Here is a 134,463-nt window from a genome sequence, read left to right as displayed (position 1 = left end):
TATGCCATAAATGTATATGAAGGGAATAACCCTCATTATGAAACACTAACTTTTTCTGCAAAGGCAAAATCTGCATTTATTTATTTTTTCAATTTTAAAGTACCTATTCTACTGTATTCAACGAGTTTAAAGTTTCAATTGCAGCTTTATTCAGATTGGTTGCGGTTTATGGAGGCTTATGACTCTTGGGTAGAACTATGAAATTTTGGTGGGGCTCTGTTTAGTATATTTCTGTCATGAAGCTCTGCACGTGTGTGTTTTTAAAGGGATTGTCCGGTCTAAGACACAAGCTCAGCAGTCATGCTATGAGACTGCAGAATCCTGACAGTGCGCAATGCACACACTGTAATAATTCCCATGTATGCCACTAGCGAGTGGACTGTAATGTACCGTATTAAGCTCAATGGCTAGCACTGTTGCTTTGCAGCGCTGGGGTCCTGGGTTCAAATCCCACCAAGGACAACATCTGCAAGGAGTTTGTATGTTCTCCCCGTGTTTTGCGTGGGTTTCCTCCGGGTTCTCCGGTTTCCTCCCAAACACCAAATCCATACTGATAGTATAATCACTGTCCCCATTGGGGCTCACAATCTAAGCTTCTTGTCTGTAAAGTGCTGTGGAATTACTGAAAAAGGGGGCCGCACGGGGGGGGGGGGGTGTCTCTGAAAAAGGGCGCTGCACAGGGGAGGGGGGGTTCTCTGAAAAAGGGGGCCGCACAGCGTGGAATCACTGTGGACGAGGGGCAGCGTGGGGTGGGATCACTGGAAGAGGGGCAGCATGGGGCGGGATCACTGTGGACGAGGGGCAGCGCGGGGCGGGATCAATATGTAGGAGTAGTGTTGGGGGTTCAGTATGGAAAATGGGCTTAGTATGGAGAAGGTTAATGTGGGGGAGATAGTTCAAAGAGGGGGCAGCATGGGGTGGGGACAGTGGAAATTGTAGTTCATAAGTGAGGAGGATGTGATGCGTAGAATTTATAAGGGGGACAAAGTAGTGGTCATAGTATAGAAAGTGGGGATAGCGTCGTGGTCATAATAGAAGGGGGGGTGGCATGGTGGTCATAGTGTGTGTATATATAAAGAGACAGCGTGGTGGTAATTGTATATAAAGAGAGACAGCATGGTGGTCATGGTATATAAAGGGGAGCGGTGTGGTGGGAATATTTTATAGGAAAGGACAGTGGAGGCAAAGTACCATTAGAGAAACTGTGGGGTTATTTTTTGTGCAGGGATCACAGCGAGGGGCAGTTATTTATTTGGGGGCACAGCGTTGGGCTTATTTAAGGCACAGCATATGGTTCTTTTTATTCAGGAGCATTATAATTACACTGTTCATTTTTAAGGGCACGGTGTCAGGATGTGCTGCAGATGACTGGAAAAGATGGCAATCTGCAGAGACGAGCTGTGAATGAGAAAAACAGTCATTGCACCAGGACCTGCAAGGTACCTAGATCTGAGTGGCTAAATATATTAGCTAAATACAGGTTTTAAATCAACGCTGATCTACTGAATCAAGTAGATTCAGTCATTTAATAGCCTGTTTAGACAGGATGTGGCCTCACTTTCATGTGCACAGAACAATCTTTATATGATCGTCCTGTGCACATAGAATAGCATTGTTCTTGGCAGCATGTGATTACAGGACAATGTGCTGCCAAGAAAGATGATATTTAAAGGGCGTCTGTCACCCCCCCCCAAATGACAATTAAACTACATAAACATTTATTTAGGGAACATGGCCCATATAAAAATCATACCAGGCATATACAATTTAACCTAATAATGAAAAATCTTCCTTTTTAATTTTTTTTATGCAAGTGAGGGTGCATTGGTGCTTATTTGGCGTGGCCTATGCCTTGGAGCACCATTACACCCTTCTATTTGCATATTAAAGACAATTCCCTGTCTTGATTGACAGCGCTCCATTGGTAAGAGGGAGCGCTGCCTAAAATCACTGCGTTCTAAGTGTCAGTGTGGCCGTGCACACAATGTGGCTGCATGTGCGTTCTTATTTCTGGTTCCTGCTTCTTTGGCCCCCGAGGAGGATGAGGGGTGTTTAAGTGAGCAGACACCATGTACACGTCACATGGTGCTGTGCTCCCGGAAGTCACTCGCTACACTTCCAGGTACGGCAACCATGGACAGGCAGAATCCACGCATCAGAGCACGTCCATAACCACATTGTGTGCACACCCGCAATGTCAGTTGGAGCACTCGCTGTTTTCAATTGACCGCTGTCAATCTCAATCAATACAACGGATTAGCTTTAATATGCAAATATGAGGGCATAACAGTGCACCAAGGCATAAACCACACCAAGGGTATACTGAAGCGCCCTCCTTTGCATGTTAAATAAAAGTGGATTTTTCAGCAAATTAAGTTAAACTGTATACACCTGTTATGATTTTTGTATGTGCTACATTCCCTATTATAAATGTTTTATGCAGTTTACCATATTTTTCGGACTACAAGACGCACTTTTTTCCTCAAATTTTGGAGGAAAATGGGGGGTGCGTCTTATAGTCCGAATGTTGCTCAAAAAAATAAAGGAAACACTTAAACAACCGAATATAACTCCAAGTAAATCAAGCTTCTGTGAAATCAAACTGTCCACTTAGGAAGCAACACTGATTGACAATCAATTTCACATGCTGTTGTGCAAATGGAATAGACAATAGATAGAAATTATTGGCAATTATGAAGACACCCTCAATAGAGGAGTGGTTCTGCAGGTGGGGACCACAGACCACATCTCAGTACCAATGCTTTCTGATTGATGTTTTGGTCACTTTTGAATGTTGGTTGTGCTTTCACACTCGTGGTAGCATGAGACGGACTCTACAACCCACAGAAGTTGCTCAGGTAGTGCAGCTCATCCAGCATGGCACATCAATGCAAGCTGTGGCAAGAAGGTTTGCTGTGTCTGTCAGCATAGTGGCCAGAGGCTGGAGGTGCTACCAGGAGACAGGCCAGTACACCAGGAGACGTGGAGGGGGTCGTAGGAGGGCAACAACCCAGCAGCACATACATGTATACATACACACATACATGTATACATACATACATGTATACATGCACACATACATACATGTATACATGCACACATACATACATGTATACATGCACACATACATACATGTATACATGCACACATACATGTATACATACACACATACATACATGTATACATACACACATACACGTATACATACATACTGTGCTGGGGGAGCGGTTGCGGCGGAGGAGCGGTGCACAGGAGGCAGCAGCCGCCTGCTGCAGCCTATACTGTACCCGTTGCTAAAGAAAATGAATATTCACTGCTCCCCACGCCCATAGGCGTGGGGAGCACTTAATATTCATGCTCCTTAATAGTCGCACACAGTGTATCAGCAGCGCGGCTCCTGCTGCTGTCGGCAATCGCGTGTGCCCGCTATTAAAGGGCATGAATATTCACCCTCTCTCCACGCCCATTATAAAACCAATGGATGAATTTAACGTCAGGTTATAAGCTTTTATTTACATAACTTGGATAAGTGACATAACTTCTGTCAGGGAGTGTAGGATAAGGATTAGGGGGCCATACATACCAGGATAGGGATGAGGGGTGCCATGCATACCAGGATTGGGGATGGGAGCCACGTATAATAGGAAGGGGGGGCATATCTACCAGGATGGGGGATATTATCAGAATTGGGGGACATTACCCCTATTCCAGTGTCAGCAGCAGACCCGCTACCCCTTAACAGTGCATCGTGACCACATTTTTTGCTTTAATTTTTTTTTTCTATTTTCTTCCTCTAAAACCTAGGTGCGTCTTATGGTCCGAAAAATACGGTAATTGGCATTTTGTGGGTGACAGTCTCCCTTTAAGTAAGCTTAAAAATTTCACCCTACGAACAAATGTTTTGCTCCTTCATCTGGTGATTGACAGCTTGTTTAGGTAGATTGATAATTGGTTGCACTTTAAAGAGTATACATTTTGAGATATTATTTTATATATTTTAGGGTCATTAATTGTGAGCAGATCTGTGGGGAACCTCATTTAGAGTCCCGCACTAATCACTCAAAAGACCTTATAAGGCTATGTGCGCACGTTCAAGATTTGAATGCAGAAAATTCCTTAAGGTTTCTGCATCTCTTGGCAGGAAAAACGTTGTAGAAAAAAACGTGCGTTTAGCCGATATTTTCATGCTTTTTTGTACAGCAATGAATGCTTTTTGGAGCTAAATAAGGATATTTGAAAAAAAAAAAAAAATATGGGACATCGCTTTAAGGCTGTGTGCCCACTATGCGTTTTTAAGCGTTTCCGCAGCGGCAATTCCGCTGCAGAAACGCTTAAAAACGCTTGGTAGAAGGTCTGCTATGTTCCCCAATGATAATCCGCATATGCTGTGCACATGCTGCAGAAATTTCCGCTGCTTATTATCACTGCGGGAAAAATCCGCAGCACTACCAATTATTTTGCGGAATCGTGGCGTTTTCGCCGCCATTAACTGCGGACTGATATTAATAGCCGGGGAAGGGGCCATAGATCCTGCCCCACCCCCCCTCTGAGGCTAATATCAGCTCTCGGTAGCCCCACAAATCGTGCATCCATAAGATGCGCCAAATCTGGCGCTTAGCCTCTGATCTTTCCACTGCCGTGGCAAGTGGAGTAATAAGGTTGGGGTTCATGTCAGCCTTGTATTGGCGGCTGACATGAAGACCAGGTGAGTAATGGGGAGGTGTCTATAAGACGCCTCAATTACTAACCCTGTAGTAAGATGTTGGACTTTTTTTTCAAATAGACACTGCCAGAATAAAGTATTTTGTTTAAATAAAACTCCACACGGTTTTAATCTTTTATTTACAAATAAAAATCACCGTATACTCCCCTACCGCCAGTCCCTGAAGCCCTAGTCTCCTGTAAAAAAAAAAAACAAAAAAAACAACCATATCCCTCATCTGTCCGCCGTCATGACGTAATCCCAGTGTCCCACGACCATCCGGGTCACTTCCACAGCTGCCGCACCAGCAATCACTGGTGTGACTGCTGTAGAAGACAGCACGGTATACACTGACAGGAGTGTAATCACTCCTGTCTGTGTACATTGCTGCGCTGCTGTGGCTGCGTTCACCTGAGTTTATCAGCTGATAAGCTCCGGTGCCCTCATTTACTGCCTCAGTGTTGCATGGGAAAATTCCCACGCAGCACCGATGCTGTAAGTGAGGTCCCGGAGCTCTTCAGCTGACTAACTCGGTCCCGGCAACACAGCGATGTACACTGCTGTGAGAGCGATCGTGCTCCCATCGGTGTGCCGCCGGGTGATCGGGTCGCCGTGGGACATCGGTAGGATGGTGGACAGGTGAGAAACAGGTGTTTCTTATTTTGATATAGATTCTTAGATTTTTTTTTGAACACCGCGCATAGGCTCCGGCTGTGGAGACTATTTCTCCCTTCAGCCGCGCCTGAGGTTGAAGGGAGGAGTAGTCTTCACCAGGTACCATTCTTTGTGTGTTTTTGATTCATTGACTTGAATTGAGTCTGTCAAATACGCAGCAAACATCAGCAAATATATTTATACCTGCGTTTTTGCTGTGGATTTGACTGACTCAATTCACGTCTATGGGTGAAAAACGCTGCAGAAATGCACAAAGAATGGACATGCTGCAGATTTAACCCCTTAAGGACCCCTTGCATTTTCATTTTTTGCTTCCCTTGTTCCCAGAGCCATAGTGTTTTTATTTTTTGGTCAATATGGTAGTGTGAGGGCTTATTTTTTGCGAGACAAGTTGTACTTTTGAACGACATTACTGGTTTTACCATATCGTGTACGGGAAAACGGGGAAAAAAATTCCAAGTTTGGTGAAATTGCAAAAAAAAGTGCAATACCACAGTTGTGTTTTTTTTTTTTTTTTTTTTTAACCATGTTAACTGAATGCTAAAACTGACCAGCCATTATTATTCTCCAGGTCATTATGAGTTCGTAGATACCAAACATGTATAGGTTCTTTTTTAGGCTGTGTGCCCACTATGCGTTTTTTTAAGCGTTTCCGCAGCGGCAATTCCGCTGCAGAAACTCTTAAAAACGCTTGGTAGAAGGCCTGCCATGTTCCCCAATGATAATCTGCATGTGCTGTGCACATGCTGCGGAAATTTTCGCTGCGGATTATCATTGCGGAAAAAAACGCAGCGCTACCAATTATTTTGCGGAAGTGCTGCGTTTTATTGGTCAACCATGACAGTACCACGAGAGAGGGGATCCGCCCACCAAGGACAGGAAACCTACAGGCTTAAAAGGGGTGGCCCTCTCTCGCCTCAGTTTTTGGTTTCCTGTCCTTGATGGAGGGAACCTATTTCAGGCTCCTGGAAAACCGGATGGCGACGGCTGTCGAGCAGCGCCCCTATCTGGTATCTGCAGCTCCTGCGTCTGCTATGTGGGTGCACCCCTGTCTGGGATTGGCACAGCATTTTTGCACCGGATAAGCAGGGGGCTGCGCCCCTATATGGGGTGGCAGCCCTTTCATCATCTGCTTCAGCCAGGTTTGCGCCCCTTTCTGTGGAGGAGTCTGCCCCTGGACTGATCCGGACTGCAGCGGACTGCGCCCCTATCTGGGGTGGCAGGACCCACCATCGTCCTGAAGACATGCGGGTTGAGTGGGATGCCGTCCCCATTGACACCCAGCGGAGGTCGGCGCGCTGGATATCTGGAACGCTGCCCCCCGATCCGGGGTAGCAGGCCCGTTGATCTTGGCAGAGCCTACCTGGAGCGGCGGCGACTGGAGCTTTCCGGCGCGAGGCTCGTGCGAGCGCACACTTCCGGCCTCCTCCTGTAAGTCGCGGCCCGATGACGTCACCGCGCCTCGGGGCGATCACGTGACCGGGACCCAGAAGTCCGGTCACAGGCACCTAATTGTAAGTGCGGTATTAACCGCGGCGAGGGGGCGCCAAGCGTCCCTGTGTATATAAAAAATAAAAAAATTTATTCGATTAAACTCAGGTGGCTGAGGGGTGGAACATGTGCTACTTAACTGGCCCAAGCACCACTGTTCAGGGCTTCCCAGCTTCGTTCTCCCCATCATAGAGTCCGATAATGAGCAGCAGCAGCAAGTTCAGCAGCCGCCATCTCCACCATCTCAGCGGCTGTTTGGGGAGCCCCAAAAAGTGCATTGCCCTCGTGTTACTGGTAATGCCCGACCCTCAGGAAAGCGAGGTTCGGCATCTAAGTCCAGTCATCACGGTTCCAGCAGGATGGACGAATCTGCAGCCTAAAGGGACGATCCCCCGGCTGAGAAGGGTCCTTCCTCCAAATCGGTACCAGCCCCTTTGAGCCACCTGGGTAAGTGATCTTCGAGAAAGTTCACTTAGTGGTGGAGTATCCCTTCTCCCCTCCTATTTTTAATAGGGGAAGAAGTGTACCTCCAAGACCAAGCATGTTCAATGTGCATTGCGTAACACCGTCCTTCCTGACTCGTATCCCAAAAAATTGTCAGTCCTGTATAAATCAGACGCTAGCAGAGGAGACCCCTAGCTTGACCTCAGGATTAAAAACCATGGTCAGGTCTGAAATTAGTAAAATCCTCTCTAAAAAGACTAAAGAAAAGGTGGATACAAACCAGAAGATTTCCCCAGCCCCTGATGACTCTCTGTCGTCGGCTTATGAGTTGGACTCTGACGACTCAGCCTTTTCATCATCCACTTCCTCAGATAGTGGTGCGGGTCAGCATTGTTTCCCACTTAATGGAGTTGATGGCTTGATTAAAGCAATTCGGTCAACCATGGGTATTACAGAGGCCAGACCAGAAAAATCAGTCCAGGATGTAATGTTTAGGGGGCTGGGACAAAGGAAAAGAAGTAGTTTTCCCTTTAATGATAAAGTTCAGGACTTGATACGTAGAGAATGGAAAAGGCCAGAAAGAAAGGGTGTTCTGCCTCCGTTCTTTAAAAGAAAATACCCCTTTGAAGACTCAGCTTCTTCTTCCTGGGAGAAAGCCCCAAAAATAGATGTGGCTATAGCTAAGGCATCTAAGCGATCCTCTCTCCCCTTTGACGATATAGGGGCTCTTAAGGACCCTTTGGATAGGAAAGCTGACACCTTTCTCAAAGGGACCTGGGAAACGTCTGCGGGGCCTTAAAGCCAGCGATTGCCGCTACTTGTACTGCCAGGTCCCTAATGATATGGTTGGACCAACTTGAATCCCATTTGAGAAATAATAGGAAGGAGATTTTATCAAATATATCACTCCTACAGGGGGTAGCAGCCTTCCTGGAAGATGCCTCGGCGGATTCAGTCAGATTGGCAGCGAGGTCAGCCGCCATGTCCAACGCAGCCCGTAGAGCCTTGTGGCTTAAATGTTGGCCAGGTGATATTCAAGCAAGAACGAGACTCTGTACTATTCCATGTGAAGGAGAGCATCTTTTTGGGCCTGTTCTGGACGAACTTTTGGATAAAGCCAGTGACAAAAAGAAAGGTTTCCCTAGCTTGTCTGTCCCCGCTTATAAACGTCCTTTCCATAGGAGAAGGTTTCTACGAAAAAGACTGCAGAAGGGTCATGAGAAGTGGGAAGACCGCAGACCGAAAGGTAGAGGGCTCCTATTTGGCTCTTCTCCTTCTAACCGGGGACCCCGGAAACCGAGTCAATGACTCGCAGCCCAGGTAGGGGGGAGGCTGTTGGGCTTATTACCTGCCTGGACAAAAATTTCTGCTAGTAACTGGATCCTTGATCTTGTAGGTTCGGATCTGAGGTTCGAGTTTCGGCAGATTCCTCGTGGGAGATTCATCTTGACCCCAAACCGTCCCTCGGTATTAGAGCAGACGGCCCTACAAATGGAAATCCTGAACTTGGTCCATAAAGAGGTCCTAGTGGAGGTCCCGACAGCAGAAAAAGGGCTAGGATTCTACTCGCCTCTTTTTTTGATTTCTAAGCCTGACTGTTCTTTTAGGTGCATTATTAACTTTAAAGCCCTTAAGTTTTTGTTAGTTCCCACCTTTAAGATGGAATCCATTAAATCTACAATAAAGTTACTTTTTTTCAGGCTGTTACATGGTAGTATTAGATCTAAAAGACGCCTATTACCATGTACCTATACATATGGATTTCCAGAAATACCTTAGGGTGGCTTTGATCATAGATGGAGAAATCAAGCACTTCCAGTTTAGGGCCTTACCGTTCGGTCTGGCCATAGCCCCCAGGGTATTTACTAAGATTATAGCGGAAGTTATGGCTCATGTTAGGGAACATAATATTTTAATTATCCCTTACCTGGATGATTTCTTGATAGTTGGAGACTCCGCCTCCCAATGTTATAATCACCTAAAATTAGTATCCTCCATCTTAGAAAGTCTAGGCTGGATCCTAAATCTAGAGAAGTCCAGGGTAGTGCCTTCAAAAATACAGCAGTTCTTGGTATTATGCTGGATTCAGACCTTCAGATATGTTTCCTCCCGGAAGCCAAAAAACAAAAGGTTAAAATCCTGGTAGAGAAGGTATTATCAAACCCAGTCATGTCCCTTAGAGCTGCGATGTCCTTGTTGGGTACCCTGTCATCTTGCCTTCCCGGGGTTCTGTGGGCACAATACCACTCCAGGGTTCTACAGTGGGACGTCCTACATAATGAAGTTTTGTTAAATGGGCACTTAGGACGACGAATGTCCTTGTCACCTCAATCACTTGAATCCTTGCGGTGATGGGTGAACGAAGCGAACCTGTCACGAGGAGTTCTCTGGGTATTTAGAGTCACTAAAATAATTACAACCGATGCAAGCTCCCGCAGGTGGGGGGCCCATCTGGGGGATATGGTTGCCCAGGGGTCCTGGTCAGACACGGAAAAGGGCCTTTCCTCCAACGCTAAAGAACTACTAGCAGTGGATAAAGCGATTAATCATTTCTTGCCTTTCCTTCATAATAAAAATGTTAAGATCCTTTCAGATAATAGGATAGCGGTAGCTTACGTGAACCATCAGGGGGGTACATGTTCTGGATCACTGATGAGAGTGACGGATGGTCTTTTTCAGATTTTGGAATGCCATCTCCTTTCCTTAAGGGCCCTCCACATCAAAGGAAAAGAAAACATAAAGGCAGACTACTTAAGCCGTTTCTCTCTGAGGCAAGGCGAATGGGAACTAAAGCAGGACATTTTTTCCCAAATAGTCCGAAAATGGGGGCTTCCGGTGGTAGATCTCTTCGCCACAAGGCTAAATCGAAAGACAGAGCTCTTTTGCTCCCTAAATCCCAGGGAAAACCCCCTGGCGGTGGATGCTCTCCAAGTGACTTGGGATTTCAGTCTGGCCTATGCCTCCCCCCCCCCCACCCCCCACTGAATCTTCTTCCCATGGTCCTAAGAAAGATCAGAGAGGACAAGGTGAGGGTCCTTCTGGTCTCCCCCTTTTGGCCCAGGAGGCCCTGGTTCTCATGCCTGAGGAACATGTCCATCTCCGATCCTTGGGTCCTGCCCGAAATACCGTATCTCCTCGGCCAGGGTCCAATAGTCCATCCTCAAGCTCCTGGCCTCCACTTGACGGTGTGGAACTTGAGAGGTCTCTGTTAGAATGCAAAGGATTCTCCATAAAAACTTGTGGCTACATTAATGCGTAGTAGAAAACCTGTCACTACCAGGATTTACGCGAGAACTTGGAAGAAATTTTTATCTTTCTCTGGTTCTACAGTTGGTGAGGGGGTGCCGATTGGAAAAATTTGAGTTTTTACAGAAAGGCCTCGAGTTGGGGTTGGCAACAAGTACCCTTAAAGTCCAAGTCTCTGCCTTAGGTGCCCTATATAACTGTGACCTGGCAGGAAATTACTGGATTTCTCGCTTTATCAAAGCTGCGTTTAGATCCAGGCCTGTTATCAAAAGCAATTTAGCACCCTGGGATCTAAATTTAGTTCTAAAAGCATTATCTGGTTCACCCTTTGAACCAATAGATTCAGCATCCCTTAAGTCCATCTCCCTTAAAACAGCGCTTCTAATAGCTCTAACATCAGCTAGAAGGATTAGTGACATCCAGGCTCTGTCTTCAGCTTCACCTTTCACTCAGATCCTGGACGATAGAATAATTCTTAAAACTGACCCAGCATATCTCCCTAAAGTAGCTTCCCGTTTCCATAGACTCCAAGAAATAATCCTACCCTCGTTCTGTCCTAATCTAAGTAACCAAAAAGAGGCAGTATTCCATACCTTAGATGTAAGAAGATGTGTGATTAAGTACCTGTCGGTCACCCAGGCTTTCAGGAAAGATAGTTCCTTGTTTATCTCCTACCAAGGGGTTAGAAAAGGGATTAAGGTTGCTAAGTCCACCATAGCTAGGTGGATCTGGGAAGCTATTACTGTAGCCTATGTCTCCAGAGGGGAGGAAGCGCCACAGGGGTTGAAGGCTCACTCTACCCGAGCAGTGGCGACCTCGTGGGCGGAGAAGACGGGTGTCTCGATGGAAGACATATGTAAGGCTGCTACCTGGTCTTCTCCATCTACCTTCTATAGGCACTATAGACTGGATTTGGGTGTTTCATCTGACCTCACATCTGGAAGAAGGGTGCTCCAGGCTGTGGTCCCTCCCTAAACTTCTTCATCTCTGCAATTCTCTCGTGGTGCTGTCATGGTCGACCGATAAAGTCATAAGTTACTTACCGGTAACGGGATTTTTCGGAGACCATGACAGCACCCTCCCTTCACTTTATGGGAGCACTCCTCATTTATTAATTATAATTTTCTCACTTAGTGGTGTTGTATAAAAATATTATTTTTATGATTGTTTACTGTGTCTACTAACCTGGTGGTCCTCTCAATGCTCTGTAATCCAAACTGAGGCGAGAGAGAGGGCCGCCCATTTTAAGCCTGTAGGTTTCCTGTCCTTGGTGGGCGGATCCCCTCTCTCGTGGTGCTGTCATGGTCTCCGAAAAATCCCGTTACCGGTAAGTAACTTATGACTTTCGCCGCCATTGACTTGCATTGGAACGCTTGGATTCCGCATCACTGCATCTGTACATGCGGAATCCAAGCGTTACAATGTGCGGATGGTACCCGGAGACTCTCCTCCGGACCCGGGTACCATAGTACCTGTAAAAAAAGAATAAAATATGATATTTACCTTCTGATGGCCCGCGGTGCGCTTGTCTTTGCTTGCCGGCAGATCGCGGTGATGCTAAAATCGCTTGGAAAGGGCTTGTCAACCCGCATGCGGAAATGCATGTGAAGAACGCTTCACATCCGCATGTCCCTGGCAGGAAAAACGCATGTACAATCCGCATGCTTTTTTTTATGCCAGGAGATGCAGAAACGCTCAGGAAAAAATGCGGAGCATTTCTGCATCGTGGGCACATAGCCTTATTTAAGTGGTGAAAAAAAATCCAAAGTTTGCTTTAAAAACAAACAAACAAAAAAACACGCCATTTTCCAAGACCCGTAGCGTCTCCATTTTTTGGGATCTGGGGCCGGTCGAGAACTTATTTTTTGCGCGCCGAGTTGACATTTTTATTGATACAATTTTGGGGTAGATCTGTTGTTTTGATCGCCCGTTATTGCACTATTGCGGTGACCAAAAAAACTTAATTCTGGCGTTCAGAATTTTTTTCTCGTTACGCCGTTTACCGATCGGATTAATTATTTTTTTTTATATTGATCAGGCAATTCTGAACGTGGCGATACCAAATATGAGTATGTGGGGTTTTTTTATATTTAATTTTTTTTTATATTTTTAAACATTTTTTTCACACTTTTTGCATGCTTCCATAGTCTCCATAGGAGACTAGAAGCAGCAGCAGTCTGATTGCCTCTGCTACCATAGAGGCGATGAGCAGATCGCCTCTGTGTAGCAGAAATGCTCAATTGCTATGAGTGCCGACCACTACGTGGCGCTCATACCAATCTTTACATGACAACCACAAAGATCTGCTGCAGACCCCGGGTTGTCATGCCCACGCATCGGTGACCCGCGATCATGTGACGGGGTCACCAATGGGTGGGGCGACTATGTTAAATGCCACAGCGTCATTTAACTGGTTAACAGCCGCTGGTGGATCGCGATTCCACCTGCGGCTGTTGCGGGCACATGTCAGCTGTAACAATCGGCTGACATGTGCCTGATTCAGTGTGGACTAAGCGCCAGAGCCCTCACTGAACCCGGGGTGATGGCCTGGGGCGTACTAATACGCCCCAGGCTTTAAAGGGGTTAAACGCAATGGCAATCCTGATAGGAAAATTCCTGATCATGTGCACAGCACTTCCGGATTGTCATTACAATAGCTAGCACACGGATTACCTAGCGTTTTTGGTGCATTTCCTTGGGGGAAAAAACGCTGTGAAAACGCATAAAAAACGCACAGTGTGCACATAGCCTAAAAGCTCTGCTCATGACACAGGAGAGCACACAGAGCAGAGCGGATGCAGTAGAAAGTCATAGTCCTGTCTCCTGAGCTGTGCACTTCTAAGAGGTCTTTTGAGCAATCGATTGGGGTATTGGCACACAATGATGCAGCAATCTGCTCTGAACTAATGAACCTAAAACATATAAGATATCTCCCAAAAGTTAGTGATGGTTCAAAGGCAAAGTAATTTTCATGGTAGCACAAGACCCATTGATTTTCCGGAAATTCTTAACAAATATAATAAAAACACGTGACACACTAAATATGTGGAATAAATAGGCCGCAATGCTTTTATTAAGTGTTACTTTAAATTAATATAAATAGATAAATACCATAAATAGTTTTAATATTATCATCCATAAATTTTAATACTATAAAATTCTCATAAAACCATATAACAACCATAAACAAAGACCAACTCCACCCAGCAAAAGCTGGGCGATTATCCACCAGCCAAGACTAAAAGACCTGGTACCCCCCCCCCAACAAAAACATCACAGACATTTCTCCATAGCATTTTGCAAACCCAAATTAAAAATATCCAGACCGATGTCTGACAAATGTACTAAATCCCTCCTGAATAAACCTGGCGCGAATACCTCGAAATCAGAATGCCTGTAAGAAAAACCTCCTTGCAAATTCGTAAATTTTTCCATTGATCTATTCAGTCTTTTCCTCATTTTCTCAAAATACTTGCTATCTAAACCTGACCAAACTAATCTTGGGACTATTTCTGAATAAATTAAACAAGCATTGGGAAACCAACATTTAATTAAAGAAACATCTCTATGCAGTAACCAAAGGAGGTGCAAAGTTTTTAGCTTGCCTATGTCGTTTCCACCTGCATGAATTATAATTAAATGTGGATTTGGCCCTAACAAAGATACTTTTTGATTTCATCAGGAACATTTTCCCACCTTAGACCTCTAACACCATACCAGAAAACATTGAAATTTTACAAGATCAAAAGATAAGTTTTTTCAGAATAAGACCTCTTGTTTGCCCTCTTCTGGACCCAATGAATATACGAATGACCCAGGATCCAGATAACCGTTGTACCTGAGAGATGAAGATTAAAGTTTAACAATTAATTCTGGTCTTACATAAATCTTGAACCAGTTAGATTCCCATCTACCTATCTTTTTAATTGTGCTTTCATTCAAACCTGAGATGATATCTTCATTTTTTCCAAACCTAGTTTCAATAAACCTTTTTAAGCATTGAATTGAAATTTCATAATCGGAATAAGATCAACTTGTATAAACAAAGAACCTTTATTAACTGGTCTAATGCGTAACCGTTTTATGAGGTTAAAAACCGGGCATAAATTAACATTATTCAAACTATGTACCCTAATCCAGCTTCTTTTCCCCCTTCTGATCTGTTTTTTTATATTTTTATATACACTAGCATCATTTTTTTTGTAAATAACCTCTTCAAACATTAAACCAGAAAATCTCTTCTCTCAAAATTAGCTCACCAGTTCTTAACGCAGCGAAAAAAGCCTATAGAAAAATTGCTCTAAATAAGCATGCTTCAAAATCATTAAAACAAACTTCAGCTAAAACTAAAGAAATCTTTTGCAGCAAAACAATAGAAATTGGTCGCCTATCATCCGACGTTGCAAACACTCTCCTAAAACCTTTTAAAGCCTGTTTTACAGGAAAAAAAAATACATATAAAAGGAAAAAGATGATTTTTTTAGAGAAAATAATTTAAAAATAATAAAACAGATTCTAGTATGATAGGTGAGTTGGGCAAGGGATCCCTTCTTGATCCACTTCAGGAAATGGTAAACAAAATGCTTCCCAGTGGTGTCGAGAAAGGGCGTTGGCTATTAATTTATTGCCATTCTCTATCAATGAGCTTTTACCTTTATGTTCTGTTTAAGACAAAAAAAAAAGCAACTAAATGTCTAATTCGTTTTGCTGAGAAAAAACATTTTGAAGTAAGAGTATTCAGTGCTAAAACACCTTGATCAGCTGAAAAAAATATAATTCTCCTATTCTGCAGCTTAGTACCCAAAATAACCAACGCCACTAAAATAGAAAAATGCTTTAATGTTACCAAGCTTTTAACCACTTTTGATTACACTAAAGTGAAAGGCCATTCAGCCGTTGATCAATTGACCATCAAAAAACACTATATAGCCATAATCAACAACAGCTTCTGAAAACAAAATTCAGCCCGTTTGAAGAAGCAAAATCAAACTGTAAACAACTACGTCCATTAAAAACTTCTAAAAATTTGTTCCAAACAGCCATATCTTCTTTTATAGCTTTTGTTGAATGAATATGACATTTTGGAGACTTAATTCCTTTCGTGGCATCATACATCCTTCTTCTAAAAACCATACCCATAGGGATGATACGAAGAGAAAAATTCAACAATCTTAATACAGACTGAAGCTCTTTAAACGTTGTTTTATCTTTTGTAATATACTTTTCAATAAGCCAAGCAATCTACTTACTTTAACTAAAGGTAATCTACATCACATTTTCAAGAAGTCAGTTGTGATACTCAAAAATTCCAAACAATTACAAGGAGAAACAGTCTTTTCTTCTGCTAAAGGTACACCAAACCACTCAGACAATTCTTTACATTTTAATAACAACTTCAAATAACTATCAGAGCCATAATTACCTATAAACAAAAAGTCATCTAAATAATGCAAAACCCCTCCCTCCTTTACCTGAAACTGCAAAGCCCAATGTAAAAAAGAACAAAAAGCTTCAAAATAAACTCCTGTCAAAATAAAAATTCCCTTTAAACTGAAAACTAAGTGAATTAAAATCTTTAATATTTACTGGTAACAATCTAAATGCAGATTTAATGTCAGTTTTTGCCATCAAAGCTCCTTTACCGAACGATTTCAACAGATCAACTTCTTGTTCAAATGATGCATATTTGACTGACGACTCTGATTTACTTATCTCGTCATTCAATGAAGCATCAACAGGAAAAGAGAGATGGTGGATCAAACTAAAAGATCCCACGTCCTTTTAAGGTACTACTCCAAGAGGAGATAACCTAAAATTTTGTAATGGAGGAAAAGAAAAAAAAAACCTAATATTCTCCCCATCTCTATTTCTTTCCTTATTTTTTCTTCAACCACATTTTCAAACATTTTTTACGGAAGACAAATTTTCCACCCAGCAGCACCCTTTACCAAAAAACTCAGGTACATAAAACCCGTTCTTGAACCCTTCAAAATACAAATCAGCTTTGTCCCGGTTTGGGAACAGCTCGAGCCATGGACACATTCTTTCCAGCATCACTGGCTTGCACTCTTTTAAAAAGTTCTTTTGATCCTGGCTGCTGCTGATTGGATTGTTCATTATTTTTGAAACATTTCAACATAGGGTGCATACCCCCCCCCCCTCCACCCCCGAAGGAGCACTCATTCCAAAATCTACAGTTGGCTTGCCATTTGTAAATGAAGCAAAAACCTCTTTTAGTCATTACAGGAACAGCTGTCCAGGAAAAACTGTTCCTCTGTAGTAACAATGTTAATCCACAGCCCTACGTCTTTTACACCCCATTTTAGTGAATTATGAACTAAAAGTTTGTCTAAACATGTCGTCATAATTGTACCAGGCCATAACGTCAAAAGTGCGGTATACCTCCAATACAATATACATACGTTGGGATAAGCCCAAACACAAATGAGAATTCTTTTTGCCTAAAAACAGAAGCGTAAATGGAAAAAACCAGAACCCAATTGTTGAAAGATTTAATAACCTCTTTTTTCTTATGATCACTTTCAGATTTTTCCATCCCTTTATCCTGCTTAGGAAAATAATCTCTTAAAGGGAGCAATGAAAAAATGTCTATGTATTTTAAATTCCAAATACACTCCTTAACTTAAATTAAACGCTAAGGCTGAGTGCCCACGTAGCGTTTTTCAAGCGTTTATGCTGCGGAATTTCAGCAGCATAAACGCTTGTGAAACGCTAGGTAATCCGCACCCCATGGTCCCCAAGGGGATTCCGTATGTTCTATGCACATGCTGCGGATTTTTCCGCAGCGTTTATGCTGCGTACAAAAATCCGCAGCATGTCATTTAATTTTGCGGAAGCGCAGCGAAACTCCCGCCATTGACTTGCATTGAGACGCATAGAAACCGCGACTGTACATTTTTACAAGCGGCTTCTATGCGTCTCTATGTGCGGATGGTACCCAGTTCTGGAGGAGAGGAGACTCTCTTCCAGACCTGGGTACCATTGTACCTGTAAAAAAAGAATAAAATAACAAAGTTTATATTCACCTGTCCGGCGGCTTCTCTCTGAATGCCGGCATCGCTTGAGGACCTGCGGTGACGTCACAGTCATGTGACCGCAGGCCCTTCACCGCTCTGTCTCGCGAGATGCCGGCATCCAGGAGCCAGACAGGAAGCAGCGCTGCAGCCACGCCGGGGCCTCGGGGGTGAGTATAGCTTTATTTGTTTTCATTTTTACGGTTCACACTGTATAAATCCATGCTGTTTGCATGGATTTATACAGTGTGACCTAGTTGTCAAGCACTTTCCAAGTGATGCTATCGCCTGGAAAGCGCTTGTCAATCTGCATGCGGAAACGCATGTGAATCCGCATGTGGATCCGCATGTATTCTGCAGGAAAAACGCATGCACAATCTGCATGCGTTTTTTTCTGCCAGGGAGATGCAGAAATGCTGCAGAAATTTTCTGTTTCATTTCTGCATCGTGGGCACATAGCCTTAAGGAGAGATTTCACAAACTAATCCTTTGAGACAAATCTCAGACACATCAGATCTTTTAGGAACTGAATTGTTAAACCTATCCAAAGAAACATCAGACCTAATATTAGATAAAAACTCAGGCTCTTTAAATATGTCAAAAAACATTTCTTTAACTGTCTCTTTAAAAAAGTCTACATTAATATTAGAAGGAGGGACAGACAATGGCACATAAAATTTCCCACCCCTCCTTTCTGCTTCACGGCATCTATCTGGTCCAGGGGTAAATGTGGTGTCTTCTTCAGCGCTCATAACCTCCTGTAATGGTGAGCACCGTTGCCGCTAATCTTCTTTAGATCTTGCTGCTGCTTCTTCCTCAGATGATATATCGCTGGCGTCGCACCAGGCACTGGACACTGAAGCACTTACTCTTCTTGCGCGTCCCCTAGTGGCCTGCACTGACAAAATAGCGCTTACCGCAACTTGCTCTGATGCGTCTGGTCTCTCAAGGATCACCGCCAGTTCAGAGACGCTCTTTGCTGAGGTAACGGACGCCGCCTTATGACGTCCGTGATCATGCGACTCGGCCTTCGAACTTACGATAGGCGGTGACTTTCTTCTGGATCCGGTCTTTTTCCTGGCGTTCGGCGGCGGTGAGTACGCATTACGGTGCCTCCGTCTCCTTTTCAAGTTTAGATAGCTCTGATGCTCGTCCTCAACCGCCGCTGCAGAATTCTCTTCAGGACTTACTACTTCCGGAAACCCACTCAGTCTTCTCTCTTCTTCAGCAATTGATTGAAGATGTTGCTCCTTAAGGCATCTCTTCAGCCAATCTTCCCCGCCGGCATTCCCCGCTCTTCCCCTCAGCAGCTGTTCAATAAGGCTCTCCATCTGTCTTCTTTCTTGATCTGACGGCGACTGGAGCTGTTATTTAAATATAAGAGCAAACTCCCGCTCTTTTTGATTCAACCAATCATAACTCTTCAAAAAGACCGTGCAGCATAACTGCCAAGAACCAGTTCAAACCTGCTCATGCCTCAGCACAGCTGACTCACATTTATATTCACCTACAAGAATAAACTGAACACAACTGTTAATATATAACCTTATAAATGAGCTATAATAAAATACTCTTTATAGGGTCTGTGCGACCATGTATCCCCCATTTTAATAGGACGGGCCCCTCATTCTTAAATCCCTATCAATTGAGTCCCATAATCTAAACTATTTTCTAATATACTTGCATTAAAAATTCTCTATTCTTCCTTAACTACACTATCTAATTGCTTTTCTATTTTTTTTTTCCCCTACTTCCTGTTATGCACATGCCCGGACTGACTGGCGTGTGCATGATTTAGTGATTCCACTGTGCCATGAACCGGAGAGTGCCTGGAGGGGCGTAACTAAGTATCCACCCGATCTGACCAAGGTCGCACGACAGCTAATGACGCCGTGCACCAGGGAGGAACCGAGCAGAGGGACCAGGTGCTACTCCAGGTCAGACCCCGGACATGGCTGTTGACCCACACCGGGGAATACAGGAACAGGCAGGTTAGGCAGGCACACAGACTGGTGGGTATAGGTAGGCACGGCTGGCGTACAGACGGGGAGGTACTGGCAAGCACGGCGGGAGTGCAGACGGGGAGGATACTGGCAAGCACGGCTGGTATGCAGACAGGATAGGGTCCAATACAGACTGAGACTCAGGAACAGAACCACAGATGCGGTGAGCAAGGCAGAGCAGAGAGGAACCGCCGGAGCGGTGAGCAAGGCAGAGCAGAGCGAAAAAGCCGGAGCGGTGAGCAAGGCAGAGCAGAGCGAAACCGTCGGAGCAGTGAGAAAGGCAGAGCAGAGGGGAACCGCCGAAGCTGTGAGCAAGGCAGAGCAGGCAGGAACCGCCGGAGCGGTGAGCAAGGCAGAGCAGGCAGGAACCGCCGGAGCGGTGAGCAAGGCAGAGCAGGCAGGAACCGCCGGAGCGGTGAGCAAGGCAGAGCAGGCAGGAACCGCCGGAGCGGTGAGCAAGACAGAGCAGAGGGGACAGGGCTCTGTTCACACGGAACAGACTGGAAGGGAAAGGCAGAACCAGATACACACAAGATACTTGCAATGAAGTAGCGAGTGGACTCTAAACTCACAAACGGAAGTACAGCGACAACAAGTAGGAGTTAGGTGCAGGTTCAGACTCTGCAGAAAAAGGGAAGGTACGGACATAGAGAAAAACAGGTAACAGGCTAGAAGAGTGTTCAGACAGGAACTGACACTGCAGCGAGATACAGGAGCGAGTCTGGGTATGCGGCCCCCAGAAGGCGGGACGAACAGGCTAGGAGCGTGTTCAGACAGGCCTGGGAATACAGCCTCCAAGAAGGCGGACAGGCAGGAAAAACAGAACGGGACCTGGCACATCAGAGGCTAGGAGCTCTCTGAGGGTAAGAGTTGCTCAGGCACCAGCTTCAAGGTGGAGTTGGTTTAAATATCCAGTGACAGACAGCAATAGGCTGAGGACGCATCAGGGGTGTGCCCACAGCAGCTACAAAAAAACAGGAAGTAACCGGGCTGCCGCCCTGAGCAGTCAGGACAGGGACAAGCAGACAGCATGAACAGAAGCCAGGTTGGCAGACTGGACTGAAGATTAAGTTTGCGATCTTGCATAGTGGGAGATGGTGCACTATGCAAGGCCGCCACCAGGTATGTTACACTTCCTTCTTGATGACTCTTCATTTTAGAGTCACTGGGATACTCAACTGAAGCAGAGGCTGCGTTCACCGTTTAGATTATGGCGCTAAATATATAAGGATTTTGAATGAAAATGACTCTGCCTTCGGACCACCCCTTTTAAGTTGTTAAGGACATACTGGGAGTTGCAGTTTCATGCGATACAAGTGTATAACTGGGGGCTAACCTGACATTGCAAGTGATCGCTGTACTAATCTTTGTGATGTATTTTTCTACTGACATTGGTTCTGGTGCTGTATTTCTGTACTGATGATTGTTCTGGTGATGTCATGTACTGACGGTGGTTCTGGTGATGTATTTATGTGCTGATAATGGTTCTGGTAATGTAGTTGGGTACTGATGGTGGTTCTGGTGAATTATCAATGTAGGTCTTTAATCCTTAATTTATTAGACATGATACTTGATTATTATAGGTTGTGTGCTGGACTGATAATACAGCCATCTTAATTAGACCGTATTTGTCAGCTGAACAAGTGTTTAACCCCTTTACCCCCCAGGGTGATTTGCACGTTAATGACCAGGCCAATTTTTACAATTCTGACCACTGTCACTTTATGAGGTAATTACTCTGAAACACTTCAATGGATCCCACTGATTTCACAATTTTCAAAATTTGAATTTTCATTCCCTTAAATCAGAGAGATATGTTACACAAAATAGTTAATAAATAACATTTCCCACATGTCTACTTTACATCAGCACAATTTTGGAACCAACATTTTTTTTTATTATGGAGCTATAAGGGTTAAAAGTTGATCAGAGATTTCTTATTTTTCCAACAAAATTTACAAACCATTTTTTTAGGGACCGCATCACATTTGAAGTGACTTTGAGGGGCCTTCATGACAGAAAATACCCAAAAGTAACACCATTCTAAAAACTGCACCCCTCAAGGTGCTCAAAACCACGTTCAAGAACTTTATTAACCCTTCACGTGCTTAACAGGAATTTTTGGAACGGGGAAGAAAAAAAGAACATTTAACTTTTTTCACAAAAATGTTACTTTAGACCCCAATTTTTTTAATTTTGCAGGGGTAAAAGGAAAAAATGGACCCCAAAATTTGTTGTGCAATTTCCCCTGAGCATGCAGATAACCCATACGTGGGGGAGAAACACTGTTTGGGCACACGGCAGGGCTCAGAAGGGAAGGAGCGCCATTTGACTTTTTGAATGTAAAATTTGCTTGAATAATTAGTGGACGCCATGTTGCGTTTAGAGAACCCCTGATGTGCCTAAACAGTGGAAACCCCCCCCATAAGTGATACCATTTTGGAAACTAGACCCCTCAGGGAACTTATCTAGATGTATGGTGAGCACCTTGAACCCCCAGGAGCTTCACAGAACACAGAAGTTTATAACATGGAGCCGTGAAAATAAAATTTTTCACATTTTTCCCACAAAAATGTTTTTCAGCCCCCAGTTTTGCATTTTTATAAGGGTAACAGGAGAAATTGCACCATGCAACTTGTTGTGCAATCTCTCCTGAGTAAGCCGATACCCCATATGTGGGGGAAAACCACTGCTTGGGCATACGGCAGGTTTCGGAAGGGAAGGAGCGCTATTTGACTTTTTGAATGTAAAATTTGCTTGAATAATTAGCGGATGTGCCCCTGATGCGCCTAAACAGTGGAAACCCCCCACAATTGACTCCATTTTGGAAACTAGACCCCTCAAGGATTTTATCAAAGGGTATAGTGTACATTTTGAATCCAGAGGTACGACAGAATTTGATAACATTAGGTCATCATATTGAATAAGTTGTCATTAGTCTTGAGCGCAAGTTCTCGCTACTTGAGTTTGCATCAGGTACTCGGGTATGCACCATGTATCACGAGTGCTCGAGTGACATGCTCAACTCCCTGCCCCGCAAGTCTCACGGTTGTTAGACACCCAAAAAAAACCATGCGGGGATCACTCGTGCATGGCCGGCGATCCCAGCAACGTTTTTTTTTGGCGGCGAAGCATATGGGGCAGAGACTTGAGCATGTCACTCGAACACCCACGATACTCAGTGCATACACGAGCACCCGATGCAAACTCAAGTAGCGAGCACTTGCGCTCAACACTGGTCGCCATATCGTCATCATTTTTTTTTTCTTTACTTTTGAAAAAATCCTAGCCCAAACCTAACCCTAACCCTAGCACAATCCTAACCCTAGAGTTTATTTTTTTTACACCGTTCCTCATGTGGTATAAGTGATTAGACGACTTTATTCTTCAGGTCGGTGCGATTACAGCGATACCAGATTCATATCGGGTTTTTATGATTGACAGCTGTCACACACTAAAAGACGCTTTTTTTTTGCAAAGACTAGTTTTTGCATCGCCATATTTTGAGAGCTATAATGTGAGGGCTTGTTTTTTGCGAGACAAGTTGACGTTTTTATTGGTACCATTTTCGGGCATGTGACATTTTTTGATTGCTTTCTATTCCGATTTTTGGGAGGCAGAATAAACAAAAACCAACAATTCAGGAATTGTTTTTTTTTTTTTTATGCTGTTCCGCATGTGGTAAAATTGATAAGGCAGCTTTATTCTTCGGGTCAGTATGTTTATAGCGGTACCGCATTTATATAGTTTTTTTTATGTTTTGGCGCTTTTACACAATAAAAACTATTTTCTAGAAAAAAAATTTTTGTATCGCTTTATTCTGAGAGCTATAACTTTTTGATTTTTCGGACAATGGAGCTGTGTGGCGGCTTGTTTCTTGCGGGACAAGATGACGTTTTCAGCGGTACCATTTTTATTTATATTCGTCTTTTTGATTGCGTGTTATTCCATTTTTTGTTTAGCGGTATGATGATAAAGCATTGTTTTTTGCTTCGTTTTTTATTTACTACTTTTCCCGTGTTCACTAAAGGGGTTAACTAGTGGGACAGTTTTATAGGTCAGGTAGTTCCGGACGCGGCGATACTAAATATGTGTACTTTTATTGGTTTATTTATTTTTTTCAGAATAAATATTATGGGTTCAATATATTTTTATTTTTTGGGGATTCTTTTTTTCATTTTGTTTTTTTTTATATTTTTACAATTTTTTTTTTCACTTTTCTACTTGTTTTTTTTACTCTTACACATTGTCTCACTAATGGACTTTCACTTTTTGCAGCCTGATCAGCTGCATGGCATAGAGAGCAGCAGCTCCCTATGCCATGCAGCCTGTCAGCGCTGCACACAGGGGAGACATTACTTTGGTCATGCACTGCGCATGACCAAAGTAACGTCCTGCCTCCTTGTGACCCGGATGTTGTCATGACGACATCAGGTCGTCATGACAACATCCGGAAGCAGCCTCAGACACCGCGGGACGCCGGCAGGAGAGGTGAGTATAGCGATCACCTCCCCCCTTGCCACCGCAATGCTGCGATCGACTTCGATCGCAGCATTGCGGGGGTTAATGTGCCGGGAGCAGTGTGGGACCGCTCCTGGCACATAGCACCGGGTGTCAGCTGTGACAATCAGCTGACACCCGGCGGTGATCGCCCCGCACCGCTTGTCGATGTCGATCGAGTCGTTGCCAGACATCTTTAGAGGCTTATCATTTTAGAGAACTTGTGGGCCGTATAAAAGTGTGTGATGTGTGTGCCTTGTACATGTGTGTATGTTTTATAGATTGTATTTTATTATTGTAACTTGTATATATGTTAATAGTATATGTAGATGGTCGGGTGCAGACAGTGCATGCGTGGTCCACATTTATAAATCCCGGCACTGTGCCCATCATTCTTCCTCAGCCGGTGTAAAGAGGCCGGGAAACAAGCGTTGAACGACTTCAATATTGTCGATCACGCTCATTAAACGGCCTGAACTCTGTGCATGTAAATACAACCGAAATGTTTGTGTGATGGTGCAGAATGTCAGCATTTAGGGCCAGACATTAAACTTTTGCCTAAAACCGGCCCTGCTATTATCTAAAGGGTATGGGGGCACAATGTCTTTTAGACTTCTGGGAGTTTAATGAGTTTTTCAGGCAGACATGCCGGCGTCTTTTGTGCTAAAGCTTTTTTTTTTGCTTCTTTTCAGTCATCTTTTCCGACATCTTTTGGGGACCGTTTTTTAATTTAATTGTATTACATACACTTGGAAGCTGCTCACTAGTTTAAGCCGCCCAAGGAATGGCCGGGTTACTTTGCTCAACTTTACTTTGCATCTTTGGAAACCTGAAGCTGTTAAAAGAAGCTCAAAAGACTGAACAATATGATCAGAAAGTCATTTTTACACTGCAGCACATATATTCAGGCTTTTTAGAGTTTATTTAGCGCTTTTTCAGGTGGGTAACGGAGCGGATCTGCCTGAAAAAGACGTCATGTGCACATACCCTTAGTCTGATTTACCAGTAGGGGGCGTAAAACTGTAAAGTGCCTAGGGCAGCATGAACATCAAATACGGCCCTGCCTATCCTAAAAAGTTGTTCTGTGTTATTTTTGTTTTGTCTTTTTTTGGTGGGGGGGGTGTAACTTGCTGTCCATTGTTAGTAAAATGTAATCTTTCTGGTAGAAGAGATGAGATACGCTACATGAAGTGCAGATGCTCTCCAGTCTATCAAACTGCATACATAACAGATGGGTGGGCATTTTCATTACAGGACAGGTAAGCTATTGTACAATGGTAAGAGCAATGCATACTAGGAAGTAAAGTAAGGAAGTTCCAGCACTTATAGTGCAGGTTTAAAGGGAATCTGTCAGCAATTTTTTTTCTATCTAATCGCAAAGCAGGCTGATGTAGGCAAAGTATCCCTGAATCCAATGACGTATCGTTTCGTTTACTGGGTGCAGCAGTTGTGACAGAGTTTTTAGATGCAGCATGAAGCAGTGCTGAGAAAGCTAACCCTACCCACACCAGGCTCTGTGTACATAGTCTATAGACAGTGAGCTGCTTATCACAAAAGGTGGTGGAGTCAGACTAGTGCCTGCACCAGCTAGTCACAGCAGTGATCATGTCCTGGTGATAAAACCTGAGAGCATGTTCTAAGAGTCTTCTGTCATGTAACACTGACTGGTATAAATCATTGCAAATGCATTATACCAGCGATCAGAGTGATAAAAGTTAAAGTCCCTAGCGGGACAAAGTTAAGATTTTTTCTTTTTTTAAATGACAAAATTAAAAAAATTTGAAAAAATTATACACATAAATACATTTTTTTTTTAATGTAAAAATAAACAAAAGTACATACTTGGTATCGTCGCATCTGGAACAAACTGATTTATAAAACTGTCTTGCTAGTTAACACCTACAGTGACCACCATAAAAAAAGGTAAAAAAACAATGCATTTTCATCATACCGCCGAACAAAAATTGGAATAAAACGTGATCAAAAAGAATGTAGATAAAAATGGTTTCTTTCAAAATGCCATCTTGGGCTGCCAAAAACAAGTTGCCACACAGCTCCATCAGTGGAAAAATAAAAAAACTATAGCTCTCGAAATACAGCGATGCAAAAACAATTTATTTTCTATAAAATAGTTTGTGTAAAAGCTGCAAAACATTAAAAAAAATATATAAATGTGGTATCACCGTAATCGTACTGACCCAAAGAATAAAGCTGCCTTATCAATTTTATCACATGCAGAATGGCATAAAAAAAAAACACCAAAAAACAAACAAATCCTGAATTGTTGTTTTTTTTTTTTCTGCCTCCCAAAAATCGGAATAGAAACTGATCAAAAGATGTCACGTGCCTGAAAATTGTACCAATAAAAACATCAACTCGTCCCGCAAAAAACAAGCCGTCACATGACTGTCAGCGGAAATATGGAAAAAATCGAACTAAAAATATGGCTATGCAAAAAAATAGTTTTTGTTAAAAAAAAAAAAAAAAAAAAGTCGTTTAGTGTGTGATTAGTAGCGAAATGTAAAAAAAAACAAAAAAACACTATATAAATCTGTACTTGCCCTTCCTGGGTCTACCGCTGTCTTTGCGTTTCCGATAATTAACAAATCAACAGGAAATACCAGATGATTGTTGTTTTTATTACGTCAAGCATTTTTTTTTCCATTTTAAAGTTAGAAAGGAATTCTCCTTTTCTTTTCTTTCTTTTTTTAAATGCACATTTGGCCCTGCATATTACACGGTCACATGCACATGTATCTTTTAAAATCCAACAACAAAATAATTATTTGTTAAATGTGCAGCAAAGATACGGGAGGAAGCCTCAACATATTTAAGAAATCTACAGTATCCCCTCAAGTCTAGGCAGAGTTTTTACACCATGAGAGCTTCTTCATTTAAAGGGAACCTGTCCCAAATGGTGAGCAGCATGTATCAGCCACTGGCTGTGTGATCACAGCCATATATGTTTGTCTCTAAAACGTTTTGGCATTTCAGAGAAAAACACGTTTTTAATAGCTGTCGGAGACCAAGCTGCGCTATTGACTAGTCGTACAGGTGGGCCCCTGACATCTTCTCCCCGCCCGCTGACACTGACAGACAAGCCTCTGCCTGCCTGCGTATATAGGCAGAGGCTTGCCAGTCACTGTCAGCGGGTGGGGAGAAGCCGCCGGGCACCCGCCTGTATGACTAGTCACATGCTGCCCAAGCCAAGCGGCGCTATTATCAGCTGACAGGTTCCCTTTAAAGCAGAGCCATGTGAATGAAGCATATACAAGGCCTATGGCGTGCCTCTCGAGCTATGGAGTCCAGTCATATTGTGCTTCCATACACCATCTTCAATTGTGGCAATGCTTCTAGTGGAAAATACCTCGATAATACTGAATCTGATGCAACAGGCCATGATAATGGAGGCATATGAAGGTACAGTAGGATCCCAAAACCCTTACAGCAGCAGTAATAAGGACCACTATCAGTGCATTCCAGCGTGATAACGTCTACATGTGGAAGTGAGCAGGGCCACTGATGTCACGTCTACTGAGATTTGCTGGGTTGCTTGCCCAAGCAGAAGGTGACATGCAGCTGTCCTAATAAATAAGACAGGTACAAAATGCCTGACGCTTGCACAATCAACCCTGCAAGAATCAGTAGACATAACCTGAACAGCTCCACTTGCCCCCCAATGCTGAAGTGTACGGAATCGGAATACCACCTTAAATGTAATCCAACTCTTGCTACGCCCAGAAAATAAATAAAATGTCACTTGCAAAATTCTATAGTTTATTGGCAGTAAAGAAAAAATTTAGAGCATGTTTATAAGAAAAAAAAATATCACAATTGTATTGTAAATAATGTTGCAAATGTCATAATTCATCCTTCTTACAAGAAAACAAATACATTCAGGATCCTCTGCCAGTGGTAGAACACAAGAATAATACATAGCATACTACGCTGAAAGTAGATTCAGGCAGATCAGCCCCTTTATATTAAACACAGAATTTTTGGAATGATTTTTTCTTATTCTGTTTAAATCAGTTGCATCAATCATGTTCCAAAAGCTGAATTAGGTTCTGGTCACATTACTTTAATGTCCTCTGGCCATAAACCACTGACAAAGTCGTATAGGCATACAGTGAGATACATCGCCCATAGCGCCCATAATTTAAAAAATTATATACTATACACACACTTTTAGATTATTTTCTGAATACCTTCTTATGGGATAGCGAAATACACTGTGTTACTCTCTACATTATATACTGGCTGGGCATAAGCAAAGGGACTCTCTTTTGACCTCTAATTTTTTGTGCACATGCTTAAAGGAAATCTGTCAGCAGGTTTTTGTTATGTAATCTGAGAACAGCATGCGATAGGTGCTGAGACACTGATTTCAGCAATATCTCACTTATTAGGCTGTATGCTGTTGATTACTTACAGTGAATGTTTTATCACCAGGAGACTATCATTGCCCTGACTAGGTGCCTCTTGCCAAGTGCTCAGACCATGCCCCCTCCTCTGATAAGCAGCTCACTGTCAATAGACAATGTACACAAAAAGCTGTAGTGTGGGTGGTGGCAGCTTTCTGAGCTCTGCTACATATTATTTATTTATTTTACTCACTTATATAGCGCCATTAATTCTACAGCGCTTTACAGACATTATGGGCACTGTCCCCATCGGGGCTCACAATCTACATTCCCTATCAGTATGTCTTTGGAGTGTGGGAGGAAACCGGAGAACCCGGAGGAAACCCACGCAAACACGGGGAGAACATACAAACTCCTTGCAGATGTTGTCCTTGGTGGGATACATCTAAAAACTCTGATTGTGTCACATCTGATTCACCCAGTAAACTAAGTGATACATCGCTGGAATCAGGGTCTTCTTCTCTACATTATGCTGTTCTCAGACAAGGTAGCAAAAACCTGGTGACAGATTCCCTTTAAAACGGACCTGTACTGTCAACAAACTTTGCATAAACCAGGTGATTATAACAAACTTTGTAATGTAATTTAAATCAGCCTTCTTCCCCACTTATCAGACAATTCTTCACCGCCTCCTGAACGCCCCATCCACTGAAAAATCAGCTCAAGTCCATTTTGCTCAGAGAAGACAGACTGCGGGTTGTTATGTGACCCAGCCCATTATCCTCTAAGGAGAGTGAGTGAGAAACAGGGAAGTCAACAGACAGAGGCAGACAGAAAAATATAATGCAGAGCTCTGAAACAAGTGTTTTACATCACATCAGAGGTTAATTCAGATGAACACAGCTCAGCTCTGCTGTATGATGTCCTCCATGTTACTGCAGCTTGTCTCTGTGAGCTAAAAAGTGAATTAAGAGCGGGTACTCCCCTCTCTGTGCTGTGCTATCTATGGGAGAATCACTTCAGCTCTTCTCCTCCCCCAGTAAACAGTGAATTGCGAGTCACAGATCGAGCATGGAGAGAGGAAAACTGGTGGGAATGCATGATAGAAGTCACATAATGGCCAGAAATAGTGTTAATCCTCATATACACGCACAAGACACACCTTATTCTAAAAAGTTGCTTGAAAGTACAGTTACCTTTTAAGAGGCTTGTCAGAGGAGTTGTTCTGCAGTACCTGGGAGCGCCAACTACATATTGAATTAGTTATGTGCAGTACAGCTCTATTCCATGTGCATGTATCTAGAAGCCACCAAACCTTGTAAAAGCTGATTGGTTGGGATGATAGATGTATCCCATGGATATGTCATCAATATATTAAATCGGAAAACCCCTTTAAATGTACACCACAAATTTGATATGAACATAGTCTTAACCACATATAGTAACAATAGCAAGTAGTAGACTTATCTGGAAATAGACAAATGCCCGGTTTAACACTCAACCTGTATGTTCCAATTCCTGGTCCCGTTCACTGAGAAATAAAGTAATTTTTCTTCTAATTTCATCTTCTCTCTTCTTAATTATATTTTTGAATATATAAATTTTATAAAATAAGGCCCTTTTTGGTGAAAAGTTCAGTTTTGGGAAACTTACCATCTACAACAAACACATTATACAAATGATCTTTTAAAAATACTCCAGGTAAAAAATACAGAAAATAGCATTATTGTTGTTCTTGCTTGTCTTGTTTGAATGGAGAAAACCTGCACAAAAAAAAGATAGAATTACTATTCTTCTCATACTGTTCAGATGTGTTTTATAGGTCTGGCCACATGCTGGGGTGCAGTGGGCTTCCTGAATTTGCTTTAAGAGTCTGTGAAAAACAACCACGTAATTAGGCTAGGGCTACATAGCGGCTTGTCACAAGGCTGAAATTGCAGTGACACAATGCAATATTGGATGTAATAATATATATATATATATATATATATATATATAAAAATAGTGTCGAGTTGTGACCTGCGACATAGTTGTAAACATTTGCGATTGTGTCGCACTATGTTGGATTTTTTGTCGCTGGTTGCAAGTGACACAGTGGCCAAGGACTTTAATGCAAGCCGCATACTACATTTCACTTGTGTGCGACTTGTCTACAACCTGCCTGTTTTATTTTATAGTCAAATCACAAATCTAAAATAGTCACGAGATGTTTTTATTTTTTTAACGAATTTTCTGAGAAGTACTGTTGCGAAACAAATATCACCGTGTAGCCCTTGTCTTAACCCCTTAACCACTTCGCACCAGAGCCTGTTTTTGCCTTCGTGACCGGGCCAATTTTTTCAATTCTGACCACTGTCACTTTATGAAGTAATTACTCTGGAACGCTTCAACGGATCCCCCTGATTCTGAGACTGTTTTTTCGTGACATATTGTACTTCATGATAGTGGTAAAATTTCTTCGATATAACTTGCGTTTATTTGTGAAGAAATCGGAAATTTGGCGAAAATTTTGAAAATTTTGCAATTTTCTAACTTTGAATTTTCATGCCCTTAAATCAGAGAGATATGTCACAAAAAATAGTTAATAAATAACATTTCCCACATGTCTACTTTATATCAGCACAATTTTGGAACCAAAATTTTTTTTTGTTAGGGAGCTATAAGGGTTAAAAGTTGACCAGCGATTTCTAATTTTTCCAAAAAAAAAATTACCAAAAATATTGTTTTAGGGACCACATCATATTTGAAGTCACTTTGAGGGGTCTTTATGACAGAAAATACCCAAAAGTGACACCATTCTAAAAACTGCACCCCTCAAGGTGCTCAAAACCACATTCAAGAACTTTATTAACCCTTCAGGTACTTCACAGGAATTTTTGGAATGTGGAAGAAAAAAATTAACATTTAACTTTTTTCACAAAAATGTTACTTTAGACTCAATTTTTTCTATTTTCACAGGGGTAACAGGAAAAAATGGACCCCAAATTTTTTTGTGCAATTTCTCTTGAGCGCGCTGATACCCCATATGTGAGGGAAAACCACTGTTTTGGCGCACTGCAGGGTTCGGAAGGGAAGGAGCGCCATTAGACTTTTTGAATATAAAATTTGTCTGAATAATTAGAGGACGCCATGTTGCGTTTGGAGAGCTTCTGAAGTGTCTAAACAGTGGAAACCCCCCACAAGTGACACCATTTTGGAAACTAGACCACTTAGGCAACTTATCTAGATGTGCGGTGAGCACCTTGAACCCCAAGGTGCTTCACAGAAGTTTATAATATTGAGCTGTAAAAATAAAATTTTCACATTTTTCCCACAAAAACGTTTTTCATCCCTTAATTTTGCATTATCATAAGGGTAATAGGAAAAATTGCACCATGAAATTTGTTGTGCAATTTCTCCTGAACACGTTGATACCCCATATGTGGAGGCAAACCACTGTTTGGGCGCACGGCAGGGTTTGAAAGGGAAGGAGCGCCATTTGACTTTTTGAATGTAAAATTTGTTTGAATAATTAGCGGACGCCATGTTGCATTTGGGGAGCCCCTGGTGTGCCTAAACAGTGGAAACCCCCCACAAGTGACAACATTTTGGAAACTAGACCCCTTAGGGAACTTATTTAGATGTGTGGTGAGCACCTTGAACCCCAAGGTGCTTCACAGAAGATTATAATATTGAGCTGTAAAAATAAAATTTTCACATTTTTCCCACAAAACCGTTTTTCATCCCTTAATTTTGCATTATCATAAGGGTAATAGGATAAATTGCACCATGAAATTTGTTGTGCAATTTCTCCTGAGTACGCCGATACCCCATATGTGGGGGAAAACCACTGCTTTGGTGTACGGCAGGGTTCGGAAGAGAAAGGAGCGCTATGTTGGCTGGGATAGGTGGCAGACACCATGTCACATTTGAAGAGTCGCTGACATGCCGAAACAGCAGAAACCCCCACAAGTGACCCCATTTTGTAAACTACACCTCTCAAGGAATTCATCTAGGGAAGTAGTGAGTATTTTTTAATTTTTAAATTTATACCATTGGACAGTGAAAAAAGCATAATTATATTTTTACCACAAAAAAATGTTTTACCCTCAGATTTTACATTTTCACACAGGGCAATGGGTAAAAATGGTGCCGAAATGTGTCACACAATTTCTTCTAAAAGTGGCAATACCCCATATGTGGCTGTATCGTACCGCTCAGCCATACGGCGAGATCTGGGGGGGACGGAGTGCTATTTGACAATTGGAGAACAAATTATTGTAGAATAGGCATTTGGATTTGGGAGCACAACATTTTCAGAATTTCTTTTGGGGGGCAAGGGCCATTTCGCTTTTCCAGAGCCTTTCTGCTACCAGTAACTTGGAAGTCCCTTATATTTTTAACAGATGACGGACCTGAGTGGGGACTAGCTTTTTTTGAGGACTGAGTTGAAGCTTTTATTGGGAACATTTTACGTAACATTTATCCGGCGCTCTAGGTTGAGCACTTACATCGGGGTTTCCATCTAAATTTCCAAGTGATGTAATTCAGATGAAACCCCTGCGGGATCCATTTACTGTAATGAGGCAGCAGAGTTACTCTGGACTCCGTCTGGCCTCTGTTTAGCGGTGTCGATTTTTTTCAGAAGTGCACAAAACTGTGACCAACCACACTTTTATGCACGCCTAAAACAAATGACACCGTGGGATCCCAGGCTAGATGGCGTCCACAGTGGCCTATATCTGCCTCATTACAGGGAATCTTCCATCATGGGTTCTGGCTGAATCACGTATTTCAGAGATTTACACGGAAACTCTGGTGTAAGTGCTCAGCGCTGAGCGCAGGATAAATGTGAGCAGAGCCTTACTGCGATCTTTCGGAGACATAATAAACAAATCAGTAGCAGGTGAAGAATTGGTTTTATTTTTTACGCCGCTCCTCGTGTGGTATAAGTGATGAGATTACTTTATTCTTCGGGTCGGTGTGATTACAGAGATACCAGATTTATATCGGGTTTTTATGACTGACAGCTGTCACACACTAAAAGACGCTTTTTTTTTCAAAATCTAGTTTTTGCATCACCATATTTTGAGAGCTATAATTTTTCCATATTTCGGCCGACAGTCATGTGATGGCTTGTTTTTTGCGGGACGAGTTGACATTTTTATTGGTACCATTTTTGGGTACGTGACATTTTTTGATCACTTTCTATTCTGTTTTTTGGGAGGTAAAATTAACAAAATCCAACAATTCAGGAATTGTTCTTTGAGGTTTTTTTTTATGCCGTTCTGCGAGTGGTAAAAGTGATCAGGCAGCATTATTCTTCAGGTCAGTACGTTTACAGCGATACTACACTTACTGTATTTTTTGTTATGTTTTGGCGCTTTTACACAATAAAACAAATTTATAGAAAAAAATATTTTTTTTGCATTGCTTTATTCTGAGCACTATAACTTTTTTATTTTTCGGCTGATGGAGCTGTATGGCGGCTTGTTTTTTGCGGAACAAGATGACGTTTTCAGAGGTACCATTTTTATTTCTATTTTGCTTTTTGATCGCATTTTTTTCCACTTTTTGTTTGGCAATATGATGAAAAAGCATATTTTTTTGCTCCTTTTTTTATTTATTTTTATTACGGTGTGCACAGAAGGAGTTAATTAGTGTGACAGTTTTATAGCTCGGGTTGTTTTGGACGCGGCGATACCAAATATGTGTTCTTTTTTTGGTTGTGTAAAAATATACGGATTTATTGGTTTAATATTTTATTTATTTATTTTTATTTATTTTGTGATTTTTTTTTACCAGTTTAAAAACTTTTTTTTTTACTTTTTTTTACATTTTTACTTAGTCCCTGTATGGGACATTAATTTTTATTTTTCTGATCACTGATCTCATGTAATGTAATAGACATATATTACATTACATTACATGAGATCTTCCCTGACTGTTTCAGTCAGAGTCTCCTGTCTGGCTCAGCTGCAGGCTGAGCCAGACAGGACACCATATATGGCAGAGCTGGAGGCGGTCATGTGACCTCCAGCTGCCATAGCAACCCCAGGTCCTGGAAGGAATCGGAGGTCTTCGGAGAGGTAAGTAAGACGACCCCCTCTCCTCCTGCTGTCTCCTATATGCCGCGATCACTATAGATCGCAGCATATAGAAGACAGCAAAGGGTTAACATCACTGGGACCTGATCCAATCAGGTCCCGATGATGTTCCCTGTCAGAGCTAACGCTCTGCACCGGAATCGCAGCGCTAGCAGGACCCTGGGGGTCCTGAGCGTTGCGAGACCACCCACCGTTTTTAAACGTCCGCGCTGCACAGAGCCCAGGCAGCGCGGATGTTTATCTACAGTGGGCGGTCGGGAACCGGTTAAATTATACTTTATAATAATGGTAAATTTAGGTTGACATCTTTTGCATTTATTAATAAAAATATCAGAAATCTGACAAAAATGTAAAAAAAAATAACATTTCCATCACGTCTGCCTTATATCAGCACCATTTGTAAAGTGTTGATTTATATTGTTATCATTTTAGAAGGTTTAAAAATGTAGCAGTAATTTTTTTTCAAGGAAATTTACAAAACAAATTTTTTTAATTACCTGTTCAGTTTTTAAGTGATTTTGGGGGTCCTTATATATTGGAAACCACCCAAAAGTGATACCATTTGAAAAACCGCACCCCTCAACATATTCAAAACTGTTTTCAGGTAGTTCATTAACCCTTTAGGTGCTCTTCAGGAATTAATGCAAAGTGGTATGACAGGAATGAAAAAGTATTTTTACCACCTAAATTTTGATAACTTCTGAACAGGCCGCTATAGCCAGAAGACTCTAAGGCCGTTATTTGGTCATGAACTGCCATGGCACAATACCACACAATCAAAATCTCAGGATGCCAATTGGGTTAAAGACCTCACAGTCTGTTAACTATTTCGATTCTGAAGTCAATATTGACAGCAGCATCTAAGGGGTTAAACGGCCATGGTCTGTGCCAACACTGATCATGGCTTATGCAGCAAGTTGTCAGCTATAGTGTACAGATGACATCTACAGGATTGTCACCCGTCAGAGGATGCTAGTGTCTTTTGTCATAGGTCAGTAAAAAGACGTTTTGGTGGTCACTAAGGGGTTAACCTTACATACTTCCCTTTTTGTTGTATCCAATCTGTGATATAAAACCTGAGAAAAAGAGTGACAAATGCATTGATAAGACCTGGGCCTTATATATTGGGAGGGAAGTTGCCTACTGTATACACCTTGAATAAAAGTTTGTTTCAGTTTACTCTCCCAATCCCCAGCCAAACATTTAAAGGGACTCTGTCAGCATAGAATGACTCTTCAAAGTACAGGTGATAATGGCATGGTAAAACAATTAAGTACAACCTATCACCTGCTTGTTTTCCATCTATCTCTCCCTTTTCTGGCTCTATGAAGCCAGAGCTGTCAATCAAATAAGAGGAGGGTGGAGATAGAGGGAAAACAAGCAGGTGGGAAGGTGCACTTGTTTGCCCATGCCATGATTGTCTGTACTCTGTTTGAACAGTCATTCTGTGCTGACAGAGTCCCTTAAAAAAAGAATAATAAACTGAGTGCAAAAGGATAATTCTAGTCTTTCATGGAAATCCCAACCACAATGTACAGAGAAGAGTATCACTTACAGGCGTCTTATCGTTGACTTATCTTTGCTGCTGTCATTTGGTCTTGGTGAACTGGTGATTATGGATTCATCTTCCAATGTCACGATGTGGTCTTCAGTTGGAGGAATGACACCACTGTAGAGAGGATTGGAGAACGTTATTCCTTAACTCTGAGTACAGTTTTAATATTAAAAATAATTGTAATTAGTTTGAAATTTTTCGGAGGCCTCAAAGCTCAAAATGACCTTTTATAGCACTGCAATTCATCTTGTGCAACCAAGAGCTGAACCTTCAGCTTATTCCGCTCCTGCAGCACCGCCCTCAGCTCTTGTAATGTAAATCGTGGCCGGTTTGGGTCTGTGAGATCTATAATCATTTTGTCAGGTCCAAGGTCAGTCTACAAAACAAAACAAATAAATCCGTTCATGCATCTTAATAAATGAGAGATATTCAAACTCTTCCTTTAAACCTGTGTTAGAACTTAATTAACTCAATTGATGATCACTATGTATCTGCCATTTAACATCTGTACTTATGGAAGGTTTTTACAAATGCAGAAATAAATTACTATTAGATGGTTGCAATATTTTTGATAAAACAACATCAGTAGACTCAAAACTTGAGCTAAATAACTCAATAATCCCCTGTATCTTATAATGATCTAACCTTTTCCCTCTCCCACACATCGCCGCTGGGTAAGCATGGTTTCCTGTAAGAATATACAGTACAGAAGGATAAATAACATTCTGTGTGTGAATAAGGCCCGATTCAGATAGCTGTATTAAAAATGTGGACATAATTGGGTGCTGCCTCCCATCACATGAACAATAAATGCACCAGAATAGTGCATGCCATGTTTATCATTGTGTGGAAATCCAAATCACAAATCAATGTTCACATCTTCCTACATACTATAAAAGACTCATAAGGTTGTGTACATTGATGTAATTTAGACCCATGTAATGTTCCCATCATAATCCGAAACCATCAGAACAAACCAGTAAGACAAGGGAGCATATAAGCTGCCAGCTCATAAAGGTGTTATCCAGGCTTAGGCCATGGCCCCACTATCAGTATTTGGTCAGTATTCGGTCAGTATTTTTTCTCAGGAGTGGGAGCCAAAACCTGTAGTGGGTAATAAATGCAGAATTCGAATACTGATAGTGAGGCCGTGGCCCTAGGATGAAAGTTTGCAGTCACATGTGACTGCACACGTCTGTATACTGACAGTGTGTGGTGCGTACACTGTTAGGATTCGTCCTCTTTCAGTGCACTTCTATTGAGAGAGGACGAGCATGTCTAGTCGGCATGTGACAATTATGCAAATTGCATAAACGTTTGCACTGGCAACACTAGAGAATCCTGACAGTGTGTGTATTGCATTATGTCAGGATTCAGAAGTCTGCAGACTTTCATCCTTAGCCTGGACAGCCCCTATAAGTCAAACGCTTTGATCTCAAGTATTTTTTTTCATCACTAATTTTGTGGGTTAGAAACAAGAAAATCTTGAAAGAGGAATGATCAGTCTACACATAAAACTCAACTAAAGAATCCTCAGATACCTGATCAGTCTGCAGACCTTCTCTCATCAGTCGTTCCACCTCTCCCTTTAGGTTGTCCCTTTCCATCTTCAGTTCCTCAGTAGCAAGACTTGACTGGTTCACCAGTGTTTCCAGGACCTCCAGAACACGTACAATTTTAAACTGAAGATCAGCTACCAGGTCTGTTACACCTCGGGCTTCTTTGCCGATCTTCATAAGATCTTGTCCAATTACGTGTGAAATATCGTACACGTCTTCTACTGTCATTTGAAAGGGGTCCTTTTCAAACGCTGTTTCAGGGGACACGTCCTCTTGTTCAATTTCCATCTTTTCTATAACCCACTTACTTCCTGCCAAAGAAATAAACCAAAATGTTGTATGACAACTGAGCAGATATCAAAGGGAATCAAGAAAACTTTGATGACTTATATGTTATAGATCACTAGGAGGAGAGGTGCAATTACGTGGCCAATGGGCACACATCCTCGGCCACCTTGGTCACTAATGCTGCGATGTAAAAGTATGCTTCGCCTGTTTATTGCTGCGTAGAAAAATTTTGCAGTATGTGGACGAGATTTGTTAAAATTGAATCCACGTGCCTACTGTATTCTTCTGCAGATTTTCCACAGGGAAATTTGCCTAGAAAATCCCTAACATCTTCATCCCACGTGGATGTATTCTAATTTTTGCGAACTTTCCCACCCAACCGTATGACCACATTCAGGCGAATGGAACTAAATTTTAAATTCAGAAATGTCTGCAACAAATCAGATGCATGTGAATTCAACCTAATGCTTCCCATCTTTTTTGGATGAGAGCACGGAGCACTAGCGTGAATAAAGCCTAATCTATGAGATTACAAATGCAAATCAAACACTTTTCATTTACTGAATGCATTGTGCCCAGGACTTTTACTGTGGGTAGGCTGTGTGTCCACTATGCATTTTTTAAGCAATTCCACTGCAGAAACGCTTAAAAAACGCTTGGTAGAAGGTCTGCCATGTTCCCCAATGATAATCCACATGTGCTGTGCACATGCTGTGGAAATTTCCGCTGCGGATTATCATTGTGGAAAAATCCACAGCACTACCAATTATTTTGCGGAAGCGTGGCGTTTTCGCCGCCACTGACTTGCACTGAAACGCATTGTAGATGCGGATAACGTGCGTTTCAATGTGCGAATGGAGAAGAGGAGACTCTCCTCTGGACCCAGGTACCATAGTAACTGTAAAAAAAAGAATAAAATAAATATTATACTTACCTTCTGATGGCCCTCGGTGTCCTTGTCTCGGCTTGCCGGCAGCTCGTGGTAGACTAAAGGACCTGCGGTGACGTCATTTAGTCATGTGACGGGTCATGCAACCGCTGACGTCGGCAGGTCCTTTAGTCTACCGCGAGCTGCTGGCAAGCCGAGACAAGGACACCGGGGGCCATCAGAAGGTTAAGTATAATATTTATTTTTTACCATTCTTTACGGTCACACTATATAAATCCATGCCGGTTGCATGGACTTATATAGTGTGACCAAGTGGTCAAGCACTTTCCAAGCGATGCTAAAATCGCAGGGAAAGCGCTTGACAACCCGCATGCGGAAATGCAAGTGAAGAACGCTTCGCATCCGCATGTCCCTGGCAGGAAAAACGCATGTACAATCCGCATGCGTTTTTTCTGCCAGGGAGATGCAGAAACGCTCAGGAAAAATCCGGAGCATTTCTGCATCGTGGGCACATAGCCGTAATCTATGTAAACAAGTCTGTCCAGAGATCTGGTCACACAATCTTGAGTCATACACTTGATAAAGGATTTTATCTATTGTAAGGCAGCACTAGTCATCATAATGGGGGATACTCGCTGCACCGGGTCAATTAATGCACACCAGCAATGTCTTTCCGGTATTTCACAATGCTGCAGTTTATTGCACTTCATAAACCACAGTTCACACATATAATGTCCACGAGCCCAAGTGGCAGACAGGCCCACTTGGCCCAGGTTACAGCCTTCAGCAAGGTAATACTTTAGCAGTGTCCATATAACAAAGTGTATTACCTTTGCCGGGTTTAGTTGCTGCAGTCCATTTGAATTGCCACCACTGTGGCTTTGCGGCTTCCCAGGTGGGGGTCTCTAGCCGTCGTCCCGTCTAAGGCTACTGGAATGTTTCACTCACACACATCCAGTCTGCGCCTTTCCGGACTCTTCACCAAGCCGCTGCCTTCCAAGACCACTGGCATCTACACAAGATCCAGCCTCAACCTTTCAGGCTGCCAGGCTTCACTGTATCACGGTGTCCCACACACACGGGGAACAGGCCTCACGCCCAACACACCGAACACACCTGTCTCCCATCAAGCAGGGTTTATATATCCATCCCGTGCACACACACACAGACAGGACCTTGCTGATGTCACAGTCATGTGATCAGACAGACATTCTGTGCACGCAGGACCTGTGCTATGTCACAGTCATGTGACCAGTCACCTGAGGGGGAAGGTACATGGTCAGGTAGAACACATGCTGGACCATTACCGTAATACCAGCAAGTCGCTGCATTACATATCCCCCCCCTCTGTTCAAACTTGTGGGGTTGAACACATAATATACACAATCACTATAACCCCCAGCTCTGTTCAAACTTGTGGGGTTGAACACATAATATACACAATGACATTATAACCACCAGTTCACATAGAGACCATGTACTTTACAATTGTGATACTCAGCCCCTGGAACATTAGTCAACGACATTAGCCCATTCCTTAGGGACCTACCATTTGTCACTGTCACTGACTTCGTCAGGTCACCTTTCCGGGTCGTAACCTTGTCAGAGCTCCCCCGCTCCCAGCGGTCAGTTGTAACCTTGTCAGGTCTCCCCCGCTCCCAGCAGTCAGTCGTAACCTTATCAGGTCTCCCCCGCTCCCAGCGGTCAGTCATAATCTTGTCAGACCTCCCCCGCTCCCAGCGGTCAGTCGTAACCTTGTCAGGTCTCCCCCGCTCCCAGCGGTCAGTCATACAGCGGTGTGACTCACATGCCCTGGTATCTAAGGTCCGATTCGACTCCGTACAGTCCCGTCCTCTATTGGGTCGTTTGTATGGGCTGCTCAAACCTGAGTTACTGGAGGTCTCACTACCTCTAAACCCACGCCCACTACTCTCAGGACATCTTGAAAGGTCCCTAACTCCAGCTATAGCTGTTCTGTTATTTAGGGGGCCCTTTCTCTGTCTGGTCTCATAATTTCTAGACGGCTTTCTAGACGGCTTCTGCTACTCAGATGATGCTGTCTATCCACTCGCAGTCTAGCGAGATTCAACTGTTCTACCTCTCGCAGGTAGGTCACTCGGTACTCCAACAGCATGCGCATATATCCCAGGCTTTCTTCTGTTCCTACAGCGGAGAATGATACCATGCCGTTTTCGTCTGGTATCCAGTCCTGACGATCACGTGGACTGTTTACTTTCACCACACCAGACTTCTTGACCATCTTCTGCATGGCTCGACCATTTCTCCAACGAGCTACCTCACCAGAACATGAGGCACCCGGATGACCTCTTCACGCATACTGTGAGCTTTCCTCATCAACTCCAGTTGTCTAACGGCTTGTTCCATCTTCAACCGGAGAAACTGCTTCGTGCGAATACATCGCCAGTGCATGTCACTTAGGATAGCCACCCTCTTCACTGTGACTTCAGTCGTGGACAGGACCACCAGCTGTTTAGCTTCACCTTACACCTTACAGGCTCCCACGGCCTTCTTAAACCCCTCATGCACGGACTCACTGGTGCATTCTTCCCTCAAATCCTCGGGTACATCTACGAGGCACTTGTACCGAGACGTTTCGGTCTCACCAGTGGTTTCCAGACGATCAACCAGCTCAGGTTTCAGGGACAACTGACCTCCAGCTTCTTCACCCTGTATGCTTTCCCTGAGCTGACTCACAGCTACAACTTCACGAATTTCCGTCTTGACCACTTCCATCTCATATTTATCTGTGGTTAACACTCTCTTAGCTCTCCTCAGGTCCGCCCTCTCTTGGTATAAGGGAGTGAGTGCAACGTGTTCGCCCTTTTCCTTCTCCAAGAAGGCCTCGTTCACTGAGTGATACTTTGTCAGGCGACTTTTGAGCCCGGAAACTTCTTCCTCTAGCTCCGCCACTCGCCTCTCAGCGGCCCGTCTCTGAAGCTCTTCTTGCTTCCAATGGGTTTGTAGCGACTCCTTGATCTCGGCTCCTATATCCACCGAATCATCCGAGCCCACATCACTCGAGGAGGTATCTGCTTCATACCTCCCATCACCAGCGACCAACTCCTGGCCCTGGTCTGTGGCTTCTCCAATGGACTCCTCCATCTTTTTCCGCTCAGCTTCCATCATGCTGAGCCTTTCCTTAAGGCACGTCTCTGCCCTCTGGAGATTATCACAGAACGTCTGCAGCTCCTTCACCTGAGCTTCCAGACCTAAGGTCCTTCTGCGGAGATCACCATTTTCATTACGGGTGTCCTGCAGAGTGGTCTCAACCACTTGGCGCATGTGCTCTGCATCCACTTTATCATCCTCTAGTTTTCCTTTAACCCTGAGGAGATCCTCATAGTCTTTCTTAATTTGTTGCAGTTCCCTCATGAGTTCACCATATTCCTTCTTGGAGTCACACAGCTCCCGGTTGAACTGTTCGTGCAGTTGCTTTAGGTTTTGGTCACGTCCGGAAACTTCAACCTGCAGCGCCTCTTTTAAAGCAGACAGCTCTCTATCCCTCTGGTGTAGTCCCTCATCCAGCTTTTGCTTCACTTGTATCAGCTCTACGTGTACCAGGGAGAACCTATCTTTCAACTCGCACAGCTCATCTTCAAACTCCGCTTTGTCAAGCTCCAACTGAAAAACCTCTTCTTTATTTCTCTGGAACATTTCCTTCCAATTGTTGACTTCCTTGCTGTTTTCCTCCAGTTCTCGCTGCAAGTTCCTCACAACCTGGTTTATTTTCTGCCGTTCAGACTCCAGGCTCAGCTGGTCTGAGGACACGTTCTCCATGTTTTTCCTTAGTTGCTGTACATCACTCTGATACTGCTGCCTGACAGGCTCCAGCTCTTGGTCTTGACTGGCCACCTCCTCTTTCAGGGCTGTCGGTTCCTGATCCTTTTGTCCCAGTAGATCATCCTGCTTGTAACGAATCTGCATAACTGTCTCCAACTCTTCATAGTTGTCTGATACTTTACTGGAGGTTGCTACTGGCAACGTCACCTCCTCTTCTGCCTCTAAAGGAGGATCCACCCTTGAAACAAAGGCACACAGTACTACATTTTCTTTATTTTCACTTTCAGCAAGGACTACAGGAGCAACCTTTTAGTGGCCCTTGCGCCGTCGACGAGATGGGGACTTTCTCACCTCGTCTAGCCCCTCCTGACTGACCTCTCCTTCTACTTTCGTAGTGTCACCGTCAGCTACAGGGTCTGTGTCACTCCCCATGGTGTTGTGGACTAACAGGTCACCTCCCACTTTGACGTCACCCCCTTCTACTGGAGCTACCCCGTTATTAACGGTCACATTGTCATTTTTAGGAAGTACCAACCCACCACCAGTAAATTTGTTTGATTTTCTACACTCTATGCTGTTTTGAAAATCCGCCCCTTTTTTGACTACGCCCCCTTTTAAACAACCCCACCGGCAGGGGAATTTTTAGAAGAAAAATCAACAATAGTCTTAGGACTCAGTTCACAACAGCTCTTACCACCTCCCCGGGCACTTTGGGACAACAAGGGCGCCCCCGGAGAGTTCAAGGAATGGTCCGCTGCCGCCTCTCTGTAACGGGCCAACAGCTCCTGCCCTTCCTGCACCACGACCTCTTGTCGTTTCTCCCATACCTGCTGTTGTTTCTCAAATGCCTGCTGCGAGTCCTGTTGTTGTTTCTCCCATACCTGCTGTTGTTTCTCAAATGCCTGCTGCGAGTCCTGTTGTTGTTTCTCCAATGCCTGCTGCTGCGACTCCAACAGGCATTTCAATCGCTCAACAGCTTCAGACTCATCTGCTGCTCCCTTCACAGCCATCATTATCTGCTCCTGCATTTCTTCAGGAAACTCCATTATGCCGAAGAGCGATTGCACACGGTCATCTAACTCCTTCTCCATTCCGTCTGGAGATACTGCACCATTCATGGCCATCACGGTACACACTAGACACTTTACACCGCTCTCCCCGAAAATTTTCGTGGCCCCGCCGAGCCACAGCAAAACCGGATTTGAGTGCGACGGCAACCTTCGCAACCTCGCCGAGTTGCAGCCAGATGCTTTAAACTTGGTGAGCCCCGCCGAGCCACAGCAAACCAGGTTTGAGTGTGACGATAATCTTCGCAAACCCCACCGAGTTGCAGCCAGATGCTTTAATCCACACTCGTCCTGTGCCGTTGCCCCTAGCAACCGGGCTGCAGTTGCCTCAAGCAACCAGACTGCAGTTGCCCCTAGCAACCGGACTGCAGTTGCCCGCATTCTCGAACCATATGTAAGGCAGCACTAGTCATCATAATGGGGGATATTCGCTGCACCGGGTCAATTAATGCACACCAGCAATGTCTTTCCGGTATTTCACAATGCTGCAGTTTATTGCACTTCATAAACCACATTTCACACATATAATGTCCACGAGCCCAAGTGGCAGACAGGCCCACTTGGCCCAGGTTACAGCCTTCAGCAAGGTAATACTTTAGCAATGTCCATACAAGTGTCCATATAACAAAGTGTATTACCTTTGCCGGGTTTAGTTGCTGCAGTCCATTTGAATTGCCACCACTGTGGCTTTGCGGCCTCCCAGGTGGGGGTCTCTAGCCGTCGTCCCGTCTAAGGCTACTGGAATGTTTCACTCACACACATCCAGTCTGCGCCTTTCCGGACTCTTCACCAAGCCGCTGCCTTCCAAGGCCACTGGCATCTACACAAGATCCAGCCTCGACCTTTCAGGCTGCCAGGCTTCACTGTATCACGGTGTCCCACACACACGGGGAACAGGCCTCACGCCCAACACACCGAACACACCTGTCTCCTATCAAGCAGGGTTTATATATCCATCCCGTGCGCACACACACACACACACACACACACACACACACACACACACACACACACACACACACGACCTTGCTGATGTCACAGTCATGTGATCAGACAGACATTCTGTGCGCGCAGGACCTGTGCTATGTCACAGTCATGTGACCAGTCACCTGAGGGGGAAGGTACATGGTCAGGTAAAACACATCCTGGACCATTACCGTAATGCCAGCTGCATTACACTATTTAAATGTGTACAGCAAAATATAACAACTGGTAAAACTATTTTGTGTATATACTAGTGTGCTAACTTCTGCTATTGATCAGCAAGTGTATTGGGTTGTATCATCACCGGTACCACTCACAACCCACGTTAAAGGGACTGTCAGCATAGAATGAATGTTCAAAGCACAGGCGCTCGGTGCATCACGGCGGGGTCAACCATTTATATACACGTTCCCACCCGCTTGTTTTCCATCTGTCTCTGCCATTCCCTGGGTCTATGAAGCCAGAGCTGTCAATCAAAGAAGAGGTGAGGGGAAGACAGACGGACAACAAGCAGTTGGGCAGGTGAATGTAAATTATTGGCACCGTCATGAAACACGGAGCACCTGTACTTGGTTTGAACAGCTATTCTGTGCCGACAGCGTCCCTTTAAATATTTATTTAGATGGGCTGAAAAGCAATGAACAACTGTTGGCAAGAATGCTCTTCCTGACTACAAGCTTCTTGCTTGTTAGATGATCAGAATGGTTGTCGGCAGAAAAATTATTATTGTCCGCAGCCCATCACCCATGTACTGTAAATGGATGTTCTGCTGACAACAAGATATTGTATGGGGACAGAACAATTACTTTAATTGCTGTTCTTTCCCATACATTTTTTGTCGGCGTGTTTGAATGGACCAGTAAACGAGACCTGAATGACTTTTACGGGCCAAAATCAGTTCATCAGGTTAATAGACCTGGCATAAGATACGTTCGGCATATGATAATGTCCATTTAGCAGATCAGTTTGTTTCTCTTTGGGATAATGACAGTGACTTCCAAGAAATGAACAATTTATCCATTAAAGTTATTGGAGAACAGCTGTTATTCCATCACGTCTTCTCATCTCTTAATAATATTCATATGATCCAAGTAAATAGAAATTGTCCGGACACAGAGTTCAGCTACTCCTCATAGAGACCTCCACACCTTTGCAGCTCCATGCTTTTATAGTCTTTATAAGGTATATTACCAGTGATCTATATTATACTGCAGTTGCCTGGCGTGCTAATAAGGAACGAACACATCATGAAAGCCGCAGCGGATTAACAGAATATATTAGAAATTAAGTGGAAACTGATTGCTTATTGTTAAATGCTGCACAAAAAGGGCAAGAATTTACAAGATCAACTTTGCGTTAATTAATCTGCTTATATATATTATACACACAAACATATAATATGCGTATATATCTGCATAACGCATTATGTATACATTTATATAATATACACACACAAGTGTACACACACGTATAATACGCACACTATGTGTGTGTATATATATATATATATATATCCACATACTATTACATACAGATATATATATATATATACAGTACAGACCAAAAGTTTGGACACACCTTCTCATTTAAAGATTTTTCTGTATTTTCATGACTATGAAAATTGTACATTCACACTGAAGGCATCAAAACTATGAATTAACACATGTGGAATTATATACTTAACAAAAAAGTGTGAAACAACTGAAAATATGTCTTATATTCTAGGTTCTTCAAAGTAGCCACCTTTTGCTTTGATGACTGCTTTGCACACTCTTGGCATTCTCTTGATGAGCTTCAAGAGGTAGTCACAGGAAATGGTTTTCACTTCACAGGTGTGCCCTGTCAGGTTTAATAAGTGGGATTTCTTGCCTTATAAATGGGGTTGGGACCATCAGTTGTGTTGTGCAGAAGTCTGGTGGATACACAGCTGATAGTCCTACTGAATAGACTGTTAGAATTTGTATTATGGCAAGAAAAAAGCAGGTAAGTAAAGAAAAACGAGTGGCCATCATTACTTTAAGAAATGAAGGTCAGTCAGTCTGAAAAATTGGGAAAACTTTGAAAGTGGCCCCAAGTGCAATTGCAAAAACCATCAAGCGCTACAAAGAAACTGGCTCACATGAGGAAAGGAAGACCAAGAGTCGCCTCTGCTTCTGAGGATAAGTTTATCCGAATCACCAGCCTCAGAAATCGCAGGTTAACAGCAGCTCAGATTAGAGACCAGGTCAATGCCACACAGAGTTCTAGCAGCAGACACATCTCTTCAACAACTGTTAAGAGGAGACTTTGTGCAGCAGGCCTTCATGGTAAAATAGCTGCTAGGAAACCACTGCTAAGGACAGGCAACAAGCAGAAGAGACTTGTTTGGGCCAAAGAACACAAGGAATGGACATTAGACCAGTGTAAATCTGTGCTTTGGTCTGATGAGTCCAAATTTGAGATTTTTGGTTCCAACCACCGTGTCTTTGTGCGACGCAGAAAAGGTGAACGGATGGACTCTACATGCCTGGTTCCCACCGTGAAGCATGGAGGAGGAGGTGTGATGGTGTGGGGGTGCTTTGCTGGTGACACTGTTGGGGATTTATTTGAAATTGAAGGCATACTGAACCAGCATGGCTACCACAGCATCTTGCAGCGGCATGCTATTCCATCCGGTTTGCATTTTGCTGGATCATCATTTATTTTTCAACAGGACAATGACCCCAAACACACCTCCAGGCTGTGTAAGGGCTATTTGACCAAGAAGGAGAGTGATGGGGTGCTACGCCAGATGACCTGGCCTCCACAGTCACCAGACCTGAACCCAATCGAGATGGTTTGGGGTGAGCTGGACCCCAGAGTGAAGGCAAAAGGGCCAACAAGTGCTAAGCATCTCTGGGAACTCCTTCAAGATTGTTGGAAGACAATTTCCGGTGACTACCTCTTGAAGCTCATTAAGAGAATGCCAAGAGTGTGCAAGCAGTCAAAGCAAAAGGTGGCTACTTTGAAGAACCTAGAATATAAGACATATTTTCAGTTGTTTCACACTTTTTTCTTAAGTATATAATTCCACATGTGTTAATTCATAGTTTTGATGCCTTCAGTGTGAATGTACAATTTTCATAGTCATGAAAATACAGAAAAATCTTTAAATGAGGTGTGTCCAAACTTTTGGTCTGTACTGTATATATATATATATATATATATATATATATATATATATATATATATATATATATATATAATATCCAAAAACGCAGAGCTCCCTAATAAGTGAAGAAATGAAGGTGCCTTTGTTCGTGGATATCCAATAGGAGGGTTTCAGTTCCTCCTGGAAACTGTCTCAAGTGCAAAACAACCTTATGTTTGTCCACTTATTGGAGAAGTGCCGCCGTTTTTGGATATTATCTATAATAGACCCTGTTGAGGTGAGATTTGGATCTGCACCCTTAGACTGTGTTGTGCTTCACATATCCTATACATATATGGAAGATAGATATATACACACACATGATATATTTATATGCACGCTGTTTCACTTTGATGGATATGATACACATTATATACACGCACACGCACACGCACACGCACACGCACACGCACACACACACACACACACACACACAGTCCCATTGCAATGATGCAGATGACTTCATGCACACCTGATACTGACATATACACAGACACTATACTTCCATTGATAAGAGGGAAGGCAGCAGTTATATTTTCCATTCCCGCGGGTTTAATACGCAATAGTCGCATACTTGGACAAGTCCCTCACCACAAATGTCGCAGCAGAGGCCTCCGTTTTGTCCCCAGTTTGGTCACTTCCTCAAGTCACTTTCTAGGCTCAGCATGTGACTCTACTGGCGGTTGTCATGGAGACGGCATTCTTTAATCCACGCCCTATAACCGGGTCAGCCGTGCGTTCCAAGCCTCGGTGTAGGCCATCCAATAGTTGTACTCGTTGGGGTAAAGTAAGGCTCTGATTGGTTTACAGTAACAGCGTGAGCTATTCGTTGTGAACATTGTTAACACTTGGTTTCCTGGCGTTTGGACGACTGTTACCTGCTCGCTGGGCGCACGGTAGAGGTACGAAAGCTAGTGTATGAATGATTGCAGCAGCGCTGCGTACGATCGTGGTGAGCGCGCTCCGGCACCGCCTGCAGTGCTATCCCAGCTCATCTGCTGCTGCCCTGGGCTCAGGCTGTGTGGTAACATGCCACTCTTAGCTCAACATTGGCATTCTATAGGTTTATCATCACTTTCATCTTTATAAAGGGGGTTGTCCACCTTTCAGGACAACTTGTTTTCTTAGGCCACGGCCCCGGCCCCACTATCAGTATGTGATCAGTATTTGGTCAGTATTTTTTCTCAGGAGTGGGTGATAAATGCAGAATTGGTGACTTGTTTCTATTATACCTTTTCTCTGATTGTTCCTCACCTGGTTTTGGCTCCCACTCCTGAGAGAAAATACTGACCGAATACTGATAGTGGGGCCGTGGCTTTAGGTTATGTGCACACGATCAGTATTTGCTTGAAGAAATTTGTGCGGAGTTTCTGCACCTCTTGGCAGCAGAAATCTTGTGTGTTTTTGTTGCTTTTTTTTTTTTTTGCATTCTCATGCATTTTTTGTGTGCTTTTTTTGCCATGCAGATTTGCTATGCGTTTTTTCCAATGTATTGTATAGGACACGCTGCTATTTATTTAAACGCACATGAATTCCTGTCAGGAAGATTCCTAAACATGTGTACAGATCTTCCAAATTCTCATAGGAAATGCTGGGATAAGGATTACAATGCGTTTTTGGCTCATAACGCACCGTGTGCTCATAGCCTTACAGAGAATCTGTCAGTAGGATCAGCCCTCCTCAGCTGTCTATATGGACATGTAGGTCATAGGAAGATGAATAAAACGATACCTTTAAAGGGGTTGTGCTACTAACAAAAATAGTTTTATTCACAGATCAATTGAATGTGTTAGAGAAAAATGTTCCTATGCTGAGATAATCTATAACTGTGACCCTGCTGTGTACTGTGTACCTGTGATCTGATGTCTTATTCTAGAGAAATCCACATTTTTCTTACATGTAAATGAGCTGTTAAGATCTATGGGCGGACACTGATATGCATGAGAATCTGTCTCCAGGGATTATTTTATATGAATAGAGTAACTTGGATGACTTTTCACAAATCTGTATAAGATCTTTAAGGCGTTGTCCCGGTTGAAATTAAAAGTTTGCAGTCACTCTTTCTGACAATGTGCATACTGTCACAGTTCCCCTTGCGGGCTGTCCTGTGACCTCACGTATGCGATTTCCATATTTACGGTCAAGTGCCGACTAGACTTGCCTGGCGTGTCTCAGCATTGAGAGTAGCGGGACGAGACTAATCAGCACATGATTGCAGCTATGCAAATAGTATACAGTACAGACCAAAAGGTTGGACACACCTTCTCATTTAAAGATTTTTCTGTATTTTCATGACTATGAAAATTGTACATTCACACTGAAGGCATCAAAACTATGAATTAACACATGTGGAATTATATACTTAACAAAAAAGTGTTAAACAACTAAAATATGTCTGAAATTCTAGGTTCTTCAAAGTAGCCACCTTTTGCTTTGATGACGGCTTTGCACACTCTTGGCATTCTCTTGATGAGCTTCAAGAGGTAGTCACCGGAAATGGTCTTCCAACAATCTTGAAGGAGTTCCCAGAGATGCTTAGCACTTGTTGGCCCTTTTGCCTTCACTCTGCGGTCTAGCTCACCCCAAACCATCTCGATTGGGTTCAGGTCTGGTGACTGTGGAGGCCAGGTCATCTGGCGTAGCACCCCATCACTCTCCTTCTTGGTCAAATAGCCCTTACACAGCCTGGAGGTCCTATTGAAAAATAAATGATGGTCCAACTAAACGCAAACCGGATGGAATAGCATGCCGCTGCAAGATGCTGTGGTAGCCATGCTGGTTCAGTATGCCTTCAATTTTGAATAAATCCCCAACAGTGTCACCAGCAAAGCACCCCCACACCATCACACCTCCTCCTCCATGCTTCACGGTGGGAGCCAGGCATGTAGAGTCCATCCGTTCACCTTTTCTGCATTTCACAAAGACACGGTGATTGAAACCAAAGATCTCAAATTTGGACTCATCAGACCAAAGCACAGATTTCCACTGGTCTAATATCCATTCCTTGTGTTCTTTAGCCCAAACAAGTCTCGTCTGCTTGTTGCCTGTCCTTAGTGGTTTCCTCGCAGCTACTTTACCATGAAGGCCTGCTGCACAAAGTCTCCTCTTAACAGTTGTTGAAGAGATGTGTCTGCTGCTAGAACTCTGTGTGGCATTGACCTGGTCTCTAATCTCAGCTGCTGTTGACCTGCGATTTCTGAGGCTGGTGACTCGGATAAACTTATCCTCAGAAGCAGAGGTGACTCTTGGCCTTCCTTTCCTGGGGAGGTCCTCATGTGAGCCAGTTTCTTTGTAGCGCTTGATGGTTTTTACAACTGCACTTAGGGACACATTCAAAGTTTGTCCAATTTTTCGGACTGACTGACCTTCATTTCTTAAAGTAATGATGGCCACTCGTTTTTCTTTACTTAGCTGCTTTTTTCTTGCCATAATACAAATTCTAACAGTCAGTAGGACTATCAGCTGTGTATCCACCTGACTTCTGCACAACACAACTGATGGTCCCAATCCCATTTATAAGGCAAGAAATCCCACTTATTAAACCTGACAGGGCACACCTGTGAAGTGAAAACCATTTCCGGTGACTACCTCTTGAAGCTCATCAAGAGAATGCCAAGAGTGTGCAAAGCAGTCATCAAAGCAAAAGGTGGCTACTTTGAAGAACCTAGAATATAAGACATATTTTCAGTTGTTTCACACTTTTTTGTTAAGTATATAATTCCACATGTGTTAATTCATAGTTTTGATGCCTTCAGTGTGAATGTACAATTTTCATTTCATCATAGACAATCCCTTTAAGACATCATATCTGCTTTTGTTTTGGCAATAGATCCAAATAACAGCTCATTAGTAGTAGCGTTCTTTAGAAAATAATTTTCTATATCGGTAATCATGTATGGATTATTCGGTTCTCCTAATATTTACATTTCCTTCTTTTAGAACATGAATGAATGGACACCTATAGCAAAGGTTTATGATCCGCTTAAAGCTGGCAGTATTGATGGCACGGATGAAGAACCTCACGACCGCGCTGTGCTTAGGGCGATGTTGGCCCGTTATGTTCCCAATAAAGGGGTGGTTGGAGACCCCCAGTTGACTTTGTTTGTGGCCCGCTTAAGCCAACAAACAACTGAGGAAAAACTAAAAGAAGTGTTTTCTCGTTATGGAGACATCCAGAGGATCCGATTGGTCAGGGACTTCATAACTGGCTTTTCCAAGGGTTATGCATTCATTGAATATAAACAAGACCACGCCATAAAGAAAGCGTACAGAGACGCCAACAGACTGGTGATAGACCAGCGGGAAGTCTATGTGGATTTTGAACTGGAACGATCTCTGAAGGGATGGATGCCCCGCAGGTTAGGAGGAGGATTTGGTGGTAAAAAGGAGTCAGGCCAGCTGAGGTTTGGAGGCCGTGACAGACCATTTAGAAAACCAATTAATTTGCCAGTTTTTCCAAGTAATGCCCGCCTAGAAGGTTATGGAGACAACAGACAAAGGTCCCACTCCAGAGAAGGCACTTATGGCTGGAGAGAAAGGAGGGCAGAGTACACAAAAGACAGAGGAAGAGAGAGGTGGTCACAAAGATCCGACAGGGAACATACTGCAGAGAGACATGGCAAGGAGGAAAGGAGCCGAGACCGTGAGAGAGCGGACCCTGCCCGGAGAAGAAGAGAGAGCAAAAGGGAACGAAGCAGAGAGAGAGACAATAGAAAATGAAGACGTTTATATATGTAAATGTACATTACAAGCTAGAGACTTCATTTCTGTAGGAGGGTGGCCTCACACAAGGTTGGGGAGACGTATGCTGAATGCCCCAGCAGCCTTTCATGCCTCTGCACCATATTTAAGGTGGTTGAGATACTTAAAGGGGTGTTCCCACAAAGTACATTTTAATCAATAGATCTTGGAAAAAAAATAAGGGCTACAATTGGATGTGTTGAAAAAAAAAAAAAATACTGAGATAATCTTATAAATGTGCCCCTGCTGTGTACTGTGTAATGGCTGTGTCTGACCGTACAGGAACACTGTCTGATCATACCACATCTCCTGGGCAGGGGAGGAGGCAAAAGAGTATACAGACATTACAGCATGGGATCACAGCTGATTTTCTGTGGGGTAAAACATGTCCTTGCCTTATTTTTAACCATGTTTTACCTCACAGAAAGAATCAGCTGTGATCCCCTGCTGTAATATCTGTACACTCTTTTGCTTTCTCCCTGCCCAGGAGATGTGGTATGATCAGACCATGTTCCTTCAGGGTCAGACACAGCCATTACACAGTACACAGCAGGGGCACATTTATAAGATTATCTCAGCACAGGAACATTTTATTTAAACTCATCCAATTGTGGAAATTATTATTATTCCAAGATCTATTGATTAAAATGTACTTTGTAGGAAAACCCATTTATTCATGTAATCGCATATGAATGTATTAACAGCTCTGTAAAAGCAAAATACCTGGAAGTATCAAAAAGAAAGCAGCTTTATTTAACTCCTTAGTGATTGAGCTAATTTTGACCTTAATGACCAGGCCAAATTTTAGAAATCTGTCCAGTGTCACTTTATGAGGTAATTACTCTGGTATGCTTCAACGGATTCCCCTGATTCTGAGACTGTTTTTTCGTGACATATTGTACTTCACGATAGTGGTAAAATTTGTTCGATATGACGAGTTTGGAAAATATTGCAATTTTGATGAACATTTTGGAAAATAAATTGAAATTTTCAAACTTTCAATATTTATTTCCTTAAACCAGTTAGTAATGCTGTACAAAACTATTAATAAATAACATTTCCCATATGTCTACTATACATCTGCGTCATTTTATTTTGTCAGGATGTTAGAGGGGTTAAAATTTTAGGAGCAATTTCTCAACAAATTTACAAATCCTGTTTCTTTAGGGATCTATTCAGACTTAAATGGACTTTGTGGGGCCTATATATTGGAAACTCCCCAACAGTGATACCATTTTAAAAACTGCACCCCTCATATGTTTCAACACTGCTGTTGAACCCTTGAGGTGCTACACAGGAATTTATGCAATGTGAAATGAAAAAAATATACCTTTAAAATATTGCTTTAGTCCCAATTTTTTCACTTTTGCAAGTAGTAACACCAAAAAGTGGACCCCCCAGTTTGATACCCAATTTCTTACGAGCGCAGCGATACCCCACATGTAGTCAAAAAGTTCTGTTTGGTCAAACGGCAGATCTTGGAACAGAAGGAGCAATAATTGAATTTTGGAACACAAATTGTCTGAAATAGATAGTAGGACCAATGTCACATTTGCAGGGTCCCTAAGGTACCTAAACAGCAGAACCCCCCCACCACCACCAGTGACCCCATTTTGGAACCACACCCCTCAAGGATTTTGAATCCACAAGTACTACACAGAATTTGATAACATTAGGTCGTCATATTGAATATGTCATCATTTTTCACCAAAACTCCTGCGCTGCCGGCAGGCAGATCGCGGCGGGCACGCTGCGCATACGCCTGCCATTTTGCTTCAGGAGGAGGGCCGGGGGATTGCGGATCCGATACTAAGGTACCTTGGGGGGGCCTGGGAACATCCTTTCTATCTCCTCTGACATGTTTTATCACGTCAAAGGAGAGAGAAGTTATTTTTCAATCGATCACACTTTTTTACATGATTGCTGTTATTCATTGAATAACGACATTCCCTAGATCGGGACTGTAAAAACCGGCCCTAATCATGTTCTCCAGGGTCTCAGCCTGGTATCTGAAACCCCGGAAATTTTCCAACTTCGGGGGGGGAGCTCTATTACTTTATTCCCGATCGCCGAAACGGAGATGAGAGAGTGAGGCCCCTTAGCGGCAGCCGTGTATCTGAGATTAAGGGGTTAAAGGGAAAACGTCACAATTTTTATATTAAGAATTATTGATTATATAATCAATTATTTTTAATATAAAATGAAATGTCGTGACTTTATTCACTTTTTCTGCAGCTACTGGGGGCTGCCATTTTTATTTTCACGACACTCGCACACCGCAAATATGGCAGAACCGGGGTATAGGAGACTGCTGTCGGTGTCTGACCGCATCTCCTACACTGGCTGCTTCAGCTGTGAACGGCGCAAGCCCTCTCGTCTGTCAAACCCACAGCTGTAGGCGGAGCCCGTCGCCATTTTGTTGTAGTCCACATTTGTGAACTACAATTTCTCTGTCACCGCTCAGCACGAGCAGTGACCGGAGGTGCTGGGATGTGGTGAGCGGTGGTAGGCAGCCTGACATTGTACTACTGTCAGGCTACCAAGCTGTTCGCACTGCTGGAAGAAGTATCCACCGCAGGGCTGCTCTGAGCGTTGAGACCAGGACTGTGGAGAGGACTCCTTCCAGCAGTGAGAACAGCTCCGGAGCCTGGTATTAGTAGTACAATTCTAGAATGCCGACCTGCACTCAATGCTGCTGTTAGCCTGCAGTGTTCAGAGCACCGCAGTGTAATCATCACGCTGCTGTGCTCTGATCTGACGGAGCTCGACCATGTCAGTATAAGCCTCATTCAGACGTGCCTGCATCACAGATATCTGAAGGAGGTTTTATGCTAAAATAGCAGAGCCACGTATCTAATTCCCATCATGGTTGATACAGCCCGCAGAGCCTCGTATCCAATGCCCATCATGGGTGTTACAGCCCCCAGAGCTGCGTATCTAATTCCCATCATGGGTGATGCAGCTCACAGAGACGCGTATCCAAGGCCCATCATGGGTGTTACAGCCCGCAGAGCTGCGTATCTAATCCCCATCATGGTTGATACAGCCTGTAGAGCCACGTATCTAATCCCAATTATAGGTGATACACTTCACATATCTAGTCCCAGTGCGTGATACAGCGAGCAGCACCAACTAACAGAATCAGCGCTGCGAACAGTCCTTGGTGACACTATCCACATCTCCGTATTACTTTACAGTCACCAACAAACTGTGATCCTAAACTTCATCCTGCCTTATCCATATGCAAACACCCAGAAGGGGGAGGAGAGGGGTGACATCACACACGTGAGCAGATCCCGCCCACATTTACTGCAGCTGTAAAGTGAGTTAGTTCTAAACTAGGTTTTCATAGCAAATTTCAGCAGCTGCTGCCCCGAGTGTTTCAAAGTGGAAGATATTAAAACTTTTTACATTTTTAATATTTTATACCAATAGTTAATGTTTAATACTTTACAATTCAATTAATTTTTTTAATGACCCATTCTTTTTAAAAGATGACATACCAAAAAGAGACAAAAACCGTAGCTTCAAATGCATTTTTACATGCCTCGCTATTGAAAGTGCCCTAAATACATACATAAAAATCTGTAACATCAAAAACTCATAAAAATGCTCCTCATAAGAACGTATGTTTGGACAACAGAAAATAGTAAAAAAAAAAAAATATATATATATATATATATTTTGATAAATTGATGTGAGTAGAAGGCACTGCTAGACTTGTCATGGACTTTATTTGGGAACTACACATCAGAATATTTCACAAGGCATCCTAATGTGCTTGTTTATGTTGTTAATGTGCTAGTCCACCCAAATTTGGACTATAAGGCTGCGTTCCCACGATAAGCTTTTGGTGATTTTTTTTGACACTGCAGATTTTCTGCACCCTTTAAGGCAAATAGGTGACTTGCATTTTCTCGAAAATACACAGAGTAAAATACTCACTAAAAGATCATCGTGGGAACGTAGCCTAAGGATGTGTGCCCACTATGCGTTTTTTAAGCGTTTCCGAGGCAGCAATTCCGCCGCAGAAACGCTTAAAAAACGCTTGGTAGAAGGTCTGCCATGTTCCCTAATGATAATTCACATGTGCTGTGCACGTGCTGCGGAAATTTCCGCTGCGGATTATCATTGCGGAAAAATCCGCAGCACTACCAATTATTTTGCGTAAGCGCGGCATTTTTGCCGCCATTGACTTGCATTGAATCGTATAATATCCGCATGACTACATGGGCCCATGCGGATATTAAGCGATTCAATGTGCGGATGGTACCCGGGTCTGGAGAAGAGGAGACTCTACTCCAGACCCAGGTACCAAAAAAAAAAAAAAAAAAAAACATTTAAATAAAAAATATTATACTCACCTTCTGATGTCCCCCGGTCTCCTGTACGATGTGTCCTGTCTCCCCGGCAGCTCGCAATGGTCTAAAAGGGCCTTCCATGATATCATTTAGTCATGTGACGGGTCAAGGGACCGCTAACGTCGGCGGTTGCGTGACCTGCCACATGACTAAATTACATCATGGAAGGTCCTTTTAGACCACCGCAATGCACCGGACAAGGAGACTGGGGGCCATCAGAAAGTGAGTATAATGTTTATTTTTTTACCATTCTTTTACTATTAACTTGGTCTCACTATATAAATCCATGCCGGTTGCATGGATTTACAGTTATATGAAAAAGTTTGGGCACCCCTATTAATCTTGAGCTTAATGTTTTATAAAAATTGGTGTTTTTGCAACAGCTATTTCAGTTTGATATATGTAATAACTGTTGGACACAGTAATGTTTCTGCCTTGAAATGAGGTTTATTGTACTAACAGAAAATGTGCAATCTGCATTCAAACAAAGTTTGACAGGTGCATAAGTATGGGCACCGCACCAGAAAAGTGACATTAATATTTAGTAGATCCTCCTTTTGCAAAAATAACAGCCTCTAGTCGCTTCCTGTAGCTTTTAATGAGTTCCTGGATCCTGGATGAAGGTATTTTTGACCATTCCTCTTTACAAAACAATTCCAGTTCAGTTAAGTTTGATGGTCGCCGAGCATGGACAGCCCTCTTCAAATGATCCCACAGATGTTCAATGATATTCAGGTCTGGGGACTGGGATGGCCATTCCAGAACATTGTAATTGTTCCTCTGCATGAATGCCTGAGTAGATTTGGAGCGGTGTTTTGGATCATTGTCTTGCTGAAAGATCCATCCCCTACGTAACTTCAACTTTATCACTGATTCTTGAACATTATTGTCAAGACTCTGCTGATACTGAGTGGAATCCATGCGTCCCTCAACTTTAACAAGATTCCCGGTGCCGGCATTGGCCACACAGCCCCAAAGCATGATGGAACCTCCACCAAATTTTACTGTGAGTAGCAAGTGTTTTTCTTGGAATGCTGTGTTTTTTTGCCGCCATGCATAACGCCTTTTTGTATGACCAAACAACTCAATCTTGGTTTCATCAGTCCACAGGACCTTCTTCCAAAAAGAAATTGGCTTCTCCAAATGTGCTTTTGCATACCTCAGCCGACTCTGTTTGTGCCTTGCTTGCAGAAACGGCTTCTTTTGCATCACTCTCCCATACAGCTTCTCCTTGTGCAAAGTGCATTGTATAGTTGACCGATGCACAGTGACACCATCTGCAGCAAGTTGATGCTGCTGCTCTCTGGAGGTGGTCTGAGGATTGTCCTTGACTGATCTCACCATTCTTCTTCTCTGCCTTTCTGATGTTTTTCTCGGCCTGCCACTTCTGGCCTTAACAAGAACTGTCCCTGTGTTCTTCCATTTCCTTACTATGTTCCTCACAGTGGAAACTGACAGGTTAAATCTCTGAGACAGCTTTTTGTATTCTTCCCCTGAACAACTATGTTGAATAATCTTTGTTTTCAGATCATTTGACAGTTGTTTTGAGGAGCCCATGATGCCACTCTTCAGAGGAGATTCAAACAGGAGAACAACTTGCAAGTGGCCACTTTAAGTAGCTTTTCTCATGATTGCATACGCCTGGCTATGAAGTTCAAAGCTCAATGAAGTTACAAAACCAAAAAAAAGTGCTTTAGTTAGTCAGTAAAAAGTAGGTAGGAGTATTTAAAACAAGAAAATGATAAGGGTGTCCATACTTATGCACCTGTCAAATTTTGTTTGAATGCAGATTGAACATTTTCTGTTAGTACAATAAACCTCATTTCAAGGCAGAAACATTACTGTGTCCAACAGTTATTACATATATCAAACTGAAATAGCTGTTGCAAAAACACCAATTTTTATAAAACATTAAGCTTAAGATTAATAGGGGTGCCCAAACTTTTTCATATAACTGTATATAGTGTAACCAAGTTGTCAAGCACTTTCCAAGTGATGCTAAAATCGCTTGGAAAAGCGCTTGACAACCCGCATGCGAAATCGCATCTGAAAAACGCAGGACATACGCTTGTCCCTGGCAGAAAAACGCATGTAAAATCCGCATGCGTTTTTTCTACCAGGGAGATGCAGAAACGCTCAGGAAAAATTCCGGAGCATTTCTGCATCGTGGGCACATAGCCTAAGGACGCATTCAGATATCAGTTTTTCTCATGTGCGAGAAAAATGGACTGATTATTATTTTGACCGTACTTTGATCAGTGTCATCACATTTTCTTATACATGGAGAGGGGAAAAAAAAGTTTTAATTTCTGACAGTCCGTGAAAATCAGACCGCACTTAGATGGCAGCCAAGTGCAGTTCAGTCTTTTACAGACCTATAGACCTGGATTGCAGACAGGGCAGGCGTCGCCACCCAACGCACCTAGGCAAGTGCCGGGGCCCTGGACAAACGGGGGGACCCACTCGCCTTTAGGTCCTGGGCCACTCCCCTAGCAGCTGTGCAGGGCCGCCTGTTTATTCTTCGTCGCTGCTTGATGGCGATCACATTCACACGGCCGTTGCTGTTTCTGCTAGTAGTCATGGAGCCAGGTCGATACACAAGCAAAATTAAAGGAACAGTGCCGACCTGGTCGCGTCACTACTAACAGACACAGCTGCATAGTGCACTGTGGGGGCCATGTGAACGTGACGGCCATCAAGCAGCACGCGCATAGGTGGATTATAATGAGGGTAATCTGGGCTACCGCCTGGGGACCAAGGCTCCGGGGGGGGGGGGGGGGGCATGAATTGCCCACATTATAATTCACAATCCCATGCGTTAAGTCACCGCTGCGGGCCCATGGCCGCAGGCGGCTTGAATGATGCTGAGCTCGCCCTGCCGCATGACGTCAGGCAGAGCGGACCAAGCATGCACAGCGGGGCGGCCGGACGCGTCTATTTAACAGGTGCCCAGTCACGACGCAGCTGCTCCTAGCCGGCCACATGTTGTTACCATCGCACGCAGATGCTGGGCCCGCCCTGCCTCATGATGTCAGGCAGAGCGGGAACGGCCCCGGGTACCATCTGGAGCACAGCGTCGGGGTTACGGGAGCAAGGTGAGTATGTGTTGTGTTTATTTTTTTTAATTAGATATATCCAGCTATGGGGGCTCATACTGAATATAACCAGCTATGGGGGCTCACACTGTATATAGCCAGCCATGGAGGGCTCACACTGTATGTAACCAGCTACGAGGGGCTGACACTGTATGTAACCAGCTACTGGGGGCTCACACTGTATATAACCAGCTATGGGGGGTTTATACTGTATATAGGGGGATGTCAGCATACATAATTCTGCTCTATATTAAGTCATACAATTAATGTAAACAAATAATTATAATTAATATTAATATTGAGCAGAATTAATTTCAGTCTATTGGTTTGGCCTCCACAACAGTCACGGTCTCTCATGTGGCCCCTTGGGAAAATTGATCTCCCACCCCTGCTCTATTTTGTATAACGATATGTTATGTATAGTGCTGTACACAAGGGAAAAATTTGCGCTATTTGCTTTTTATTCCATCTACAGATATGCACCAAACCACCTGTGTGTTGCTCACATGACCTATCACATGATTTATCAAAGGGGATCATGTGACATGTCACGTGACACACCAGGTACCCGGGGGGAGGGGGGCCTGCCTTCTAAACTGCCAGGGACCCTGGCTACTCTTAATCCACCCCTGAGCACGCCCTGCACAGCCACATGCCAGCGGAGATGAGGGGGAGGTGAGTGAGGCTTGTTGCCGGCTTCCCCATTTTAAAAATATTTCTAATGTGTCTGTGCATATATGATGTGTATATCTATGTTTGTCATTGTGTATGACTGTATATACACTGCTCAAAAAAATAAAGGGAACACTTAAACAACACAATGTAACTCCAAGTCAATAACACTTCTGTGAAATCCATCTGTCCAGTTATGAAGCAACACTGATTGTGAATCAATTTCTCCTGCTGTTGTGCAAATGGAACAGACAACTGGTAGAAATGATAGGCAATTAGCAAGATACCCCCTATAAAGGAGTGGTTCCTGGGGCATACATAGAAATCATGGGACCCCATAGCATAAGCTTTAATTGGGCCCCCTCCCCCACCACAAAAAATAAATATTTGTCTGTGTCACAGAAGAGCATATCTCACAATTTTCCAACCTTTACATAGTAATTGTCCTCCTGCTGAAGTCCTAGATCCCTCTTTCATTGCCCCCATAAAGTATGATGCCAATAAAAGTGCCCCCCAAACACAGTATGATACCCCCATGGTGCATTCCTCCACATTAGCCTCCACATGCACAGTATACTGACCCTACTGTGCACCACCTCAACTCCCAAGGCAAAGTATGGTGACCCCAACACAGTATGATCCCCCAATTGTGACTCCCACACAGCCCTCCATACAGCATAATGGGCTTACATACAGTATAATGGCCCGCACTAGCCCTCCAAACAGTATAATGGCCCCACATTGTCCTCCAAACAGTATGATGGAGCCCACACAAACCTTCACACCGTATAATTGCTTTTATACAGTATAATGGCCCCCACACATAGCCCTCAAAATATTATAATGGCCCCAGTCTTCCATATAGTATAATACTCCAACCATAATCCTCCATATAGTATAATGCGACCCCCATAATCCTCCATATAGTATAATGAACTTCCCATGGTCCTCCATAGAATATAATGCACTCCCCATAGTCCTCCATACAGTATATTACACACCCCATAGGGTAAAATGCAGCCCCTATATAGTATAATGCACTCCACAGTCCTGCAGTATTATGGGCACCACGTACTCACTGATTTTAAAATACCGTATATTTTAAATAAGCCGACTCGAGTATAAGCCGAGGCCCGTAATTTTACCACAAAAAACTGGGAAAACGTATTGACTCGAGTATAAGCCTAGGGTGGGAAATGCAGTAGCTACTGATAAATTTCCCCATCCTGGTACGCATTGCTCCCTCATCTCCAATCCTGGTATGTATGACATCCCTCATCCCCAAATCCTGGTACGTATGACACCCCTCATCCCCCAATCCTGGTACGTATGGCACCCCTCATCCCCCGATCCTGGTACGTATGGCGCCCTCATCCCCCAATCCTGGTATGTATGGCGTCCTCATCCCCCAATCCTGATACGTGTGGCCCCCCCTCATCCCCCAATCCTGGTATGTGTGTGGCACCCCTCACCCCCAATTCTGGTATGCATGGCACCCCTCACCCCCAATCCTGGTATGCATGGCACCCCTCATCCCCAATCCTGGTATGCATGGCACCCCTCATCCCCCAATCCTGGTATGCATGGCCTCTTCATCCCCCAATCCTGGTATGCATGGCACCCCTCATACCCCAATCCTGGTATGCATGGCACCCTTCATCCCCAAATCCTGGTTTGCGTGGCCTCATCCCCCAATCCTTGTATGCGTGGCACCCCTCATCCCTCAATCCTGGTATGCGTGGCACCCCTCATCCCCCAATCCTGGTATGCGTGGCACTCCTCATCCCCCAATCCTGGTATGCGTGGCACCCCTCATCCCCCAATCCTGGTATACGTGCACCCCTCATTCCCCAATCCTGGTATACGTGCACCCCTCATTCCCCAATCCTGGTATGTGTGGGCCCCTCATCCCCCAATCCTGGTATGTATGGCACCCCTCATCCCCAAATCCTGGTTTGCGTGGCCTCCTCATCCCCCAATCCTGGTATGAGTGGCACTCCTCACCCCCCAATCCTGGTATGCGTGGCCTCCTCATCCCCCAATCCTGGTATGCGTGGTACCCCTCCTCCCCCAATCCTGGTATGCGTGGCACCCCTCCTCCCCCAATCCTGGTATGCGTGGTACCCCTCCTCCCCCAATCCTGGTATGCGTGGCACCCCTCCTCCCCCAATCCTGGTATGCGTGGCACCCCTCATCCCCCAATCCTGGTATACGTGGCACCCCTCATCCCCCAATCCTGGTATACGTGGCACCCCTCATTCCCCAATACTGGTATGTGTGGGCCCCTCATCCCCCAATCCTGGTATACGTGGCACCCCTCATTCCCCAATACTGGTATGTGTGGGCCCCTCATCCCCCAATCCTGGTATGTGTGGGCCCAATCACTGCACACATAAAATAAACACTTATACTCACCTTCCTTCCTCACCTCTGCTCCAGCGCTGCGTCCTGTCTGCCAGCAGCTCACGTCAGCATCTGAGCAGCACACGCTCTCAGACGCTGATGTGAGCTGCCGGCATATTCACTCCTCTCCACACCGGGACTATGGGAATGGAGAAGAATGAATATGAATTCTCTTTAGTAGCGGGCACTGTCAGCAGGAGCCGCGGCTCAGCGCTCCTCCGTGCCCGCTGCTAATGAGAATGAATATTCATTCTTCTCCACACCCATGGGAGTGGAGAAGAGGGAATATTCGTTTTCCTGTGGTAGCGGGCACACTCCCCCTCCCCCCCGTAAATACAATACTCACCTATCCTCCTCGTTCCCCCGCTGCTTCGGGCCCCCCCAGCTCACGGGCCCCATAGCAGTGGCGTGGCCTGCCGCCATTGGTGATACGCCATGGAGTTGTTATGCAGGTTGTGACCACAGACCATTTGTCTGTTCTCATCCTTTTTGGATGCTGTTTTGGTCACTTTTGCATTTTGTCATTGTTCTCACCCCTAAAGGTACAGTAGCATCAGGCGGTGTCTACAGTACAACCCACACAAGTTGCTCAGGTAGTGCAGCTCATCCAGGATGGCACATCAATGAGAGCTGTTGCAAGAAGGGTAGCCGGGTCTGTCACCAGTGTCCAGAGCATGGAGCAGATACTATACCAGGAGACAGGCCAGTACACCAGGAGACGTGGAGGAGGCCGTAGGAGGATAACAACCCAGCATCAGGACCGCTGCATTCTCCTTTGTGCAAGGATGAACAGGAGGAGCAGTGCCACAGCCCTGCAAAATGACCTCCAGCAGGCCACTAACATCCATGTGTCTGCTCAAATTCTCAGAAACAAAATATGAGGCAGGTATGAGGGCCCGAATTCCACAAGTGGGTGTTGTGCTTACAGCCAAACACCGTGCAGGGCGATTGGCATTTGACAGAGAACACCAAGATTGGCAGATTCGACATTGACGCCCTGTGCTCTTCACGGATGAGAGCAGGTTCACACTGAGCACATGTGACAGAGTCTGGAGATGCCATGGAAAACATTCTGCTGCCAGCAACATCCTTCAGCATGACCAGTTTGACAGTGGGTCAGTAATGGTGTGGGAAGGCATTTCTTTGGAGGGCCGCCAAGCCCTCCATGTGCTAGCCAGAGGTACCCTGACTGCCATTAGGTATCGGGATAAGATGCTCAGACAAATTATAAGACCATGTGTAGGTGCAGTGGGCCCTCGGCCCCTTCTGATGCATCACCATGCTAGGCCTCATGTTGCTGAAGTGTGTCAGCAGTTCCTTTGGACTGGCCCGCCCGTTCCCCAGTCCTGAATCCAATTGAGCACATCTGGGACATTCATGTCTCGCTCCATCCACCAACACCATGTTGCATCACGGACTGTCCAGGAGTTGGCGGATGCTTTAATACAGGTCTGGCAGGAGATCCCACAGGAGACCATCCGCAACCTCATCAGGAGCATGCCCAGGCGTTGTAAGGAGGTCATACAGGCACGTGGAGGCCACACACACTAATGAACATTATTTCCTTGTCTTGCGGCATTTCCACTAAAGTTGGATCAGCCTGAAATTTGATTTCCCACTTTGAGTTTGAGTATCATTCCAAATCCAGACCTCCATGGGATATTAATTTTGATTTACATTGATCATTTTTTATGTTTTATTGTTCTCAACGCATTCCACAATGTAATGAATAAAGATTTGTAACTTGAATATTTCATTCAGTAATATCTAGGATGTGGCATTTTAGTGTTCCCTTTATTTTTTTGAGCAGTGAATTTATGTCTGTTTATATGTATTTTTGTGACTTCATTTTTTGAATATGTATAAGTACATATCTGTGTATGTGCATGTCTGCGTATGTGAAGGATGAGGAGGAAGGCTGGGTGCTGTGCTGTATACCTATATTTCTCCGCCGTATCTGTGCATCATGTATCGTGGTACGTGTTAAAGTGGGCCACTGAGACCCTTTCAGCCGGGGCCCAGAAAAACCTGGAGCCGGCCCCGATTGCACATTTTATTCCAACCCTCAGATCAAAATTGGACATGTCTCTGCGATTTTGTGCAGCGAAAAACCATGGATGCGAATGGCCTCATAACGCATACCTGTGATAGTCTATCGGTAAAAACCATGGATAGCACTCATATGCGAAAAACAAAGGTCTGAATGAGGCCTAAGGCTCAGGTATTTTTAGCAAACATACAGTAAGTCCTTTTATATTTCTCATTCAGTTTTAATTCACTTCTGGCTTAAATTTTGAAAACACATGTCCAACGCAGAACAAGAATGGAGTCTCAATTGGAGTAGGTGTTGAGTTGCACTTTATGTAAAATTTGCCAGTTCTTGTGGACTTAAAACAATAAGGTTATTATATATATGCTTGTTGGAAAGACTGGAAATTTAACTTGCTGAAGATGTGATAAAAAAAATCTGAAATTTTTCGTTATTGTCCACACTTCAGCCACTTTGCCTTAGTCCCAGCATTTTTGACTGATTCTTGCCTTCCACCTTGTTTTTCTGGTTTGAATAAGCCTTTAAAGGCCCCCACATGTAAACTACAGGCTTACCTCCTTCTCTGCATGGGTGCCAAGCCTCAATTATCACATCAACAATAGCATTTACATCTACAGGTCACTACTATGATGCAAAGTGGGGCTGCATTGTTAAACAAAGGAGGAGATAAGCCAAGCCCAATTTACCACATGTATACCAACAGGGAGAGAGTCTGAAATATCACTAAACTCCAGGCCCATCAGAAATGTTATATGACTGGACGATCACTGGAGCCATTATAGCAATAGTCAATACATACTTTAAAAAATGTAAAATAGCTTGTAAATATTGGAAAAGTCTTTAGGTTTAGAAAAATAGGAAAAAAATAACCAAACCTTAGATCTGTGGAGAAAACGCATGTCATATAGTATATAATGAAGCCCCCCCCCCCCCCCCAATTCATAAAATATCAGAACTCCATTTCAATGTTTGTTGTTAATTTCCCTTTATTTATTTTTTTCTTCCACAACAAACTTTGATGAGAATATCCAAACATAAGTAATTCTCGTGTATTCCTGGAGCAGATTACATTGCACTTCATAAGATCGCACTGTCCAGTGTCAATAAAACAGAACAACTCAAAATCCTCTACTGGTACGCAATCTATTAATACTGTAAAACCATATGGCAAATACAATTCTTTGCATACTGAATTTATTAGGCACGACGGCCTATAAATGTGATAATTGTACACAATTTACCCTTTGCAATAAATGATGTTTTATCACTACAGTATATAAAGTTATAAAAAAAAAATTATAGCAAATTGCATAAAGTACATGGTCAGGTAATTATTCCCTAACTAACCCTCTGTTTGGGAGCCAAAAGGTGAAGGCACCAACTCACACACAATGGTATCCAACATCTAGATCACTAACCTAATAAAGGAAAAGCACAGACTGAATAATATATAGTGTAGGAGCCTTTGGGTACTTCCACAGTGGCAAAATCTGGAACAAATAATGAAGAGTTCTCAAATTGCACCCTTTGTATTGCAAAAAGTAATATCTGCTGTAAATAGGAACAGCAAAAATATATATTTTTTATGGCTTTTTGTAAATATATATATTTTATATGATAAAAAAATATCTTAAAGTTAATTTATCTGTGCAACAAAACTCCTGTTTTAATTTAAAAATGCATGCCAAAAATCCTAATAATCAGAACAACTTTGGTTAACTGGAGTGATTCTATAAAGATATGCTGCAAGATTGCCAATTACTTGAATAATGGTAACTTGTATCATTGTTATTTTTTAATTTATGTTCAAGGGTCCTGATCAAATTCTGAGGATGTTGCATATAATAGACAAAAAAAAACCCCAATAGTAAACTGCTTTGAGGAGACATTTTTAGCCATACAATGTGTTTTTAGTCTGCACTACAGAGCTAATGTTAACTTTTCAGCCATTTCCATGAGCATATACAATATGTGAGCCATTTAATAATGCAGCATGCACTGCTCGCTTCCACTTTGTGCATGGAGAATGCCCATTGTAAGATGGGATGGAATAATGGCACAATACATAAACCGTCAGAACTTCAAAGTGTTCATCATGTGGAAGTCATTTTCCTCCCTAATAGACGGCCCATCACTATAACTAATGTGGAATACTGTTTTGAGGATATACTGAATCATCACTTATGATATTGTGGGTCCATGCGACACAGGATTATTAATACACTGCTGTGAAACTGCCCCAAGCTGAACTCCAATGTTCTACATTGCTTGTTAATTTCATTCTTAAAAAGGTGTTGAACAACAGTATTGCTATATAGATGAGGGGTGATTTTTAAAGAATTTTATTTTTAATGGATTTATTAAAAATAATGAAAGAGTCATACTCCTCTTCCAGCACTCCCTAGGATCCAGAGCATTCCACTCGAATTCTACGCTGGATATGGACGCAGTATCTAATCGGCTGCAGCGGTCAGTTGAGTTTAGGTCCACGTGATCAGATGTTTGTCTCCAATCACACACTCTTATATTCACCTGACCACTGCAGCCATTTACAGACTGCCCTATTCAGAAGTCACACCACTGTTGCAGACACAGCTTCTGTAGCTGGCACAGACCTCAAAACCGGCCGGCTCTGGATCCATTGGGCGCTGGAAGGAGAATATGCCTCAATTTTCTTTAATCAATCCATGCAAAAAAAATATATATTTTATTGTCAGACAACCCATTTAAATAGACTTAATTTTACAAACATGACATTGCATTAAACGGAATTCAGATGGCTATGCTTGACAGTTCACACATGGACTACAAAGCCCAAACTGACCACGTGTCTCCTAACCTTAGAGTCATATAGGCTTAGGAGTCCAAATTTGGGACAGGAGACCTGCTGTATCTATATGGATTATGAAATCTGGCAGTCTGAACCCCGCACCACAATAGATATGGAAGGATTTTTCTAAACATAACCATTACTAGGAACGGTCTTCTCCCAAAGAATTCTATGCAATACAATGCTAGACAGAGTAGGCCGGAGTGAGCGACCTTACATAAAAGATGTGTATCAGCATGTTTGTACACATGGCAGTAGTGACATGGCTGTATAGGTGTTTGTCTCCCAATAAAAATCATGTTTTCTTAGAGATTAGGTGTGTCAGTCATGATGTGTATATGGCTTGTAAACCAGAAGATCACTTGAAGGTAGCAGTCCAAGGTCCAAGTGCATGGACACCTCCCCAAATGCAGTACCAGCTTGATTTGCATATGGCTATTTTGTTACATTTGTCATGACTGGCAAAGGGGATTTCTACAACAAGGTATTATTTGTATTGGAGGACGAGTGCCTACACAGCAATTTTACTAGTAGGTCTATATGTAAAAAGAAGCTTCTAGGTTCCCATCTAGGTCTGTCTGCTTTGACCAAGAGTCAGGACCTCTTCCCTATGTCCTGTAATACACAACAAGTTATGCAACTTGCTCAAGCTTTATTTTAAAGCTTTTGTTGTAGCCCGTCGCTTTTCTCTCTAGGTGCCCTATATTTGTTGTTGAGGCATTTTGACAAAAATCAATATATGAGAATTCAGCCTATTTATGGGATTGCACCAATCTCTGGTTTGAGATCCGAACTTAAAATTTTAAGATAAGCCAACTTCCAAAAATTTTTGGGAAAAACTATGAGCAAGTGCAAGGCCCTGGCACCTCCAGTTTTGGCCGATTAGGACAAAGTAGACAAATTAAAAAGCGGTGGTGCAGACAGTACGGCACGCTCAGCCCCTTTTACATCACATACAGGAGAGATGGTCACTTGATATCTCACTTTCCATCCTACTTTTCATTAAATTTTTTCACACTGCAGTGTAACTGCCTTTTTGGGATAAATGGAGTGTGGAATAGCCCCGTCTGGCCAATGTCACTATAGGACTTGTAGCTGCTAGTGACTGCAGTAATGCAGGACACAGCCACTGCCTTTTCCATAATCTGCCCCTTTCCTGTTGCTTGTCGCCCATTCTCAGACTCCTACAGGCAGAAGGTGTCATCCGACCCCTCCATACAGACAGAACTGAAGACAGATTTGAGCAGCTTTTCAGAATGAATGATTAGCACTAAATTCGGGGGGAAGGGAGAAGAAAAAAAAAAAAAAAGGGGGGGGGGGGGGAGGAAAACTGCTTTTTTTCTACTAATCTAAGATACTTACTTGTACTGTTTCAAAATAAAAAAAATATTTCTTTTTATTTATTTTTTAAAAGGGAAAGTGAATCAGTCAGTCAATGTAATGTAAAAAGGGCCTAGAACACAGCAGAAAAAAAAAAAAAAAAAAAAATCTCCTGTGCCCTGAACGCACAAAGGCTAGGTGCAGACGGCAGGATTTTCTCTTATCTGAGAGAATAGAGCCAATGCCAATCGCACTCTGATTAAACTTTGATCAGAGTGTGATCGGATTCGCTCAGTTGTAGAGAAGATTGGGGAAAAAAAAAATTCTCCAAACTCGCCAATGTTAATTTATGGTTCCGTGGGGGAAAGGGGAAGAAGAAAAAAAAACCACCACATCATTCAGACGCCATCTGTGTGTTTTCTGTTTTTCCACAAACTGACAGGAGAAGCATCATTGTTTTTGCACATGAGAAAAAGTGATGAAACTGATGGTGAACAGTGACAATGACCAAATACTGATGAAAATCAGATCCAAAATGCTGATAAAAATCAGTTTTTGCATACGAGAAAAATCACTGACATCTGAATGAAGCCTTATTGGTTCAAAATTGTACAATGTAAATTTTAAAGTTCTCTTACTCACGACTAAGTGTATTAAGAAAGTTGCATAACTTATTATATAAAATAGTAAAGCTTTACCAAAATAACAGTAGATGGGTCATTAAATGCTTCTAACTCACATAGTGTTTGCCAGTGTAGACCTGGATTTAGACATATTTACAGGAATATTTCCTCCATTGGAAGATCCCTTGCATATTGTAGAAGACCCTTTGGCACAACCGTTACACGAGGCAAACAGTCCTTTCTATCTGCTGCAGTTCTTGATACATCTAATGTGTTGTCCAACAAGGAGACATGACACAAAAGTAACGTATCCATTATCCAATATATTATTAGATCTTTCATCTATCACTTTCCATGGTTGTGGCCAAGTAGATCTATTCAACTTACATGGACTGACTGGTAGCACGATGCAACTGCCAATAAGTAACATTTTATCGCTCAGCGGTAGTGTGAATGCAGACCCAAGTGATCGTTGCGCCCTGAGCGATCTACACTAGAGATCGCGCACTGGCCGCCATTGTTCTCAGCAGTGCGAATTCTATATACACAGGACAATGCACCGCTGAGGATAAGGGTCTCTTATGCTGCACAAAAGACCATTTCACCCGATGAGCAACCGTTTTGCTTGTTCTTCGGGTGATCGCCAGCCTGTTTACATACCAAGATAGTCGTGATGTGAGCGTTTAACAATGAACATGCACGATTATCTTGTGATGTTAATGCCCCTTTAGTGTTTTCACAGTTTGGACTTTTTATATGGTATACATTTATTACATAGTCTCTGGATGATGCAGGCTATAGAAATGCCTCATAAAAGATGTAACAAGTAGCAAAAAGCTAATTTACAGACAATCTAGTGCAAATGTAGTTTGTAACAAATAGTGGAGCATTGTGATAAGTGGTGCACAAAAAAAAAAAAAAAAAAAAAAAAAAAAAAAAAAGGACCCGCAACTCATAGCAGCCAAACTTCCTTTTTATAGTACCCCTATGAACTCATCATTACAACACAAGGAGATTTGTTCCAGTTTTTATCAACCTCAATTTATAGCCCAGATATATAGAGCATTGGAAGACATTCTCTGCCATAAAGTTTCTACATCCTTAAAACGTTATCTATGGTCCTCGCAGAGAGATCCTGTCCGTCACCTGCAGCAAGCAAGTCGTAACGGTGCAGAATGTAGGTCATACCCAGGAGTATTCTAGAGCACGGTTCCCCAACTCCAGTCCTCAAAGCCCACCAACAGGCCATGTTTTCAGGATTTCCTTAGTATTGCACAGGTGATAATTCCATCACCCGCACAGGCAATAATTCCATCACCTGTGTAATAGTAAGGAAATCCTGAAAACATGACCTGTTGGTGGGCCTTGAGGACTGGAGTTTGGGAACACTGTCCTAGAGTTTACACCGCAGGTGGGATGAGAAGGACTTTGTGTCCGCAGAGAAAAAAAATAAAAATATCTTGTGCTTGTAGTTCTTAATTAATGCTTATGGATTAGTAACAGTACTCCTATGCAGCTTTCCTCTCCCCGTTAATCATAAGGTAAAGGACAGACTTTTACTAAGTTCAAAATAAGCTATCGCACACCATTTTCTCTAGTGCAGTAGCCGCAGACTAGGATCTGCATGTAGGTATACTGCTTTATGTGGTCACAATAAATGGAGCATAAAAGGGGTATTCTCTGGTTTGGAAGTCCCCCCCCCCCCCCCCATCCATGGGACAAGGAATAACTGATCCCCAGCGAATGGGAAGACAGCTGGGTCCCCCATTGATGGCTCTGAGAACCTCTGTGAGAATGAAGTGGCGGATCATTCCCACTTCCGTTCCATTCTTTCTTATGGGAATGCCGGAGGTTGTTGAATCATAGCACTTGGCCATCTTTGGTGGTCACACTCAAAAAGGATGGAGTGGAAGTGCATATCAAATCGACAACAGCTCCTTCCACAAGGGCTCTATACAGTAATGGGTCTCAGAATTTGTGGGGGGACACAGTGGTCGGACCCCCAGCAGTCAGGAAGTCAGCCTTCATCCTTTGGAAAGGAGTTAAATTCTAATCTGGAGAGTACCCCTTTAAAACAATTGCCGATTATTTATATTTAAGCCGATTGGCGGTCATTTAATGGCTCTTCTGAGCCGAACTCATCATGGTTGTCGGCAGCAGACCTCATCTTTAGGACTTTAATGTTGGTATGAACCATACAGTCACTTGACAAACGAGTGTTTTGCTCAGTCGTCTTATTGCTGGCATGTTTACAACAAAAAACAATAGGCGTACGAGTGTCCCAATGAACTCTCGCACTCGATTATCATCTCGAACCCTTCCCATGAGTCGTATCCACAAGAAAGGTAGAAGAATGTTACATCTACCTGGATCCATGGCATTCGCTTTTCCAGCAAGCATATTTTAAAGCCCCCACCCCCTCCCCCCCATTACCTATATACAGTTAGGCTGGTAGCATGACTTCCGCAAGATATAAAAGCATGGCTTAGTGTGGTCTTCACCTGTGTACACAGATCTGGAGACATCAAGGTGGTAGAAAGTCTAAATATTCCTAAGAATGGAGATGGCTCCACAAGACATCAATGAAATGCTCCCGGCACTGTGTTTAATATTAATTAGAAAGCTATGCCAACTGTCTGTAGGTGCAACTTACTACACAGAACAGTAACCAATCCGCAGTAGTCCAGACACAGAGTGCAGTTTTCCTGCACTTTTAATACAAACAAACCAGCAGAAAGTCACCGCGTTACTAGGTTAATCCTCCATGCAGTGCACAGGCATCCTCGGATTAAGTGTAGTTATGGCGTGGTGAAATGTTTTCAGGCATGTAAGGCAAGACGAAAACTTCAGCGGCTGCGTGCGCTCATGTACGGTCCAGTCACATGTGCTGTAAAGCTTCTTGTCCCTGTTCTGTGTATCCGTCATCCCTGTTGTAATCTGCCCAGACGCCAAACGATTCCTGAAAGGTGACATTTTTCTGCGTCATGGGCATCCGCTTTTTATCCCGTGAGAAAAAATTAAACCTAAAGAAAGAGAACAACATGATCACATGTATGGACAAGACATCTCAGAGTACTAGGGCAAGCATAGTTCTATACTTTTGAATGCTTTTATTATGCAGCATGTGCATAGATTACTGCAAACCCCATTCAGATTTATGGGACCGACACAGCAATTTCTGCAACAATTCTGCCAAATGTGCATTTACCATTACATAGAAGCATGTTAGTTCAGCTACTGCATGGCCAGTTAGGGTGATTCTCAAAAAAAAAAAACAAAAAAAAAAAACCACACCACCACATTTTAAATTATTGTAGTATATTCTGAATTTCTAGTGAAATGTCAGAATTAAAGAGAATGGGTCACAGGACAGGGCAAAAGCCTCTCTTTAAATGGACATATGTAGCAAAGAACATGGCGCCTGCTACTACTAGCACTGGTGTGTACAGCATCTCCGAAGGTGAAAAAAAAAACCAAAAAAAAAAAAAAACCACACAACTCAGTGTGAACATAGCCTTAGAATAAAAATCTCTTGGGGTATATGCATATGACGTCTTTCTCAGGTGGATTCTGCCATGGAAATTAATCAGAAAATACTCAAAAACAAAATAAAAAAAAATAATATGTTCTGGCTTTTGAATGTATTTTAACTAAAGTTTCAAAAATGGCAAGTGGTTAATAGAAGTGACCTCGCCATTCTTATGTCTTACACACACACACACACACACACACACACACACACACCCCCATGGGAAAAGTCTTCGAAAAAAAAAAAAAAAAAAAAAAAAACACAGAAAACCGCAGAAAAGACAGGAAAAAATAGAAATAAAAAACACAACCACTCCAAAGCTTCCTGAAGCATCTTCTGCTTGAAAAACTTTTAGGGTTCACTCGAGTTTAAAGAGACATTGTGTGCACATAGCCCAAGATATTTCCGTGGTTTTTTTTAGCAGATCCGCTCCAGAGAACTGCACATGCATGCCTAAATGGTATGCCCCACTTGTGTCACTGCCGGCTTCCTGAGGAAGGGACCATGCCTCCTGTGACCCTGCTCCGTCGCTGCCCCCCAGTTAAGCTACCTTAAATTCGGACTATAAGATGAACTCCCATCTTATGAAATTATTTTTTCCCCTATTTTCCACCCCAAAATTTGGGATGCGTCTTCCAGTCCAAAAAATAAGGTAATAATGTGACAACTATAATAACTGAATCAATTTCAAGGATATTTTATAAAAAACTGAATATCCTCTACCCATTGCTAGGTATATTAGTCATATGTATACTTTCTAAATTCAATCAATCAAATCATAGGAAAGACACTCTGGATTTTCTGCCTAATATTATTGACTCCTAGCTAGATTAGAGGTCATTAAAACAAATTAAGAACACACTACTGAAGGGGGTAGGGTAGTCCAATGATGTATCACTTTGATTTTATCACAACTGCTGCACCCATGTAAACTGTTTTCTCTGCTGAAGATCTAGCAGAGCTCTGAATGCTGAGCTGTGCATGGCACACAACACTGACAGAAAGCTGCTAATGAACGAGTGGCTGGAGTTGGGTTACACCGAGCAGTTGACTAGGAGGCAGCTAGTCCTGTAGTGATAATCTGATTTTTGACCCACAAACACAACCCAGTAAGTGACACATCACTGGAATCAGGCTCCCAACTCCTACATCATGCTGCTCCCAAATTACATAGCAAAAAAAAAAAAAAAAACACCTGTCACAGATTCCCTATAAAAAAAAAAACAGAACCTGCAGCACAATTTTTTGTAATGTAAAGACATGGCTGTAATGACACTGTAATACGGATTACATTGATACCTTTGGTTAAGAGATCCGCTTTGTTGTTCTTCTTTAATCACCATTAGAAGTTTTCAGCTAATTAGATTTTGGTGTACAGGGGTTGGACTGTACACTGGGTCTTCTCCTCCCTGTCTGTGATTCCCCGGCCCCTCCTGCCTCCTGCTTCCTCTGTTTGAAATATCAGAAGTGACCTGTCATTCACAGACCAGAGAAAGGAGGGGCCGGGAATCACAGGCAGGGAGGAGAAGACCCAGTGCACCCAAATCTAATTAGGAGAAAACTCCAAATGGTGATTAAAGAACCATAAAGCGGATTCCTTCACCAAAATGTATCAAATTAATGTGTTACATTCATGCCTTTACATAAAGTTGTACTGGCAGGTCCTCTTTAAAGGACTACTGATATTATATGCATGCTTAAGATTTTTCACAACTTGAATATACATGTTAAAGTTTTTACTTTTTTTTTTTTTTTTTTTTTTTTTTAACATCTGAAAATATAAAAACACAACTTAAAACAAACCAAGAACATACTACTAAAGTGGTTGTTGACCATGGAGCAGCAATAAAATTTACTATACAGATCTATGTAGATTATATCAGTAGTGAAGAGGGGACATATTCTATATTGCAAATAACTAACTGACTAGCACAAAGGAAAATATTGCTTAAATGACATCTGTAAAGTTCTTATTAAAGCACAGCATCAATCCAGCGCTGTGTAAAGCATGCAGAGTGCCACACTACAGCATAGTGCACATATTACCACCGCACACCATGCAAGGTAGTATCAATTTCATGACATAGGTCTACTTAAAATTTTAATGTCCAAATATATCCTTAGGGTAAATAAAATAAGCAATAAAATTGTGGATTTTTTGGTTTATTGTAACCTATAAATTATGTAATGTAAGTTTCTACATGTGGGCCTGATAGCAGGAGGAATCCTCAAACTAAAGGAAGAACCATTGCTACTATCATTTATCCATGTATAGGGGGGGGGGGGGAATCCACAAAACACCATATACAAAATGCTATTATGGAGGTTTGTTTTGTTTTTTTTACAAGCATTTACAATGTGCCTTATGCTGAAGAATAAGGATATGTTTGCTGTAAATGATTCTCTAAGCATCTGTTCACATCATGTATAGGCTAGGAATAGAGGGGAAACCTCACAGAAAGGTTTTCGTGAAGAGGGGGGGGGGGGAAAAAAAAAAAAAAAAAAAAAAAAAAAAAGAATAACTTGCCCCTTGAAGAAGCATGGGTGAAACGCACTTTGCATGCAAATGAAGGCGATACCTTTTGTTGGCTCATATTCTCTATTGAATGGGCTGTGTGTATATAGGCCCTTCATGTTATTGGGCCACAACCTAGTTATTTTTTTAGCATCGATTACTGTCCAGATTCTAATGAAGCAATGCATTTTGCTTTTTTTAATCCTTAGTAATAGAATGTTGTGATTTTATATTATTTCCTCACTTCTATTTTTTTGTTGGTTTAATACAGTGGTCCACTGCAGGTAAAAAAAAAAAAAAAAAAAAAAAAAGGTATACCAATCTTTTAACCTCTATAGTCTGAATAAAACCTTATGGCTGTGTTCTGTATGAGAACACAGCATAAGCTAGAGGTCCTTTCCAATGCTCTGAAGTACACCATACCTTCATATTCTGGTTAGCTGTTATAATCTACACCTGTTTAGTTGCCATCCTTGCCATGAATCTGAGAACACAATGAATGGCCATTCTGATTGGCAGCCGGATGCACGATGTTCATTTCAACAATCCCATAGTCAGAATGGCAGCAGATTAAAACACACGATCGCAGCACACCCACTCCATGCACAAAAGTGACAAGCGCAATGCAAAGTCAATGAAAATGGGTCCTACAAGAGAGATAAGCCTGCTGATTGGCTGCAATGTGGGATCATCTGCAATCAATCCAGCTGCTACCATGGGCATTATGGCCGTAAACATCCTGATGAAAACAGACAACAAACAGCAAAAACATTATGGAAGGTCAGTATAGTACATGAAACATAATATACGATATGCACTAACACATGGTATAAGATGTATAATCTCTAAGGGAATACTACCTACAAAAGGTGAATTAGACCATCAGATGCATATACACCTATAATCACATCAGGTATGGTAACCGTATCCAGACATTGGACAGATCGTGAAATATTATACACTTTAGAAGTATATAGTGGGAGCATTTCAAGTCCGTCGTGTCTATATTGGTCCAAGTGAAACTCTGCAGGCTGACTAATTTAGTTATAATTGTAGCATCCACACTATATTTAGGGGCTTTAAATATGTTGAAATTTTTTTCACTGAAAAGAAAGATCAGATGCTTACAAATATATATATATATATATATATATATATATATATATATATATATATATATATATATATATATATATATATATATATATATATATATATATATATATATATATATATAGTCATTTCTTACCACCTGTCAGCAGGATTGTGCTCAGTAAATTGCATGCAGTGTCAGGGTGGCGCAGTTACACTGATGAAATCCGTCCTCTGGTTGTTGTTTAATCAACCCAGTTATCATTTTAATCTTTGAGTTTGGAGATAATTAGATTCTGGTGCTCCGGGGCGTCCCTTTCATTGGTGCGCTGGCCTCATCGTCATCATTGTGGCTTAAATGACTGGCCACTGATCCTTCAGTGACTTGTCTCCCATCTTAAATACTGCGCTTGCACATTTCATAATGTATTCTTTTAAAAATAAATGTAAGTGATATAGTAGCGATAGATGCTACTGCGCATGTGCCATTTTGCTGGCGGTAAAATTTTTTTTTTTTTTTTTTTTTTTACTAAGACTACATTATGATATGCGCAAGCGCAGTAGTTAAGACAGGAGGCAAGTCACTGAAGGATTAGTGACCAGTCATTTAAGCCACAATGATGACGATGAGGCAGCGCACCAATGAAAGCCCCGTCCACAGGCCGCCCCGAAGCACCAGAATCTAATTATCTCCAAACTGCAAATAAAGATTAAACAACAACAACCAGAGTATGAATTTCACCAACCCAGGTATCATTTTAATCAGTGTAACGGCACCAACCTGACACTGCATGTAGTTTACTTAGCACAATCCTGATGACAGGTTCACTTTAAAGAGATTGTTATAAATTTATGGAAACATCTAAGTAACATATGAATGGCATAGCTGGACTGTGACTGTTCAGACTTTTCTACGGTAGTCAATGCCTCCAATACTCTTGGCTTTCAATATATCAGAATTACACATTATGGATAAAATGTTGCAAAAATTACTGTTGACATATGGCCGAGACATTCATTCCTAAATGTATAGTTTGGCAACTATGTAACGGATTAATCATTAGATCATAATTTAGACTAGAACTGACCAGCACTAAGACCTCTGATTAAATAAATAACTAATTTTGTTGGAAGAAAAAATATTCGCAGCATGACTTCACTGCATTCAAACAAGCAAAACTCACATTCAAATCAGCTGTCACCTCTGCTAAACAGGCCTACTCACATTGAGATTGTAGGATAAGGAAAATACTGTGCAAACAGTTATGCAACACTTTTAACTCCCTCCTCCACCTCCCTAATCTCTGCTGAGGACTTTGCTACACTTCAAAATAAGATCGACCAAACAAGGAAAGTCTTTGTTTGACCACAACAACCCCTCTGTATACCAGACCAATGCCCTTACCCCATAACCTATCCTCTCCAATATCACTGAAGGAGAGCTTCCTCATCTCCTCACCAAATCATACCACTTGTGCACTTGATCCCATCCCACCTCCTCCCCACACTTAGCCCATCCCACCTCCTCTCCACACTTAGCCCATCCCTAACCCATCTCTTCAACCGATCACTAACTTCTGGTACTTTCCCTTCTGGTTTCAAACATGCCACAATCACACCCATCCTCAAAAAGCCATCCCTCGACCCAACTGCTATGTCCTGCTATCGACCCATATCGCTGCTCCCATTCGCCTCCAAACTCCTTGAACAGCATGTTCACGCTGAACTTTCCTCTCACCTCTCATCTAACTCGCTCTTCGACAACTTACAATCTGGCTTCCATCTCCACCATTCCACTGAAACTGCCCTGACCAAAAATTAACAGCAACTTACTTACAGCCAAAGCTAACAGACAATTCTCTATACTCCTCCTTCTTGACCTATCCTCTGCCTTCGACACAGTTGACCACTGCATCCTACTCCAGATCCTCTCTCCCTTTTGCATAAAAAAAACCTTGCCCTATTCTGGATCTCCTCATATCTATCCAACCGCACATTTAGCGTCTACGACACTACCTCCCCATTCCGCTCTCTCTCTGTTGGGAGTCCCTCAAGGCTCCGTTCAAGGACCTCTACTCTTCTCCATCTATACCACTGGCCTGGGACAACTCAAAGTCCCATGGCTTCCAGTACCACCTATATGCTGATGACACTCAGATCTACCTCTCTGACCCAGACGTCACCTCTCTGTGGTCCAGAATCCCGGAGTGTCAATCAGCCATATCCTCCTTCTCCTCTCGCGTCCTCAAGCTCAATGTGGACATATCTGAACTCATCATCTTTCCTTCTTCTCACATCTTCCCCACCTGTACCGGAAATCCGTTGCGTCGGAGTAACTCTTTACTCTACCCTGTCCTTCAAACCACACATCCACACTCTCGCCACCTCCTGTTGCCTCCAGCTTAAAAATATTTCCAGAATCTGACCTTTTCTAAACCCTCAATCTACTAAAATGCTTGTGCATGCTCCTCTGTGGCCTAACTGCTAACACTCTCGCACCTCTCCAGTACATCCTTAACTATGTTGCCCAACTAGTTCATCTCTCTCCTCGCTACTCTTCTGCTTCCCCAATTTTCAAATCCCTTAACTGGCTCCCAATTCCCCAGCGTATCCAGCTCAAACTACTAAACACTTACCTACAAAGCTATCCATAGCCTTTCTCCTCCATACATCTCCGAACTAATCTCCCGATATCTTACCTCACGTAATCTCTGGTCCTCCCAAGACTTCCTTCTCTCCTCCACACTTACTCGTTCCTTACCCAATCCCCTTCAAGACTTCTCCCAAATATCCCCCATCCTCTGGAATCTGTGCCTCAATACGTCCGATTAGCTAGCATATTCGGATCCTTCAGGCGGAACCTGAAAACCCATCTCTTCAAGAAAGCTTACACCCTGCCATGACGTCGCTACCACATCAACACCACCAAAGCTACTGCAACCCCCGAACCTACTGTCTCCTTCCGCACCATCCTGTAGAATGCAAGCCCGCAAGGGCAGGGTTCTCTTCCCTCTGTACCTGTCTATCATTGTTAGTTTGTTAACTATAAGTGAAATCCGTATTTTGTATGTAATCACTTCGCATATACAGCACCAAGGAATCAATAATAATATCAGTCCCTGTCCATTATGGCAGCTTTGAAATGTCTTGTTAAAATATGGGTGTGTGTGTGTGTGTGGAAGGGGCGGACAAAACAAATAGTGCAACATGTGTTTGACGACACAGCTTTTCTTAATTATGCCATACAAATTCAGTAAGCCAGGAGCTATATGCTTTTATCTTCATGTTGACTTTTGCATTGGTGTTCTTCTTTGGTTGATTAACACAGACTATTGTTTGAATAATCCTGAATGTTGACATTTGAGTTGAGATGTACTGCAACATATTGTCTGCAAATTTTGCAAGATAGGGTCATGGAGCAATACTGTTTGATAATATGCTGATTACGTATTATAACTAGCCCAAGGAGTTGTTGATTTGCTGAGCAATGGATGACAAACTATGCAAGTTGATTAAATGTTCAAAGAATGAGTCATGAGCCCCTTCCACCTTCATCCCTGACCTGTGAATAATGGCTGAAAGGACAATTCTAATCTATAAAAAGGGGGTCTCTGCCTCCATTTCGGTGTCATTCTACAGCATGTCAGCTTAGGGGACTTCGGCCCCAGCTGGAGGAATACAGATCGGCTCCATTGAACATTGCTGAACACTCCGATGTCTTGATGAATCCAGGTTGGGAGAATCAGGTCACCTGGCCCCAGACCTCACTGCTCTCGGCCAGTTTCCTAAGCTTATCATTACCTCCTCTCTTGAGGGCCCGCCAAAAGCAGGGTGCTACTGGTGGGGGTAGTCGGCCCTGGAAGCCCCGAAATCGCAGCTACTCTATTCCCGGCGGGCCAGCGGAAGGTTGAGGACTCTGTTCTATGTGTTTACTGTCCATTTGGTGGTTCAATAAAGTATTACCATACTGTTTAACCATCACCTTGTGTTGTCCGAGTAGTATTATGCCCATGGAAGACCCCAGGTCTTCACAACGTGCAACCACACAATGGCTCAAGAGGTAAAGGGGGCAATAGCTCCAAGGGAGATGGAATTGTACATTATGAGGATCTATTGGACTGCAAAGGGCCCATATGTTATTCTTGCAGTGGCCCTCTTCAGTTTGTGTCCACTCCTGCTGTTTGGGCAAGTGTACATGAGTTTTCACCACTACTTCACTGAAAGGGTGAAAGCCATATTAAAAGGGTAAATTTACACGCAACAGGTTTGGCTGCCTTTTTTTCGTGCAGAAAAACAGTGTTTCACAGTAATAGCTAAATAAATGAGATTTCTAAAATCTCATTCACTCGGTTAAGATTTTCTCCTCATTTTTGAACTAATGTGCAATTTGTGTTTTTTTTTTGTTTTTTTTTTAATTGAATTGCAGCACGTCAATTCTTTCAGCATTTTTGAAAGGAGTTTCTCACTATTCAAACGAATGTCAAAAAAAAAAAACGTAATTAAAAACATGTGTAATGGAAAAAAAACACCGGGGAACATGCCCTTTAAAAAAACGTCAACAGTTATCAACACAATGAGGTGCACAGACACTCAACTTCTCTGAACAAGTTAGCAGAAGGTAAAGGAGATTTCTAAAATCTGATCCACTTGCGTAGTACTGTAATTCACTGTGGATTTTACCTGTGCCAATATGAGGGTAGCTGTACAGTATGAGGAAGCCGGCTCTAATACGTACAGGAGAATATTGTTATATATTAGGAAGTGCCACAAAATCATGTATACAGGGCGGACATGTATGCACCTGCCTATGGCGCCAGCTCTTGCATCCCTAAAGAAAGTGTAATTATATGGAAAAAAAAAAGCAATATCCATGCGGTGCCTGTGGCATCTGGCATTCAGCACAGTGTTGTCCGGGGTGCAGGCACACAGGTGCGTAGTGTCAGTGAGTCACTAAGACAGATCACCGCTCTTTAGGATGGGAAACAGTGTGGTGGGCAGGATGAGGGTAAAGTGTGAAGAGGCACAATATAGATATAGAGAGTGGGCAGCGTGAAATAAGGGCACAATATGGAGAATTAGCATGGTGGAGGACAGTGCTGAGATATAGAAAGAGTAAGGATAAACAGTGGCGACAGAACAGCAATGGTATAGGCCGTGGTACATAAGGGTGGACAGTGTGATGTTTATAGCTAATAAGGGTGGACGGTGTGATGTTTATAGCTAATAAGGGTGGACGGTGTGATGGTTATGGCTCATGAGGGCAGGCGGTGAGGCCATTATAGCTCATAAGGGTGGATGGTGTCAGAGTTACAGCTTATAAGTGCAGACAGTTTCACGGTTACATCATAAGGGTGGACAATGTGGAGGCTATATACCATAAGAGGATTATTTAGAGCACAGTATGGACAGATATAATGTCATCTGCACAAATAGAACACTTCTTTTTAAACAGCACTATGTCAGGATGAGCTGCAAAAGGTCAGACGAGGATAGTCTGCAAAGACGAGGTGTGAATGTCAAAAGTCATCCTAGCATCTGGACCAGATGAAGATGAAAGGGATAAGAATGACTCCAAATCAGAGAACACGTCACTATTACAATACCTGGATGTAAAGGTTTGTCATCTGGACTACATCCAAATCAGTACTGTGCTTCAAGTATGGTCCACAGTCTGATGATGGCTGGTAACAATGGTAAGGAGATGCTAGGAGTAGTTGAGGACATACTAGGGATTGTAGGTTTATGCAATTCAATTGCAATGTCAGGGCAGATCAATATAAATTTGCTCACTTTACTAAGCTTTGTTTTTGTAGTCAAGTACTGATGGTGGTTTTGGTGCCGTATTCATGTACTGATGAACCAGAACCAATATCAATACAGGTCATAAGAAACTACATCAGTACATGAATGCTGCATAAGAACCACCATCAGTTTTGTTGCAAACACAGTCAGATGTATCCCTTTAACTATAATGGGGTCTATTTAGTTTCTATTACAGTAATCCACATGTGTCAAACTCCAGCCATTGGGCCAAATTTGGCCCTCAAGGTGGTTATATTTGGCCCCCCGACACCAGAAGCACCATCCCTATGTGGGGGCTATTAATCTGTATGAAGGACTATGTGGGGCTCATTATTCCATATGGAGGACTATGTGGGGTCCATTACACTGTATACTGGTTGAACTGTGACTTTCTTCGAGCTTTTCATTGTGGCCCTCTGTATGTTTAAATTTTCATCAAAAGCTGGACGCCTTAATTGAAACCAACCGGGCTCCTATTATAATTAATCTATATTAGTTTCCATCACTGTCCTTGGGTTTAACATTTGAAATATAGGATGTAAAGAATTAATATTTGTCCCAGATATCGTGTAAATGGTCAGCAAAGAATGAACAATTCTACAGCTAACTGAAATTGCAACCCCTGTAAAGTCACATCTCAAAAGTAAACCAATATATATATTTTTTTAACTTTAGCTTATATTTTTTGGGGTGAAAAGGGTAACAATTCTTGTAGCAGTGGTCGTCGGACCTTGTCACCTGGCCCATGTGGGGGTGGAATGCATTAGGGATCCAGTTACCCTAGTCTGACCCCTTCCTTTGCTGTGGGGCTGCTTGGGATGCCATTGGCCTCATCTGCCTGGGGCACCCCAATACATACAAGACATTTTCTAAAATAAAAGAATAACCAAAGAATCCTGTAAACCTGGGAATTGGAGGATGACTTTTTTTTTTCTTTTAAATCCTAAATGAAAAGTTTGTATACAAGGCAGAACTATCATCAGATAAAAAAAGGGGACAGTGAACACTGGATATTTGTTGGATGGCACATGCCTTTCTACATATAGTTTATTTCTCTGCTAGGGGTATTCCATACATTCCCATCTATGATCAATTATACGCCCAACAGCTATTTTTTTTTTTTCTCTTTACTTGGGTTGACCAAAAAAGATTCACTCTGTCCAGTCCTTTGTGGCAGCCAGACCTGGGCAGGCTTTACTTCTGTGACCGACGTCCTCAGCCTGAAATCGTCAAGGTCATGAAGTCGTAGGCCAATTAAACGCCCAAGATGCAGGGCCGAGCATGCCAGCTGTAGAAGTCAAGATTGCCTTGCTCTTTCTGGCATGGAGGAACAGACTGGATGCTGCACCAGAGTGCCGCAAATATTTTTGCTCAACTCCATTTTTTACCCATCTATTCCTTTCAGAGATTGCCAATAGATACTGAATCCAGATGTCCCATTTTTGGTATAAACGCTATAGATATATTTACATATGGTTTTGAATGCACATCTTTACTTCCATTAGGGTGCAAGCCATACCCATCTCCCATACTGCTGCTGGGCATATACTTTGGAAACTAGAAGTGTGCCTCAATCCTCCAGGACCACCAAAAATTAAGGTTGCTCTCCTTCTCCTATGTACGAGCAATGACTTTGGGACCTACATGGTTATCCGACAAATGAAAAAAGAAGTTGCAAATAAATAACACTTTTACACATAATTGTGTAAAACTGTTAAGAGGACGTGACAAAGGATGACACACTGATGAGACATCAGGATCGTGCAGTTTCACTACATGCTCAATGACTTTGGAAACCATGAGGAAGTAATGGAAGGCCGGGTTACCTGGAATATGCGACCATAGAGAGGAAACAGACAAGCCATGATGTGAAAATAAGCAAATAACTGTATATTGTGTGGAACTCATCACTACAAAAAATGAAAACAACTTCACATTATATCTGACATATGTTAAGCCGTATGCATTTAAGGAAAGCGTTAAAGTTTGCTAGTTTCAGTGGTACAGAATATTAGAAAAGGAAAAGAAGCTACAGCAACAAAATATGGATTCATGCATAAATCCGGTCAAAGTAATGGATTAACAGGGCAAGATCTAATTTCTTGTGTTCGCACCTATATAAATATTGCAGCTGTATGGTAACCTGGTAGTCCTCATGTTCTGACGTGTGATGCAATGGATGGGTATGGTTAATGAAAGATCTCATAATGGGCAGCATGGTGGCCCATAATGAAATATTTGGCTCAAATCCAATCAGTGACAACATCTGCAAGGAGTTTGTATGTTCCCTCCGTGTTTGCGTGGCTTTCCTCCGGTTTCCTCCCACCTGCCAAAGACATACAGATTGGGGCTCACAATCTAAATTCCCTATGGGGACAATGATGATGATGTATGTAAAGCGCTGCAGAATTAATGGTGTTATACAAGTGAGAAAATAAATCTCAACAAAAGGAAAAAAAATTGCTTTGCTTTACACATGGTGATACTTTAGTCAAGTTGATCTCTCTTGGGAGTTTATCTTGCCATAGAAATAAGAATTCTTGGATTGGACAAGACAAGACATATGAGGTGTTGTGGTTACTCTGTAATCGCTAACTCTTAGAGGGATTGTCCGGTCTAAAATGAAAAGTCTGCAGTCACTCTGTGTGACTGCAGACTTGTGAATGCTCCCAGCGCAGGCACTGTGCACTACAAGGATTCACTGTTCTCTGCCTCAAGAATGACAGTCAGGTATCTAATATGCATACCCCCAGGAAGAACCAGTCTAGTGGGCGCAGCCTCGCTCACACTTTTTAGAGAGTACAGAGTAACCACAACCTCCGGAGATACAGCCAGTCTGTGCATCATGAGTCATACTACATAGTCCATGAGTCATGGAAGTCTTAACTTGGCCTTAAGGCGACTTCCTTGACAACATGCCAACCTCATGGACAAAGCCTTCTTGCCTCACTGCCAACTCCACTTCTCTTCCCTTAAGCCAGCAATCATTGAGCCTTTATTTCTTCTCCTCCTCCATAGCCATGTTATTTAAACAGCCCATGGACCGAGACAGTCGAGGGCTGTAACACTGACCCACAACCTGCACCCTGCCCTACCCATCCGCCACCCGCTGTCACCGGTATCTGCATAGCCAGGATGCAGACAGTGGTGAATACATTGGTGGAATACGGTGCCGCTGGCTTCATCTTTCACCAATCAGCGTGTGAGCCAGCGGAGGCCATGACATTTCATTGCGCTGCGGCTGAGACTCCGTGCACAGGAGCGGAGCGCAGCGGGAACGGGAGTGAGGTAGGTTTTTTTTTTTTTCTGGTGTATGGGATATATGTATGTATATAGGAGGCTATGTGGGGCTTACACTGTATATATAGAGTGCTAATACTTTATATAGGAGGCTATGTGTGGGCTCATACAGTATACAGGGGGAGGTCACTGGAGCATACTTCTTTCTGCTCAATATTTGAATTATTTAAAATTATCACATGTTAACTGTAATATTAATATTGAGCAGAATTAATTTCAGCCCTCCACACAGTCCCTCATGTGGCACCTCAGGAAAATGAATCGCCTAGCCCTGATGTAAAGGATAACCATACTTTCAAGTAACTTTTCAGAATAAACTGTCCTGTGTGTAAACAAGGAATAACTATATGATTTGTATCCTGCATTTCCACCAGTTTTCCCCTGTGCAGGCTCTAGTCCTAACTTACAATTCACTCTGCTAGTGGGAGGAGTAACTATTATGAGCTCTGCATGCACAGCCCACAGATCAGGATTCCTGCTATTCATTCTTTCAACACACAGAAACAAGCAGCACCAGATATATATATTATATCTTATTTATTATTTATTTACAGCGATCAGTACAGACTGAATCCAGCTCTAGAGTGAGGTAGAAAGACCTGTTAGAAAGCTCAGCGCCATCTTTCTTTGTCTTAGGCCTCTTTCACACATCTGGATATTTCCGGTACTGGAAAAACCAGTACCAGAGAGGTCTGTGCGTACCTGTGTGGCATACGTGTGGCAACCGTGTGCTGCATCAGGATCACATGTACTGGCGCCTGGGAATCAGCAGTACAGTTAGCGCTGTTCCCAAGCACTGGGTGCTGAACGCTGCCCTCATCCTTGTCCCCTGCTTGCGCTGCGATCAGCGCTAGCAAGGGACAATGTAGAGAGTAGTATTCACCTCCCGATGTCTCTTATATAAGCACCTGGCTTGAGGCGACCGCACAAGCTGATGAGCAGAGAATGACATGCTGCAGCGAGCGGGTCCCTGACCTGCGCTGAGCTCACTGAGCGGTTTCCTGTCACTCAGTGAGCTCAGAGCAGGTCAGAAGCCCGTTAGCTGCAGCGCATCATTCTCTTCTGCGTGTGCGGTCTCCTCAAGCCAGGCAAGTATAATGTAAAAAAAAAAAAAAAAAACACAACACACACCACATGAGAGTTTAATATAGTTAAATAAATCAATTATTTTAATGTTCTATTTTAGGATGGAGATGGAGGAGGAGAAGGAACATTTATATCTGCTGTGGATCTAGCAGTCCTCTCAATGCTGAGCTCTGTGTAACCGCGCCCACACCACTGATTGGCAGCTTTCTGTGTACTCTGAGCATAGGCTGAAAGCTGCCAATCAGCGTTAAGGGGTGTGGTAATACAAAAATCATGACTATGGAAAACAAAATAGCAAGAGGTTTACTAGTTTTCTAATGATAGTCTGATGAACAGATAAACAGTGACTTCATAAAAACTACAGAAAGCAGCCAAGTAAGTGACAAAATGGAATCAAGGTCTCTGTCTCTACATTATGCTGCCCTCAGATTAGGTGACAAAAGCCTGGTGACAGATTCCCTTTAACTAATTAGCAGGAACAGGATATTTTATGCCAGTAGATGTGGCATGCCATCAGTTCAGCCTTAGCACAGATAAAGCCTTATGTGACAGGTATAGCTAAAATATCAAAGCTCTTTAAGAAATTTTTTATGTCTTATAAAGCACACTGACCATGCTCCAGCCAGTATATGGATTCATTCTCATGGTCATTCACCGCTGCCAAGGACACCATCCCGAGTTATACAATATAGCCCATTAAATAAGAATATTACAGATTTATTTATTTATTTTATAAAGCATGGTTTAAAACTATAAATAGTATAAAAAGGTATTGGTGATCACAGTAAAACTATTAGAAAAAGATTTCTAACAAAATTACTTTTAACTAAAATATCAACTAAATCACAAGAGCTTACTTACAGCCTTTTGATACCAGACTCTTGTGGGTTGGGAGGTTTGGGGTTAATTACAGGGAATGACTGCAGAACCTTGTTTTCCTCATCGGCTTCCTCGCTACAGACAAACAAACACAAAATTATCAAAATTAAGAAGTCATTTATCAGACTGTGAAAAAAACAAACCGTAAGTCATTATACAGAAAAAGCACAAAATAAATACCTATTTTTCATTTCACAACACAAACATGTGACACGGAGTCAACTAAGTAAAAAAAATAGGAGTTACAACAAATCTTTTTTAAAGGGGTTGATCAGTTTAGAAAACCCATTTTTGCCTACCCTACTAGAGAGTTGAGAGTTAGACAGTGGCCCTGTTCAGGATCCTCATATTTTGGTCAAATATCTCTGGCTCTGGAGGACCCGTCTCATCCAGGGAAATCAAACACTTAATTCTTATAGGAAAACCTGAAAGTATGTACAGCTGAGAAACCCCTTTAAGTTCTATCCTCAGGAGCACACTGCTCCCCTGCCTACCGGGGGACAGAGAGCTCCTAATGATTGTCAGTAGGACCAGCAGAATGGTTGCACTGCTGAATTGAGCTGAGCATTCCCTACAAGCAGAGGCAGCTTTACTTCTGCAGCATCAGAAAAGCAGAGGAGCTTGGCGGGATCTAGTGACATGGCCAGCATCAGAGCAGCACCTGAACGCTCTACTGGAAGAAGCTTGCAAGCATCTGCTCCTTGCCTAGGAAACCGGCCACCTCTGATTGCATGCAGAGGTGACCAGTAACATAAGCAACAAGCAGTAAACAAACAAAAAAAAAACTTTTTGGGGAGAATTAAGAAGATTTTTAATAAGAGATAAACTGCAGAGTTGCTTGCTTTTAAAAGCACTTTGGATTTTTTCCCCTTTAAAGGCAATGTGACCCATAGACAAAAAAAATCTTACCTTTTATAATATGCAAGTTCTTCCTGCAGCATGAACACTTTGGCTTTCAGTTCATTCCTTTCATGTAAGACGTCCCTCAGTTCTTGCAATGTAAATCTGGGCCGATTGGAGTCTTTAAGGTCCATAGATAATTTCTCGGAGTCAAAAATACAATCTTCATTTATGGCTTCAGTCTAGAAAAACATCAAAATTAATAAATTTAGTTTGACTTTCCTGTGTACTGTTCACAGGTGCTCTGCTCATATGTCACATCCCTCCCCAAATACTTTCTGCATTATGCCCCTTTACTATTGTCACCCTTTCCTACTAGAACAGGGAACCTTTGGTCGCCATTCTCTCCTGGAGTTCTTGTGCCACTCAAGACTGACTTTGATGAAGAAATATGAGTGCAATGATTGGCTATCCTCGGGTGTCTTCAGTGTATTAGGCTAGTCCTTTCAATTCTTTGGCAGTTGTCTTGCAGTCATGAGTGAACCGGGGTGTTTAGTGGGCTACCACAAGCAAGTTTCCCCTTCTGCAGTCTGGGGGGGGGGGTGGGGGGGGTGGATGAATGGTCTGAACTGTAGAATGGAACCACACCAAAGTCATCTCCCATCCACAACACAAAAAAAATAAAACAAACCACTACATATTTTAGAGACAGATGCTCTGAACATTTTCAGGAAATATATACTATTAAAGGGGATGTCCACTGCTTATTCCTTAGGTTTGGCCCCATTAACAAAAACATACTTACCCCCAGTGCTGTTCCAGCGGTGTCGGCGCTCGTGTGCCCAGAGCTCACGTGTGGTTGTTACGTCATGTGAGCCCTACAACCAATCAGCGCTGGCTTCACTGTCTCCGCCTTTGGACGCATTGAACATCAACAGGAAGCCAGGGCTGTGGCTGCTCTCCCACTTCCTATTGATGTTCGATTTGTCGGAAGCTTGGAACAGTGACGCCAGCGCTGATTGGTGCAGGGCTCGTGTGACGCAACAACCTCACGTGAGTCCAGGGACCACGAGTGTCAACACCGCAGGAATGGCGCCGGCATAGGAGGAGAGTATAGGTGTTTTTATTTTAACAGGGTCAAACATGAAGGACTGTCCAAGTAGTGGACAACCCAATTAACAACTAGCAACTAGACCGCTGTTTAGCATCATTTTTAGTTCACCTACCTGTTCCTTTTTCTCGTCACCATTTTGCACCAGTTCTCCCTTCAACCTCTCTCTCAGCTTAGCAATTTCCATTCTCATATTACCAGACTCCTGCTCCTTGGCTTGCAGATATGCCTCCAGCTCCACTTTCTGCTCAATCAGCGATTTTCCCTGTGCCTCTACCACTGTAATGCGGTGTCGGAGGTCATGATTGATCTTCATGAGGCGATTCTGCTGTTGCTGCAACTGCAGTTGGCCCAGAAAGACACATAAGATTATTATCTAGTCATACTTAAAATAATGAATTTAGATTCTCCTTTTAACATATAAAGTAGACATAAGGCTCTGTTCACACAGGTGTCATGCGTTCTGTTTTTACTGGATAGCGATCGACTGTTTAAGAGGTCGATAATAATATTGGTCATCCTCATCACTCTACCCCCTCAGAAGTAATGACATATTTCATATGTAAAGCGCCATGGAATAAATGGCGCAATAATAATAATTACTATTTTATTATAATAATTTCAGCACGGTGTCTGTTATGTCTTCATGTGATGTGTGCTTACAAAAAAGACCAAGTCTCCTGAATAGGTACAATTCTTCGATAATTGGTATATAGATTGCACCCTTTTATATGTCACTTTTTGCAGTTGAACAACGTCTCTTAGGGGGGAGAAACAACCAATGTGCTATATTTCAAGTTTCTTTCAGCTTGTGCAGAAAGGCCCGGGAGCTTAAAGTTATGCTTCCAACACAATTAAAAAAGCAAAAGAATAAAAAATAAAACAAAAAACAAAAAAAAACACTAAAGCTCGTGGTTTATAGAATCAAACATCTCAATAATCGTTGATTAACCAACAGTTTAAGGAAGCACTTCCATCAGAGATTTTATCCTCTTAATATATTGCGGTCATATTATTATAGCATTGTGTACTTACAATTGCTCAGTTTGCCTTTCTACCCAGCTAATTCTTGTTTTCCATTAGGCCTATGACATCACGTGATTAAAAACTGACTGGCTGAATCCTTCCAAGCTCTATGTAGAAACAGGAGGTCAATTTTCCCTGCATGAGTCATCACTGTAAAAGTCCCTGATTGGAGTGGGGGTGAGAGCAGCTGGGTCAGTTGTTGGAGAAGAATGATTTATGAAGGGACACGAGACTTCCCGTTTCTTTGCAGAGCAGAGAATAATTGGCTCGGTAGAAAGTCAAAATGAGCAATTGTAAGTACACAGAGCTATGTAATATGATGATTGCAATTTATTAAGAAGATAAAAGCTTTGATGGGAGGAGCGCTTCCTAAAGAAGAGCACATATATTGCTATAGATTACTATGGTCAAATAGGTTAATATTGAAATCAACTTGATTTACTTAGAAATTGTAAAATGATTCACTACTCAGTCAGGATCAAGTCATGATCGGTTAACTGTTCTTTGATTTCTGACAAGTTTAATTCATTTACACTTATTACTACTAGATAGACCAAAGACTGAAAAATAAACCTCGAATTTCATGTGTGCAAGATGCCCATTAGATGCGTATTTCACCGACTTGCCTAAATTTAAACACATAACTGAATAATCCATTAAATAAACAGAAATCTAAAAAAAAAAAAAAAAAAAAAAAATTATTATAATATACATACATAGTACAGATCAAACGTTTGGACACACCTTCTCATTTAAAGAAATTTCTGTATTTTCATGACTATGAAAATTGTACATTCACACAGAAGGCATCAAAACTATGAATTAACACATGTGGAATTATATACTTAACAAAAAAGTGTGAAACAACTGAAAATATGTCTTATATTCTAGGTTCTTCAAAGTAGCCACCTTTTGCTTTGATGACTGCTTTGCACACTCTTGGCATTCTCTTGATGAGCTTCAAGAGGTAGTCACAGGAAATGGTTTTCACTTCACAGGTGTGCCCTGTCAGGTTTAATAAGTGGGATTTCTTGCCTTATAAATGGGGTTGGGACCATCAGTTGTGTTGTGCAGAAGTCTGGTGGATACACAGCTGATAGTCCTACTGAATAGACTGTTAGAATTTGTATTATGGCAAGAAAAAAGAAGCTAAGTAAAGAAAAATGAGTGGCCATCATTACTTTAAGAAATGAAGGTGCGTCAGTCATTCCGAAAAATTGGGCAAACTTTGAAAGAGTCCCCAAGTGCAGTTGCAAAAACCATCAAGCGCTACAAAGAAACTGGCTCACATGAGGACTGCCCCAGGAAAAGGAAGACCAAGAGTCACCTCTGCTTCTGAGGATAAGTTTATCAGAGTCACCAGCCTCAGAAATCACAGGTTAACAGCAGCTCAGATTAGAGACCAGGTCAATGCCACACACAGTTCTAGCAGCAGACGCATCTCTACAACAACTGTTAAGAGGAGACTTTGTGCAGCAGGCCTTCATGGTAAAATAGCTGCTAGGAAACCATTGCTAAGGACAGGCAACAAGCAGAAGAGACTTGTTTGGGCTGAAGAACACAAGGAATGAACATTAGACCAGTGGAAATCTGTGCTTTGGTCTGAGGAGTCCAAATTTGAGATCTTTGGTTCCAACCACCGTGTCTTTGTGCGACGCAGAAAAGGTGAACGGATGGACTCTACATGCCTGGTTCCCACCGTGAAGCATGGAGGAGGAGGTGTGATGGTGTGGGGGTGCTTTGCTGCTGACACTGTTGGGGATTTATTCAAAATTGAAGGCATACTGAACCAGCATGGCTACCACAGCATCTTGCAGCGGCATGCTATTCCATCCGGTTTGCGTTTAGTTGGACCATCATTTATTTTTCAACAGGACAATGACCCCAAACACACCTCCAGGCTGTGTAAGGGCTATTTGACCAAGAAGGAGCGTGATGGGGTGCTACGCCAGATGACCTAGCCTCCACAGTCACCAGACCTGAACCCAATCGAGATGGTTTGGGGTGAGCTGGACCGCAGAGTGAAGGCAAAAGGGCCAACAAGTGCTAAGCATCTCTGGGAACTTCAAGATTGTTGGAAGACCATTTCCGGTGACTACCTCTTGAAGCTTATCAAGAGAATGCCAAGAGTGTGCAAAGCAGTCAAAGCAAAAGGTGGCTACTTTGAAGAACCTAGAATATAAGACATATTTTCAGTTGTTTCACACTTTTTTGTTAAGTATATAATTCCACATGTGTTAATTCATAGTTTTGATGCCTTCAGTGTGAATGTACAATTTTCATAGTCATGAAAATAAAAATATAATATAATATAATATATATATTAGTGTCAGTGCTGGCCAAAAGTATTGGCACCCCTGCAATTCTGTCAGATAATACTCAGTTTCTTCCTGAAAATGATTGCAATCACAAATTCTTTGGTATTATTCTCTTCATTTAATTTGCTTGCAAGGAAAAAAACACAAAAGAGAATGAAGTAAAAATCAAATCATTGATCATTTCACACAACTCCAAAAATGGGCCAGACAAAAGTATTGGCACCCTCAGCCTAATACTTTGTTGCACAACCTTTAGCCAAAATAACTGCGAACAACCGCTTCCGGTAACCATCAATGAGTTTCTTACAATGCTCTGCTGGAATTGTAGACCATTCTTCTTTGGCAAACTGCTCCAGGTCCCTGATATTTGAAGGGTGCCTTCTCCAAACTGCCATTTTGAGATCTCTCCACAGGTGTTCTATGGGATTTAGGTCTGGACTCATTGCTGGCCACCTTAGAAGTCTCCAGTGCTTTCTCTAAAACCATTTTATAGTGCTTTAGGAAGTGTCTTTTGGGTCATTGTCCTGCTGGAAGACCCATGACCTCTGAGGGAGACCCAGCTTTCTCACACTTGGCCCTACATTATGCTGCAAAATTTGTTGGCAGTCTTCAGACTTCATAATGCCATGCACACGGTCAAGCAGTCCAGTGCCAGAGGCAGCAAACCAACCCCAAAACATCAGGGAACCTCCGCCATGTTTGACTGTAGGGACCGTGTTCTTTTCTTTGAATGCCTCTTTTTTTTCCTGTACACTCTATGTTGATGCTTTTTCCCAAAAAGCTCTACTTTTGTCTCATCTGACCAGAGAACATTCTTCCAAAACGTTTTAGGCTCTCAGGTAAGTTTTGGCAAACTCCAGCCTGGCTTTTTTATGTCTCGGGGTAAGAAGTGGGGTCTTCCTGGGTATCCTACCATACAGTCCCTTTTCATTCAGACGTCGACGGATAGTACGGGTTGACACTGTTGTACCCTCGGACTGCAGGGCAGCTTGAACTTGCTTGGATGTTATATTATAGATATAAAGTTTAAAATTGCGCCAGCGATAGTGGAATAGATTGGGGAGACAGGCTAATTAGTTAAAATTCCTTTATTGGGTTACAATTTGTTATAAAAATGTGTAAAATTGGAATAGAGTAGGATAAAAGATAGTCCGTAAAAAGTACACTAGGTCTGGGTGTGTACGGTAAATATTCAATAGATAAAATAAAGTACATAGAGTGCATAAACTTCAATACATGAGTATCAGTCAATAGGCCAGCAGGTAGTTCAATTGGACTGGGTCAGTACTGGCATATGGTTCCGGTTTTCCTTGATGGAGGTATTGGTGCAGAGACCTGGTCAGACGTGGTGATTGTTCCTCAGCGTAGAGGGGTTTTTTGCTCCTTTTTGGATTTAGCTAGCGAGGAGGAGGAGGGAGAGAAAATTTAAGTATAGAGTTGTGCATGCAGTTGGGTGATCAGGGATGTGATCACGTACCTTCTGCTGGATGTGATTGGCCCACTTTTATCGTTGATCCTGTCTGTGGGATCTGTAGGGCCTGTAGACTTCACAGTGTATTAGTCATATTCAATCGCTGGGTCAGATTCGAACATGGCCAATGTTCTGAGGAGGAAGAAGCGGGGTAAGTAGGATCCTGCCTGGGGACCCTGTTTGTTTAAGTGGGGTCTGACCTAGGTGGGGTACCCGTCCTTTTGGACGTGCTTTAGTGTGTAAGTTCACTTACCTATGATGGGTCCAGGGGGTGGGTGTCCTTACTGGAAGTCACCTGGGTTTGAGCGTGGTGGGTGCAGCAGGAGGCTCTGGCTGAGCTGTCCGTGGCGGCTGCGATGGAGGTTAGCGTCCTGAGGGGCTGAACAAAAATGAGCAATGAGGGTGGTCCCAGAGTGGTGCAAAGCAAACACAGAGGGGTTTCTGTAGTGCAAGGGGTACTTACACCGAGTGGTTGTGCCTTTTGTAAGCCAAGGGGCTTAGTGGTGGTCCAGAGAGGTGGTAGTAGAGTATTATGGAGAAGCGCTCGGTGTCATACAGTCAGGTACGGCAGAAGATGCACTGGGTTTCCCAGGGTCACATGTAGCAGGAGGCTCTGGCTGCCCTATAGGGGAACAATGGTAGGCAGTCAGGAGGTGGCCACAGAGTGATGTAGGCTTATGTAGAGTGGTTAATATAGTGCAGGAAGTACCTTATATGAGCTGCAGGCGTATTGGTGGTCCAGAGGAGTGTCAGAGTTCAGTGCAGGGACACTGGGTCTCATGGGGTTAGGAAAGCCACCTGGTCTCGTGCGGTCAGATGCAGCAGGAGGCTCTGGCTGCACTATGGGGAGCAGTGGTAGGTAGTCAGAGAGTAGTTTTACATAGGAATAGATTGTATATGCTAGGGGTCTAAGCCCACTGGTACTCACGGTCCTGGTGGTCCTGGGGTATGGTCGTGACGTCCGGAAACCGGAGAGGGTGCGGTGTCCCGGCCGGTGACTGCTGCAACCCGCGTAGTTCCGGTGTGAGGAGGTGGAGAGGAGGAGATCGGGACGCGTGCTTCCTGCAGAGAAGCGCGCAAGATGCTGAGCGTGTGACACGGTGTCACGTGGTGCACGAGTTACGGAAGCCTGGGTGTGCTTCCTGGTCTGAGTTAGGGACAGTCCGTCCAACGCGTTTCAACAGCAGTGGCTGTCTTCATCAGGGATAGCCCTACCCAGTAGTATGGTGCCCTTATATACCTTGTGATGGTATAGTATACGTGATCCACCTGTCAATCATTAAAGGCGAATAGCTCCAATTCAGTGTTCAGTCCCTTTGGTTTTAGTGTGTTTAATTTGAAAATCCATTCACTTTCTTTTCTAGACATATTCTTAATATGGTCACCCAGTCTCCAATTCTTATAGACTACCTGTATGCAAACTACTTTGATCCCTTTAGTGGATCCACTGTTTTTCCATAAAATGTTTGGAGAGTGGGTGGCCCGTGAACTTGTGTTTAATATTCCTGAGGTGCTCATTGATTCTAGTGTGCATGGGTCGTTTGGTTCTCCCTATGTACATTTTTTCACAGGGGCATGATAGCCCATATATAGCTCCTGTGGTGGTACAGGTTATAAATTCTGTGATGGGGTATGACTCTTCCTGGTGTTTGACCGTGTATTGTTTTTGTGTTATTACTGTTTCGCACATTTTGCATTTTTTTACATGGGAAGAAACCTTTAATTTTTTGTTGGAATGGGCTATGTGGTATCTGGTTAATTGTGTAGTTCCTAACAGTAGGTGCTATGATGGATCCTAGGTTACGGGCTTTTTTAAAAATGAAATTGGGTCTGTTGGTTATTTGGTCTCCAATTACTTTGTCGTCCTTTAATATGTGCCAGTGTCTTTCTACAATTTTCCTGAACAAGTGAATGACCCAATTTCATTTTTAAAAAAGCCCGTAACCTAGGATCCATCATAGCACCTACTGTTAGGAACTACACAATTAACCAGATACCACATAGCCCATTCCAACAAAAAATTAAAGGTTTCTTCCCATGTAAAAAATGCAAAATGTGCAAAACAGTAATAACACAAAAACAATACACGGTCAAACACCAGGAAGAGTCATACCCCATCACAGAATTTATAACCTGTACCACCACAGGGGCTATCTATGGGCTATCATGCCCCTGTGAAAAAATGTACATTGGTTCTCCCTAACGACCCATGCACACTAGAATCAATGAGCACCTCAGGAATATTAAACACAAGTTCACGGGCCACCCACTCTCCAAACATTTTATGGAAAAACACAGTGGATCCACTAAAGGGATCAAAGTAGTTGGCATACAGGTAGTCTATAAGAATTGGAGACTGGGTGACCATATTAAGAATATGTCTAGAAAAGAAAGTGAATGGATTTTCAAATTAAACACACTAAAACCAAAAGGGACTGAACACTGAATTGGAGCTATTCGCCTTTAATGATTGACAGGTGGATCACGTATACTATACCATCACAAGGTATATAAGGGCACCATACTACTGGGTAGGGCTATCCCTGATGAAGACAGCCGCTGCTGTTGAAACGCGTTGGACGGACTGTCCCTAACTCAGACCAGGAAGCACACCCAGGCTTCCGTACCTCGTGCACCACGTGACACCGTGTCACACGCTCAGCATCTCGCGCGCTTCTCTGCAGGAAGCGCGCGTCCCGATCTCCTCCTCTCCACCTCCTCACACCGGAACTACGCGGGTTGCGGCAGTCACCGGCCGGGACACCGCACCCGCTCCGGTTTCCGGACGTCACGACCATACCCCAGGACCACCAGGACCGTGAGTACCAGTGGGCTTAGACCCCTAGCATATACAATCTATTCCTATGTAAAACTACTCTCTGACTACCTACCACTGCTCCCCATAGTGCAGCCAGAGCCTCCTGCTGCATCTGACCGCACGAGACCAGGTGGCTTTCCTAACCCCATGAGACCCAGTGTCCCTGCACTGAACTCTGACACTCCTCTGGACCACCAATACGCCTGCAGCTCATATAAGGTACTTCCTGCACTATATTAACCACTCTACATAAGCCTACATCACTCTGTGGCCACCTCCTGACTGCCTACCATTGTTCCCCTATAGGGCAGCCAGAGCCTTCTGCTACATGTGACCCTGGGAAACCCAGTGCATCTTCTGCCGTACCTGACTGTATGACACCGAGCGCTTCTCCATAATACTCTACTACCACCTCTCTGGACCACCACTAAGCCCCTTGGCTTACAAAAGGCACAACCACTCGGTTTAAGTACCCCTTGCACTACAGAAACCCCTCTGTGTTTGCTTTGCACCACTCTGGGACCACCCTCATTGCTCATTTTTGTTCAGCCCCTCAGGACGCTAACCTCCATCGCAGCCGCCACGGACAGCTCAGCCAGAGCCTCCTGCTGCACCCACCACGCTCAAACCCAGGTGACTTCCAGTAAGGACACCCACCCCCTGGACCCATCACAGGTCAGTGAACTTACACACTAAAGCACGTCCAAAAGGACGGGTACCCCACCTAGGTCAGACCCCACTTAAACAGGGTCCCCAGGCAGGATCCTACTTACCCCGCTTCTTCCTCCTCAGAACATTGGCCATGTTCGAATCTGACCCAGCGATTGAATATGACTAATACACTGTGAAGTCTACAGGCCCTACAGATCCCACAGACAGGATCAACGATAAAAGTGGGCCAATCACATCCAGCAGAAGGTACGTGATCACATCCCTGATCACCCAACTGCATGCACAACTCTATACTTAAATTTTCTCTCCCTCCTCCTCCTCGCTAGCTAAATCCAAAAAGGAGCAAAAAACCCCTCTACGCTGAGGAACAATCACCACGTCTGACCAGGTCTCTGCACCAATACCTCCATCAAGGAAAACCGGAACCATATGCCAGTACTGACCCAGTCCAATTGAACTACCTGCTGGCCTATTGACTGATACTCATGTATTGAAGTTTATGCACTCTATGTACTTTATTTTATCTATTGAATATTTACTGTACACACCCGGACCTAGTGTACTTTTTACGGACTATCTTTTATCCTACTCTATTCCAATTTTACACATTTTTATAACAAATTGTAACCCAATAAAGGAATTTTAACTAAATTAGCCTGTCTCCCCAATCTATTCCACTATCGCTGGCGCAATTTTAAACTTTATATCTATAATATATACATCCATACGGACAGGTATCGGTTCCCTGTCTACATATTTGCAGACACCATAGTGAGCGGCCTAATAGCGCCTTCTTCCTCCCATTCTACACAACCCTTGTTATGATGTTAGTCGAGGTTCTTTATCCACCATCCGCACAATCTTGCGTTGAAATCTCTCAATTTTTCTTTTCCGTCCACATCTAGGGAGGTTAGCCACAGTGCCATGGGCTTTAAGCTTCTTGATGACACTGCGCATGGAAGACACAGGAACATTCAGGTCTTTGGAGATGGACTTGTAGCCTTGAGATTGCTCATTCTTCCTCACAATTTGGTTTCTCAAGTCCTCAGACAGTTCTTTTGTCTTCTTTCTTTTCTCCATGCTCAATGTGGTACACACAAGGACACAGGACAGAGGTTGAGTCAACTTTAATCCATGTTAACTGGCTGCAAGTGTGATTTAGTTATTGCCAACACCTGTTAGGTGCCACAGGTAAGTTACAGGTGCTGTTAATTACACGAATTAGAGAAGCATCACATGATTTTTCAAAGGGTGCCAATACTTTTGTCCACCCCCTTTTTTAGGTTTGGTGTGGAATTTTATCCAATTTGGCTTTAGGACAATTCTTTTTGTGTTTTTTTCATTGAAGACAAATTAAATGAAGAGAATAATACCAAAGAATTTGTGATTGCAATCATTTTCAGGAAGAAACTGAGTATTAGCTGACAGAATTGCAGGGGTGCGAATACTTTTGGCCAGCACTGTATGTGTAATACATACATACATAGAAAATTGTCCCGATACTCACAGCTTCTACATCTTCATTCTTCAGAACAAGTTCTCGGTCTTTGGCTCTTATTTCATCCCTTTGTTTGTCCACCACTTCCTTCAGCTTTTTCATCACTTGCCTTTCTCTTTCTGACATGCCTAGAATTAAAGACAAGAGTGGATAGCTTAGGTGCTACCATGTTAAAAGAAAATTCCTTTAAAAATAACATATAGGCATGGGGTTAAGGGATTGTCAAGACCACAACTGCAGTCCATATGTACCTTTTATGTGCCAAAAAAAGTTACTCTCGGGAGTTGACCCATTTAACATATATTCCATACTTTTTCAAGGTGAAAGATTCTACTACTTGTACACAGTACTGCATACTGTATAGCCCACACTGTAGTGTCATTTGTCTGTTACATACACAACACAAATTTTTCGAGGCCAGTGACAGTCATATGTGTTTTCCCCTCTCGCTGAAGATAGATCAAACCTTCACAAAAATCCCAATAGTAGATAAAGAACCAAATCAAACAAAGAATTCAAAATCGATTAGTCTGCCATTTTGTTATTGAGAAAAATTATCCAATATCATGTCTGTGAGTGGTAAAAATATGTAAATATGTGAACCGTTAGAATTAGCAGATGATTTGAAGGTAAACTTAGAGTCTGGTGTTTAAAAAAGAAAAAAAAAAAAAAAAAAAAAAAAAAACACAACCATGCCAGGAGAAGGGCATATAATAGTCTGAGATCACAAAGGAACCCAAGGTAAGCTCTAAGCAACTAAAGGCCTCTCACACATCTGTTAATGTTTATGAGTCCATAATAAGGAGGCAAAAGGACCAACAATGGTGTGCATGGCAGGTTTTCAAGGAGAAAGCCACCATTCCAGTGTTCTTTTGTATGAAGGCGTGGTTTGTAGTGATTGGTCTAGCATTGTGGACCACTAGGTAACCTCAATCTTCCTGTTTGCACTTGATAAAGACCTATTACAGGTCAAAACGTTGTCACTGATGTTCTTGGTAAAAATAGACCACATTTTGATAACTTTACCTAGGATTTGGATGCGGTCTATATTCCATGCATTGCATTTCTTGGAGTGGGTTCCTTGGCTATTTTTTAGACTTTGCATCACTATGTAAAGTGTTGCAAACTGATTGCCTTTTTTTGCTGCATAGTTTCACCACTGGCAGCCAATAGACGCAGACAAGCATGTCCGGGCCCACATGGATCACCACGAGCAGTAGGTTGTACACTCCTGCTCTAAGAAAATCTATAAACTATGTTTATTCATAGTTCTAGAAAAATTGGTTTGCGACCTATGAAATAAATGGAGCAGCACTTGTAACTTTACAGGGACCTGGCCCTATACAGCCATGTCTCAAAAAAAGAAAAAAATTAAAATAATAATTGGAAAATAATGGACACCACCTCTTACATTTATGGAATGTTGTTCTGTTTAGATGTTATATGAATTATTGGTGGACAGCATGACAAAAAAAATGGCTCGGAAAGGACAGATGTGCCAGCTAAATGGGGCAATCAATACGCATGTGCGCCCGGCGTTACAACACGCCGATGAATGATATCAGCAGGGACATCAGAGCTGCGGAAACACATTTTGTTGATGTTTTAGTGCACAGCAGGTTGTCACAATGATAAAATACACAATCAACTTCCAAAATAGTCGCTGAACATCTGAGAAATGTCCTGTGTCGATCAGTTACATTATCTGAAATAGATTTGATGGACACATTTCTCAGCACTGCGGGGCGGCTGCAGCATTGTAAATAGCTGTACCCAGTACGCCTTCACTTCAAGAACTTAAAAACAAAAAATACAACTTTCAAATGAATATTGCACATCTTTTCTAAAATAAATAATTAAGAAAGATTTGATTGATTGAAGAGAGCGGGAATGGAGGGGGTGGAATAAAAGACACTTATGAAACTTGGTCCGTTTTTCTCATTCATAAACAAAAAAAAACTTCAATGTCTGAATGAGTTAGTTGGTGAGAATAAAAAGATCAGATAGAGACTAGCAGAACTGGATGCTGAACCAGGTCCCAAAAGAAAATTAAAAAAATATTGATGTCTAGGATCAGACATGTTCACATCCAACATGCTGATACTAGATGGTTGGTGGGTTCACCTTAAACCCTGGTTCACACCAGGGCTGTGGAGTCAGAGTCCATTTTGATGGAGTCGGTATAAAATGGACCAACTCCAAAAATATATAATAAATTGGGTACAGTAGTACAATGCAGTATGTGCTGCAAATGCAGGGCTGTGGAGTCAGTACGCCAAACCTCCAACTCCCTCATCCATGGCTCATGTTTAAGTGATAAATTTATTGTAGCACAGATTCATCTAAGCTAAAAGTCTAGACCCTTAGATCAGGAATAGGACATTTCATAACTTTCCCAAATTCTTATGAAAAAATATTCCCCACAAACTGCATTGAACTACTGTACCCAATTTTTTATATATTTTAGGAGTTGTAGTCGGTCCATTTTATACTGACTCCAACTCCAAAGCTCATGAACATGCTGCTTATTTTTTCCTTGCAGATTTGAACCCTCAAAAGGTTTTTTCCCCAAATCCGCAGCAGGTCAATTCTTCTAGAGTTTTTTGATGCACTTTTCAACCAATCAAATGAATGAAAGAAAAAAGTGGAAAAAAACGCATGCATTTTAAGCAGAATCTTTTCTTTCCAACACTCTGGTTTGTACAGCAGAAAAATCTGCTGCAAATAGTTTTTTTGCCATTTCTGATAGCTGTTAAAATAGAGCTCTATAAAATCGGAATCTCTGGGTATTTGGCTGTGTCCAGAAAAAAAATAATAAATAGGATAACTGTTTTTTCTGTTGTACAGTACTCGCGGTCTACTCTTTGGACAGTCAGTATTTCATGTAAATTGTGTAATAAATGATGCGCCATTGTCACGTTACACACTTTCGGAGCCGTGTAGCCATGGCAGGGCTCCAGCCAATAGCACCGACTCATCTGTATTCGCCATTAGCAGGAGAGGCTTCACTATTTCCAGCACAAGCCGTTCTATTCTAAGTGGATAAATGGACACGAGAGGTATTTCTGTCTGCAACACATGAACGTCTGTAGGAAGCCGCTAGAAGGGATTCAGAGGTGTACGTCAGGAACAAAATCTGAACACCAACCTATCAAAGTTAAATTATTGCTTTAAATTTAGTAAATGGTCATTTTGGAGGGTTTTTTTGTCAATTTTGTATTAGTGGGCATTTTACAAAAGTCATAAGAATATTTAAAAGCAACAATCAACTACATGGCCCAAGTTAAAAATTGCCAAAACTTTATTGAAAACATGTACAAGACAAAAATGCACAAAGTAAAAACAAGGCACACCACAGATGATAAATAGGTGGAGAACCTGGACCTGAATAATGTATGAAGTAACCACTATGTTAATCATGTGGCTCCAATAGGTAAATATACAACATCAAGTATATGAAATAATGAAACTTGATATGTTTGAGCAGCATTAAATGCACAAGTGGCTAAACACATAAGGAGATAATGAATAGGAGTACATAAATGCACAGCATGGTTGCATCAAAACAAACACACACACACACACATATATATATATATGTGTTTGTGTGCATTTATGTACTCATAATGCATAATGTCATCTATGTCACATGCCTACTAAACATGGCAGCCTCGCTCAATGCAAATGTATTGAGAGAGGCTGAATACAATCTAGTCGGAATGTGGCCAGAAGTATTCAAATCAAATCCTCAGTGCGTGCGATTTGAGGATTCACAAGTCTGTAGACACAGAGTGACTGCAGACTTGTACCCCAAGGCCAGACAACCCTTTTAATTCCCTTTCTGATGGCATACTCCGGCTACATAAAATATGACAAATTATGCAGAAAGCTAGCAAATCATAAGGCTTAAAATTCCTTTTATATGAGGGGCGTTCATTAAATATTTCCCCTGACCCACTTCTCTTCATCATAGGACGCTGAAACTTCACATGTGTAATGATATAAGTTTCTATAGGTTACGTGCCAATTTGCAACTCAGAACTGATAACGGTTTTGATTTTACAGGTGCTGAAGTGGTGTGAGGTTTGATAATGGACTTAGTGGAATACAGCGCAGTCGTCAAGTTCCTTTACTTGAAAGGCCGCACACCAAAGGAGACGTTCAATGACATGAAAGAGGTTTATGGTGAGGATTCCCCAACATATGATGTAGTCAAGAATTGACATAGTCAATTGAAATGTGGGCTGACTTTGGTGCAAACAGCTCCAATTCCAGGGCGACCCCACTCTGCTATTGATGTACACAACATCCAGCAAGTGGTCACCATTTTGGACAATCACAGCGTAACCATTCGCCACCTAGCCCAAAATGTCAAGATTAGTGTGGGATTAGTTGCCCAAATGGAAGCATACTCATGTGGCTTTGAAATTCTACCTCATCCCCCTTATTCACCCGACCTCACACCATCAGACTTCCACCTCTTTCCAAAAATGAAGTTATTTTTGAAGGGCAAGCATTTTCCAGATGGTGAGACCGATTTCCAAAGTCACAACGTGGCTTTTGGAGCAACCTGTCGACCTCTACAAGTGAAATGTTTACAGTTGCCTAAAGAGATGGGAGAAGTGTGTCCCCCCAGGTGGCACCTATGTAGAGAAGGACTAATAACTGTGCCAAGTTTCATTGCTCTCAGTCCACAGGAAGTGGGTCAAGGGAAATCTTTAATGAACGCCCCTCGTACATCAGTATAAGACCACAAAATGCCAATATTTTTGTGAGCAATACAAATATAAAGTAGTAAACTTGAATTTACCCATATGCAGCTTTTTTTGTTGAAATTCATTCTAAGTACCACTTCAGCGTGTTTTTTTCTTCAGTTCTGGAGTGGTGTTACTAATCTAAGTTCCTTGACCCTAATATTACACTCACCAACTCAGTCTTCAGCTCTTCCTGTGACGCTCTGGTCCCACTCCACCATCTTGTGACCACAACTTCTGTTTGACCAGAAGTCAGAGGTAACAGTCGCAAGCTCTCAATGTAAGTCTAGGAGAGCATCGTTCTGGCTCTCAGACTTACATTGAGTTGGGACTTCAGACTCACCCAGCAAACACTGCAGCAATCCAGCAGATCACAACCTGCAGAAGACCGACCAGAGCAGTGCCGATAACAGATGAAGACGGAGGCTGGTGAGTATGAGACTAGGGGCACGGCAATAAAAAAGAATAAAACAGCTGGAATGGTGTTTTAGTAGAGGACTTGAGTCCTAATGGCTTTCCTTAAAAGATAACCATTCTAGAAAATGGTTTCTTAAAACTCTGCATTGTGCTGTTCCTCTAGTATTCTTCTTAGAAATGTTGACATGTACTGACATCTGGGTGTTACCATTTTCATTGTCAATGGGACGTGTACCTAAATCGTCTAATATAGTTATCGCGTATCGTGCTATTGGCTAAGGAATAGTTATTGTCAGTGGTCAATCTGTTCATTCATTTCCATACAGAATGGTAGAATGCAGAGCGCTACAAAAAGATGGCCTATGGGTCAAATCCCACCAAGGACAACATCTGCAAGGAGTTGTATGTTCTCCCCATGTTTGCGTGGATTTTCTCCGGATTCTCCGGTTTCCTTCCACACTCCAAAGACATACTGATAAGGAATGTAGATTGTGAGCCCCAATGGGGACAATGATGATGATGCATGCAGAATTATTGACGCTATATAAGAGTAAAAATAATGAGTCTGAGGCTGTGCCCACGATGCAGAAAATTTCCGCTTCATTTCAGCATGTCCTTGCCTGGAAAAACGCGTGCGGAATTTGACACGCGTTTTGGACATGTGGATTTGCCATGCGTTTTTCTAATGCATTGAGAAGGCAATTCCGCATGCGTAAACGCACAAATAATGAACATGCTGTGGATTTTTCCGCACATCAAAAATGGCATGGGCATTGAACTTGCGGAATGACATTGGGGACCATGGGAGAAGGATTACCAAGAATTTTACAAGAGTTTACGCTGCGCAAATTCCGCTGCAAAAACGCTTGAAAAACGAATCGTGCTCACGCACCCTAACGGTTAATCAATAGAAGCTTACTGAAACAGACATGTCAGGAGAGCCAACTGATCTTCTTTAACAGTTGTAGCCATTATGTCCGCTAGCTTACCTTCATGCTTTTGGAAATCCTCCTCGGTCAAATTGACATCCTTCAGAGACAGATTGGAAAGAAGCTGTTTGTTCTCCTCCTGTAGTTGAGCAATTTGGCCGAGAAGGTCCTGTGCTTCTCCCCTCCAAACATCCTCCACCAGTTCAAGTTCCTGAAAGACGAAAGCCTTATTAGTGACACATTCTTTGAATGTATGATGCTGATGTCTGTAATGTGATGTGGAATTAATGGCGCTATGTAAAAGGAGTAAAATAAAGAAATTTAATTCATTTAAATTCCATGATGTCCTAAAAAAATAAAAAAAAGTTACGCTAACACCCACCACTTGACTGAGACCAAGTTGTTTGCCCCCTCCACACTTTGGCCTTGGTCCGGTGAATAAAGCTCTACAGATATTTTTGCCCAGTTTAGACACCAAACTTAAAAGAGGTTGTCCATTACTTTTACATTGATGCCCCATTATGCATCAATGTCTGATCGGCTGGGGTCCCTGCTGGCCAGAAGTGCTTACTTGCGGAGCAGGACGTCTACTTGTAGTGGCAGCCGCAGGGTACTGCACATCCGAATCACATCAAATTGAATAGGAGGTAGATGGGTAGTTCCCTGGGCAGCGACTACAGCTAGACAGCCAGCTCCGCAAATAAGCACTTCCAGCCGGCGGCCGCCACCGATAACAGCTGATTGGCGGGGGTGCCGGACCCCAGCCGATTTACATTGATGCCCCATGATGCATCGATGGCTAAAGTAGTGGACAACCTCTTTAAGGCTTGAACATAAAGTACAAAGAGCATCACATTTATAATCTGATAACAGAGGCGGCCGTCATATAGTGGAAGCTAATAGGCACCAAATGGAAAGCAGTTCTTGAAGTTGGTGTTGGAAGGGAAAAAAAACAAAAACACACAACAACAACATATAAGGATCTCAGTGATATGGGAGCCCAATGCTCATGGTAAAATACCATATTCTGTTCTAGACATTAATGTGGACATAAGGGATGGAGCAGACAGAACTTGAGGTGATGCCCATTATGCATGCTCTCGGGCATGGACGATACAGCTATCACTTCAGCTGCTGTCTTAGCCATCCCCTGACGTCCTCCCCATGGTGAGTGCTGCTCTTCTTTGTAAAACATTTGATGACAATGATGGATCACAGCACAATTTTTTTTTCCTGGCCAAACTGGTGAGAAAAATAAAATACTAGCAGACATAGGGGTGTAGTAAGGCCCCAATCACCCCTATGGATGTTCATGGAAGTCCTCCATATGCATTTATACTTCCACCGACCTTAGAGCAGATATCTATCAACATTCCCCTCGTCTGGTGAGTCTTTATGCCAGATGCCAAATCATTTGGGAGACGCAAGTACTGTAAGTGCTTGTTTCAGTGCAGAACTGCATTAAAGGGCGATTCCCATCTTCATAAATACTGATGGATAGCTTTTGTAAATACAAGAATTTCTGCAATTTCCCACTTAACATTTTCAACTGTTTTTGAGATAGTAACACTTGTCTACAGCTTGTCACCTTGGAGACCGACCACCGCTGCTAGACAGAAGAACATGTGCAGTGCTTGCAAGCACTGGTCGGAGGCTGGCTGGGATAGCTGAGGCAGACTACTTCCTAATCCAGGCCAGCTTCACGGCAATGCTTACAAGCTTAGGCAACAGTGGTGGTCGGTCTCCTAGGCAAGGAGCTGTACACAAAAATAAGAGTTAATATCTTAAGAAAGGCTGTAAATAGCTTGTTTGTACAAGTACTAGCTGACAATATCCATCCATCCATGCAGATGGGATTAACCCCTTAAATATCAGCAACATTTAGTATGAACACCTGATGCCCCTAATCAAATGTAGTGCGTCTAATCTAATATTTTCCTCCTCATCTGTAGGGGACAGAGCGGCGGAGGGGGGTTACGACAGGGCACAGGGCACCCTTTTCTGTTTGCCCCCGCAGGCATAAACAGTGTTAGTAAATCCCACACATAGTGGGGGGTCTTCGTAAAAGTTCCCACCATAGCTGATGGTCTGGGTCACGAGGCCCACGCACACTTGGCTGGTCAGCTGGCCAGGTAATGGCGCTTTATTTCCACATCTGCCTTCCAGTTCTTCCTAGGGAACAATGATGGGACTCACACTTGGGTGCAGGGACGGCATGGCACCAATCGGAGCCAGATTAGTCACCCAGTGAGTCTGCTCCACACAGAGAGAAAGTGGAGAGCCACAATAAAGACGCCTCTGTGGTGACAGCAGAAACTTCATGTGACTGCGGGGTGGCGGCTCCTATAAGGGGGTGTAGGACATGTCCCCCTGGACACATCATGTATGTGTCATGTCCTCCGTCCCTCACCTTCTGGTGCTTCTTCTCCTTCTCTATCCGGTCCATCCGCTCCAGCCTCAGCCGGTCCAGCTCCAGCCTCAGCTCCTCCAGCTCTGGGTTCATGTTGTTCCTGCTGACCAGGACCTCCAGGATCTCCAGCACTCGCACCACTTTGGGCATGAGCCGGCTAATAGCCTCGCAGCCATAGTGGTCAATGACTCGCTCAAACTCCTGTCCCACTGCTGATGCGATGTCATAAACATCCATGACCGTCAGCTCGGCCACATTCTTCTCCAGGGCTGAGATCCCCTCCATGGCTTCTCCCCTCCTCCCGACCTGCTTCCTGCCCCGCACACAGCCGCCTCCCGATGAGTAGCCGGGGGAAGGGCGGCCTCCTCCTGCAGACGGCGCTCAGATCCCGTGTGGCTGGGAGGGCGACATAGTCCGCAGCCTCGTCCCGGCCTTCTGATCCGCGGAGAAGAGCGGCCAGTGCCAAACAACCCAACACAGCCAACACGCGATCTGGCTATATGACACCAGAGGGCGCTACTACGCATGTCCGAGCTGCCTGCTCCCGCATTAACCCATTCACTGACCAATGATCTCTACAATGCTAGGGCTGGGAAAATGCACATTGCACAAATCGGATAACTCTGAATGACAACTCTTGTATTTGTAATAAACCAGCAATATGTAAGAGTTTCTATGAGGGACTGCAATGTGTTTGCTACTTTAATCTCAATGCACTTGGTTTGTTAGTCCAATCACATATTGTAGAATGAAAATGGGGAGGAAAATTATTATTATTATTATAGCGCCATTTATTCCATGACACTTTACATGGGAAAGGGGTATACATAGCAAAAACACTTACAATAATCTTGAACACAATGTGACGGCGACTGGTACAGGAGGAGAGAGGACCCTGCCCGCGAGGGCTCACAATCTACGAGGGATGGGTGAGGGTACAGTAGGTGAGGGTAGAGCTGGTCGTGCAGCGGGATGGTGGAGCGAGGGTTACTACAGGTTGTAGGCTTGTCGGAAAAGGTAGGTCTTCAGGTTCCTTTTGAAGGTTTCCACAGTCTGATATGTTGGGGTAGAGAATTCCAGAGTAGGGGGGACGCACGGGAGAAATCTTGTACGGGATTGTGGGAAGAGCAGATGAGAGGGGAGTAGAGAAGGAGATCTTGTGAGGATCGGAGGCTGCGTGCAGGTCACGCACCCCCTGGGCCTGTGTTGTGCAGGGGAACCCGGAACCGGGCCTGTTGTAGAATGCTGGGGGTTGTAGTCTCCGTGTGGCGGTGACCCGGTCCGTGCCCAGGGTGGTCAAACCAGTGGCAGTCTTAATGTATAGCAAATGTCCGACCACACCACCCGTGGATTGCGGTCAGTGGGGACCGCCGCTGCGCTGCCGACCGCTGAGGCTGATGTTGTCTGCGCAGCCGAGTATGGGATAACTCCCCACGGGAGAAGTATTGCCTCAGGGCAGCTAATGTGAGAGATGATGGGAGTGATGGTGTGAGGGTCCCAGTGTTAATGGTGCTGGTGCGGCAAGGAATCACAGAGACGTGAGGTGCAGTTCAGGGTCTTTACTGATGGTACAAGGTAGACCCTCCCGGGAGTACTGGCTAGTATAAGGGGCCTGGTCAGTCTGCGAGCAAGCAGGAGTTCCCTGGCCAGGTGGAGTTGTAGGCCTCCCCGTTTATCTGCACTCTTCCTGGCTACCTTGCTGTCAGCGGTTACAAGTAGCCCACGTCCCTGAGTATACCGTGTGGTGCTCACCCGTATGGCTGGTGACTTGGGGCCTTCTGTTAGCCTCCGCTCCTGGATGGCGGCGCTGGTCCCTTCTTTGTGACTGAGCCTCTGGGCTTCTATGGCCAGAGGACCTGGAATCCCCTGCCGGCTGGTTTCTGCTGCTGGGTATATATCAGTCCCCACAGCCTCGGACTCCTGTGTCCGGTTTTAGTAACTTCAGCCAGGGCGAGCTATATCTCTGCTCACAGCCCCTGGCCTTCTGCCTCTGCTCCTACAGAGCTCCTGATCTATCTTTTCCTGTGTCTGCAGCTTCACTCTAGGCTCTGACTGCTCTGCTTGTTCTGCAGGCTCTGTCTGACTTAATCCTGCCCCAGACCCAGTTTATAAGGGCAGATTCCTCCCCTCCCAGGACTGGGTGGGCCGTGTTGCATGCTTAGGGCTCCTGACCAGAGAAACCTCCCACTTGCTCTCAGACATAATATCTCTATTACTGTGGCAACCAGACCCCTGGGGCGTCACATTCCCCCCTAGTAAATTTTAGTACTCCGGGACTAAACACTTTTTTAAAACATAAATACAGGGTATAAACAATAATACGATAACATATTTACAAGAAGCTTTAGTTCTTTAAAGGTCACGGCGTGTCCGCAACCGGGTGTCCATATCACCCAAGGTGAAGCTTTAAGCGAAGTAGGGGACCTGTCCAAAGCAAACCCCTTGCGTTGTCCTTGGGCGTGGCTGCAAGGGTAGACTAACTACTTTGGGCCGCAAGGAGGCCACGCCAGACAGGTTTTCTCTTCCGCGGCCGTCTTCGCAAGAGGCACCAAGGTGCAACTATCTACAAAACTGTTCCGGTTATCCAGCGTCCATAACCTGTTAGTCCATAAAAATCTGCAGGGTAACTGAGAAACATAATTAATAACAGGCAACAAACATAAACCATAAACAGTTAACAGATAAATTCACAGTGCATTAGTTTAGATTCTCCAGCGAGCGGGCATCTGACCTCTAGTGACTCTAGTGGACCTACGGAGCTCACTAACTGGTTCTGCACTACAGGGTGTAGGAGGTGTTATGGGTAAGCTGGGCAGCTGTCTGCGCACTCTTTGGCTCACTAGGGGCACGGCAGGCTCACTACTAGCAGAGGGTTGATCCTCCTGTACTGCTGGTGTGGACTCTTCTGCCTCTTGGGCCGGCTGCTCTTCCAGCTCTACCGGTTCCTCTGTAGGCACTTGCGGGGCTGGCTGGAGAAAGGTGAGGACGGGTACCACGACAGCGCCGTTTACTTGTGTCCAAGACCGGGGGAAGTCTCCGAGTACGGTACTGATAATTTCTTCCCTTTCCTCTGCGGGTTGAGGGTTTCCTTGATCTTCTTCAGGGCTTTGCAGCTGCTCGGGACACTTCTTCAGGTGGTCTCTGGAGATAATGGCTGTGGTTTCTCCTCCATCCTTACTGATTACGCAGATTTTTGGGTTCTCATGGCTTGATGGCAGTACGGTGTACGGGTCCTTCTCCCACTGGTCGTCCAACTTGTGGAGCCGCCTCTTCCTCTTCAAGACCTGCTCTCCAGGTACCAGGGGAACAGCGGGAGCATACTGGTTATAAGCCTTCTCTTGCCTTTCTCTAGCTTGAGACAGACTTCGCTCGACGCTCTCCTGTACTTTCCGATACTGCTGCTGCCATTCTGTATCCCAGTCTGCCTCTGGCGAGGTGTCCTCAGGCGTCAGGACTCCCATATCCAGGTCAATAGGCAGCTTACCAGGTCTTGCTCTCATTAGGTAAGCCGGGGTACAGTTGGTGGAACCTACAGGGATGTGGTTATACAGGTCCACCAGATCGGGCAGTTTCTCAGGCCACAGACTGCGTTCTTCCAGGGGCAACGTTTTTAGCAGATCTATCACCACCTGGTTCATCTTCTCGCAGAGTCCATTGGTTTGAGGGTGATAGGGCGTTGTTCTTATCTTCTTGCAGCCATACAGGTTGCAGAACTCCTGGAAGACCTCCGCTTCGAAGGCTGGTCCTTGGTCTGTCAACACTTGGTCCGGGTACCCGTGTGGACGGCAGAAGTGCTGCTGGAAGGCTCTAGCTGCTGTTTGAGCCGTTAAGTCCTTGACCGGGACCACCACCAGGAACCGGGAGTAATGATCTACGATTGTGAGGGCGTAGACATACCCAGATCTGCTTGGAGCCAGTTTCACATGGTCCAGGGCTACCAGTTCCAGTGGCTGTCTGGTGATGATGGGCTGCAGGGGAGTCTTCTGGCTGGCTCGGTCTTTTCTTCTCAGGTGGCACGGGCCACAGTCTCTGCACCACCTCTCGATGGCTCCTCTCATGCCTACCCAGTAGAACCGTTCACGCAACAAGAACTCCAGCTTCTTCCATCCGAAATGCCCTGCTCCGTTGTGGTATGCCTCCAGAACCATAGCCGCGTCTCGTCTTGGGACCACTACCTGCCAGGTCAACTCATGTGTTCGAGAGTTAACCATTCTCCGGCACAGCTTCTCCCTGTAGAGGAACAGCTTACTTTTCTCCTTCCACAGTTGCTTGGTCTCCTCCGGAGCATCTGGGTCAAGACGGGCATCGGCCTGGGTCAGCATTTCCTTCACCAAATGGACTGCGGGATCACTGTCTTGCGTCTCCGCCCAGTTGTAGTGGGGCAAGGGATTGAACGTCACGGAGCGCCTGTCCTTCACACGGTGGGAATACAGGGTAATCCCATGACGGTGGAACGCAGGGAGCTCAACTTCTTCCAGATCTTCTGGATCTTCCCCTACGTCCGGTAAGTTCGGCATTCTAGACAGGGCATCCGCGTTGGCATTTGAGCGTCCTGCCCGGTATTTGATGGTGAATTCAAAGTTGGACAGGCGGGCCATCCATCTCTGTTCCAGGGCACCGAGCCTTGCAGTGTCCAGGTGTGTCAACGGGTTGTTATCCGTGTACACGGTGAATTTGGAGGAGGCAAGGTAATGTTTGAAACGTTCGGTCACTGCCCACACTACTGCCAGGAACTCCAGCTTGAATGAGCTATAATTCTCAGGGTTCCTCTCCGTGGGCCGTAGCTTTCGGCTGGCGTAAGCGATTACCCGTTCTTTCCCTTGCTGGATCTGGGACAGTACGGCTCCTAGCCCGATGTTGCTTGCGTCCGTGTGGAGGATAAAGGGCTGGCTGTAGTCTGGATATGCCAGGATTTCATCCCCCGTGAGGGCCATCTTCAGCTGGCAGAAGGACTCCTCTTCCAGCTTTTCCCACCTAAAGGGCGGCTTCTGGTTTTTGGCTTTCCGAGATTGACCTATCAGGAGGTCCTGCATAGGGGCTGCCATTTTGGTGAAACCGGGAATGAATCTTCGGTAGTAGCCTACCAACCCGAGGAACTGCCGCACTTCCTTTATGCTGGAGGGTCTTGGCCAGTCCTTAATCACGGTGATCTTATCAGGGTCGGGAGCCACTCCGTCAGCACTCACCACGTATCCCAGGTACTGCACCTTTGGTTTCAGGAGGTGACACTTGGAGGGTTTCACCTTTAGGCCGTAGTTTGCCAGAGCTTCAAACACTTCTGCCAGGTGTTTCAGGTGGTCCTCGTAGGTCTTGGAATAGACGATGACATCGTCCAGGTATAACAGGACCGTATCGAAGTTCCGGTGTCCCAGACAGCATTCCATCAACCGTTGGAAGGTTCCTGGTGTGTTGCAGAGCCCGAACGGCATACAGTTAAATTCGCTGAGACCCATCGGGGTGGTGAATGCGGTCTTCTCCCGGTCCGCCTCTGCTACAGGAACCTGCCAGTACCCGCTAGTGAGATCCAAAGTAGAGAAGAAGTTAGCAGATTTTAATGCAGCTAAGGACTCTTCTATCCTTGGTAACGGGTACGCATCTTTGTGTGTGATACGGTTGACCTTCCTGTAGTCTACACACATTCTCATGGTGTTGTCTTTCTTTTTCACTAAGACTAGTGGAGCTGCCCAGGGGCTACAGCTGTCCCTGATTACCCCAGCCTCCTTCATATCTCTAAGCATCCCCTTGGCGTGTTGGTAGTGTGCCGGGGGTATGGGTCGGTATCTCTCCTTTATGGGAGGATGGTCTCCCGTGGGGATGTGGTGTTCTACCCCCTTTACTCGCCCGAAGTCTAGCGGGTGTTTACTAAACACTCTCTCGTACTCTCGAACCACCCGATAGACTCCCTGTTTCTGGTGTGAGGGAGTGGAGTCAGTACCCAAATGCAGTTGCTGACACCAGTCCTCCATTGGTTTCTTAGAGCCGTTACCTTCCTCTGGTTGAGATGGAGGCAAGGGTTCCAGGGCCTGTACAGAATTCTGGTTTATGGTGAACAATTTGGCTAGCGTGGCATACCGGGGCAGGTATACTTCTCTCTCCCCGATATTTATGATGCGAACGGGCACCCTCCCATGGCGTACATCGACCACCCCCCGTGCTGTCAAAATGGTGGGCCTACTGTCTGAGTAGACGGGTTCTACCATTGCTTGGTAGTCTCTACCTCTTAGACCAATAGCTGCCCGGCACCAAATCATCATCTCACTTTTTGGGGGCATGGCAATAGGGAACGGGTCACACATTCTCACGCTACCTATCTCACCACCAGATAGTTCCACCTGTTGCCGTTTCATCAGTGCCCGGATCTCTTTTTGGAGTACACGCTGCTGGCTGGAACTGGCGTTCTTGGCAACCTGCTGCAAAATAAGAATCACCTCTGCAAGACAGTTTTCAATTACATTAGTACCTAGGGTTATTTTTGGGTGACTCTCGCGACGGTCAATGTCCACAATGATCAGTCCTTGTGCCGGCAGTTCAACTTTACCGACCTTGATGGTCACTTCTTTAAATCCTATCTGGGGCACGGGCTGACCATTGCTGGCTATAATGCTCAGGTCGTCATCTGGGTAGCGGATTATGTCCGAGTCATTCCAGTACTGCTTGAAGAGCACGTACGGGATGGTGGTGACCTGTGACCCGGTGTCTAGTAGGGCACTCATAGGAATGCCATCCAGTACCACAGGCAAGACCGGACGTCCCCCTACGTATTTGTCACGCCAGTTTGATGGGCCTGATGATCTTATGCCTGGGGGTTGGCCCTCTACCCCAGGTTGTGCCCGTTTAAATGACAGTACCTTGCCATATGTCCGGGTTGGTTGCAGCGGCGGCAGATGGGTCGTCCGTCCTCGTTGTATCTGTCGCTGGGTCTTCCTCTGGCCGGTGGGGTCCTCCTCAGTCGGCGCCACGGGACGTCCTCCGGTCCGGATGCCAGCTGGATCTTTTCTGGAGAAGAGACCTGTAAAGACTGCACAGTTCTGGTTAGCGCGGCAACACTCTTAGTCAGCTCTTGGACCTGATGGTGCAGGTCTGTAGCCGGGTCATTGTTCAAAGCCTGCGCATCAGCTCCCACAGGCCCTGCAGACAAGGGCGCCGCGTCCTGGTGATAAGTGATAGCAGGGCGCCTGTGGGTCACAGTGCCACCTGGTGCCGGTTCTCGGAGCACCCGGATGGCTCTGTCCTTGAACTGTGCAAAGTCCAGGTCAGGGTCCTGTAAAGCCATTGCCCGCAACTGGGTTCGGTGGGCATTGCACAGTAGACCCTCAATAAATTGTTCGGTCAACAGCTTGTCATCATTTCCCACGCTGTCAGGGTCTGCCTGCTTAATGGCTCTCAGGGCCTCTTGTAGGTTTAGAGCATAGTCTCTTATACTTTCATGTGCCCTTTGTTTGCACCCATAAAATCTTAGTTTTATCTCGGCTGAGGTGCGGGTGTCAAACGTGTCTTTCAGCCGGGCTAGTATCTCTCTGACAGTCCTCTTCTTCCCAGGTGACCAGGACTTTACCTCCCTTTGGGCTGCCCCGATTAACTGGGCCACCAGGATGCTCACTTTTTGCTCTTCTGTGAGGGGGTATACCTGGAAGAGGCTATCCAGTCTTTCCCTAAAGTCACTTCGAGTATGTGACTCCCCTGAGTACTGGGGTAGCCAGGTTGCCCCCGGGACATAGGGCATGGTGAATGGCATGACTGCTGCAGCGGTTGCGCTGGCGGTGGCTGTGGCAGTGGAGCTCCCCTCGGTGTCCGACATCCTCCTTCCCCCCTAGTGGACCGTGGCCTACCTTGCGATGCTCTTCTTCCGTAGGCCGCGGCTCCGCAGTCGATCGTCGGGGTTGAGGACCTGGCGTCCCGCTCCGATTACGTCAGCGTCGCTCTTCCTCCCTTCCAGGACCTTGCGCAGCATCAGAGCGTGGGGCGGAGCTTCGGATCTCGTGCGCTTTCGGCGTCCACGCCCCTCTTCTTCCCGTGCGGCGTCCCGAAGATGGCGTCCGAAGGCGGGAAGCAGCTGCGGATGGCGGGAAGAAGGCAGAAGACGGCGGGAAACGGTCCAAGATGGCGTCTGATGGCAGGAATCGGCTCCGGACGGCGGGAAACTTCACCACAGGTAAGTATAAAAGTCTCTTTTTCAGGCACGCAGTACCCGGTGGTTGCGGGCACGAAATCCTGCCGACTACGCCAAAGTTCACGCACCCCCTGGGCCTGTGTTGTGCAGGGGAACCCGGAACCGGGCCTGTTGTAGAATGCTGGGGGTTGTAGTCTCCGTGTGGCGGTGACCCGGTCCGTGCCCAGGGTGGTCAAACCAGTGGCAGTCTTAATGTATAGCAAATGTCCGACCACACCACCCGTGGATTGCGGTCAGTGGGGACCGCCGCTGCGCTGCCGACCGCTGAGGCTGATGTTGTCTGCGCAGCCGAGTATGGGATAACTCCCCACGGGAGAAGTATTGCCTCAGGGCAGCTAATGTGAGAGATGATGGGAGTGATGGTGTGAGGGTCCCAGTGTTAATGGTGCTGGTGCGGCAAGGAATCACAGAGACGTGAGGTGCAGTTCAGGGTCTTTACTGATGGTACAAGGCAGACCCTCCCGGGAGTACTGGCTAGTATAAGGGGCCTGGTCAGTCTGCGAGCAAGCAGGAGTTCCCCTGGCCAGGTGGAGTTGTAGGCCTCCCCGTTTATCTGCACTCTTCCTGGCTACCTTGCTGTCAGCGGTTACAAGTAGCCCACGTCCCTGAGTATACCGTGTGGTGCTCACCCGTATGGCTGGTGACTTCTGTTAGCCTCCGCTCCTGGATGGCGGCGCTGGTCCCTTCTTTGTGACTGAGCCTCTGGGCTTCTATGGCCAGAGGACCTGGAATCCCCTGCCGGCTGGTTTCTGCTGCTGGGTATATATCAGTCCCCACAGCCTCGGACTCCTGTGTCCGGTTTTAGTAACTTCAGCCAGGGCAAGCTATATCTCTGCTCACAGCCCCTGGCCTTCTGCCTCTGCTCCTACAGAGCTCCTGATCTATCTTTTCCTGTGTCTGGAACTTTACTCCAGGCTCTGACTGACTTAATCCCGCCCCAGACCCAGTTTATAAGGGCAGATTCCTCCCCTCCCAGGTCTAGGTGGGCCGTGTTGCATGCTTAGGGCTCCTGACCAGAGAAACCTCCCACTTGCTCTCAGACATAATATCTCTATTACTGTGGCAACCAGACCCCTGGGGCGTCACACAGGTATGTACCGGGAGACTCGGTCAGAGATATATGGAGGAGACAGGTTGTGGATGGCTTTGTATGTCATGGTTAGGGTTTTGAACTGGAGTCTCTGGGCAATGGGGAGCCAGTGGAGAGATTGACAAGAGAGGAGAGGCCGGGGAATAGCGGGGGGACAGGTTGATTAGTCGGGCAGCAGAGTTTAGAATAGATTGGAGGGGTGTGAGAGTGTTAGAGGGGAGGCCACAGAGCAGGAGGTTGCAGTAGTCAAATATGTCAGTGTAGCACCCTGAGGACTCGGCTGCTACAGGGGTATTGCACCTCACTCCAGAGGTGTGGTATTCCACTCCCGGGTAAGGATGGAGTGTGGGACTGAGCTCAGTAGGCTGCATGCACTACATACATCCCATTTCCGGGGGACAGAACTACGGTACTCCCACCAAGTAAATGTGCAGGTACGACAGCGTCTGTCCCTGGCTGGAGTGGGAGGGGGGTGGAACATCCCAGTAGTGTAGGGGCAGATAGGGGGAGTACTCTGGGTAAAGCTAGGAGCCCATTGGGTGCTGGTCACCTGGGCTCACACATAGAGGGAGTATATAAGGTGGGCACCATCTAGAGATAAGGTCTTTTTAGTCAAGTTCAGCCTGAGGAGAAGCAGAGCAGAGGAGCTCAGCCAGGAGGGTTGACAGGGAGCTGTGGCTTCGGCTGGGCCCAGCTCCAGGGCCAAGCATGAAGAAAGAGGAGGAAGAAGGACCCAGAGAGGCAGAGCCAGAGGGAACCCTAAGATCCCAGAATCAGACCAAAAAGGGTGAAGGGTTGGCAGAAAAGGGCACCGGATCCCAAGCTGGCGGAGGCAAAAGTAACCCTTAGCCAGGAACCGGAGGTCGTGGGCAAGCTTTGCCACGACCCTCACCACATCCACCAGGAAGGTACACCAAGAGTAGGGTCAGGAAAGCCAGAGAAGGTTTTGCCATTAGAAGGCCCAAGGGAACCGGACACAGGTGGATCCCTGGTGGGGACGGCCAGCAGAAAGAGAGAGAGAGGGGAGCTCAGGACCACGCTCCGGAACTGCCTGGGGGTTAGCCGAGCCCCGCACCTGGTGGACGCAGCACGGCTCGGGTGGTCACTCAAGGCCAGAGTGACTAAAGCAACATCAGTGAGTAAAAACCCTGAAACTGCATCCCACGACTCTGTGCCTCCTTACCGCACCATCACAACCTCCATCATCTACTCCTGCTGCCCTGAGGCCATACCCCTCCCGTTGGGGGTTATACCATCCCTGCTGCACCCATACCACCGGCCTCAGCGGACTGTTTTGCAGCGGCGGCCTTGTGACCGCAAATCAACGGGTGGCGTAGTCGACATACATTCTAACATCTACTGCTAATAGACTCGCCGCTTAGTTTGACTCCCTGGACACGGACCGGGTCACCGCCACGAGACTACTACCCCCATCTGATCCGGCTCCGGGTAAGCCCCCGTGCGCGCGATGCCGCACGATACAGAAGGCCCAGGGGCGCGTCATCAGAATAATGCTAAATCATGTTCAACAAAATAAAAAATAAAATACGTAATAAATATGTAGTTAAATATCTTTATAGATGAAAATAATTTCAGGTAATATTTCATGGTAATAGCTATGTAAATACTTTTATGCCCAAAAATGACAAAAGTATTCTCGGAGTGATACCTTTATTGGCTAACCAGAAAAAAAATATGTATGCAAGCCACACTGCTCAAAAAAATAAAGGGAACACTCAAATAACACATCCTAGATCTGAATGAATGAAATATTCTCATTGAATACTTTGTTCTGTACAAAGTTGAATGTGCTGACAACAAAATCACACAAAAATCATCAATGGAATTCAAATTTATTAACCAATGTAGGCCTGGATTTGGAGTCACCCCCAAAATTAAAGTGGAAAAACACACTACAGGCTGATCCAACTTTGATGTAATGTCCTTAAAACAAGACAAAATGAGGCTCAGTATTGTGTGTGGCCTCCACGTGCCTGTATGACCTCCCTACAACGCCTGGGCATGCTCCTGATGAGGTTGCGGATGGTCTCCTGTGGGATCTCCTCCAGGATGGCACATCAGTGAGAGATGTGGCAAGAAGGTTTGCTGTGTTTATCAGCGTAGTGTCCAGAGGCTGGAGGCGCTACCAGGAGACAGGCCAGTACACCAGGAGATGTGGAGGGGGCCGTAGGAGGGCAACAACCCAGCAACAGGACCGCTACCTCCGCCTTTGTGCAAGGAGGAACAGGAGGAGCACTGCCAGAGCCCTGCAAAATGACCTCCAGCAGGCCACAAATGTGCATATGTCTGCACAAATGGTTAGAAACCGACTCCATGAGGGTGGTATGAGGGCCCGACGTCCACAGAAGGGGGTTGTGTTCACAGCCCAACACCGTGCAGGATGCTTTGCATTTGCCACAGAACACCAGGACATGCAAAGTCGCCACTGGCGCCCTGTGCTCTTCACAGATGAAAGCAGGTTCACGCTGAGCACATGTGACAGACGTGACAGAGTCTGGAGACGCCTTGGAGAGCGATCTGCAGCCTTGCAGCCTGCAACATCCTTCAGCATGACCGGTTTGGCAGTGGGTCAGTAATGGTGTGGGGTGGCGTTTCTTTGGAGGGCCACACAGCCCTCCAAGTGCTCGCTAGAGGTAGCCTGACTGCCATTAGGTACTGAGATGAGATCCTCAGAACCCTTGTGAGACCATATGCTGGTGCGGTTGGCCCTGGGTTCCTCCTAATGCAGGACAATGCCAGACCTCATGTGGCTGGAGTGTGTCAGCAGTTCCTGCAAGATGAAGGCATTGAAGCTATGGACTGGCCCGCCCGTTCCCCAGACCTGAATCCGATTGAGCACATCGGGGACATCATGTCTCGCTCCATCCACCACAGACTGTCCAGGAGTTGGCGGATGCTTTTGTCCAGGTCTGGGAGGAGATCTCACAGGAGACCATCCGCAACCTCATCAGGAGCATGCCCAGGCATTGTAGGGACGTCATACAGGCATGTGGAGCCCACACACTTTACTGAGCCTCATTTTGACTTGTTTTAAGGACATTACATCAAAGTTGGATCAGCCTGTAGTGTGTTTTTCCACTTTAATTTTGGGGGTGACTCCAAATGCAGGCCTCCATTGGTTAATAAATTTGATTTCCATTGATGATTTTTGTGTGATTTTGTTGTCAGCACATTCAACTTTGTACAGAACAAAGTATTCAATGAGAATATTTCATTCATTCAGATCTAGGATGGGGTATTTGAGTGTTCCCTTTATTTTTTTGAGCAGTGTATTTTTTTCTGGTTAGCCAATAAAGGTATCACTCCAAGAATACTTTTGTCATTTTTGGTCATAAAAGTATTTACATCGATTTTTCTGGCTAACATGGTACCACAATATAACTTTGTATTGTACATCATGGCAATAGCTATAGATGTGTCTAACAAGACAAAATCAGATTAAAGCTGGAATCACAGGAGCATATAGCATTGGATGCTCCAGCTCTGCTGTGAGCGTGATCCGAGTGTCAGTGCTCTGTGCTCCGATCCTCAACCATGAGAGAATAGCAGCACAGCTGCTGAGAAGACGGAGAAAGTAATTTCTCCATCTCCTCCACGGCCTGTCTCGTCGTATAACGGACTGCACTGGCTTGACATCTGAGTGCAGTCTGATGTTTCACACGCACCCATAGACTTGTATGTGTGCGTGTGAGCCGAGTCTCACTGCCAATTGCAGCATGCTGCAATTGTTCTCTCATGCCGAATCGGCATGAGAAAATACTCGCTGATCTGCACTGCACCATAGAATAACATTGGGCCGAGTGCTATCTGATAAAACTTCAGATAGTACTCGGCCGTGTTATACGCTCGTGTGAGCGAGGCCTAAGGACGAGGCTACACTGCCATTTTTTGTAGCTCTACTAGTGGATTTTAACTGTTAGGGCTCACCTGTCCGATTTTTACCCACACATCTCAAAGGAACCACTAGATTTCATCAGCCAAATACAGTAAATTCTCAGCCAGAACCGTCAGAATATAATAGAACAAATAGATGATAGATAATAAATAGATAGATAATAGAATAGACAGACATCCTGTAGATATTTAATGTCACAAGCCCCATACACATAATAAACTTGCACCCTTTAGTGCCTTTTATGTGGCACTAAATGATGTTTATCTTTGTTTAACCTAATAAATAAATAAAAAAAATGACGTGGGGTTCCCTCCTGTTTTAGATAACCAGCAAAGGTAAAGCAGACAGCTGCAGTCTTATATTATCAGGCTGGAAAGGTCCCTAGTTATTGGGCCCTTCCCAGCCTAAAAATACAAGTCTGCAGCCACCCCAGGATTGGTGCATCACATAAAATCCGCCAATTCTGGCGCTTTGTCCAGCTGTTCCTGGTGCAGTGGCAATAGGGGTAATGTTAGTTGTGGTTGATGTCAGCTGTGATTTGTCAAAATTCATCGCTGACATCAAGCCCTGGGTTTAGTAATTGAGAGGTGTCTATCAGACACCCCCATTACTAACCCAGTAATCAAAATAAAAAGACACACATAGAAAAAAAAGTTTATTTGAATAAAGAATCCCCCACACACATTTCCTGGTTCACCAATTTATTACTACAAAAAAAAAAGCCATGCAGGTCTGCCGCAGTCCAGGAAATCCACCATAGTCCACCCAATCCGCTGTAGTCCACAAATGGATACCTGAAAGGCATAAAAAAGCGTCTCTGAACAGCGGTGCCATCAGTAATTATACCACTCATCAGAGTCACTGAGTCTCATAGAGGGCAGCATGACTCGGCGGCTCTGATGAGTTGTATGGCTACTTAGAGAAGAGAATTGGAGTGCACGCTGTGGTAGGTGCGAAGTGCTGGTGGAGTTGGATGTATCCACTAGAATCAATAGAGAGTAATCCACCGCACTCTTTAGTTTCAATATTTGAACAATTAGTTTATTTCACAAGTAGTAAGACTTATGCACTCATATCAAAAAGGTGCAGGAAAGTTGCAACAAGAAATTACATTACGTTTCGACTCAGCCTGGGTCTTATTCAAATTGTAGCTTTTGCTTGGTGGTAGATGAGCGCTCCCGCGCATTCATCATGTGCGTCTCCGTTGTATAGTTACTGACAGAGCCGCCAGGTCTTGCGGGAGCAACTCTGATTAGCCATGAAGACAGTACCCGGCGCCTGTCAATAGCAGTATCGTTCCTGGTATTCACAGTCGCTGGGCGCGTGTATTCAAGGAATGCTGGAATAAGTCGGATTTGCGTGGCAACATTTTTGGAAATAAATTGGTCAAAGAGTCTTTAGTGAAATAAACTTTTTTTTCCTGTGTGTGTTTTTATTTTTAATTACTGGGTTAGTAATGGGGGTGTCTGATAGGCACCTCTTCATTACTAACACCAGGGCTTGATGCCAGGCATGAATTTTGACAAATCACAGCTGACATCAACCCCAACTACCATTACCCCGATTGTCACCGTACCAGGACTTTCCCAGCCTGATAATATAAGCCCGCAGCTGTCTGCATCACCTTGACTGGTTATGAAAAATAGGGGGAACCCAATGTAAAGACCCAGGGTCTTCCTTGGGCGTAATACCACTCAGACAACACAGGGTGAGGGTAAAACAGTGTTGCAATATTTTATTGAGCCACCAAACGGACAATTAACAGATAGACCAGTCCCAGCAAATACCGAAGATGGTACAACATTACACAGTCTCACCCATCTGTTGGCCCACCTGGGAATAGAACAGCGGCAACTTTGGGACTTCCAGGGCCAACTACCTCAACCAGTGGCTCCCGGCTTTTGGCGGGCCCCCACAGAGAGGAGGTAGCGGCACGCTTAGAAAGCTGACAGTCCATCGAGGTACAAGGCCAGGAGACCCGAGGGTCCCACCCTGGCCTCTCCGAGAGTTTCCCTGGGGCCAGATGACCGGCTGGTTCCAATCTGGCTTCTCTGAATGTCTCCATGGGTTCCAGGCGACCGGAGGGTCCCACCTGGCAACCCCAAACAACATATCCATGGGGCCAAGTGACTTCATCGTTCCAACCTGGTATCCTCAAATGTATCCATGGGTTCTCTGATGGTCAATGGAGCAGATCTGTATCCTTCCAGTCAGGGCCATATACCCTTAGGTTGGAATCATGTAGAATCCAAATCTGTGTCTCTCTGGATCGAGCCATGCTACCAAGCTCCTGGTCTGAAGAGTGTCTCTCTCATTCCCATTGTTTCTTTTATTCCCTTTGCAGCAGGATAGAAAAACCCTTTTCATATTTACATATGTGGCTAAGGTCATCAGTCACAGCTCGGGGAGAATGATGCAGTGCTCAGGTCTTATTGTTTGAGCATTTAATGAATTTGCGTAGTTTGTCCTCTTGTTTTGTGAGTGTTAGAACCCTCCCGTTTGTTTTTTCCATTTTGTGTTTGCGGTCACGTGACCATCTGCCTTTATAGTCCAGCTCCGCCCTTGTGTCTGTGCTGGACTTCAGTGTTTGACTGTTTCTCTAGCCTGGTGCTTCGGTGCCTTTCTCTGTTAGTTTGCTTGGTCCTCTGGTGACCTCTAGTACATTTTTGTCAGTTTGTCTTTTTGTGTTCTGTAACAACTTCTCTGTTTAGGAGGTGTCCCATTTTTGTCCCAGTCCTTAGTTCTTTTAGGGACCCCTCCTCCCTTAATTCTATAGGTCTTCGTTCAGACTAGCCGAGGACTAAGGCGGGTCTGTTCACTAGGAACAGGCAGCCCGCTACATCGTAGGGATTCAGCTTAGTCTTACTGTAGGGACAGCTTTCCCCTATCTTTCCTTAGTACATGTTGCAGATCATAACAGTGAGACAAGCCATAAGGTCCACACAATGGTTAATCAACAAATTTAGCAAGCATTCATTGTTCCACGCTGAGTCACCATCCTTTAGTGCCATATGAAAGGCAATAAAGGGTGCAAGTTTAAAAATATGTAGGGGGTTTATGACATTATATATCTACAGGGTATCTATATATAGGTTTATATAAGATTGCATTGTTACGTTTATAAACTAGCTTTAAATTACCTAGAGAATTACAGTATGTAAGAGATGACGTTAAAAACGCATGTCATATGGATGGTACATGAGAAAAATCACATTGTACTTGTATGACACTCGCATGATACTCGCATGACACCCGTCCTACTTTTCTGGACCAACATCGAACTGATTTTTTTTATACGCCAGTGTGACTCCAACCTCAAGTGGAACTGCAGTCCACACAATTGTATACTACTCAATGTATTGCATTGGACTGTAGCTAAATAGTTTAAATCTTAAATCAGAGCTGGACCCCCTGGTTGTTCCAGTGTGGCCTGGGGACAGAGACAGCTGAAGGGCTGAAACATTGGCCCACGGGCAGCACCATGTCCTCACCTGCCATTTGTCCTCTGCCACCTGCTGTCAACGCTATCCACATTTTTTTTTCATATGTGTATGGGATGTTTGTATGTATATAGGGGGCTTTGTGGGGGCTCATACTGTATATAGGAGGCTATGTAGGGGCTCATCCTGTATATGGGAGGCTATGCAGGGGTTCATACTGTATGTAGCAGCTCAGCCATGGAAACCCTTGTCATGAAGATCCTGGATCACAGTTTTTGTGCTAATGTTAGGTAATGCTAGAGAATTTGGAACTCTGCAGATATTGATTAAGCAGAGCGTTGGAGACTATTATGCCCCATATACAGTACAGACCAAAAGTTTGGACACACCTTCTCATTTAAAGATTTTTCTGTATTTTCATGACTATGAAAATTGTACATTCACACTGAAGGCATCAAAACTATGAATTAACACATGTGGAATTATATACTTAACAAAAAAGTGTGAAACAACTGAAAATATGTCTTATATTCTAGGTTCTTCAAAGTAGCCACCTTTTGCTTTGATGACTGTTTTGCACACTCTTGGCATTCTCTTGATGAGCTTCAAGAGGTAGTCACAGGAAATGGTTTTCACTTCACAGGTGTGCCCTGTCAGGTTTAATAAGTGGGATTTCTTGCCTTATAAATGGGGTTGGGACCATCAGTTGTGTTGTGCAGAAGGCTGGTGGATACACAGCTGATAGTCCTACTGAATAGACTGTTAGAATTTGTATTATGGCAAGAAAAAAGCAGCTAAGTAAAGAAAAACGAGTGGCCATCATTACTTTAAGAAATGAAGGACAGTCAGTGCGAAAAATTGGGCAAACTTTGAAAGTGTCCCCAAGTGCAGTTGCAAAAACCATCAAGCGCTACAAAGAAACTGGCTCACATGAGGACCTCCCCAGGAAAGGAAGGCCAATAGTCACCTCTGCTTCTGAGGATAAGTTCATCCGAGTCACCAGCCTCAGAAATCGCAGGTTATCAGCAGCTCAGATTAGAGACCAGGTCAATGCCACACAGAGTTCTAGCAGCAGACACATCTCTTAAACAACTGTTAAGAGGAGACTTTGTGCAGCAGGACTTCATGGTAAAATAGCTGCTAGGAAACCACTGCTAAGGACAGGCAACAAGCAGAAGAGACTTGTTTGGGCTAAAGAACACAAGGAATGGACATTAGACCAGTGGAAATCTGTGCTTTGGTCTGATGAGTCCAAATTTGAGATCTTTGGTTCCAACCACCGTGTCTTTGTGCTACGCAGAAAAGGTGAACGGATGGACTCTACATGCCTGGTTCCCACCGTGAAGCATGGAGGAGGAGGTGTGATGGTGTGGGGGTGCTTTGCTGGTGACACTGTTGGGAATTTATTCAAAATTGAAGGCATACTGAACCAGCATGGCTACCACAGCTTCTTGCAGCGGCATGCTATTCCATCCGGTTTGCGTTTAGTTGGACCATCATTTATTTTTCAACAGGACAATGACCCCAAACACACCTCCAGGCTGTGTAAGAGCTATTTGACCAAGCAGGAGAGTGATGGGGTGCTACGCCAGATGACCTAGCCTCCACAGTCACCAGACCTGAACCCAATCGAGATGGTTTGCGGTGAGCTGGACCGCAGAGTGAAGGCAAAAGGGCCAACAAGTGCTAAGCATCTCTGGGAACTCCTTCAAGATTGTTGGAAGACCATTTCCAGTGACTACCTCTTGAAGCTCATCAAGAGAATGCCAAGAGTGTGCAAAGCAGTCATCAAAGCAAAAGGTGGCTACTTTGAAGAACCTAGAATATAAGACATATTTTCAGTTGTTTCACACTTTTTAGTTAAGTATATAATTCCACATGTGTTAATTCATAGTTTTGATGCCTTCAGTGTGAATGTACAATTTTCATAGTCATGAAAATACAGAAAAATCTTTAAATGAGAAGGTGTGTCCAAACTTTTGGTCTGTACTGTACTTCAGCACTCAGTGACCCCGTTCTAGCACTTCATGGATGTGTTGCTGTGGTTCCTAAACGCTTCCACATTTCAATAATACCTCATGCAGATGAACATGGAATATTTATTAGGTAAATAATGTCACAAACTGACTTGTTGCAATGATATTAAGGGACCACACTAAAATTCATTCAGCTCTTTAGAACACCCCATTTTTCATCAATTTTAGACTGCAGACTGCATGGTGAGGAGCTGGATGTTATATATGGTATGCAAGATAGAGAAGCCACTCACCGTCTAAAAAAACCCTTTTCTATATTTCATTATAATAAAAACAGTAGAAAGCGGCTTAGCAGGGCAGGGATCTGGAGGCTAGAGGCAAAAACCGTTTAGTAGGCAGCTTTTTAATGACACTATTTAATTAACTCTGCTAAATTACTATATTGAACCTGCCGAACATATGGCCGTTCATATCGCCAATAGGCAACTCTGTTTCCCTGTTTAAAATCAACATAGATCTATACCAGGCTGTTTGTAAATGACATTTCGGGGTCACTCACATCTGTGCATAAATAAGCAGAGTGCAATGTGATCAAAAATCGCATTGCATTCGCACCAATGTTATTCAATGAGGCAGTGCTCATCTGCCAGTTTTTCCTCGGGTGGAATAGAGCTGAGGAAAAAAAAATTGTATCATGCTGTCAGGCTGGTAAGGTCCATGGTTATTGGGCTGTTCCCAGGCTAAAAATAGCAGCCGGCCCAAAAGTGGCGCATCACATTAGATGCGCCACTTCTGGCTCTTCATCTTGGCTCTTCCAATTGCCCTGGTGCTGTGGCAATCAGGGTAATGATAGTTGGGGTTGATGTCAGCTGTGAATTGTCCACAAATGCAGCTAACATCAAGCCCTGGTGTTAGTAATGGAGAGGTGGGATCATACTGTATATAGGGGGCTGTGTATGGGCTGATATTGTATATAGGAGGTGTCAGCATACTTAATTCTGCTCACTATTAAGTGATATTATTTTATATTAATATTAATTGTAATTATAATTAATATAATTATAATCAATAAGTTAATATTAATATTGAGCAGAATTACTTTCAGCCTATTGGTTCGATCCTCCACAACAGTCACGGTCTCTCATGTGGCCCCTCAGGAAAATAAATTGCCCATGAAAGAAACCAAATGAAGAAGTGATGGGGCTCTTACTAGAAAGCTAGAAAAAAAAAACATAAAATATTCTTATTTAATTTTTAGAAATTATTTGGAAATATGAGACATAACAGACAAACATGTATACTTAAAAAAATTACCAAGGTCCTAAGGTTAGGGAGTGGGCTCTATAGTCCCTAGTTCAACCCTAAACTGCACCTACCTGTCGGCGAAGGCTGGCACCCTAAGGTAGATGATGTGACGCCCCTGTTCAATGTGGACTGACCCTGTTGGAATTGCAGAATGCAGAGGCCAGTTAAAGCTTATTTGAAGCCAGACGTCCGTCCCCTCTAGCCTCCGGATCTCTCCCCTGCTTTGCCGCTTTCTCCTGTATTTGTTATAACGGAGTAAAGGAAAGTTTTTCAGACAATGAGTGCCCTCTCTACCTTGCATATTTTATATATGATACGGTTACCACTCTCAGCAGCTCTTTTAGGGCTAGCATTATCGATATGCTTAGACTCTTTATCTCGGAGTTTGATTTTATGAAACTGGGGCAACGCACGTAAAAAATGCATCAAAAATGTCCGTGTTCATTGTATGCACTGTTTTTTTTTTTTTGCCAAGATACAGGTTTTTGTTGTAGAAAAATCTGCTGCAAATACTCAATGTGTGCACATAGCCGAAGTCCTTGCCAGACTTCTCTAGCAGTGGCTTATCTTCAAGGAGAACAAAAGATTAGGCATCTTGAAATCCAACATGCCCTATATTTCTTAATTACCGTTTGTTGTTGGGGAACAATCAGGAACAAAATCATTGAGATTGTCTGCCATTTATTTTATAGCTATGGCCAACTTTAGCCCATTATATGAAAAAAAAGGTTTAACACACATTGCATTGTATTGTTATGTGACGTATATTCATATTAAAGGCTCCAATGATGTCATTTCTGATATTTTAATGTATAAAATCCAAGACATTTTCTGCTTGTTTTATTCGAGCTTCTAACATTTTCTTGTAGTGCTGTCACATGAATACAGTGCACTGCAGCAGCTCAGGACAATAATAGAATATGTTGGCTTTTTTCCACTGACTTATTAATAGACTCTGAGTGAATGATGTGAGTTATGACTTAACCTTATTTTTTTTCCAAGCAACATACAAAAATAGGTTTCCAAAGCTAAATTAATTTGTTGTGTTTTTTTTTTCTTCGTTAGGCTCTCAGTTTAAACTGGCTCCTACATGTTCACCAGGAGAGTACAAACATGTGTAGCCAACATTATTGGCACCCTTGTTCACTTATTATTAAAGAGCCAATATCCTCACAAGTAAGTGGATATATACCGACATTGAATCATTTTAAGAGTGTGGTCAAATATATTCACTAATAAAGTAGACCTGTCAACATACATGCAGTCATTTACAATAAAAATGAAATAAAGGAGAAACCTAATATATAAGATTGACAGGGTTAAAGGTACCATTCCCTATTACCTACAACAGACCACGGTCCGAGGAAGACTGGCTGTAACATCCGTGCCGGCTCCTGTCCCCTCTGTCCCTCCTTCGGCCGCTAGGCAGCGCTGCGCTTTTGTTGCAAGTCATGCATCGGTCCTGTTTCATTCCTGGGACTTGTGCTGCCACTAGATCAGGAAGCTAAGGCGTTAATCGTCTGGTTTTCTGATTACTCCTTTTTGAGAGCCTTGAGTGGGGCTGCCTGCTGCTTAAACACCTGGGTCTCTGACTTCAACTGCTAGTCAATTAGTTTTACTCCCTGACTTGTGCGTCTGCTGCTTTTTTGATTCCACCTGTTTTCTGATCTCGGCCTGTATTTTGACCATCCTCTTACGATTCTGTTCCTGACATGACGTCCTGGATGTAACCTGGCTACCTGACTATCCATCTTGCCACCTTGCGCCACCTAACACCAGTTGACTCTGTGGCATTTGCCCAGGGGCCCCTGTGTAAGTCCAGATCCCAGTACAGGGGTTAAACGGTGAAGGCCACATCAGACTCTGGGAAATGGAGTAGCTTGCACCAAGCCTGTTCTTGGTTACCTTTTAGAAGCTGCCAGGTGACTACGAACAGTGCCCACGTGATACTGGCACTATAGTATTGCACAGCCCACGGAAGGTTGACAGAGATTAATAAGGCTTCAACAAGCAGGCAGATACTAGTGTGGCACCCTGCTACTACAGGTGCCACAGGACCCAAAAGGGTGCATGGACGGACTTCTCCACAAGAGGCCCTCATTACATAACAGACACCTCCACCCTTCCACCTCATACCACCAGAGGGAGGCCTGTTAGGGATATATATACTGGAGGGTGGAGTTAGGTAGGCAGAGTGTGCTGGCACTAGAGATCAGTGAAGAGGCAGCACCTGTTGTGCTGCTGTGCTGAGGGCAAGCCAGGGCCCAAAGCACGTGCTGAAGCCTGAGGGCCAAGAGTGTGGCCGGAGGCAAGGAGAGGAGAGAGGAGTTAAAGGGGCAGAGGAGCATCTTAAGCTCACCCCAGAACACAAGCCGGACACCGGGTCCGCGCCTACAGGGTCCTCTACGCCCAGTAGGAATAACCGGTATACCAGGAGGATTCCAGACCCCTGGTCAACCTGAAGCTACAATCATTTACAGAACTAGGAACCACGAAGGCCCCAGCGTCCAGGTATAGTGGTAGCCAGAGAAAAGTTCTTACTACCAAGCAGACAGGTGAGAGAGTGAAACAGTACAGAAGCTAGGCCTAGTTCCAGGCTTGCCAGGAGCTTCAGAGAGAGAGAGGAAGAAACAGATCAGGAGGCCTACTATCCGCTCCCTGGGGAGAGTCCAGAAGTGCGCCCTTCCTACTGAGTACCCTGGACCATACCTGCCGTTTACACCAGTAAAGGTACTGAAGCGAATCCCCTGTGTGCGTGTCCGTCATTCCCCCTGTCCTGACTGGGCCACCTCTCACCTGCATCCCATTCATCAACCCTGCCCCGGGGGCCTGCTCCACCTGTGGGGAGCAGAAACATCTCAGCTGCCATCCCATCACCCCCGGAGGTCTGCAGAAGCGCTGGTACCTGTAACGGGTCTGGGAGGTGGAACCTCTGAGCTATTATACAAAGGGGCAGTCTTTGTAAGGAGGCATGTGGCTCCCAGGGAAGGGGGGAAGGTAGACACGGCAGGTGACAATAACAGTCTCAGGGTAGAGGGGCAGAACGGACACGGCAAGTGACGGAACAGTCTCTTGACAGGCAGGTGGTCACGGCAAGTGACAGCAGAGCCTCCAGGTAGGCTAGCAGGCAGGTAACAGGTGAGCACTCCCAGGTGAGCGGGCAAGAGTCTCTGGACAGGCTGGTGGTCACAGCAAGTGACGGCAGAGCCTCCAGGTAGGCTAGCAGGCAGGTAGCAGGTGGGCGCTCCCAGGTGAGCGGGCAAGAGTCTCTTGACAGGCAGGTGGTCACAGCAAGTGACGGCTAAGCCTCCAGGTAGGCTAGCAGGCAGGTAGCAGGTGGGTGCTCCCAGGTGAGCGGGCAAGAGTCTCTGGACTGGCAGGTGGTCACAGCAAGTGACGGCTAAGCCTCCAGGTAGGCTAGCAGGCAGGTAGCAGGTGGACGCTCCCAGGTGAGCGGGCAGACTGATCCATAGACAGACTGGCAGGTGTTGGTAGGCAGACTGTCGGACCGCAGGAATGCAAGCAGATAGACAGGTATAAGGCAGGTATCACACAGGAATCTGGCAGGTAACTGGCAGGTATCTGGTAACGGGACCTGAGGGCTGAAGCAGAGTTGAAAGGCTTTGCAACAACATTGCTCGGGCACCTCCATTTTGGAGGAGGTGCCTTATATATGGTGAGATCCTCCTGCCATTGGCCGGGGACTCCTTAGGAGGGCGCGCGCGACCCCTTTAAGAGAGGGGGAGCGCGCGAGCGCGCGCCCTAAGCACAGTGGCCGGGAAGCAGCGCACGCTGCCAGCAGAGCGGGAGGAAGACGCCGGGCACGGAGCGGAGAGGTGAGGGGAACGGCGTCCCTGTCTAGCAGGAGGCAGGGACGCCGACGCTACAGTACCCCCCCTTTAGGCCCCCCTTTTTTAGGCCAGAGAGAAATTTATGAAGGATGAGAGGGGCATGGATGTTCTCCCGGGGCTCCCACGTTCTCTCCTCAGGACCAAACCCCTTCCAATCCACTAGAAAAAAGGACTTCCCTCTTACCCTTTTGGTGGCCAGAATGTTCTCTACCTCAAACTCGTTTTCAGCGGAAACCGGAGCAGGAGGCGTACCTGTAGACTTGGAAAAAGAGTTAAGTACCACGGGTTTGAGTAGAGATACATGGAAGGAGTTAGGAATCCGTAAGTTGGCCGGGAGTTTCAATTTATAGGCCACCGGGTTGATTTGTTTGATAACTTCCAGTGGGCCGATGAACCGAGGCCCTAACTTGTAGGAAGGAATCTTGAGCCGGACATATTTGGACGAGAGCCAGACCTTATCTCCAGGACGGAATTGTGGTGGATCCAGACGTCTTTTGTCAGCCTGTTTTTTCATCCGCTCGGATGACCGAAGAAGTGCGGATCGGGTACTCTCCCAAATGGAGGAAAATTCGCTAACGAGAGATTCCGCAGCCGGATTTTCCACCGAGGTGGAGACGGGAAACGGGATCCGAGGATGCTGACCGAAGACTACAAAAAACGGGGATTTGGTGGAAGATTCGCTCTCGTGATTATTGTAGGAAAATTCGGCCCACGGTAAAAGATCCACCCAATCGGAATGGTGAGCATTAACAAAGTGCCGGAGGAAACTGGTTAAAATTTGGTTGATCCGCTCTACTTGGACTGTGGGTGATAAGCAGAAGAAAAGTCCAAGGTGACCCCCAGCAATTTACACATGGCTCGCCAAAAGCGAGAGGTGAACTGAACCCCTCGGTCGGATACAATGTGGAGAGGAAGACCATGAAGACAGAAAACATGATGGATAAAGTCTTTAGCTAACTCAGATGCAGACGGGAGACCCGGCAGAGGAATGAAGTGAGCCATCTAGGAAAAGCGGTCAGCGACCACCCAAATGACCGTACAACCGGCAGAGACAGGGAGGTCCGTTATAAAGTCCATAGCTATATGCTGCCACGGGGCAGCAGGTACAGGAAGAGGAAGGAAGCGGCCGGCTGGCAGGTGTCTAGGAACCTTGTTGCGGGCGCAGGATACACAGGCTGAAACAAAATCTATTACGTCCTTGTGCAGGGTAGGCCACCAGTAATGCCGGGTAATAAGCTGGTGGGTCTTCTTCTGACCAGCGTGGCCAGCTAGCTTAGACGAGTGTCCCCAGTGTAGGACCTTCTCACGATCAGGTACTGTTACGAACGTCTTTCCGGGTGGAAGACGATTTAGATTCAGGGGGGCCACCTGCATTACTCTGGCGGGGTCGATGATGTGCTTTGGCTCCTCCTCAAGATCAGAGACCAAAAAGGATCGGGACAAGGCATCAGCTTTGATGTTTTTGTCTGCCGGGTGAAAATGAAGAATGAAATCAAAGCGGGCGAAGAACAAGGACCACCGGGCTTGGCGCGGGTTAAGTCTCTGGGCGCTCTGGAGGTAAGCCAAGTTCTTGTGGTCCGTGTAAATTATTACCGGGTGAAGAGCCCCCTCGAGCAGGTAACTCCACTCCTCCAGTGCCAGCTTAATGGCCAATAATTCTCGGTCTCCTATAGAATAATTGCGCTCAGAAGAGGAGAAGAGTTTGGAGAAGAAGCCGCAGGTTACCATTCTTCCGGAAGACGACTTTTGGGTAAGTACCGCTCCGGCTCCGGAGGAGGAAGCGTCAACCTCTAGGAAGAATTGTTTGTTGCCGTCCGGACGATGCAGCACAGAAGCGGAGGAGAAAGCTTGTTTTAAGGAAAGGAAGGCCTCCTCTGCTTCGGGCGGCCATTCTCTGGGATTAGCGCCCTTACGGGTGAGCACAAAGATAGGGGCAGTCCGGGAAGAGAAGTGCGGAATGAAGAGGCGGTAGTAGTTGGCGAAGCCCAGGAACCGCTGAATAGCCTTCAACCCCTCTGGTCGGGGCCACTTCTGGATTGCAGTCAGTTTCTCAGGATCCATTCGTAGGCCGGTCTGAGAGATTATGTAGCCCAGAAACGGAAGCGAGGTCTGCTCAAAGAGGCACTTCTCATATTTAGCGTAGAGGTGGTTCTGCCTGAGCCTGAGCAGGACCTGACGAACGTCCCTCCGGTGAGTGAGAAGATCCGGAGAGAAGACCAAGATGTCGTCCAGGTACACCACCACGCAGGAGTAGAGAAGGTCACGGAAGATGTCATTGACCAACTCTTGAAAGACGG

General features: G+C 44.2%; 3 protein-coding genes across 6 annotated transcripts; 1 reads left to right on the top strand and 2 right to left on the bottom strand.

The window, feature by feature from the left end:
- Positions 1-27,851: 27,851 nt before the first annotated feature.
- RILPL2 (Rab interacting lysosomal protein like 2) lies at positions 27,852-48,595 on the bottom strand. Its single transcript, XM_073676188.1, has 5 exons — positions 48,449-48,595; positions 37,642-37,970; positions 36,325-36,476; positions 36,101-36,214; positions 27,852-30,222 (listed from the first exon to the last, which is right to left on the bottom strand). The coding sequence occupies exons 2-5, from the start codon at positions 37,945-37,947 to the stop codon at positions 30,183-30,185; spliced, it is 612 nt and encodes a 203-aa protein (XP_073532289.1). The 5' UTR covers positions 37,948-37,970; positions 48,449-48,595; the 3' UTR covers positions 27,852-30,182.
- A 53-nt stretch (positions 48,596-48,648) lies between these two features.
- Positions 48,649-53,599, top strand: SNRNP35 (small nuclear ribonucleoprotein U11/U12 subunit 35). 3 transcript variants are annotated; one of them, XM_073654676.1, is made up of 2 exons: positions 48,649-48,759; positions 51,797-53,599. In XM_073654676.1, the coding sequence occupies exon 2, from the start codon at positions 51,800-51,802 to the stop codon at positions 52,574-52,576; it is 777 nt and encodes a 258-aa protein (XP_073510777.1). In that variant the 5' UTR covers positions 48,649-48,759; positions 51,797-51,799; the 3' UTR covers positions 52,577-53,599. The 3 variants fall into 3 exon arrangements, with proteins under 3 accessions (XP_073510777.1, XP_073510774.1, XP_073510771.1); XM_073654673.1 differs by lacking the exon at positions 48,649-48,759 and adding an exon at positions 48,791-48,809; XM_073654670.1 differs by lacking the exon at positions 48,649-48,759 and adding an exon at positions 48,861-48,881.
- A 12,838-nt stretch (positions 53,600-66,437) lies between these two features.
- On the bottom strand, positions 66,438-108,948 carry RILPL1 (Rab interacting lysosomal protein like 1). 2 transcript variants are annotated; one of them, XM_073676187.1, is made up of 8 exons: positions 108,419-108,948; positions 106,069-106,219; positions 99,918-100,036; positions 90,221-90,445; positions 89,064-89,236; positions 88,137-88,229; positions 76,647-76,734; positions 72,854-72,974 (listed from the first exon to the last, which is right to left on the bottom strand). In XM_073676187.1, the coding sequence occupies exons 1-8, from the start codon at positions 108,701-108,703 to the stop codon at positions 72,969-72,971; spliced, it is 1,140 nt and encodes a 379-aa protein (XP_073532288.1). In that variant the 5' UTR covers positions 108,704-108,948; the 3' UTR covers positions 72,854-72,968. The 2 variants fall into 2 exon arrangements, with proteins under 2 accessions (XP_073532287.1, XP_073532288.1); XM_073676186.1 differs by lacking the exon at positions 76,647-76,734 and having other exon boundaries at positions 66,438-72,974.
- Positions 108,949-134,463: the final 25,515 nt, after the last annotated feature.

The sequence above is a fragment of the Phyllobates terribilis genome, unplaced genomic scaffold (assembly GCF_046119375.1).
Source record: "Phyllobates terribilis strain yellow unplaced genomic scaffold, ASM4611937v1 Scaffold_1__5_contigs__length_1240528914, whole genome shotgun sequence".
Classification (NCBI taxonomy): Eukaryota; Metazoa; Chordata; class Amphibia; order Anura; family Dendrobatidae; genus Phyllobates; species Phyllobates terribilis.
The sequence above is the reverse complement of the archived record's forward strand: the minus strand, read 5'-3'. Positions and strand labels throughout refer to the sequence as shown.

Excerpts from the sequence above, each read along its gene's own strand:
- RILPL2 (XM_073676188.1), bottom strand. The coding sequence starts at position 37,947 with ATGGAAATTGAACAAGAGGACGTGTCCCCTGAAACAGCGTTTGAAAAG. Across the intron at positions 36,477-37,641 it reads AAGGTCTGCAGACTGATCAG|ACTGACCTTGGACCTGACAA; the intron begins GTATCTGAGGAT and ends TTTGTTTTGTAG. Across the intron at positions 36,215-36,324 it reads GAATTGCAGTGCTATAAAAG|TGGTGTCATTCCTCCAACTG; the intron begins GTCATTTTGAGC and ends TCCTCTCTACAG.
- SNRNP35 (XM_073654676.1), top strand. The coding sequence starts at position 51,800 with ATGAATGAATGGACACCTATAGCAAAGGTTTATGATCCGCTTAAAGCT.
- RILPL1 (XM_073676186.1), bottom strand. The coding sequence starts at position 108,703 with ATGGAGGGGATCTCAGCCCTGGAGAAGAATGTGGCCGAGCTGACGGTC. Across the intron at positions 106,220-108,418 it reads AGGAGAAGAAGCACCAGAAG|GAACTTGAACTGGTGGAGGA; the intron begins GTGAGGGACGGA and ends TTCGTCTTTCAG. Across the intron at positions 72,975-88,136 it reads GAGTCTGGTATCAAAAGGCT|GTTTAATTTTTTCTCACGGG; the intron begins GTAAGTAAGCTC and ends CTCTTTCTTTAG.